The 144,179-nt window shown below is 35.8% G+C and overlaps 1 protein-coding gene across 1 annotated transcript; it reads left to right on the top strand.

The window, feature by feature from the left end:
* Window positions 1-61,269: 61,269 nt before the first annotated feature.
* LOC150104902 (uncharacterized) lies at window positions 61,270-123,511 on the top strand. Its single transcript, XM_090396048.1, has 8 exons — window positions 61,270-61,590; window positions 104,537-104,749; window positions 110,630-110,908; window positions 113,225-113,546; window positions 114,505-114,576; window positions 116,865-117,023; window positions 118,449-118,597; window positions 122,700-123,511. Exons 1-8 carry the CDS (start codon window positions 61,378-61,380, stop codon window positions 123,003-123,005), a joined length of 1,713 nt encoding a protein of 570 aa, XP_090252174.1. The 5' UTR covers window positions 61,270-61,377; the 3' UTR covers window positions 123,006-123,511.
* Window positions 123,512-144,179: the final 20,668 nt, after the last annotated feature.

The raw sequence follows: 144,179 nt of genomic DNA, 5'->3' as shown, positions 1-144,179 counted from the left end.
ATGTCATCTTCAGCGTGTTAACAGCTATGGTAACCTGAAACGTGGCGAAGCGTTAATAAAATTAAACTTGTATCTCGAATTCGAGGAAGAAACTGCAAGAGAAAGATATTCTTCGATGTATTCTATCAGTCGAAATGCTCTTTTACTTTAGTATTGAACAGTATGGAGTCATAAAGGCGATCTTATTGGTTTATTCGCTAGATTGGACAGAAACAGGAAAGAGTAACTAAAGTGGAACGTTTTTCGCTTCAGCACGTTCAAGTTCCCAGCCTTGTTGTTTTGACGTATCGACATTTAAGGACGGAAAGAAGAAAATAAGCTAATTTCTGTTTTTTTTTTTTTTTTCTTGTAAAGAAGACTGGAATATTAGAACATTTAAATGAAAAAATTGGATTCGGTTACGTGCAGTTGCAATATGTGCCGATCAGACCTCTCTTTCATATTTGCTTCTAAAATAAAGGAAAGAAAAAAAAAAGAAAAGAAAGCTGAAAAAATATAGATTTTAAATAAAACATGAAGAATAGAAAATGAAAATAAAATTATAATGTCTGTTACAATCTGTTGCTTATTATATTCTTACTAGTGCGTTAATCAATTGTTGTTAGCGTGTTCCGAACGACAGTCATTCCGAAGGCCCCCTAGTGACTAGAAAGCATCATAATTCCTATAAAGAAATGGTGTCAGCTAATTAAGTATCATGCTGATAATGGTTTGAAAAATCTCGGATCAGTTTAAAAAAAGTGAATCCGAATTGTTTAAAAAATGTCAGAAGATGAAAGACAAAATTAAAATCATTCATTGTCATGGACCAATCACTTGAATTTCTTTGAAAAGTAACTACAAACTGTTCAAAGCGACTGTTGGCATACGCCATGCGTCATCGTAGTCATTTTTAATTTGCTGTTATTCGTTTCTTCCATAAAAAGCTCTGATAAAACCAGTCAGCTCTAAATGCTTAGCGAAACTGTCAGCTTTGATTATTCTCTAATTACTGTGGGACTAATAAACGTTCCCTTAATACTTTTAAGAAGAGGTCGTCATCATTACAGATGAAATCAAGTGCTAATAGAAGAGAAAATGTAAGACTCTCTAAACGCATACAGACAAAACATACGGCAACAGACATCGAATATTAAAACATCGGTGTGTTGCTCCTAGAGAGGTTCCTTCACTAAAACTTGAAATGGATACAAATATCCTACAAATGAGGCAAGATGAATGTTTTTAATGACAATCTTATTTATGAAAGATTGTATACTTGAAACACATTAGTATCGTACGTAAAGCAATGTACTGGTAATGTTTTATAAATCATAAATATTTTTCATCAGTGGCGGCTCGTGGCTAAATCGTGGGGGTGCTGCAACTTTCGAAACACACTGTAAATACAGTGTATACGTGTTTGGATAAAATATCAAATTTTTTTTTAAAAAAATTAAACAATAAAAAATGTTGTTTATTATCGATAAAATTATACAGTTTGGTATAATTCAAAATTACTTAATAATAAAATCCATTCTTCTTGTTTCGTTTCGAGCAAAAAGGTCAATAACTTTTACCTTGATGTTTGTGTGACTGTTGAAGAATTTTTTTCTCCGTTGAAATCATCGCTACTGTCACAGACTTATTTCTTGAGGTTGTATTTCTGAGGTCATAATTGTCAATAACCCCAATAATGTTCTAAAATAAAAAAATAACAAATGTCATGTCTTTAACTGCTCTACGTACAGTGCCGCATTACGCTAATAGCTCGTATCTCGCTATGACGTGCATATGCTTGCGCGCGTAGAAATATGACACTGTAGAGAAAACACAGTGCCGCTAGCATCCTTCGCCCTCCTAAGTGCTACAGGATGGATTTTTATTATTTTTCATACAAAATAAGAGAATTGTATAGCATTGTTGATGATAAAAATAAATATTACAAGCAAATATAAATAAATTAATAAATATATTTATATATCGAGAAAAATTGGGGGTGCTGCAGTTCCGTAGTGCCTATGCACGAGCCGCCCCTGTTTTTCATACAAGAAAAAACTTCCATAAAGCAAAATAATGATGACAGAAATATAAATAAGAAATGCGAAAGGGGGGAATTAAATTCCCCGTGGATGCATACATCGAAATATTTAAAATTACAAGTTCGGCTTAATAGGAATTAATTTTGCCTTATAAAATCTGTTACTGACCAGATTCCTTGAGTATATTTGCATATATAGTCTCCTGGTATAAGATGTCTTTGTTGTATATGGCTATCTGAATATGATAGTTCTCATTTGGTGTGATGATGATTTCTAAAAACAAGTTTTCAAGTTAGCTCGTTGTGGTAAAGATTAACAAATACTTTTATTAAAGTAGTTGGGACAAAAAATCGATTTAAGGGAGAATTTATTATTTTTGTTTAAATTAAATCGTATTTGTTAGCACTAATAAAACTCAATAAAAAAAAAATCATCAAGAAAAATTACAAATATTAGTAGGATAGATGTGTGTACAACAAATATGGACGTATGCTTTCCTTAATTTAGAAACAAATCTAACCAAAATCATCGACTTCGAACATTAGCCATAGCACTGTACGAATCAACTTTATTTTTAAAAATATTATTCCTAAATATAAACTAAAAGTAGAAATTTAAAAAAAAAAAACATTGTTTTCCCGAAATTTATTAATGACTAAGGAAATATTCTTATGATTTGGAGCAGTGCCATCGTTTAATTGACATCAATTCTAATAACAGCTACTGAAAAATCTAGCCCAAAAACTATGTAGTTGTTTCATAACAATTTGGTTTATTCTTCTGACATCCTCACTTAATTGGATAATCATCGCTCTAAGGCTATTACATAGAAGTGGTTTTATATCGATATGGTAATATAGTACTCTGGATCACGTGTTAACTATTTCATTCCAGAATGGCGCATCAACCGAGACAGACGACAGATCGCAACAGCGTTATGATGTGCCATATCAATTATAGTTTAAACTTAGAAATTACCTGGCAATTGAAAATTTTTAAACATTCCAAGTTTATGCTGCGACGATTATTATTACTAATTATTAGAAAAAATTAAATAAAGTTAAAAATTATACATATACATCATCCACATTCACATATAAATGAATTATAAAAATTTATCACAAAGAGAATCAATCGACCGTGAGATGCGGTGATTGATTCATTCAATCCATACACTTGGAGGGTAATGGATGGCAATGCTGTAGCCAATGAAGTTTTAACTGAGGCTCGGCTATTGCTGTTAGCCTCCTGCCGTGATCGGAGCTTTCATAGCTCAATAACACCTTATCCTTACACTGTCCTCTACAGATAACGGGGAAGATGAAAAGCATTCCTGCTTCGCCCCTTTAAGCCAGTCCTTATAAGGACCGAAAATAAATTGAATGTTTCCGAATTAACAGAAAATAATGAAATATATTATTACTAGCACTAATAAATCATTTGCATTTGCATATGACTAAACTCAGTGCTTTGTTTAAATTCATTTTAGGCTGGAAATTAATATTAATAACTATTTACTCAATTCAGGTATGGACTGAAAATTAATATTAATAATAGAATATTCTACTAACATTAATTTTTCCTTGTAAACAGTTGTCGTTCCTGTTAATTATGCTGTAAACAATTTTATTCTTTGCAAAGTCATTTCTGGTAGTAATCGAAGATTGAAAATTAATTTGTATCATATTTTCTCTTTATTATTATCACAATTTGCAAGATTGATTGCTTTTAAATGGCTCATTTAAGATATGCGATCGTGGTGCCTTCGGTTTTTTTTTATGATCGGTATTTTGAGTTTTGTCATAAGAGATATAGTGTGCTTTGGGTCGTTTAGATCCAATACGCATTAATCAACAACTACTGAAACTATTCTTTAGTTAATTTTTTTTTTAATTTGATAGGTGATCGTTTGCTATTTTTGCATAGATTGTTATGCCATGCCTGAACATTGTTTCAGAAATTCCCCGATATGTAGAAAACGTTTTTAAGTTATTTACATATATAAATTTCTTACATTTCTGATGCTTATAATCCTATGTGCAGTGGAACCCTCACTCATTCAAACTATATTTTCAGCGATTTCTGCTTTTCCTTTTGTATATAAAATATTTTAGGATATGGAATGATAGGTTTTACTATTTTTCCGTATATTCAGTCTTCTTGCTACTAAATTGACAGATGCACTATAGATCAAAATACAACGTTGAGTTATATCAAATACTCTATTCAGTCAGAAGTGGTGAGAATATATTTTATTCTGTTTTCACAAAAGAAAAAAATGAATTAGAAACACAAAACTGATTGGAGGAATGTGGTCAAGTAATTGTTAGTAAGTTTTTTCCCTCTATTCTTAGAGTACTAACCTTGCTTTCCTTATGGCTCATAACCCCCTCCTATGATTACAAATATTACGATAACTGAAGAGAGATGGCAAAAAACCATTAAAGAATCTTCTTTCGAGTTCTCTACTTAGAAACCTTTTCAGGAATAAGGTACATCATTGTCGTTAACGAACAAAGATTTTTTTTGTCTTTCATTATTTCTGCTACATCATTTTTCCAATATTTCTGTCTGTCGCTCCAAGTGAAGTTTGTAATTAACTTTGCACGCACTTCTTTTCTGCAAAGTGATGCTGATGGATCAGACAACTGAAATTGTGCGATGTATGCGTATTTGCTAAGTAATGGAAGTGGAAATAAAGATGAAAAGAACTGCAAAAGTTCGATGCATTTTGATAATTAAGAAACCGAAAAACGTTGGAAACAGCCACGAAAGAGAATCCTACGTACCAAAATATATTCAGTGTAAAAATAGTATAAAAGCACGACCTCGTTTATTTCCATCTTTCTTTTCTAACTTTCACGCTCGATGCTGCATGACTTATGAATATAATGAATCTCGGTAATAACTTACTGCCTTTTCTTTCTTTTAATTTTGTCTCTTTGTTCTCCATGGTTAACAGGATCCCCGCTCTCTTCAGCTTCCATTTATTGATTATTTTCTTGGTCTTCTCTCTCTCTCTCTCTCTCTCTCTCTCTCTCTCTCTCTCTCTCTCTCTCTCTCTCTCTCTCTCTCTTCCATTTAGAGGAACTATTTTTACTGTCGCTCTATTCTATTTTCTCCCATACGCGCGCCATAAATTCACCCTCTGCTTTTTAAAATGAAACCAGTGGAGAGCGTGAAAAATATGCATCCATAAGACAAACACGTCCGTGGAGCAATTACGCGAACTGTGAATCCGTCAACTTGACGTGAGTTGCAGATGTTAAGCACTTCACTGCCTCAGATAGCGGGGAGGAAGAATGCAGACCTATTGTCAGATGTTTTATCATAAAATATGTCGTCATCTCTTTTAAAGGAAGATAGAGAGGCAGAAAAATGAAAACCTTTCGTGTCACAGAGATTTGCGATACCCGATTATTTAATTCAGCAGTTTTTTTTTCTTTTATTTCATCATCTTCTTCATCATCATCTTCTATTTAATCGGATTTTGACTGATTTGTATCCTTATAATGGTCAAAACATGATGAATCCTGATGAAAATTTTTATCCAACTATCTATTGCTATATCAGAATATGTTGCTGTGTTACGCAGATTCAAGACTTCGTTTTATATTATTTTTATACAAAATGATAGGTAGTTGATTTTATTTGGTTACAATTGGTCGAAATCGATTGAACAATTGATTCCGACGAAGAAGAAGACAAAGAAAACAAAAACAATGATTCTTGGAATTTGTCTCGATTTGAAAAGTGTGTAATTTTTCTGTAATAATCTTTCATAATAAACAATAAAATAAACAGAATGTCTCAGATTAACTATTGGCAAATTAAATATTTAGACTTTTCAGTGATATTATCAACCTCATCACCTCAATAACTAATAAACAAAATGAAAGATTTACGAGACTAGTAATTATTTGTTTAAAATATAGCAGATTGCAATGAAAGTAGCTGAATTCTGCTAAACATTTCTACAAGACATCGTCATTCCTTCAGAAGTTATAACTTTCTTAAATACTGTGTGAAATTTTGAAATATATTTTCTCCTATTAAAATAATGTTTCAGCAAGTAAATGGAGCTTAGGTTAGAGAGGTAATTATTCTGTTGTCTCGACAGATATCAACATCAAAAACCAGATCCCAACTGAAACAATCACACACACACACACACACACACACACACACACACACACACACACACACACACACACACACACACACACACACACACTTTACGAAACTTATAGCACCGGATCCGGTTGTAGCGAATGAGGGTCCCACTTGGGATCATTTTAGTGGGGTTCCAAATTTACAATAATTATGTATTAGTAATATATGCTATTAAACGATATGAAAATTAAATAATTTATTTATTGATTATAATTTTATAAAAAAGAAAAAAAGAAAAAGAAACTAACGATAAAGAAAATTTTCTTCCTTTGTTGGTCATAAAAATCTTTCAAAAGTTTATAAATTTTATTTATTTTTATTGCTTCGGAGCCCATTTGGGCTTAATCGCCTGTCTGTTTTTCTTAAGTCCGACTCTGCATTGCCCATCAACGGCATGTGTGGGCAAGTGATCAAGAACAACGAAAGAACATGTTGATAATTCTGTGAATAACTGAATGCTGTAGTTCATAGGAAAAACTGTGTGGAGAGAAGACTATTCCAGAGGGCAGATGTAGAAGAGAGCAATGAGGAGAACGAGGAGTTGGCTTTTGTATGTTTGGTGCTGGACATTGAAGGATGTTGACCAAGTGCTCGTGTGCCTATGGTTTTGGGGAAAGTGGAAGAATGGTGTCATACATTCTGGGGAAACAACGTCTATGAGAATACCTGAAAGAAGAGGTGCAGGGTGGAAAATACGTCTAAGAGATATGGTGTGGATTGAGTCTCTGAGAGAAGGGTCGTCAATTAAGCAAACAGTAGTCCTGAACAAGCTTGTTCAGGACTACCGCAATATTCTTTTATTTTTGTATTTTCTGTTTAAAATTTCTTCTTCTTCTTCTTCCTTTGACATATCAATCCTATTCCGAAAGTTTCCTGTCTGTAAATGCGTATGTTCACGAGGCCTGTTTGCCTCTGGGGGACGAAGAACTCGAGTTTCCGAGTGAAAAAAAAAAAACTTACCTCCTTAGGACACTGGCTAACTCACCTTTCATTGAAAGAAACGAGATAAAGGTTCCTCACGTCACTGATGGGAATCAATCCATGTTTTTCCGACCAAAGGGCTTCGTCTATACCGACTAAACTGCAGAGGCTCCTGTTTAAAATTTAATTTTTGTTTTCTTATGATCATGGGAAGAACTCCATACACGCTACAAATTAAGCTCCTGGTTGATATAAAGTAATGAAATTCTTTTTAAAATTTTTCTTTAATGAACAATACGGCATTTCTCTTTGTATAATTAAAATAAAAAATTGAACTTATTTAAAATCAGTAGTCGCCTTTATTTTCTGCTTATAACATCGACTAATGCAGAATCCTTTTTCTCTTTTAATTGCTTCGTGATTTAATGTCTTCTGCAGATTCAAGCCTTCGTTTCATTAATTTTTTTAAATTTGTTTTTTAAATGGAGAACCCTTACACGAGAGTTTGGTCAACCTATACTGCATTAGTGGTGTGAATAGGTTAAAATGGCATTCACAAATTATATACAACTACGTTTGCATAACACTAAATGAGTGGGACTTGTCCTTCTTTGTTATGTCATATCCAAGATATGCTCACGTAATACTCTACTTGTCAATATAACCTTTTCAAAAAAAAAAAAAAAAAAAAACACTGCCTCCTATTCGTGGTTAGATATCATGTCTATACGTAAGAGCTGAGTCAGCGAACTGCCCAACTCGGCCCTCAAGTCATATATCATGTCATAGGAAGCCCTAAGAAAAGCCTTTGTCCCTTTAGGGTTTTAGTACTCGTGTGACATGTGAACTTAATGGTGTTGTGCGTACGTTAACTTATTTTATCACCGAGTGACGACTGTATGACAAATAGTTCCTCTGATAATGGAAAATAAATGTTCCCTGAATGACCGATGCTATCAGTAGCGAACTTCCGATCCGAAGGGATTTCCTAGAGCCAATAATGAAGTCCCTCCTCCTCCTACTTTCTCCTCTTCAAGGCCTATTGATGCTTTCAAATTAAATCGGTTAACTTCCGACAGAAATATCACATCTAAGCCACACTCAGGAAAGTGAAGCTATTTGAATAACGTGGTATGTGCATTCACGGAATATTGTCTGATAGCAAGACGTTAAAACAGCTGAATCTAACGACTGTAATGTGCTGACAGATTAAGATAATGTCAGCAAATGTTTGACATTTTCAGGAAACAACTGGTGCAGCACGCATGGTATGCAGGTCACTTAAAAGCGTGGACGTTGGATTTCTCATGAAAGCAAGTTTCCGGTTAAAGGAACAGATGAATAAGTCAAAAGGCCATTATTGCACGGTAATGATACCATAAATAAAAGCACATGCACTCCCAACTTTAGGATCATCATATATAAATAACGAAATGGTGTATTTTAATGCAGCTAAAATCTAAGAATAACTTTATTGCTTTGGGTGTAATTCATCTGAATGTTATTTAAGGAATTACGTATTAAAATAATATAAATGCATAATATAAAAAACATAAAAAATCGGCAGTAATTCATCACTGCAATAACAAAATCTCATGAGAGTGAGTATGAGAATTGCAGAATTTTCCCACATTTAATTACTGAGTGGACTCTGTTGTTAGCATTGGTGCGTAATTTTTGCGAACCTCTGGAGCTTACCAAACTCAGAGTCGTTTTTATTATGGTTTAATTTTTATATCAATCCAACGCACCTTTCGTGCGTTGGATTGATATAAAATGACGTGGGTGGAGAAATGTTGGGCCTTAAGGTTTGTGACATTCTTAATATCACGTGACATAATATAATTATACATGATTATACAAATAGCTAAAGTCTTGTAATTTTATATTAAATCTTATTTATATCATAATTAGTGTATCACGTTCTGAGCAATTATTAATTAAAAATTAAATAAAATTTTAAGTTTTAAGAACAGTAATTCAATTATTAATATATCTTGAATTTACATAGTAATAAAATGATTTTTCTTTAATAAAAATCTATCTTTCATACATTATTCGTTTTAATATATAATAAATGATTTTAGTTCATCCTCAAGATAATTTAAATTTCATCAACTCTCAACACGTCACAATTTGTATATTTAATTAAAATTCTTAGTCTACACCCAAGGATGTTCTCAGAATTCTTTCAAATTACGGTAGAAAGTTTGCGAGTATGTACTTAAAACAACATAAACTGACATTTCTCAAAGGCATCCACATTCACTAGAGGGATATTGACTGTTCTCCAGGCTGGCTCTCACGACGTTTTAAACTAAGTTCTTCGCTTCACACTATCGGATAACGTATGCTTCGTTAGTTGCCGAGTCTCACTTTCAAGTAGTGCCTATCGAAGCATATTATGTACGAAAATAACATCGTGTGGTCGATTAAAGGGTTCTTTTATTGGTACTGTGGTGGTTGTTGTTAAGTAGCACAAAACGACAAGTGCTTCAAGTGATAGTCAAAACTTGTAAGCGAATGTAAACTGAATAAAATGCACTTATTCTACTAATAAAAGGTAGAATAAACACCAAGAAAATACTTCTGTGACATTTGTCATGTCATATTAATAATTGTGCGACCGAAATTATTCCTTACAAATTCTAATTGTTAACTAAAATACGTTGACTCTGTTGTTTAGCAAATCATTGTTTTCTTCGTCTTATTAACTGATTTCTCAAAGTCGTACTTAAGAAGAACCTTACTTCTTAAATCCTGTAAATTTAATAAACTGTTTGAGAGTCGAGATGAAGTTAAATTAAGTAAACGACTGTAGTGGTTCCAGGATGGTCAGCTATTTTTCTTAATAAAAAATATTTCGTAATTGGCGAGAAAATAAAAAGTAACTTTCTTACAAAGGTGATACGCTGGAAAACCGTTACTTAAGATTAGGATTAGGAACTAATGTGCTATAATCAGTAATTAAAATAAATGTCATATAAATTTTGTAATTCAAGAAAATAGAACTTTTACCCATTTTTCTTTACTTTTCTTTATCTTCTAGTGTGAAAGCTGTCGATAAGAACAACTTTGACTTTGTTAAGCTAAAGTGATCCTTCTGTAAACCCTCTATTCAAGCAGGTCAAGATATCTTAATCAGGGTAAATATGAGTAATTAGTCTATAAATGAGAAAGGAAAGCAAAATGTTAATAACCTTCGAATAGCTAGATTGTGGTTATTTAAATTCTGATTGTGGCTATTAACAGGCTTTGAAATTCTCTTAATAGCGACTGGAGAAAATATATTTTCTCTTGAAGCTTCCATTATTCAAACAAAACAAGCAATGACTGTCGCTCTGAGTTTGCATACTCAGCATTGTAATATATCAAGATAACAATTTTTAGTACTAAGGAAATCTGAGTTTAACTGGAGTAATACTCCATCGGTAGAAAATTCTTATTATCTTTTAATCATACGAACATTCGACGCATGTATTTTTCATTATTTTGTTTTATTTCCTTTATATAACTGAAATGAGAATGTGTGAAGAGAACAACAAAATATTGAAATATAGAACAATGTGAGACAACACATAATATGAATCCTGGTTCACGAGAGCACGTAATTTATATTGTTTCATTAATTTTGGGGGTAAAAGTATTTAAATCCGCGGCTGAGTACTAAGAAATTTTACAATATTATAATGAATTGAGTATCAGTATATTTTACAGATATTTTAGGTGATCTGATGGTACGATTATGTTAACTTTTAAATATTTAGGTTAAGGACCTAAAACTTTCTCATCTGAGTCAATTCTGTAAACTCTGAGTCGTATCAGAATCCTGTAATTCTGATAGAGGTTAATTTAATATTACGCATCTCAGTTTCTTGCGGACATCATGTGTTACTAATATATTATGTACAAAAACATCACATTAATCATTTGCAAGAATACGTGGTATCAGAAGAGGACGAGCGAGAAAGAGAGAGAGAGAGAGAGATGTCCTAAAGATTAAGCATTTTGCTAGTCTAGGTGGTGTTATGGTCTAAAAACTGCCTTTTGAAATTGGATTTCCTCTCTCTGGTCTTTCATAACATGGCATGGTGAATGCCATCTTTTCTTTAGATTTCCATATTAATACTCTAGTTTCCAGAGATTCTCTACTTTTTCCCAGATTCCTTCCCCCGTACAAATAACGACTTTCTTTTGCGGAGACTATAACTTGGACATTACACCGCATTCCTTTTCTTCTTTTAACAACTCTGTAATGTACAATCATTGCACGCCTTACAGTCTTTCATGACTGCCTTAAATTCAAATCCCCTTGCCATTCTTTAGTGAATCGAGGATAAACTTGGGAACTTCAGCAGATTTCTTTGCTTTGATTGAGTGATTCATCCAATCTTTTCTAACAACATAAGCCATAGGCTACATTCGCAGTCTTTTCAGCTTTCAAAGTATTAGTTAGGTGATCCTTTTCGGCTCAAGATCCGACTACTTTTGGTACACCAAAAACTTCCTGTCAGTTGCTGGTCATCTTCCATTTACTTTTCATCTTAAAATGTTGTAAACCAACTTTTCTTCTTCATCTTTCATTCCATAGCCTTCTTTATGCTATATTTACAACCTTTAAAAAAATATCACCACTTTCTCCATTACCCTCTAGCTAACACAAAGCACTGACATAACCTTTCCAAATGTCCGAAAAGAGTAATAATGAACGCTTACTAAAATTTATCATATAATCGTAAGGATTTATATCGGTAATAATTTAACTCTAAAGAGAAAGATTTAGTTGAATGTGAAAGTGAATACTCACAAACCGTTAATGAACAGACCTATTGGATTCAAAGCGAATATGCAGACTCTCAAAATTAGTTCCAGTCTTGCTTAATAAAAAAAATTTCTACAAGCAAGTCGTAGAACCTGACATCCTCTAAGTAGAAAAAAATCAATAATTCGGAAAGATAATTAGATTAATGATAAAATTCCTCAAGAAGAGACTTAAAGGCAAAAACATTTTAAAAGACAGCCACTAAACAACACATTTATTCCAAGGACTCAAAAAAAAAAACGTCATCAGACTTTTATCAAATGAGTTAAAGAAATAATTCTGTTGCCATGTAGTTCGTATGTTTTTTTATTACCTCTAAAATGTTCTAATCAGATGTAAAACCATTTTCAGGACGCAGTTAATTCCATCTTTGAGTTTTTGTTATTTAAATAGGAATGATGTGATTAGGATATTTTTTATCGTTTTGCCTCCTCCTCGCATCAGCATCCATTTTTGTTCAATTATCAGCGTAAACATAATGAGATTTCTCTTTTTTTTCCGTTTCCTACGCATCTCTTTTTATTCTTTTCCTTCCTCCGTTGTTAAGAGAATTTGCAAGGAGATTTACTTCGATTACTTAAATCTCACTTTAGTGCTTTTCCTGCAAGACTTTTCTAAAAATACCTAGCGAAAATTTCTTGTTTAAAGAAGGGATTATTTTCACTTCGTTTAGAATAGTCCGTGGGATTTTCTTTCATCTTCTTATACTTCGTTGCAAGTTTTAACCTTATTAAAATGATTCCAAAATACGGATATATTTATTTCAAAATTAGGAAATGTGAGTAAAAAAAAATACGCTTCAGTTATAAAAAATTCCATCTATTGGCTTTGGAGAAGAAATTGTTTATTTATGCAGAGAGGGTTAAATTTTGTAGCGTTAATTGCTTTGGAACAATGTCTAATTCTTGTATGCAGAGAATAAAGAGATCAGGGATGCTTAATATATCCTGGCGTAAACATTTTGTTTTTCATTTAATATCATAAATAACTTTATGACAGTAAATATCATGAAGGAGTGCATGTAGAATTCAAATTTACGCTTCAATTGCAAGAGTAATTATATCTGTAAATAAAAAAATCACAAAAAGAGACACCTGCAGTAAAATTTACATTTCTGAGCATTGTAAATTATACATAGCTCAGTATTGTGAGATCCTCTTTTACCCTTCATCAAACGTTTCACTCATCTAAGCATACTCGCTACAACTTTTTAATATGACTCAGGTGAACCATAGTTCCTTCAACAGGATCACTCGATGTCTGATATGACATGAACGGATTGCTGTTCGTTGCACTGGGCTAGCCCTCATTCGATGTTTTTTCCATTAGTCCAAAAGGTTTTCTATACTCACCCATCACTTTTGTTCAGACCAGCCCAATTTTCCAACCCAATTGTCTTCAAATCGTATCAATAGCACCTGTTGAATGAGACGGTGCATTGTCAAGATGAAAAAAGAAATGGATCTATTGATTGCTAATAGAATTTAGAAACATTGTATTATCTTTTTGGCAGTGGTAAAAAGCGGTGTTGTCAATAGGACATCATTCAAGTTGTGTCCTATGATAGCACCTTTTCGAAGTCCGTAAGTTAGTTCTTCTACATTGACAGTTTACAGATGTACGTAACATCGACTCCTGTAGTATACGTGTAGGTCATGTGCGACAACTGATAGTCAACATTTTCATTCTAAAGCGGCGTGTCTAATACTTATTTATAATAGCGTATATGCATCAACCGTTGTTGTTGTTTGAAATTCAAGGAAGAAGTAATTAAAAGTATGAGGCCATTATATTACATGTGTTAACTGCGTTTGTTCTGCTGGCCCAATTTACTTGGTGTTCCCAAGGAAAAGTACGAGTTTCCGGAAGGAATGAGACTAACTAAATCACTTTCAGATGAAAAGTCCTCTGTCTCCTACACGAAATTCGCACCTTGCCCTTTTTCAGTTAAAGGGCATCATTGATACCGACTGAGTTACGAAGGCAATGCTATATGAAATATAAACAGACATACAGTATAAAGGTAAGTAAATATTGGTGAGTAAAAAATTGCAGTAACCACTAAGGATGATCATCAGTTATTTATCATAATAAATACAAGTTAAATCAATACAAATATCTAAGTATTTGGAGATATGTTTGATATTCAATGAGAAATTGAGTAAAATAAATTAAAAGAAGTGTAAACAGTCTCTACCTCCCCTTACGAATGCGATAACAACTCCCTTGCATCATGTTTTGCAAGTATTGTTCATCAATAATATGTCTAAGGCAAAATTCAGATTTTAAAGTGAAAATTACATTAATTTTTCTTACGTTTTATGTGTGTTTTTGACGAAAAATTAATGCAGACAAAGGCAGAAATGCAAACACGCAAAGACATTTGCATTTTGCCACGACTTTACCCGTAGCGAAATGGAAATTAAGTTAGTCCGTATCTTTTACCGTTTAGTTGAGAAAAATAACGACCAGACGTAGATGGACATGCAGTACTTCAGTAATACAAGAGTCAATGGTCTATAGGTTTTCAAATCTTTCTTGATTTGAATAACAGTGTAATACGAATAGCAATAGTAATGTGAAGAAGAAATTCACTTAAATTACTTAAACTCCAACTCGGGACTCAAATGTTGGTTTTTTTTATGGCCATTAAATGGCTATCTTCATTCTTAACTTCAATTATGACATTGAATATCGGATAATGGATCCCTAAGGCAGTTAAAAATACTTTTTACCCTTTAAGACAAGCGTCATTAAGAATAATAAAACTAATGAATACTGACTAAAGGGATAATTGGTATACAGAGGGTGGGGTTCTCTCCCTCTGTAATAACAAAGGCAATGTACGGATTTCTCCAATGATTTCTCTCTGTTGACTGCATCAAGGGAAGTTTCTGGAAGAGTAATGAGCTCGTTATTTTCTTGTGGTTATGACATGCCTCGACAGCTATTTAAGTCCTTTCTTTTTTATTGCTTCCAATCAATTCTCTCGTTAGTCAAAGCTAGAAAACATTCTTTTCGGTTTTCCGTTTGCTAATTAGCTTGTCCTGCAGTGGCATATAATTACCAAGTCGATTCGTAATCTTTTTATGCATATTTTACGCACCCAGAACAAAACGCTTTTAATTCTGTTACAAAGCGTTTAGAAGTAAGTATTGTTACTGAAAATGCCAGAGTTCAGTAAAAATTAGTATTTGTATTTTTGTTAAAATTTCTGTGATTTCGACATGTGTATGTGAAAAATCTATTTAACCAAATATTATAAACTTGCACAGAATATAAGATTTTAATATTAGTCTTCATTATAAATAAGCAGAAGTTCCTTTTTCAACAAGTATTAATTTTATTTATTCGTGTGGTGTTCCCTCGTTCCTCGACCGCCCCTTAGGACTGGTTGAACCCTCCTAATGAGGGATTAAGTATATATTTTTGACTGGAGTCAGCTTGTGTTCAAGGGATGGGGAGGGGGTAGTTTGCCTGTTCTGAGGGACGAAAAACTCGAGTTTCCGGGTGAAAAACCCTCTACCTCCGTATGAGTTCGGCTAACTCACCTTTAGTCGAAAGAGACCAGATAAAGGTTCCTCACGTTATGAAACGGGAATCGAACCCAGATGTTTCCGACCAACGAGCTTCGTCTATACCGACTGAGCTAAGGAGTCTCTACAAGTATTAGTTGACGAAGTATTATGGTGCATTAGTACTATATGTAATACCAGTGAACTTTAGGTTGAAATTTGTAAACTATTTCAAGCAGTGAAAAAAAAAAAAAAAAAAAGAATTTAAAAGCAAAATAAATACTTGCTATGCCCACTCAACGTGGAGACTTCCCAGTAATGTTTTCTAGACAAAGCAATTCCTTCATTTGTTATATGCACTTCTGTAATACGATTTTTCATGTAGTTCCAAATAACTCTAAAATTAGACTGGTTTGGAACTACACTGCTTTTATCAAAACTGTACATTAGAACTGATCAAAAATGGTAATTTTTTTCCGAGATATATGACATATTTCTCATTATTAGTGAAAACAGATCTTACTTCTCAAGTTGAGATAATTACTTCTTAGATGATGTTATCAGATTTCCTCGTTTATTAGTTAACCTCGATACCGGTTAACTCACTTTAAATATCCACATTAAGGCCTTTATGGAGGTTCTCGATTCAGGGATGGTATTAGATCCCAAGTTGTTCTAATCAAAGAGCATCGTTATTACCGACCAAACTGCAGTCAAACTCGGAGTTCAATATTTTTTTATTTATATATTTTTTTATTTTATTTATATTTGTATAGATTATATAATTTTTAGAAAAACTACAGTTTCATTTTTATTTTAAAATACAAATAACAGACAAATATAGTACCAGGTTTTGGATTGGAATACAGCGATTGTTGATTTTCGGGTAGTTTTGAACCATCTAACCTAAAATAAAGAACTGAAAATAATTCATAAAATCGAAATTCAAATTAGAATCAACTTTTCATTTTTAAATTTAAGATTGATTACTACTATGTATACGTATTCCGATTACTTGTTTAGTAGCGCAAGAAAACCTGGAACGATCTTTAATTAAAGGTCTTTCGTTTCACAAAAAAACATATTAAAACTCATAAAGACCGAGAAGACGTTTAATGTCCTTATTAGTGACGATCAGTACTCAGAAAGTCGGCTGTCGTAATTTGGCTGATGATAATTAAGTCTTCTCGTCTTCTAATCATTCAGTGACTTGTTGTCGTGGCCACTCGCTGTGCATATGCACAGTTGATTAGCACAGAGACGTCGCAAAGTATGCAAATTTTTAGGAAACTCCTAGGAAGCTTTCAGTACTGGTGGTGTTTTGAGAAGAATTATGATTTCTTCCTTTAAAAAAGGCAGTAAATGCAGAGATGCATCAGTCAGATAAGTTATGAAGTCGGAAATATAAAAATCCTTCAATAACCTAATGAGAAATAAATAAAAATAATTAAGCATTATTAGAAGTTTGATCTGCAAATTGAAATCATCATTAACTATTGCGGTTTATAGATCGACATGTTCCCTCCAGCAGAGCAGTTAGACAACTATTCTTCCAAGAATTGCAGTTCAGTCCTACTTCTAACTGCAGCAGTGTAGAAGATCCCACCATATTCCGCTGGTGGGTACCGTATAGCAGCCGGAGACTAGAAATATATTGCAACTCCACGTTACAAAAAAATTGACCTTAGAACTAGGAAAGCATGATATGACAATTAAAATATGCCTTGTCGATGCTCAATCAACGGATGTACAGAGGATTTTCAGTCCAATCTCTAGGCATACACTTATATGAATCAAGGTATGGGTTTCCAGTTTCAAATTTATATATCCCTCTTTATTTTTCTTGTAAACTTAGGCATTCAGTTCACACATATTGTCGTCAACATATCAGGTTATAATCCAGTCGTAAATAAATTTCCTTGATTGAAAAAACAGAAGACAGTTCTGGCGCCCATCGATCTTTTCAACCTGCCTCCAAACTTTCTCCATAAATTGGGATGAATTTATCTGTAAATGGGATTCATAGTCGAAATTCCAAGAATGAATAAAATGGAACATGATTGAATGGGGGAATGGAAGATGCTTTTCATCAAAACTCACATGCGCAGGTCTTCGTAGGTACTACTATTTGGAATAAATTATGCAGTGATCTAAGGGTTGAGATTGTTCCAAAATATTACAGCATTCTATGCTTAACCTGATATTATTATATCATTCTATCCATTAAAAGCAACAGAATATGGAATAAGGGAATATATAACTTCTGCCGCCACGTACTTCAGCAGTTGGTATTAACCATAACAATTTTAATAATTCAATGAAGTTCCACGGATACCCCTGACAAGAAGGAGGTCTTGCTTGGAGAATTTAATGTGGACGCATTCCAGTAATTGCTATCATATGTATCTCAAATGGAGATACTTTAACGTCGGAAATCCAAACTGTGACATCCGTCATAAACTGGATAGAGTAGAATATGCATTCTACAGTTGCTCTGTATATTTGGAACAGATGAATTCGAGACAAAACAAATTATTATTGTTGTTTTAGTAATAATTTCCTCATCAGCAATGGCAAAAGAATTTTGATATTCAGAATTATTGAGTTATGAAAATTTATATAAAAAAAACATATGAATTTTTGAAAACCAACAATATGACATGCAAAATACTTTGCAACATATTATGGAAATTCTATTGTTTTGTCTGTCGATTTTTAGAAAGAAGCATTACAGGAGATACCAAACTTTTGTTGAGGTGAGGTGATACAGACTACCTACGTTATGCAATATTCGTTAAGAGGAAGATAAAATTTTGTCTATTCTTATTATGAGAGGTTTCTCATACTGTTCCATCCTCTTAGCTCACTGTGATGACTGGAGAAAACAATCCCAGGCAGGGAAGGCTAACTCAGGGTGATTAATATACAAAAGGCTAATCACCTGGGTACCATTATCTCTAAATTCTGGTTCAAATTACTTTTGATTGTTCAGCTGCATGAGACTGGCGAAAAAGAGAAAATGATAGCCTTTGGCTACATGATGGTGTATTGGAGCTGAGACCTTTTTTCCCCCTAACTCGGCTACTATTCAGTGTCTTTTCTTTCTTTTAATATCATTCCTTCACTTTTGAACATCCCTTCACTTTTTGTGAAGATGTAGTCTTGAACAGTTTTTCCTGACTTACTGAAGCAGTGCTGGATAATGCAATGCTTCCTACATTGTTGTAGTTTTACGAAACTGACTGGTGTCCCTTTCAGTGCACCAAACGCTACTGAAGGTGTTACTGCAACATGATTTGAAGAAAATAATGACGAAATTTAATTTGCATTGTGTCACCATCCGAACCCAAGAAAAACATCATTGGGAAGAAGTGGAACATCTAGTGGTCCAACAGCGGTATAATTGACTGGTGGTTATGATGAAGGAAGAATGGTTCAAAATACCTTATCTCTCCTATATTATCATAAACGAATAGACAGCATGTCTACAAAGGAATGTGATCGACGCCAAAAGAGGGACCACACGCCGTTGAGCTGTACTAATTTCTGGGTAGTGTATCTCATGTAAGGTTATTAATCTATGACTTTTATTGCTGAGGTATAATTCTCACGAGTTTATTAGGTGATGTGATTAAGGAAAATTCACTAAATTATGTATAATTAACTCGATATTACCTATATAATTCGTGAGAAAAAAATATATTGCTAAATATATTTAGTAGATAAAATTGTTCTAAGGTGCGCTCATGTGATTAATATTACAGCAAATGTGATTGATGTATACAGTAAATGTATCTTAATTTACATTAATTGCTCTTAAGTTTCTATTATTAAGGAACGTTTAGAAAATTGCCTTTTTTTCGTATTTTTTTTAATATAGATTAAAAGTTGAAACGTTGATTTAATCCTATATATTATACAAAGCGCAGTTTGCACGAACTTGTTCTAGTTTGACAAATCTGAGTTCCTGTTTGTTTCTTTTATTAGAACAAAAAAAAAAGAAAAATATATGAAATCTCTCAGCGCCATTTCTCTATTTCCTTCATGTTATCAAACAAAAAAATATTTTGTAAGAAAATGTAATTGCGATGTACCAGCGAGGTTTATTTTTATTTTTTTTTAAATCCCAAACTAAATTGGGAAGGAGAAAACTTCATCGTTACTTGTTGCCCATTGTGTCGCAGCATCAATAGATAAACCCATTTAGTTACCCGGATGAAGTTGATGAGGAGAACAGCAGTTTATCAAGATAGCAATAACGGGTAAAAAGAAAAAAAATTCTGTAAGAAGGGAGAGAAAAAGAAAAAAAAATGCCATCTAGGCACTTCTCTTTTTTTATATTTTGTTCCCAGACTCTCACTCGAGGCTATTTTATCGCTCAACACATTTTTTTGTTAGTTCCTGCGTAAGAGATTTGAAGGGAAGGTGGCGCTGAAGCGCAACAATTAGATTATTGAAATACGCACATGTTAAAAATGAAATTACTCGTTGATTCACAATGGCGAAATTTAATGCAAAAAATTAACCTTACAAAGAAACTCTGATAAGGTCTTAATAGCTTGATAACAACATAAATACTGTATATTCATCACTGCATATGCTAAATAGGAATTCGAATGTCCTTGTCATTTTTTCTCCTTTTATCTTCACCCTTTGGAATAAAATAAATTGCGGTTTATATCATAATGATTTATCTGCTAAGGGTACTGTACGATTCCATATTCTTGGGAAATGAAGAAAAGCCAAAAAGAAAGGAAAATTATAACTAGTTAAAGAAAACAGAACAGATCTGATCGCGGGAAAAAAAAGAAATGTTAATTATGAACTTTTCGTGTTACCACTTAAGCCAAATATTTCTATAATTAAAAGATAGTCCATAGGGAAGCAAGATCATTGGTTCAGGTCCTCGAATACTGTTTGCTTGTTTGTTGAGTGCAGTGTCATAAATACAAGCGTAAGAATATTTTCCTGTGTATGTTAAGCAAGTTAATTAACTTCGATGATAATCAAGCATCGATTGTCATGTTGTTTCCTTCTTGAATTCTGTAAAGGAGTTTGTTATTGCAAGAAGCTTTTTTCTTGTTCATTGATGTGGATTAAAATTGATTAGATAGGATGATGTTTGAATAAACACTTTTGCTTAAGATATATCTTTCTCGTGTATTGTATTCTTGTAAGGAGATAATTAAATATGTTCCGCGCTATAATCGTGGAAAAATTTTACTTTTTTTTTCCCTCTTGGGGAAAAAAAAAGTAAAACAATCTTCGAGAAACGCTGTTATAATTTTCTTTCATATTTACAGGCTTCTAATCCAGTCATTCTAGTTTGAAAGATTATTGATTGTTACTAATTAGTCTTTTGGCGTATTTTGCAATTCATTTTAAATGAAGAATATTACGAACAATGCATCAATGAAGTATAAACATTTTTATATATTCTATTGTTGTGAGCCATATGACCAACACAGTTGCATCTGTAACCACAAACCTAACACAGAATAAAGTATTGAACATTCCTATATGATAACGATTGACAGTGTAAAGTTTACTGTAGTTTTTTTTTTATTCGTATAACGCTTTACTATTAACCAAAATATCTTGCAAAACAAGAAATGAAATTTTCAGAAAAATAGGTGGATATACTAACTGGGACCTTAAATGAAGAAATTTTACAATCTCTGAATATTATTATTATTATTATTATTAAAACTATTATGTAACTAAGCATAAGCAAAAAACGAATAGGTCATCTAAATCGAATGGACAATACCAGACTATCGAAATTACTGTATAGATATAAAATAAATGAAATAAAAATGCCGATGAAATAAAGGAGAGTTAGAAATAACTTCTTCGTTCTTCCAAGAATTGGAAGACCAAGAAAGCGATGATTAATCCTCCTGCAGGACTACCACATCTACACTATTATTAATAACCCTTCCCAGCTTTGTACAACTGAATATCCCCCTGGAAAAACAAGAAAAAAAAAGACTACCAGTTAATACCCAAACGACAAATATAACGAATAATAATGACCCAGGTATTGGCTGTTGTTATAAAGAGACAATGAAAGTAATAAAGCAGGTATATTTTCGGTAACCTGTTTCTTGTGTACCAAAAAAGCAGCAATCATAGTAGTCAACTCGCATTCCTTTGAATGCGATTTAACCAAAGAACAAATACCGTCTCATCGTTACAAGTGTGCTACGGACTTGCTGATTCTTACGTCCCACGTTCATTCAAAGACAACCAGCAATTTTCATTCACACGCATTCGAAAGAGTTTTCCAGATCGTTATAGATTGGGAAAGTGACGTGTTTCGTTTCAAAGGAGTGCTAAAAATCCTACTCCTATTTTTTACTCATGGTAATGTTATTTTTTTTTCACCAGAGGGAGTGCTTTCATAATTTAATTTCGATCAATTTCAAGAAGTGCGAGATTTCACAAAACGAAGATTCCATTTCCCAGAATCCGTTTATGTCCTTTCCTATCAAGAGAGAATGAAGGGAGAAAATCTCTTCCTTTCATCTAACTCAAAAACGATCGGAAAAACCTCCAATTGGAGTTTCGAGGCTTAGTTACACGTGACAGTTGAAAAGGAGAACAAATATCAGTAATTCGATTCTCTGCAGGGTTTCTTTACGAGTGGAGCTGGTGACAACATGTTTCTTTCGTTCTTTCTGTCTCCTTTTAAGAGTTACTGTCACTAGAACAGCATGTGTTCGTCACCGTTGGGGGTCACGCTCGAAAACCATTTTCGTTCCCGGTAAATGAGTCGGTTCAGCGAAAGTTCTCTTTGCGGCTGGAAACGCTTTGATTGCACTAAGAAGATAATGCGAAGGAGGATGTGTTTGGCTGTCCGACACTTTCATTTCTTTTCCCATTTCTTGGCAGTTATTTTGGGGAAAATAAACGAGGCGGAACTTCAAAACCATGCTAGATTTTCTAGAATGGCATACAAGATTTTTTTTTTTATTATTTACGTGACTGACAACGTTTCAGAAAAATCCAAACTTCCTAAAGTCGTGTTATAAAAGTAATTTATTCTGTATAATTCGTTAATTCAGATAATCTCTCTGTTTTTAACATTACCAGAGTTGTGGGGGGGGGGAGTTTAATCATCGACGTTTACGAATTCTAACAGAGTATCCTGCATCTCCGACTCAAGCAGATATGGAACAAGGATGGATCCAGGAACGAGTAATAGAAATACTTATCTTTAAGATTATTATAAAACACGAAAAGCATAAAAAAGTTGTTTTAATTAGTTTTTGCAACACATATCATATATTATCCCTTTGCGATAAATCAGCGGTTAAGCTACCTTACCCTGATTGACTACAAATCACCTTTATGGTTTTTCTACAACCGGTATGTTAAACGTTGATAATCTGGATAAACCCCATGCTACCGAAACATAGTCTTGTATCTCGCAGTCTCTCTTCATCTCTTTCTTTTCTCTTTATAATGTCTTTATCTCCAGACAATATCAAATTTCGCTTCTCGCGCTGGTTTACTCCTCTAACCATTCCTGGCACATTCATCTCAAACGCTCTGTAAATTCCAACTCAGTTAACTGTTTTCGCATTCGAGGTTGTGTATCAAAGAACTTTCTAACATTCTTGACACTTTTCAGGAAAAACGACACTCTGGCTAAGAAAGGACCGTTTTCTTACGTTTTCATTTCGATTAGTCTCTCATTGTCGATGTTTCTGTGTTTTCCATGAATATTTTCAGGCATGCCTAGAAACTGCTCGGCTGAACTTGCTTCCATCATTTGTCTATACTTTTCTTTCTATCAGTATGAGGACAAGCAGTTGCTACTTTTCTTAGCATATGAAGATAACGGCCGTGAGGCCCTTTTTACAGGGATGTACGGCACCATCTCAATCCCCTTTAATTTTATCCAGGCTCGGGACCTGAATAGCTGATAAATCAGGCCTATGGATGGGTCTTGTATTCCTAACTGTAATCCGTGTGTGCGTGCGTGTTCAAGGAAAAGGTTTTCCTGTTCTGAGGTACGAAAAACCCGCGTTTCCGGGTGAAAAAAAAAAACCTTTACTTCCGTATGAGACCAGCTACCTCACCTTTAGTCGAAAGAGACCAGATAGAGATTTTTGACGTCTTGGACGCGAAGAAACCCTTGGGTCAGAAAGACTCAGGTCTTTCTGACCAAAGGGCTTTGTCTAGCAAAGTCTTCGACTGAGCTACGGAGGATCTGCAGTTGCTAGTCAACATCCCTTTACAGTTGAACCGCAAACCTATCAAACCAAATTTCAGCCTCCACTTTTATTCATTCATCTCTTTTCTATGAACTACCCTTCCACACACTGTCTTCAAGATTATAACCTCCAGTTGTTTAAGAAATGAATCAATAAGTTCTCTCTCTCTCTCTCTCTCTCTCTCTCTCTCTCTCTCTCTCTCTCTCTCTCTCTCTCTCTCTCTCTCTCTCTCTCTCTCTCTAACCACTTTCGCACGCACGGCACTGATGTCCTCGAAGTATGATTCTCAACGTTTCGTCGTGTATGTATTTAATGTAGTAAAAGACCACTTACTTGAGAGTGCAGAAAAGAAAAGACTTGAATTGATTTTCACCGAGACTTGCAGTTTTTTCCCAACAGAAGTTTAGATTCGAACTTTCATCCTTCTGTCCATATCTCAACTTTTAATCTAATGTTAATATAAAATATAAATGTTAATATAATACAAAGTGCAGACCTCTATGCTTTTGAAGTCTTGATTAAATCAAATAACAGTACATTATAGTATTTAGAAATTACATTAATTATAATTAAAATTATGGTATGTAATTATATACTATAACGTATATTACTAGTGATAAACTTATAGTATTTAAATTACATAATAGACTTGTTATTAGTCTGAAATTATTCGAAATAAAACCAAATATTAGTAGTATGGCGTTCTTTCTGGTTCTGAAACATCATGCGACGTTTTCAATGTACCTCAGACGAGTAAAAACCAACAGAATGACAAAGAAAATTGCACAGAAAGTCGTTACTTTTTTATCTGTCATTTCTGCGATTACACACACACACACACACACACACACACACACACACACACACACACACACACACACACACAAATATTGCTTTTTGCTGGATTGTAGCGTTTCTTTAATTTCCCAAATGGCATCACTGGGCGAACCACAAGAGCACGGTAATATTCTATGAACAGCTGCAGCTGAAGATGATATTTCTGATTCCCATAACATAACATAAGGTTAATCGAGTGGCAACTTCTACTAATGTCTCAACAGAGTGAAAGATAGCTTTCAGTGGTCAGAAGAGAGAGAGAGAGAGAGAGGATAAGATGATTCGAACAACAAATTTGCATATCTTCTGCTTGTCTTTCTATTCTTTAAAGTGACGAACAAATTCTCGTTAGTAGAAGAATATTATCTTCGCACGTGCTTGCTACTGAGCACATGAAGGATGGGAAATGAATGAATACGAGGATAATCTAGAAGAAATGAATGATTTTATTCCTAAAGTTAGTCTCTGGAGGGAATATGATTAGCATGCATGAACTGCTGGGAGTATCACCGAAATGGATAATCTGTAGGCAAGTCTTCTGTTTGTCATCAGGAGCATGATCGGGTGGCGTCATCAACCTAACGAGCATCACGATGCATAGTGATTTGATGACTCCACCCGAATTAATCAAATCATAAAGTAAATTCCCACCCAAAAATATTCACCACATCGATATCAATTTCCATACCAGTTAGATTACGAAAAGTCATTCTGTCCTTACCAACAAATATTCTGAATTCTGACAGGTAATATTTCAATATGTAAAGAAGTCAATGTTTATATGATTACTTTTTCTTAAATTATACAGATTTAGTAAATAGAGAAATGTAAAAATATTTCCGATGATAAATACGCAGTTGTGATTTCACATAATTTCGATCGCAAAGCCAACTAGCATCTTGATCCAATATTGTCACAGGCTGCCAAAGTCAATATTTCCCTCAAGTCCCAAGCGACTACAACCGTTCTCGTCGTTACTTGAACCATTTCACATCGAACAGAACTACAATAACATCCTCCTATAGGCATTGGGCACTTTGCCGAGCAAGTAGCTTCTATTCGGTTTATTATTTTGGTATAAATGTCTCTATTAAAAGTAAAGTATTCAATTAAATTAATACATTTCTTGGAAAATATAATTAGTTTGATTTTTTCTTATTTTTAAAATATATGTTTTACTCACTAAACTAGTAATTTTGAGATTAATTAAAACAGTAATAAAATTAAAATATAAAAACATGTAAGAGAAATCAATACCATCCTGCCATGATCAGAGCTTTCATAGCTCAATACCACCTTATCCCTACACTGTCCTCTACAGATAACAGGGAAGATGAAAAGCATTCTTGCTTCGCCCCTTTAAGCCAGTCCTTATCCTTATAAGTACTATAAGGAGTAGGTTAGAATCGACCGTGAGATGCGGTGATTAATACCCTTGGAGGGTAATGGATGGCAATGCTGTAGCCAATGAAGTTTAACTGAGGCTCGGCTGCTGCTGTTACCCCCTGAGGCGCAGAGATTCGAGAGATTGAGTCGCTCTCTTAAGGTTTTTGCCTTAAGTGAGCAATTTGAGTCTCCGGGGAAAGTGTTCTCTGGTGAGGGGCTTTGTCGGTGAATGCTTTTCTTCGGAATATGAGCGGTTCTGCTCGGTGGTGGCGTGTGGGTGGAAGGCCATCACTGAGTGGAGCCAACGCTGAGATGGACGGTCTTTCGCCCACGACTGAGTGGCCTAGGGATCGTCCGAATTTTTAGAGACGGCTTTACCTTTACATATGGCTGTGGCCAATGAAGTTCTGAGGCTCGGCTATCGCTGTTACGCTCTTGCCATGATTAGAGCTTTAATAGCTCAATAACATCTTATCTCTGTTGAACTTTGCTTAAACACTGTCCTCTAGATATAACGGGAAAGATGAAAAGCATTCTTGCTTCGCCCCTTTAAGCCAGTCCTTATAAGGATATAAGGATGGAGTAGGTTAAATATATAAAATATATTTAATATAAATATTAAACGTATTGAGTATAAAATATATTTTATATTCATATAAAATATATATGAATTTATATTTATATTTTATATTCAATAAATATATTGAATATAAAATATATTTAATATAAGAAGTGAGATCAATTTTTTTTACGGAAATTATGAAAATAATCCATCTGTTAACTATTTATCATTCACGAACATCTTTGCAGTTTATTCGAATCAATGAAACTGGCGACCTCTCAGAAGTCAAGGCGATGTCAAGCCATTTAGTCCATCAACCATCTTGTAACAACGCTTTCAACTGACCTAATTAGTTTAATTTGATTCTATTAACTTAATTTCCTCCGCCTGCTCATTTAAAATTCTATCAGGTTGGCTTTAGGGTCGTCATGTCATTAGTCCCAAGTTCCCAGGGGAGAAATGCGTTTGGTTTCAAACTTCAAGACACGTGCTGATGGAGTAAATGGGTTGCATTTTGCAATGGTAAGTGACTACGGATTGTCCTTTGGGAATGTTTGGCTATTTCCTCTCCCTTTCACTCGACAATGTTTGATCAAAGTTTTCCCTGTTGAACTTTGCTTAAACAAACACAATTAGAAACGTGTTCAGCTAATGACACTGTGACATTATCTCGAGGCTCAGAAAGATGCTAATACTTTCTTTTCGAACTTGTTCAAACTAATAGCAGTTCACTTGAAGTACTATCTGATAAATGAATCGTGCATAAAAGGGAATATTATTCTATTAGTCACAATAAAAACTAATAGGGTTTTATAACTGAAGGTGAGCTAACCGATCTCGTACGGGAGTGAAGATTTTTCCATATCTCAAACACGCAAATGAGTCAAATAATGCATACAATTGGCAGAGAGTGTTTTGCAACATCTCATATGAGGTTGCAAATTTATCTCTTTTTTTATTTATATTTGGAAAACCATATTACAAATACATTTCCACATATACATTGAATGCAATCAATATGCATATTGATGGATAGCAACCAGTATTAGAAATATTTCTCCGCTTGTAGTTACAAACATCTCTCTAATATTCGTAAAGATAAGATAGGTGCACGTTCTCCTCTGATTCAAGATCGGAAGATATTGGAGAAAGACTGCACAAGAACAGCCCGATTAGTAGGGAATTATTAAGTGAGGGTCGGTCTATCTCTCAGATAAAAGAGAGATTACCACACAGAAACAAGAACAAAGCCAAAACAAGAGAAGCGAGTCAAGAATCATTGCACCTCTGTAAGCTATCGGAGGTGATCTGCTGCTTAGTTGGCCCAACAGTGCTGGCTGCATGCCAACTTATCTGTCAACGTGCATCAACCTCGCAGACGGGATGGTCTCTCCTACTGCACTGGGCGTCCACCGTTGCTTTGTTAAAGCTCTCATTTATAACACTGTACCTATTCATTCCACTACATGAAGCAAAAAAGGGAGGGGATTTTAAAATGGGGTTTCTTTTATGTAGAAAGAAACACGCAGTTCTCTTCAGTTAGGTTTGAAGTGCTTACGTCTTCATACAACATGCTGTTATGTATTAAGACTGCAATTATAGAAAAGATATTAAAAATCCATTGAAATTATATTAAAAAAAGCTTTTTCGAGATTTGCTTTGTTCACAATTTTATTTCCCTATCGTTTTATTGTTGCGTTTTGTATTGAAATCTACTTACACTCAACTTCTTTGTCGAAGCAACTAAGACTTTGAGGCCAGTTTATGTTTGTTAATTTTGCGTGTTTGGGCTGGTTTGCCTGTTGTGCAGAATGAAAAAATCAGAGTTTCTGGAAGCAAAAGCACGTTTCTCTGACGAGACCAGCTAACTCAGGGGGGGGGGGGAATCCATGAAGGTTCTTCGCATCTTAGAAAGGATTAAAACCCAAGCCTTTCCTACCCAAATGCATTGTCGATACGGACTGTGAGCTACCTTCGCTGTCTGTTTTGAGAAGGGCTAATAACGACTTATTAGCTCTTCGTAAACAGTGACGAGGAAGAATATCTAATACGTGATTATTAGGGCTTCTTAAACAGTGAGCTACCGTTGAAGAAGTAGAAAAGCTAATAATAAGAAGACAAGGAGGCTTAGTAACAAATGTCACGTTTATCTACTTACGTAGTAAACGTATATATCAAGTTTATCTACTAACTCCCAGCTTCTTGTGTCAAGTAATTATCTCCTCAATATCCTCGATTCGTAAGTTATGAAATGCAATATTTTTTTTTTTTTTTTATTTTTTAGTTCAGCATTAGCGATGCGCAACTAAATGACTATCTCGACTAATATTACACGACAGGAGCTGATTCTGGTCTCAACTTTTGTTTTTAAATTTTTACATCAGTGGTGCTCTTTCGTTAATGTCAAACACAGTCTCACTTTTTTTTGATTATAGAATTGGATGAAAAAACTACTGTAAAATCATGAGAAAATCTTATGATATCTGTCGGCATTATCTTGAATATTAATTCCTAATTCAATCAAGTTATTATTATTGGAAATTGATTCCTCATAATGAAAGAGTAAAATAAATTGAAGTTGTTTATTTTTAAATAAAATTCGACTACCCTTTCGTAATAGCATAAAAATTCCTAGAAAATATCATAATACATTTTCGAAGAAATTTATCCCATAATATATTTTCCATAAACAGCTTTATTTAGTATCCAAGGAATTATATTTGGTTTAGTGTTATGTTTTTTCTTAACAACGATTGATGGAAAAAAAAACCTTCTCTGCAGGATCACGTCGCAAAAAATGTCTCCAATTCTTGTTGTGGGTCAAACAACCTCCATCTACTGTAGAGTTATATCGTAACATACTGGCACGGTTACCACGTATTTGTGTTGCTATGGAAACCAAAGATATCAGGGATGATATAAATACTTAATTTCTATCGTCTATCGACAGTTGCTAAAATGCCTAGTAGCTGATTTTTTTTTCACTAGAACTGTTTTCATTTGATTTTTAAAAGTCGGGATTTGAGAACCAAATAAACGAATTTTACAGATGCATTCGTTTAGAATCTTTAAGCATCTTTCATACTTGAATGGTTTTGTTTCTTTCATATTGATTAATAGGATGCCGATTGAGATTGAACGAATTTGAAAAAGAAGAAATAAATAAATAAATAAGTATTTGAAGTGAACGTTGCAAAGTAAAATGAAGTAGATGGAGCTATGGTGAGGTTTATAAACACAAAACGGGAAGATGTTAAGTGTATTAGAACGAACAGTACAGTGCATCATTTCGAGGAGTCTTTAATGGCTGGTGATTTCGATATTAATGTTCTCTCTCTCTCTCTCTCTCTCTCTCTCTCTCTCTCTCTCTCTCTCTCTCTCTCTCTCTCTCTCTGCAACTAATCGTATAAGTCAATTAGTTACTGAAATGTCATTAAAATATGTGTCGCTTTCCACTATCATAATTCAAAGTTTTCTTCAAGAATGTACATTTTTATTTTTAACAGAAAAATTAATCTGCATCCCCTATGGAACATCCCCTTACGATTCGCACTTGTTTCGCCACCATCCTCGGCATCGACCGACAATTACCACAGAATCTTCTACCGCAATGTTCATGGCGATAATCGTAAGCACGTGTAATGAATAAAACCTTTACGGAGGAGGATAGGAGGCGGCACAAGTAACTGAGGTATATGGCATGATCGAATGTTAATTCTGATAAAAGTAAATCAGCTAACACTAAGTAACAAAATCTATTTAAAGTCTATTTATTGTTATTATATTATTATTATTATTACATGACACCTCCAAGTAAGGTGTCACGTAATAATAATAACAATATAACAATAGGTGTTCTCACTCATCGAGGGAGAACACCTACTCTACAGTTCTCTGTCTTCACCACTCAATCCACCAACTAAAACAAACCACAACTTCCATCATTATCTACACCAACGCCATCTACTACCCATCACCACCACTAGTATTTTCATAGACAAACAAAAACATCCATGCCCACGGGAGGGGGGGGAGGGATTCGAACCCTCAGCCTCTTAGCTGGAGAGTGGATACATTAGCTACTCCACCAACCAAAGCGAGAAATGTAAGTATTAGGATAACGTGTCCTAAGAAAATAATATCCTAATGATTACGTTTACTCTAACGCTGATACTTATAAAAATACATATACAATTAAACAGTATTTTATTCGAATATTTAGATACGATTGTAGATTCTCATATAGAATGAAATGGAGTAGTATAAAAAAACAAAAAAAATGCACATAAAAATTAAGGCTACACTGAGAGAGGAATACGCAGACTGGAGAAACGTGTGTGAATTTCATCAGCAGAAGGAGCGGGATCTCTCTCTCTCTCACACACACACACACAGAGAGAGAGAGGAAGCAGCTGGCTCTACAAAACATCGATACATCTCCTGCGCCCTTGTTGCCACCAGCCAACTGCACAAGTCTCCTCATTTCCCAGACGTAATATATTGACGCAAACACTGCGGCAGAGTCTGAGAAAAGATTTACCTTTTGATACCTTAAAGGAAGTCTTTCGCCAGTTCTTACACACGAGATGTTGAATGAAACTGTTTTGAGGGCCTTTGTCGATTTGCGATGTTGATAAGACTTCTCTTCCTTGGAGAAAAAAATTCCTCCGTTTGCATTCTGCACTTTTGTGATGTAATTCCCACAATATTTGTTTTCTATTTGTGAAAATATTGAGTGAAATAAGTAGGAGAGACTGACTTGAATAGCTGCCATTCTCTCTCTTTTCTCTTCTCTTGTGCATCCGTTTCCTTTTGTATTTTGATGCTAAGCTTACAGTATTTTATCATATCGATACATCGTTGCTTCTCGATCAGCACACGCTATAAATCACACATATGATATATGGGAACAGAATATTACACGCTGTAGAGATTTAAAGGTTGCATAATGTGCTACTGAATAAAAAAAAAAGATAAGAAAATGATTTGTTTTCGCGATCTTAACGAATCGCAAGCTGAAAATAGGATAATTTGTAGTAGATCAGGTTTGGTTGTAGCGATAGCTACTGTAGGTTGAATGGGAATTTCCATTTTTTCTGTTTTCAAGTAAAAATGTTGTATATCACAATTAAAACGTAAACCTTAATCATAACGTTTACTAATTTTTCAGAAACGTAAATTAAATTAAAACTATAGATGAATTTACAGTTTACAAGTTGTACGCAAAAACGGTTTCAATACTGTAAAGATTTTTCGGACTTGTTTCAGACAGGGAACGTGTTATGATTTTTTTATATGACCAGACCATCTTAGAATAGTTCAAATGCATTTTTAAAAGGAGAAAAAACGATAGTAATGAAGTGCGAATTACAAAATCCTAGATGATGTGCTACGAACATTACGTTTAAAGTTAATTAAATTTGCCTACAATGAGTTGCCTATAGTAGCAGCTCAACAGTTATCATACCGTTTCTTTTCATTTCGTGTTCTTTCATATTCATAACACTTTAATTAAGTGGGAATTAAATATTTTCGCCATCAAATCCCCTCCTGAAGGCAGACACATAAATATTCATACCCACGTATTGCTATTAAATATTCATGTCATTATTAAAAGCACACGAACTAATTTTTTATTCATTTCATTATCTTTAAAATGCTCAGTAAGATTGAGAAAATAATGAATTTTTGATCTAAATAAAAGTTAATTAGAATATAATAGAAAAGAATAAATAAAAGGTGGCGTTTTTAGGATCAGTTGAGTCAGTTGGTGATCAGATTAATGTCGTGCTGCATATTTGTGTTAGATGCAAAAAATTGACCAGGGAGCTTGCGGGAATACACCGCCGCCATACTACGAGTATGGCGGCGGTGTATTCGCACGAAATGATGTTGAATTTAACATACACTTAATATATATAATTTTGCATCGCCGAAATGAAGTCTTTTGGCTCTTTATTTTAGTAAATGTTTTAGATGCGTTTTCATCTTTGTGAATGGACCCTATGACCGTGTCGTCTGCGAATTGGAAGATATTAATTTTTTAGAGGAAGTTGGTCAATGTAAACCGGTACCTCTTTGCTGTGCATTGATCCTATACGTGTGATGTGCTTTTCTGTTTTCCATGTATGCTTTGAATCACTGGAGTAAGCGTCCTCCTATTCCGATATGTGTTGGTTTGTTCAACAAGGTTTTGTGTGTTAATGCGTCAAACGCTTTTGTTAGGTCAATGAAAACAAGCTAATACTATTCTGTTTTAATCTAACGCAGCGTTTATTAGGTCTGTGAAATCTTCCAAGTGCGTCGTTGTGCCTTTATTCCTTTGAATCTTTTCGAATTATTTTCAATTGAAACGATAAAGACAACAACAACAAAAATAATAATAACAATAATAATATATTAAAATTTGATTATATATGTCCACGAGATGGCGGTAGTTGTCTTTCGTGATGCCTATAAAATCACTGATAGCCTTAGTCTCAGCTATCTTAATTGAGAGTGGAGACAAGCTGACCATGAATCTTCCCAAACGTTAAGCTAAAAGAGACCTACCTACTCCTATTCAGAACAAAAGGCGTTAGAATACGTATTTTTTTCTTTTCCAGTATATATAGCCTATTACCGAGAACAGGTAATATTTTCAAAATCAAACTATTGTATCGCATTGCTTTAACTATTTCTAAAGCAACGAAGAACTCCATTAGAAGCAGCTTCTTCACTATATGAAATATTTCAAGTCCCATACGATCAGTCAGTCATTAACAGATCCAAAAAAAGTAAGTTACTTTCATTGTTTCTGATGTATTTAATATTTACTGTAGTTCGGTAAAAGATATTACGGAGTTCTGTTATATGGTCTGTATTCTGAGTTCTGCATCTAAATATCCAGATTTTCGTTTTCTTGACTGAACATCATTTGTTTTGAGTCGTTATCCTCAATCTTTTCGAATGGAGCCTCCGAATATCTTTGCCTTTTGACAAACCTTGCTACAAAAGTTAAAAAAAGTTTCGAACGTATTAATTTCTTAAATCTATTAGTGATCTCTAAACCATTCTTAAGTGATGTATTCTGTTTGTATTTTGAACCTAAGTGATTAATTTCGGGAAGGAAAAAAAAACAACAAGAAATCTTGTCCCACCCTTATTTTTGACAAAACTCGAATCTCTTGAAAATATGAGATTTTTATTCTTTACGGTTTCTCTTTCGCCGCAGGCTTCACTTGATCTCTGTGCAATTATTACCTCTACACAAATCCCAAATCAATCCACCCGTTGAATAATGTCCTCATCCGATTTTGTCTGTGCTCCTGAGGGCCTCCAAAACATTATTCACTTGGTACAGGACAGAGCAATTAGACTGATTAATAACTCTAATCCCACTATTTCGATCCACTTTCCTTGATTCACACATATTGTTTCTGTATTAGCGACTCGCTCCTCACTTGGAAAGACCAAGATTCGAATTCCTCAGAAAACTCCTCTCTCTCTCTCTCTCTCTCTCTCTCTCTCTCTCTCTCTCTCTCTCTCTCTCTCTCTCTCTCTCTCTCTCTCTCTCTCTCTCTCTCTCTCTCCTAAATGTTTATCCATCCTGACTAAAGCACTGCAAATGGAATTTTTTCTCAACATTGAAATCAAATGAAAACATGCAACTATTACTATTAATAAAACGTTTTTGTGCACAGCAAAACTTTGTTCTAAATATAAATATAAATTTGAACATAATACAATTTCAAAATGATAACTATCAACAACAGCTTTTGACGAACACAGTGAAAACTGCAGAATACGCTACAATATTTATGACATTTTTCACACAATGACAAAATTACCTGCGTTAATTCATTATTTTTGTTATGCGTAACGTATTCTTGGATTCCTGACCACTAAACATTTTCATTCATACTCTTTGAGATGACAGGAATATCTCGTATAATATAAATACAAAAAATCCCAAATTTAACTACTCTGACTATTAAAAAACGTAACAAAAAAAACAAAAAGAAATTAGCTTTCATTTTTAATAATAGGAGGCTATTCAATATTAAACTGCCGCTATTCCAAACATCTTTTAAAAAAATGGACCGTTGCCATAATGAGAAAATGTCACGCCTAATCCATGCTAGAAAACGCACCTGCAAATACGAGGTGCTCGTACTGGATGCGGCGAAGCACATTAATTCATTTAAATTCTATAGAACAATACAATGTTCTATAGAATTTAAAATGTAAATATGAGTTAAAATACTGCCACTATTTTTCATAAACACAGTCCTCTAAATTAGTGAATGTTGAGAGAGATTTGAAAAGTTGATGTAAATTCGTATATATTTTATTTAGTTTATATAAAATGGGTATAAACAAAAGTCATCAAATATCATAACAATTATTATAACTACTATCATAAAACATATATTTTTAAATTTGCTTTATCTGTTTGCTTTAAATGTTGTTTAAATTATTATACACCATTTAGAAATTATAAAATATTTAATATAAATAGTTTATCTTAGCAAGGTAGATGCGTCTGTCGGTCAGTCCGGTTAGAGGGAATCAATCGGCCGTGAGGTGCGGTGATTGATTTTATACCCTTGGAGGTAATGAATGGCAATGCTGAACCAATGAAGTTTAACTGAAGTTCGGCTGTTGCTGTTACCCCCTTGGGTGATGAGTTTCGAGAGTTTTTGAGTTCTCTCTCTTAATGTTTGCCTTAAGGGAGCACTTTGAGTCTCCGGGGAAAGTGTTCTCCGGCACGGCCCGCTGAGGGGCTTTGTCGGTGAATTATTTTCTTCGGAATTTGAGCGGTTCTGCTCGCTCGGTGGTCGGGGAACCCGTCACTGAGTCGAACCAACGCTGAGATAAGGACGGTCTTTCGCCCACTATGGAGTGGCCTAGAGATCGTCCGTATTTTTGAGATATCACCTTTACTTAAACAGTCGGTGATTGATTCATTCAATCCATTACCCTTGGAGGGTAATGGATGACAATGCTGTAGCCAATGAAATTGTAACTGAGGCTCGGCTATTACTGTTACCCTCCTGCCATGATCAGAGCTTTAATAGCGCAATAACACCTTATATCCGTATACTGTCCTCTACAGATAAAGGGAAGATGAAAAGCATTCTTGCTTCCCCCCTTTAAGCCAGTCCTTATAATAAGTAGATGCGTCTGTCATTATTTTTTCGATGGATTTCAACTGATAATGGAAACTGCGAAGTTGTGAGATAAATACAGAAGTAAATAAATTTGGATTTAACGGATTGAAGAATTCGTTTCGATGCAATTTGATTGATATATAGAGGTAAGACTTTGATTTAGTTGCAATTTAGGAATTATACTGATTTCTGAAAAAGAAAATACGTCATTGGATTTTAACGGTAGCTATCGCACCGTTAAAAGTAAGGTTTCGCTATTAGTTCTTAGTAATTGACCAACCCCGAATCAAAACCTACTAGACGTATTATGACAGATATAGATACCGACGCCCTGATAGAAACACTAGACAAAGGCTTGGCGCAAAGCCTACTCAAAAAATTACTAAAAAAGTTTGAAGTGGCATGGTCAGGCTATTTGAACCTGTACCCCACAACGAGAGATGATGAGGAAAGCGAGGATACTGCTAATACAGAGGAAAAATTGGATTTGGTGGTCTCCAATCCCCCCCCCCCCAGGATCAAGGAGAGACTCACCCGCGGAAAAAACGCAAAACACAGACGACAGAACCACCCACAGATTAAGGTATGGAGGAAGACGGACACAATTCTGACCCTCCTCCTCCACTAAAGAGAAATTGCCTCCAATTATCTTACGAGAAAAGAATAGATGGACAGAACTAAGGGCCACTATGACTGGTCTACAGATAGCATACACAACAGCAAAGAATTTAGACGATGGCATCAAAATCCAACCCGCCACTATAATGGACTACCGCAGACTCACAAAGGAGCTAGACAATAAAGGTGTACAATACCTTCACCCTCGACTCCGAGAGGAGCCTGAAGGTGGTTCTCCGTGGATTATCAGAGCACATACATACAGAAGACATAGTCCCCGATCTCTGCTACCAAGACCTACCACCCATCAAGGTCAACAGAATCACCAGAGCAGACAAAAGTCCAATGCCACTCGTCTTAGTAGAGATCCACCAGGCATATAAAAACATATATCACCTAACTTCAATTTGTGGGCTAAAGATCAGCCCAGAACCACTAAGAAAAAGAACCTAATCAGGACAGTGCCACAGGTGTCAAAAGTATGGTCATGCACAGAGATTATGTAAAGCAGAATGCTTAAAATGCAGGGAGAGCCACCCCACATATACCTGCACCAAGCCAAAATCCACCCCGGCTAAATGTGCAAACTGCGGGGGCCCGCATCCAGCAAACTACAAAGGATGTATACAACACCGAAAAAATAGACTATCTGCTCCCTCTGCTAATCTACAAAAACCAGCATCAGTAGCTCCAACTCCTCAACCCTCCAGAGGTCGACAAAACACGATACAAAACCAACTTCCGCAACCAGAAGCCCCGATCGAAGCAAACCTCAAACGGCAGACAAAGTCCTACGCAGATGTAGTCCGCTCAACAAAGGCCACTCAGGACCAATACAACCCAAATTTAGCAGCCGTCATCACAAACTCCCTTGCAAATATGCTGCAAGACTTCAGCAAATCTAACCCCACATCGGACTCCAGAAAAAGATTTCTACAAGAAACCCAATCCATCCTAGCAGCTCTCATAAAAGCATAAAAATAAAAGCACTCCAGTTTCCCTACAGATCATCGCTTGGAACGCGAACGGACTTAGAAACAAGATTCTGGAACTCTAAGAATTCGTAGTGAGATACAACTCGGACATCATCCTAATAAACGAATCCCACTTAAGACCAGCAGACAACCCCAAAGTTAGAGGATACCTCCTCCACAGAAACGACAGAATAAACTACAGAGGAGGTGGCACTGCCATTTTCATAAAAACCACACCGCTCACCACTCTGTAACCAGCCCCTCAACCAAAAATCTAGAGCTCACAGGAACAGTAGTACCCACTACCTCAGCTGGGAAACTAACACTTTATGCAGCTTACAACCCTCCATCAAAGAATCTACTACATTCAGATCTGGATGCCGTCCTGGGCAATAAAGATCAAGTCATCATTGCCGGTGACCTAAACGCGAAGCACCCGGCATGGAACAGTAAAACCACTAACAGAAACGGCTACACACTCTTCACCTACTCCAGTTCAAATTATGCAGCGGTGGCAGGCCCTGCAGAACCAACACATCATAGCACGTATGGCACAGCCGACATACTTGACATTGCTATATTACAAAATATAAAAAGTGTATATAATATATAGCCTAGATTCTTTAAACGAGTTGACATCCGATCACAATCCAATCCTGCTCCAGCTGGGAAAGCAAGAACAACTGCTGCCTCCTCCCCACTCCTTCATCTCATGGAAAAAAACTAACAGAAGTACTATCAGAACACACTGGACCTGTCCCTCACATCAAATCCATAGGGGGGGGAGGATTGAGAATGCTGTTAGAAGCCTGACCCAGCGGATCAACACAGCCATAAAGGTTGTCACCTCTACCAAAGCCACTCTTAAGCCAAATCAACTACCCGAAGACATTATGGATTTAATTAGGGATAAAAACAAAGCGAGGAAAAGGTCCCACAAAACCTGTGCACCTCATGACAAAAAGATCCTCAACAGACTGAACAATGAAGTTAGAGGAGCACTTAAAGCTCACAGGAACGAAACATGGGAAGCCAAACTAGCCTCTGTATGACCCGGCGAACACTCCATCTGGAACATATTAAGAAGTCTCAGAAACAAAAACAAATCTCTTCCCCCACTCAGGTCAGACATGGGACTAGTACACACGGACGCAGAAAAAGCTGAAGAAATAGCAAAGAACCTAGAAAAACAGTGTAGTCCTACATACGACAACTTGGACATCAAGCATGTCTATACAATCCACCTCCATGTCAGACATATACTGAAAGTCATCGATACCTGCAACTGCATACCTCCAACCACCTCACCAGCGGAAATCTATGCAGTTCTAAAGAAGCTAAAGAATAAAAATGCCCCTGGCCCAGATGGTATATCAAATAAAATAATTAAAATGCTGCCCCGAAGAGCTGTCGTACATCTCACCACCATAATCAACGCCATGTTCCGATTTAACTATTTCCCCAGCTATTGGAAAATCGCAGATGTGGTCCCAGTGCATAAACCAGGTGAAGATCCACACCTGCCTGAAAGCTATCGACCCATCAGCCTAATCTCAAACTTAAGCAAAATTGCCGAAAAAATCATCCTCTCTAAACTCCAAGCCTCAGTAAATGAGTTAAATATCCTTCCTAAGGAACAATTTGGCTTTAGACAACATCACAGTACTACTCAACAAATTCATAGGATAATTGAGTACATCACCACCGGCTATAATTGGCACCAGCACACTGGAGCAGTCTTCCTTGACATAGCGAAAGCTTTTGACAAGATATGGCACTTGGGATTACTACACAAACTCATTTCAGCAGGAATACCATCAAAAATCGCCCACCTAATTAAATCTTACCTGCAGGACAGACGCATACAAGTCAAAATTAACGGTACAGTTTCCAGTCGGCGACGGATCTCTGCTGGAGTTCCCCAAGGTTCTCTACTGGCACCGATCTTGTTCTTGATATATATGGCAGATATCCCACACAACCCAATGTCATCCATCTTAACACTTTATGCGGGTGATACAGCAGTACTTGCCAGATCTCTACGACCACATCTTGTCACTAAAAAACTGCAAGAAAACCTACTACAACTAGACAATGGTTCTCCAAATGGAGATTACAAGTGAATCCCCAAAATAGTACAGAGTTACTTTTCACCAGAAGATTGGCCACTCCCAAGGGGGACCTTTATCTATTCAACACCAAAATCCCCTGGCAAACAGAAACAAAATATATTTTGGGTAATTCTAGAAAAAAGATTAACGTTCAACCCACACATCAAAACCTTATGCGCGAAAGCATCTAAAACCATCACACAACTTTACCCTTTAGTAAATAGAAGAAGCAAGCTAAATACCAGAATCAAAGTACTCCTCTATCTTCTGACGATCCGCCCCATAGTGACATATGCATCTCCGGCCTGGAGCCACACATCCAACACCAACATCCTCAGGCTGCAGAGAGTGCAAAATAAGTGTTTGCGCATGATCTTGGATGCACCGTGGTTTGTGAGGAACGTCCAACTGCATAGAGATACAAACATCCCTTACATCTATTCCTTCCTACTAACTACAGCGGAGAAATTCTTCTCAAAGATCTCTACACACCCCAACGATCTAGTTAAACGGGAAGCAAACTATGATGAAACTGACCTCTTCAAATACAAGAGGCCAAAAGCCATTGAACACTTGCAACAATGACTAATCTCCGTGCCCCCCCCCCCCCCCCAGGGCGAGCTCATAGCTCATAAATCTTTCCTTCAATTCGTCCTCCCTATCAGACAACGGGGAATAAAAGTATCTTGCTTCACCCTTCTGGCCAATGATGTTATGTTGTTATGTAGATACGTCTCCTATAACGATGCATAATCTCCACGCCCATTCAGGGCGAGCATACTGCTCGTAAATTTTACCCTCACTGTACCACAACAGATAGCGGGGAATATGAAAAGCATTTTGCTTCACCCCTAAAGACATAAATGTCAATTGTCAATTGTAGATGCGTCTTATCAGAAGTGCAGTCTTTATTTAATTTTTTTATTTTTTATAGAAAACGAATTAGTGGAAAGTATTTAAGATTTTGTTGTCTTTAATATTTTAAATAATTCATAAAGAAACGTATATAAAGTGAAAAGCTGTCCATTATTTTAGATCACTTCTCTGAAAAAAGTATAAATTCCAAAATATCCCTAAAAAAATAAATCCGGAAGTACTTTTATAATCAGTTTAATACTTTTTAAAATCAATTTAATGTTTGTTGTATTTGAACTCAGAACATCTCATGAATATATTCAAATCATTTTAAAATGGAAATTAACTATCAGTCTTTTATTAGAAATGTAATATTCATCTAATACATTAGGGTTAACGGATATTATCGCTACGCAGTGAGAGTAAAAATCGAATTCTGTCTATGTCTATTTTAATTTTAATATCATGCTGCCTAACGGTTCCTTTTTATATATTTTCTAAATCAATTAATATAATTTTTATTAATCTTCTTTTGTTATATAAGAAGAATTAAAATGAAAACTAAATTTAACTGTTTACATACAGTTATATATGTTTATACTCTTACATTAGTTATAATTGTTAATCAGTGTGCGTTAAAATATTTCAATAATTAGATATAAATATTTGGTGAAATTTGAAAAATGTTGTGGTTGTGTTAAAATTATGATAGCATGATAATTTGATAGGTAAAATAGTTCAAATCTCGTCTAGTACTGTCAGTAGAAATCTTAATAGCTGAACATAATGAAAAACATTAAATTGGGTGAGGTTTTTATATAATTTTCAGAACGAAAGATTTTTAAAATAGTATATTATTTTTACGTAAACTACAAATCCTGTTTTAGAGGATTAAAATATTATTTTGAAACATTTTATGTTTCTGATATGTAAATAAGCGTTCCTACACCATGTTTTAAAATTGATCAGAAACCTACATATAAATATGCTTGTGCCCTGCCTTTCAGTGCTACCACAACACAAGAGCCCCACAGGACAAGAAAACTCTCAACAAGTTGAACAACCAAGTCAGAAAAGCACTTCAAATTCACAGGAACCAGGATTGGGACAATAAACTATCATCACTCAACCCAGAAGATCACACAATATGGAAATTTCTGAAGATTCTGCGCACTAAACACAATCCCGTACCGCCCATGCAAACTGCTCATGGAACGGCGCACACTGATAAAGAAAAAGCAGAAGCAATAGCAGAAAACCTAGAAAAACAATGCAGCCCGTCATATGATAATATAAACATCACCCACATATATAAAGTCCACCAGCAGGTCAAGCGTACCTTAAGCCAGTCCGAAGACAAACCAGCCAGCATCACCCCCACTACTCCAGTTGAAATAACCAACATCATAAAACATCTAAACAACAAAAAAACTCCAGGGCCAGATGGAATTACTAACAGAATCATCAAATTACTTCCTAGAAAAGCTATTATGCACCTGGTTAACATAACCAATGCAATATTGAGGATACAACACTTCCCCTCTGCATGGAAAACAGCAGACATCATACCAATAAAAAAGCCAGGAAACAATTCCCAACTCCCGCAAAGCTACCGTCCAATAAGCCTGCTTTCCAACCTGGGAAAGATTGCTGAAAAAATTATCCTTTCAAGACTACAAGAAAAATCAGATCAATTAGAAATAATTCCAAACGAACAATTCGGCTTCCGCCGTATGCACAGCACAGTGCAACAAATACACCGACTAGTGGAGCATATCACTCAAGGATACAACTGGAACCTTCACACAGCTGCAGTTTTTCTGGATATTGCCAAGGCCTTTGATAAGGTATGGCATCAAGGATTACTCTATAAACTCATTCAGGCCAACATTCCAACAAACCTTACCCGTCTAATAAAATCATACCTCACTGACAGATCCATGCAGATAAAAATAAATGGCACCATCTCAACTAGGCGCAAAATCCTGGCAGGAGTACCACAGGGATCTCTTTTGGCTCCTTTACTTTTCACAATCTACGTGGCTGACATTCCACAGAACCTGAGGACTACCATCACAGCCCTAAATGCTGACGACACAGCCATAATGACAAGATCTCTCCGCCCACACCTGGCGATCAGTCGTCTCCAGGATACTATCACAAAGCTAGAGAAATGGTTCACTGACTGGAGGATACAAGTAAACCCCGTCAAAAGCTCAGCTATACTGTTCACCAGATGCAAAGCCTTCATCCAAGATGATATTGAACTTCTCAAAAAAAAGATACCATGGCAGACAGAAGCCAAATACCTTGGAGTACAGCTAGACAAAAAGCTAAATTTCAACAGCCATATCAAGCTCATAGGCACAAAGACATCCAGAACCATAGCTCAACTCTATCCCCTGATCAAGCGCAACAGCAAATTGGATAAACTCAACAAGCTGTTATTATATAAGATGGTAATTCGACCAGTAATCACATATGCATCCCCGGCATGGAGTCACACATCCAAATCTAACATCCAGAAACTACAGAGGATACAAAACAAATGCCTGCGGATGATCTTAGACGCCCCATGGTTCGTCAGAAACACCCAGATCCACAGAGAAACCGGAACCCCTGACATCCGTTCTCTCCTTCATGACCATGCGGAAAAGTTCTTCAGCAAGGCACACCCTCATCCCAACCCATTAATCAGACAAGCTTCCAGTTATAGTGAACATGACTATCACAAACACAAAAGACCCAAGGCAATCCTGCTTTCAGCAGAACAGAGCTAACGCCATAGTTCACAAAGTGCGAGCATAAGTCTCACAACCTCCCCCATCAAGCTTCTCCACACAGAAAAAGGGGAAAATAAAAAGCATTTTATGCTTCACCCAGCAAGCCAGTAACGTTGTTGTTGTTGTTGCCTTTCAATGCATGTAGCAGAACATGGTTGCATTCATTCCGAATTTCTAAAGTCTTTATCACGTGAAGTGAACCAAAATCATTTCAGAATGGTTATTATTACTGTTTAAATCTTTTCTGGTCAAAAGTTTCTTATATCAGCTTTCGAAATTAAAAAGTTTTGGAAGAGTATATTTGTTTGAACTTACTATAGGGAACTTGGATTTCGTAATAACATCAAACGAATTAGGATGGATCAAATCAATTACCTAAAGCTCTGTTAGGATAGCCATATTTTGACATCGATATTTAGAATAAAGAAGACGTCATGATTAGGAATCATCAAAATTGGACATGAAATTGACTTTGAGGTTGACGTAATATTTTGACTTATTAATTCAAAATGCTGCAGGATATTTTACATGATTTAATTCCATGAAATTATTGCATAATTTCATGGAAGTATAACTAACATAATTATGAGAATCAGCCGGTTAGTTGTAACTTGTCCAACACTTAAGAGCATTATAAACTTAAACTATGAATTTGTGTAAATCAGATAATTAGTGGTGGAGAGCCGATAATAATAACAACACTAAAGTTGTAATTATATATTTATACTTTTATTTAGTTTTAATATATTTAATATATTTATATAAAACTACCACAGGTAGACATCCGTAATAAAATCGATTATTTGGTAGCAAATTTTTTCAATTATTAATATTAATGATTATTCGTGTACATTTAATATAGACATAAATCGGTAATAAATAAAAGATATATAAATAAAAGTAGAATAGACTTGACGCCCAATGGAACGGTCAACAGCAAATACTGTAGATCGGTTCCTGCCTAATGATTATCGATGCCAGTGACTTCTGTGGGCTGCATTCCTGAGCACATAACTTTCTGTTCTGCAAGCTGACGCTCTGCAAACAATTAGACTGGCGAAAGAATGAATAAAAATACATCACCTCAGCACCTCCTTTCACTTTCTCTCTCTCTCTCTCTCACACACCTTCCTTGCCCATTGATGGAATCCAGGGAGAACGCAGCTGACGGTCTTCGCAAAGGATGTAATAACCCAACAGAAGGTTTGGATTTTTTTTTCCCTCCAAGTCCTTAAGACTTTTATTTTAATTTTGTTTCATGTATGCGCATCTATTATATTCATACTGTTAAGAGACAAAGCCGATGCTAAAATATTCTGTTAAATAAATAACAACCGGCTAATTCTGCCACTAGTTAAGCAATGAGAGCTTGGCTAGTGGTAAAATTAGCAATTAGCATTTTTACCACCCCAATTGAAATGTGCAGTAAGCAGGGTGGTGGTGGTCTCACACCGGATGGTGAAATTCATCCTACTCTCATTTACAAGCATGCGTGTCTCTGCTGGGATTCGAACACGTAATCTGTTGGTTTGAAAGTGGGTACGTTATTAACTCCGCTCAAGAAACAAATATATATCGGTATTTTTGTGTGTTTTGTATTTTATTATAATAAACGTGAAAATAAAAAATAAATAAATAAATAAAAATTAGTAATAAAAATAATTTTTAAATAAAAATTAACAACAAAAATAAAAAAAATTAAAATATTTACATATTATTTAAGTATTTAAAAAATTAAAAAAGAAAATCTCGGGGGAAAAGATGCATCAATTTTATTATAAGTTTTTTTTTTTTTTTTTTTTTTTTTGAGAGCATTAAGTTAGTCTGAGACGGCAGATTCTCGTAATTACATTTGGTGCTCATTGCGCCAAAGCATAAATAATAATTTGATAATTATTGGAATTAATGCCATTACCACAAGAGAGAGACTTGAATCTGTCGGTTCAAGGCCCATAATAATTATAATTTGTTGTTGCTGTTATTATTTAATATTTTCGTTTCGATTAGTTTCGTTTCCTTTCCTTTTCACTGTTTTTTACCCACCCTGGCAGCTGAAAATGTCTTACAGACGTCATATAGGAAAAACAGGAAAGTGTGCTGTTGCGATGTCCTTCACATTGAATCTTGTCATGGTATGTCTGACTGCTGCCAACTATCTGCGGCAATGAATTCCACTGTGACAATGAATTGTCAAATAAAATAATAATAATAATCTATTATAAATAAATAAATGAAACGCGGTTTCTTATATAAGCTGTTATAACATGTTACGTAATAAAAAAAGGGGAAAAAACAACCTTCCCACAATTTTTCTTTAGTAAATACACATAATGTTCACTAAATTAGAAACTTTTTTATGCAGATGTACGTAGAAGTCACTTACGTAGAGTACATGAAAAATATTTCGTCACGTGCTCTAGGGAACCATTTAAGAATGTTGCTAGTCAGTAATCGCCAATAGCGTTGATTACAATGGGAAAAACTAAGGATCTTTCGAGTTTGAGAAAGGACTTATTGTGGCTGCCTGACTGGAGCAACGATTTTGGAAACAGCAAAGCTGAATGGTTTCCTCAAAAGGTGAGATATTCCGGGTGTTCAATTGGTGTAAGAGGCGTAACTGTGGTCCAAGAACGCTTGTAGGGACAATTAGAACTTCCTATGTGGCAGTTCACCGAATAAATTTAATGAAGGCTGTTCCCGATCCACATCTCACCGAAGTATGCGTAGAGAATTGAAGAGGATTATTATTGACATTCACATCCCTATGATACAAAAACCACTGATTTCTGCGAAGAACAGGAAAGTTCATCTGGTGTAGGGAACACGTTGATTGGACACAATAAAACTGGGAAAAATTCATGTGGTCCGAACGAGTCACGGTACACCTTGTTCTGTATATCGATGGCAGGCAGACAGTTTGCGGAAGCCATAAGGAAGCAATGAACGCAGCTTGCCTTGTAAACATAACTCAAGGTTCTGGAGGTGGTGTCACGGTGTGGATCATCTTCTGTTGGTACTGAACGGGTCCCCTCGTATTGCTGGAAGGCCGGGTGTCCTCCAAGGAATATCTGAACATAGTTGCCGATCAAGTCAATCCTACAATCATGACTTTTTATTCAGAAGATGACGGTTGTTTCGTGGACGACAATGTTACCGTCCATCGCACAAGATTTGTTCAGAAGTGGTTCAATGAGTATGACAGCGATTTCCACCATCTTCTCTGGCCATCACAAAGCCGGGATATGAACCCCCATTGAGAATGTACGGGACAGATCAGAAAAACAGATTCGGGAGCAAAGTCCTGTTCGGTCAAATCTGAGCCAGTCAAAGGTCTGTCTGTTGAACGCCTGGTATGTTGTAGATGTAGGTGGAATCCAACACCTTGTAGAATCTCTGCCAAACTGCATATGTGCTGTAATTCGCACCAAAGGAGGTCCAATACGATATTAAATAATTGTGTCTAATTCAGTGTGGATTATAGCACATTATAGAAGAAGTTGCATGACGATGTAAGTGTGACCACTTACGAAACTTGGAGGATTATGTTTGTTTAGTTTTATTAAACTCGTATGAACCTTAAACATTGTGGTCGCAGTACTGAAAGTTGTCTAAAGAATTAAAGAGGCCTAGGAGTATCAGTTTCTTAATTATGAAAAAATAAATAAATAATTATAACAGAAAGAACAGCCCACTTCACATTTTTCAAATCCGCGGCTATTCGGGTAATAATTTTTTTAATCTAACAACAAAATGATGTTCCAACGCATTCTTTTAACAATATCGTATTGCTGAATGAAATAGAGATTCTTAAAAATAAATAAATAAATAAAATAAAATAAAATAAAAATCTGGGCTTAGAAGGCGACCTGTCTTAAGTTCTTAAAGTTCTTAAAAGAACTGGGCGATGGACTGAGTCCTTGACTCTTTATCCCGTCATCTGAATGAAGAAAATCTGTGTGGATGGAGTGTTGTTGAGCTAAAAAGCTCTAGTCATGGCTGGGTAACGGCAATAGCCGAGCCTCAGTTAAAACTTCATTGGCTACAGCATTGCCATTCGTTACCCTGGAAGTCCTAAAAAAGGACTATTCATCGTTCAGGCGACCTGTCCTTATAAGGACTGGCTTAAAGGGGCGAAGCAAGAATGCTTTTCATCTTCCCCGTTATCTGTAGAGGACAGTGTAGGGATAAAGTGTTATTGATCTATTAAAGCTCTGATCATGGCAGGAGGGTAACAGCAATAGCCGAGCCTCAGTTAGAACTTCATTAGGTACAGCATTGCCATCCATTACCCTCCAAGGGTATTGGATTGAATGAATCAATCGCCGCATCTCACGGTCGAGTCCAATTAAATCAGTTCTTTTCAGTTTATACTATGAAAGTTTTTTTTTCCTGTTTTTTCAGCTGGTTTGGATTTTCTGTTTTTTGTGGGTCAAAAACGTCATCCCAAGTAATTAAACCTATTCATTGTAGAATTCATTATTTATTACTATAAAAGCATAAAAAAAAATTTTCTTCGAAAGTCGAGCGTGCTCCTCTTACGTCGATTATTATCAGCATTAAAAACGTCTTTCTTTACTCCTCCGTTAAGGCTAAGAGAAAAGTGTTTTTTTTTTTAAATTATATATCGTCTTAACGTTTATGTTAAAGTATAAATTTTAAAAAAAAATCCCAAAAATATTTAAAAATTGAAATCTTTTTTGTGAAGAAAACTAAAAACTAAAGAAACTGAAGACAATGTTTTTGTGCCAGTACTTAACATACTTGGAGTGAAAAGGGAAAAACCGATGTTTTATTCATGGAAATGGGCAAAGAACGGCACGACCTAGCTCGATGCGCTTTTTTATTAAATGGTGGAGAGAAAGCTACCAAATCTCATGTGGGTTGGAAGAAGAAATCCTCACGATTAAGTATTTTAGTGGTCTTATTTTGTGGAAAACAACTATCTCCCTCCCCAGATACAATCATAAATCATTCATATGCACCCATAGAGACATCTCGCAAGCCAGGAATATTTCGCATAGATTAAAAAAAAAAAAAATACTTGCTCATTATTTAATTAAACCTCATGTTTTAGCCTATGGCTAAAAATAGAAATCAGGATGCACATTTCTTTTTAATGGAACCAGCACGACCGAATGGTGTTCTCGATTAAAACGGCTGAGTTTGATTTAAGCTCACGAATATTTTAGATATTATAACGATGAGCAAATGAACATTAAGAATAACGTATATACAGCTTAATAAAATAAAATATATAAACGTAATTTAGAAAAGCATATTAAATCAATAAACTAAAAGCAAATACACCATTTTAAATAATGCATGTTATTGTTTAAAATAATATAGATTTTTTCTCATTATTTATTTTTATCGATATTTATTTTTATCGATATGCAATATTTGTGGTACCAGTTCTCTAGCGTTCGTTCATCTGCGGTCGGAGGGATCTCGCTATGATGATGGTGTCATAGACATAGAGGACAGTGATGGATGGGGAAAAAATTTGAGGATCTCTGTATCTGTACAGTTTTCTTATAACTTGGTATATTTTTGCTGCTGGTATGGGTTTGTTGTTGGAATGGTGTTTGGCGTTCTGAGTTATTTGCGCACTTGAGTGTGGATTTTACTTATGAAGCTACCCCAGGAGCTGCATAAACTTCAAATGCTACCCCAGTTATGCCCAAGTCTACTTGGGCATAACTGGGGTAACATTGTTTTTCCAAGCTTTTGCAAATGCTTCCGCTTTTTCGTCATCTTAATAGGCCATTCCGTATTCACCTTTGATTGGAGGAAGTGTATTGTGCTTTGACCGAAGCGACCTCATAACTTTCCAAATTGACTGGTCCTCTGTGCTTAGGTGATGAATCTTGTTGTTCCAAAGTTGGTTTTGGTGGTCTTTTAGTACATATCGAACCTGATTCGTTGCTCTATTAACTGCTTTTTGGTTATGTTTCTTACATAGGATATCGCTGCCAATATTTGTTTTTCAAAGGTTGCCACTGCCTTTTCTATTTCTTCAGTAGATGCTATGTCTGGTACTGGGCCTAGGTTTTCCTGGAATGCTGAGCAGAGTTGGTTACAGTTGATAAAGGTGTTGTTGTTTTCAGTTAGATCATGTATGGTGCCTAGTTGCAGTATGATGGGGTTGGAGTGCGAAGTCATGTCGTTGATAGCCATGTGTGTGTGTGTGTGCTTAGGAGTATTTTTAGTATTACTATATCAGGTACGTCTGGTCGGCCGGTGGCTCCGTAGAATGTGTGCTCTGTGGGTCCTCTTATTGTCATATTTCTTGTAGTAGCATGAGAGTTGGTGTTTTTTGCGTTGCTGTTTGCATTTGTACTGTTCCAAGTGGGGTGTTTAGCGTTAATATCTACGACTATGATCACTGCTTTACCTGCGTTCAGTAGTTCTTCCAAGTCTCATTCTAGGAGTTTATTTGTAGGTTGTAGGCTGGAAATATCTTGAGATTGTGTTTTCCATATGGACTTTGATTCTTGTTGTTTCAATGTATTCAGTTTGGGGTTTAGCTAATTCATTATGTTTTATTCCTCTTTTGATGAAGATGGTGATGCCTCCTCCTCTTGCGTAGGATCTGTGGCGAGGTGGGTTTCCTATAGTGTTTATCCATTGAGGATTGCTGATCATATGAACTGTGTATGCCTAAAGATGACTGGTTTGGTGGAAGTGTGATAGCATTTTTCTGATTCTACTTGTTAAAAATGGCAAATCAGGCTAGCTGGAATTTTGGGGGTACGTTGATCGTAGTTTAGTGTCTTGGGAGTAAGTTGATATTGGCGTATCTGGAAAGATTTTCTGTTTGTTTTGGAGGTCGTGGTTTGTATGGTGGTTCTATGTTCTTGTTGAGGTTTACTGATCTGGGGATTGAGTCTTTTGGTTCTGTGGGAATTCCGTACACCCATGTAGTTTGCGGTTGTGGACACCCGCAGTTTGCACATTTTGCTGATTGTGTGCATAGTTTTTGCAATTCAGTTGTTGCATGTTTGCTACCAAATTTAGCGCACCGGTATTCTGCTTTACAACAACGTTGTGCGTGGCCCAGACTTTTGGAGAAACGTTATTGACTTGCGTTTTAATGATTCAGTCTTTATTACTAAATCCCAGATAACTTGGAGATCGTAGATATGTTTCTGATCTTTGATGATTTCTACCAGATTTAAGGGGTATGGGGTTTTGTTGTTTCTGTGCATGCGGCTGACCTTTACAAGTATGAATCCTTTGTTTTGGAGGTCTAATATGATTTGTTATTTTGTTATTGTTTCGGTTATCCCCTCTGAGCACTACTTTAAGGCTCATAAACAACAAAATTATCCTCTATAAATCCGTAATAAGACCCTAATTGACCTATGCCTCACCAGCCGGAGAACACAGGAATAAAAGAAACATCCAAGGACTGCAAACGATCCAGAACAAATGGCGATAAACGCTCCCTGGTTCATTAGCAACTTCGAGCTACACCGAGAACCTAAACTGCCAGATATCAAGACTCACATGACAGGCATTACAGAAAAATTGTTCTGAATCACAGATAATCACTCATATCAGATATTTCGACAAGTAGCTGACTACAAACCCTCAGACCGCTTCAAACATAAAAAAGATCGAAAACCTTCATCGCAAAAGAAAGCTGAAACAACGCAAAACGCTCACGAAGAGTAAGGAAAGCACCCACAGTAAATCCACCTACCAACAAACATGAACGCAGATGAAAGGATGAAAGAGTGAATGACTCAGTCTATCACTCAAAGAAGTTATGCTATCATTTAATGATTTCATAACTTAATGTCTCCAGTGCTCGAGCATTTATTTTTTATTGCTAAGTGATATTATAATAGAATATTAATTATTGATTCTGTCTTAAAGATAGGCGTAAAAGACAGACGTCCTGTTCTTCCTTCACAGTTTCTTAATTTTGTTCATCATCTCATCTTCCTTTTACCCTCTTTTACCTTGCGGTGTAAAAGGCCGGTGTTTGCCTTAATTTTGTTTTTATTATATTATATCGAAATCATTGCTCGAACAATCAGAACACGTATAAAAATTAAAGGAATGGCTGTGCCAAGTACAGCTGATTTTGCTTCTGTTGTACTGTTCGCACTTGATATCACTGTATACTCATCATAGATAAACAAATTCTTGATGACCACTGCTTATCAATTTTTTTCACACGTTTAGGGTTTTGTATAATTTTGATTATTCTGATGTAAAAAACAGATAAACATAGATCCATTCGTGAGAGTGTAGGTGTACCTTTCAATAGAATACTGATCATAGTCTTGAAATATTCTCTCTTGGTCTCTGTACTTCACTAGAGAAAGTTTCTCAGGGCCATAAGCTATTATTGCATCTTTTTTTTTTAGAAATGTATTTTACAAATGATAAGAAAATGTTTTACTCAGAACACTTCATTGTTTGCATCCTCTTCAAACCGATTAGTTTTACAGCTATAAGAAAAACCGTGCAAGTATTTCAGTAAGAGAAAAAAAGTTCTAAAAATGCGTATTTATAAAAGATGTAGCGAACTAGAATAGATATTAATTTTAATAATCGTTATGATTGTTTACCAGTCCTGGTATGTGGGATGAAATAGAAGAAAAGTGTTACAAATCAGATCACTGCAAATGTTGTGTTTCAATGAAAAACAGAGCGCCTTTTCTTCTACTGTAGTTGAACATAAACCGTATGGAGGAAACTGGTCGAAACCTTCAGCACACCACAACTTTTCAGAGATCTGGTAATAAATTTGGCACTCTTCAACCCTTAAAGTCATGTAAAATAGGATTGTTCTTTACCATTAACTAGTTTAGATTTCACCTATGATGATTAAAACGAATCTGAATCAAAAACAGAAAGTTCATGTCGAGCTCAACAGTATTCTGACTTCTTTGTTTTATTATCAAAGACGTAAGATGAACTCTGGTACATGAAATCCCCTGCTTCATCCATTAGCAAGTTAATTTTACCTCCTTTCTTTTAAATCAAAATTATGTAACTTATCTTAATTAAAAGAAAAGTATTCAGCTAGAGTCGATGATCAGCAGAATGAGAATTTCCAGAAAACCATTTGAATGCGCTCCTTGTAAATTATATGCCAGTGTGTGTGTGTGTGTGTGTGTGTGTGTGTGTGTGTGTGTGTGTGTGTGTGTGTGTGTGTGTGTGTGTGTGTGTGTGTGTGTGTGTGTGTGTGTGTGTGTGTGTGTGTGTGTGTGTGTGTGTGTGTGTGTCGAACAAGATCCTTTCCAAGTCGACATTAGTTTTAAGTCTGGCTTTATAGAAAAACGGGTTTACACAATCAAGTAGTATAAAATTTGTTAAAACTAATTAAAAGTGATAGACGTCAACGATAATAGCAAACGAGCCATACGCGAAACAAGCGAAAAACCAATCTCCATTTGCACCATCTGTTTTTCGTCAGACTAATAAGACAAAAAAAGAGGATAACCACTCAGCAAAAATCGTTCCTTCCCGACTGTTGTCTCAAGGCATTACTCAAAGGAGCTGATTACCAAGAAAATGGAGTTCTTTGGATAAGCTACACATAGAGAACGAATCGGTTGCGACGATCCAGTCCAATTAATTTCAGTGTGTTAATTCCTTCTTTTTCTTCTTCGTCACCTCTTTCTAACAACGGAAACCGAGTCTTCTTTGCTGGAGTTTGTTCTTAGAAAGATGCTATCTTTCTTTTTCTTGTTGTTACAAGAACAAGAAAGATGGAAACAGCATCGGTGAGGTGTTGGTGCCAATGGATATAACACATCGAGCACCGGCAGCCAAAAATACTAATAAAAATACAGTTCGTACTTACTAGTATCACACATTGAGTTTTCGATTCTAGAATGACCATTTTACTACAATGGCATTCGCTTGGTCAAGTGTATCATAATTAAAACGTAACAGGTATCACTGATTTACTGGGGTTCTACTCCAGAATGCATTACTAGAGAGCGAAAAATGTTAGCGGCTGATATTTGTTCTTCGATTACAAATGCTGTATATGTATTCAGATGCGAAACATTAAAAAAATACAAAAAAGCGTTATACTTGTTTAGCAGATGAAGGCACTCAGTGTGGCTCATGCTTACTTTTATGCTCACAAGACCCACTGAGTAGCATAGAATTATACACCACTCTATAAAGTTCGTATGAGCATGTTAACTGTTAACATCTTTGAGTGATGGACTGACTGCTTGACTCCGTATAACCTTTATCTGAGTTCTTGTTTGTGGATGGGTGGGCAGGGTATTTAGCGAATGGGGTTTAGTGAGTTTTATCCGCTCTCTGTGAACCTTTTGTGTTGTTTCAGTTTTATTTTGCGATGGAGGATTTCGGTCTTATATATTTGAAATAGTGTGAGGGTTTCTAGTCAGCTGAATGCCGAATTAGCTGATCTGAATGATTGTCTGTGACTGCGAAGAATTTTTCTGCAATGCCTATCATGTGGGGCGATGTCTGGCATGTTAGCGTCTTGGTATAACTGATGTTTCTGATGAACCAGGGAGCGTTTAATGCCATTTGAGTCTTTGGATGTTTCTTTTAGTCGTGTGTCCCTGGGCTGGTGAGGCGTATGTTAGTCGAGGTCTTATCACTGATTTGGCTTTAGTGGAAACACTATCGATATGCGTCTTGAAGTTTAGGCTTTTATGAATCTGAAATCATGGGTATTTCATGGCTCTTTTCTAAACCCGAACTGTTCATCTGGTATGACGTGGTTGTTTTCTGCTTCCTCTTGGATCCGTGCAAGTATTGCATGTTTTCTATCCGTTCCTACGCATGATAGTTGGCTGTTGCGTCGATAGTTGTGTGGAAGCTGTGTATCTTTCCCTTATTCACTGCCTTTTCTGGTTTTGGAATTAGAAAAAAGTCTGTAAGTTTCGATCGTTCTGGACAGTAATTTGTCCAGAACGATCGAAACTAGTAGACATCAACAATACCATCCGTAGGATGGTATTGTTGATGTCTACTAGTTGCATAAGCCTTTGTGTGGTAGCTTGAGCACATTGTTCGTGATTCCGTACGCGGGCCGGAGATTCTTGGTATTGAGTTTTCTTATAATTTGGTATATTTCTACTAGCGATATGGGTTTGGCGTTCAGGGTTATTTTGCGCGTTGGGCGTAGATTTTTCTCATAAAGTTTAAATCTACTTGAGCATAATTGGGTTGCATTGTTTTTTCAAGCTATGCGCAAATGCTTCCGCGTTTTCGTCATCTTTATAGGCTATTCCTCATTCATCTTGGATTGAAGGGAGTGTATTGTGCTTTAAGCGAAGCTACCTCATATCTTTCCATATTGACTGGTGCTTAGGTGATATATCTTGTTATCGAAACTTGGTTTCGATGGTCTTTTAGTGCGTACCGAACATACTTCGTTGATCTATTAATTGCTTGTTTATCTGCGGGATCCATTGTTTTATGATATTTTCTTCGTAGCCTGTTCTTTTCTCGGATAACTTATTTTATTTCCGTTGAGATCAAGTAGATCTCAACGGCGGTGGATCCTTGGAACGTGGGCTCTGTGAGTCCTATTATTGTCATATTTCTTGTAGTAGCATATTGGCTGTGTTCTGCCGTTGAGTTTTGAATTTCTGCTGTTCCAAGTTGGCTGTTTGGCGTTCAGATCTCCGGCTATGATCATTGCTCTACTGCGTTTAGTAGGTCCTCCAAGTCTGATTCTAGGAGTTTTTTTTATCTGGGGGTTGTTTGGCTGCAAATATCTTGAGACTGTTTGTGTTTCCCTTGTGAATTTCGATTCCTCTTCTTTCAATATATTCTGTTTGTGGCTTAACGAATTCCTTGTGTTTTATTCCTCTTTTGAAGAAACTGGCGGTGCCTGCTCCTCTTGCGTAGGATAGGATCTGTCAATGCGGTAAGAGATATAGTTGTTGATATTTGGTTTTGTCGCTTGTGCGCAGATGACTTGAGTTTCTGCTGCGAATTCCTGTAGTTCTAGGATCTTGTTTGTTATTCCGTTGGCGTTCCAGCTGACAATCTACAGTGAGGTGGATTTTCTATTGTGTTTGTCCATTTACTTGCTTAAAATAGTTAGTGAGTATGCCTAAGTATGTTGTCCTTGGCATCTTGTGGAGAGTTGGTTTATGGAAGTTCTGATAACATTTTTCCGATGCAGCTTGTGAAATTTTAATGCTCGGGTTTATTGGAATTTGAGGGTACATTTTCGTGGTTTGGGATATTGGGGGTAATTGGGTCTTGGCGTAGCTGCTTCTGCGTAAGAGTTTCTGCTTGTTGTGGATGTTGTGGTGTATGGTGGTTCTATGTTCTTGTGGAGGTTTACTGATCTCGGGTTTAGTCTTTTGGTTCTGTGGGAATGCTGTACAGCTCTTGTAGTTTGCAGGGTCTGCGCCCCCGCCGTTTGCACACTTTGTTAGTTGTGTGGGCGGCATTCAGTCTTCGCATGTTTGCCACCACATTTAACACATCGGTAAGCTGTTTTGCAATAGCGTTGTGCATCGCCAAACTTTTGGCAACGATGAGATTGCTTCGTTATTGACTTGTTTTAATGATTCAGTCTTTATTACTAAATCCCAAACTTTTTGGAGATCGTAGATGTGTTTCTAGTCTTTGCTGATTTCTACCAGAATTAGGGGGGATGGGGGATGGTGTTTTGTTAGCTCTGTGCATGTGACTAACCTTTACAGTTATAAATCCTTTGTTTTGGAGGTCTGTTACAACCTCTATTGTTATGGTTTCGGTTACCCCCTCTGAGCACTACTTTAGGGTTCTTCTCGCTGTTGAAATGTGTGGTAGGGTATCATTGTCATTCTCCATTTCCACTATCCAGAGACACACCCAAATCTCCGTTTGGGTGTGTGTCTGGTGACTGGTCCGAGTTCTGTTGCCTGTTGTTCAGTGCTATCACGTTCTCATGGTTTGAGTCTTCCATACTATTTTCTGTGGCGATTATGGGGGGATGGGGGATATCTCTTAGAGTTTTATTTTTCCTGGGCAATTATTATTAAGTACTTCCTCTAATCTGATGAACTTCAGATAAATGTCATCGCAATTAGTCTCACTTGTTAATTTTTCCATGTTTATGAGTGTTGTTATTTATAGAGATCAGAAAATTTTTCTTTACGTGTATTTGCCTCAGTAGCAGAACTCAATATTATTATTCAGTGAATCACAATGGGTCTCTTTTATGCTTTTTGTAACATTTATAAAACAATTCACAATTCAATGATGCAAAACCTAATCACAGTGCCACATCATTGCTCTGTCTTACTTATTCATTATTTTCAATCATAAAATCCAAATCTAATATTTTGCGATCGACTCATACAATAAAACACACTACAATCATCGCAAATGTCTGATATTATAGCCATTGACAAGTCCTTATAGTCCTTATAAGGACTGGCTTAAAGGGGCGAAACAAGAATGCTTTTCATCTTCCCCGTTATCTGTAGAGGACAGTGTAGGGATAAGGTGTTATTGAGCTATTAAAGCTCTAGTCATGGCTGGATAACGGCAATAGCCGAGCCTCAGTTAAAACTTCATTGGCTACAGCATTGCCATTTGTTACCCTGGAAGTCCTGAAAAGGACTTTTTTCAGCCATTGACAATCTCAATGAAGTCTGTGTACATTTTTAAAGATGAATTTAATTTTAAGGTGTTTAATTATTATTCTGTTTATAGAATAAATATTTGATTAAAATTTATATCTAACTTAGAATTCATATAAGATATTATATTGCCATCGTATTTCATAGCAAAATACAGAAAAACTTCAAGTTTAAAATCCCAAAGAGTTTATGAGAATGCACTTTTTTACAGCGCTAGCAGTAAATTTCGAAACTTTTTCCCTTCCTATATTTGCCTATAAAATATGAGTAGATTAATAAATTCTTCTGTTTCAGTATCAGATTTCTGACAAATTGTAACCTTATGATTGAAACCAAATCAAAACAGATAGACTCATAACATCCTGCTTCTTATGCTTCCATTTCCCAGCGTATGTTGTTCAGATATTAACCATAAGTGCATGTTACGAAACCAATGAATAACAGCGCCATCTCTCGATGGACTTGTTGATGGTTGGTGATTTATATTTACAGAAATATGCAACTAAATACTGTACTCTACTCTGTAAGTGAACGCATTAATGTCAAAATTCTTTAAGAAGTTATGGATGACCCCACCATATGACAATGAAGTCTGCATTTAATCATTAATCATGTGCGATCGTTATTCATTATTTTCTTTTAAATGAAAAGCGTAAATAAATTTTAGTATTGCTTAGTCCGTACAGCAAATGACATAAACAAAGCCAATGACATTAACAAAGTGATTAAGACAAACCAAAGCTCTTTAATTTCCCTAGAGATGTCAAGTTCCTAATTAACTGCGTCTTTGAAAAGCCGATAATTACGAATGCGGCCATAACGTTGTGCTGCAATTCATTAAAATCCGAGATAATCCAAAAGTAGTGATCAACTCCTAATTTGCTTCACCCTCTCTTCCTTGTTGGTGACCTCCTAGTCGGTCACGTGTTAAAGAGAAAGGAAACAAACGCAAATATGTTATAATTAACTTTTTTAATTTTGAAAGTTCCTTCCACAAAGAGCTAGTTGATGCTTCGCACAGCTAGATGGCGCTTCAATATTCAGAACTCAAACGGGTCGGAAAAACTTGTGATGATGGAGGTGGGGGAAGTATGAATATCGTTGCTTTCCTGGAATGGCATTTTTTTTTATCGATACTAAGATTACAAAATAGTGAAAGACAAATGATAGGGGAGAGAATAAGTGTAAGATTTATCGTCAACTTGATAACCAACAAAAACATGCAACACTGATAGTAAAAGACAAGAATAATTGATGTTATAACAGTCGTGAAAGTATGAAATATTCCAAATGCTGCTTTGTCTGGATTGTGCATTTAACACGGCAGGTAGATTATTTAAAATAAGATAAAAATATAATGCGCATTGATATATGATTCTCATAGGTTTCTGTTTGATCTCATGTTTCTGATGAGGACCAACCACTTGAAAGAGCTGCCAAGCCATTGAGACCTAATCATTGTCCAACTAAACTTTGCTCATGGGCAGATTCGTCTTTTAAGTAGTGAAAGGAAGGGCAAGTGCGATATCGAAGGTTATATTCTCACAAACTCTGATAAAATTCAAAGTTTTAAAAATTAAATGTATTTGGTTATAAAACGATTGGTGTTGACATATTTCACTGCGACATTGACACGGCACATTGGTATAGCTCCGTCTGATTAAAGCGCAGTATAGAGCATCTAAGAGCTACTGCCTGACATTATTAAATGATGGAAACGCCACAAACAAAAACAAAACTCAAGTGCATCACATATACTGATGGTAAACAAACGCAGACTGGTTAGAATGGTTGTGTTCTCCTGCCGGTAAACGGATCATAAACATTGAACAGATCATATGGCAATGAGATTGATGTTGAAATATTAAGTACTGAACTCCACAATTTCGGTATCCACTGAAGGATACCTAAATTGCACGAGGCCTTATAATGATGACATGATAAGCCTTGTGCGTGTCGTGATAGGCCTTATCTTTTCCTGGAACTTTTCCATCAATGCAGGAGCGCTTCAGATATGTTCTCTCGCATACCCTCTTTCGCTTGATTTACTCACCTTCACTACGAATCCTATTTACAGCTTCGCTGATAATAGTATACTTTATTCGATCTAAGAATTCTTTAAATAATGCAGTGTGCAAACATCCCAAGATGGTCTGCAAGCAGTGTTTGAGGCACTGATTGCATATCATCTTTCAGAGAGACGAGCAGGGTATTCTCGTAAAGATGAGAGAGAGAGAGAGAGACGAGGCTACCCTTGCTCACCTTAATTCGATGAAAACACAGTCTTACCTTCTTTCTCGCAAAAAAAAAAAAAAGGATCTCAGCTCACCTCCATTCCCTTCCGTAATGAACAACTACTAGACAGGATTCTGTATCGCTCCTTGGACTGATATACACCTGCGCCCTTCCAGATAAATAGCTTCCTAAGCCTCATACTTGAGCGTTTTCTTCCCTTATAAATTAAGATTTGAAGTGTAGCAGAAAAAAAAAATAAATAAAGCCGCTCGGATTGGAAATATGCATACTGAACAAACATAATATGCTTGCTTTATAACCTTAGTTGATACTAGTGCTCTAACGACAACATATACTAATATTATTGAAGGAGTTTCCATAGCAACACAACACATGAAATGTAGAAATGATTTTTAGAACTTGGGAGGGTGTCACGTGCCAGAGTATGAGCGTTGAATGGAGAAATATTTCGTACATTATTAGAATGAATAATACTTGAAATTAGAAGAATATTATCTCTCTCTTTCTGTATCTCAAAGAGACAGATGAGACAACTGTTGGACTCATAAATGAAGTGGCTGCCATCTCTTAGAACATTCAGTTGTTCCAACCATTACCGGACAAAATCATTAAGACATTGTAAGATTCGATCCCCAGTTATAAACAGTCCTAAATATTGAAGTCGTAGGTCAAGAAACAGTTGGCCTTTGATTCTTATTTAAAAAGATTGCTTTCCCTCAGACGCAAATCATGCTTTTCTACGTGTACTGGTATTATACTCTGCAAAGGTAAAATAATCCAATATTGGAGACCTTAAGTTATTTATTTCTGATAGATCGTCTGAGATCGTTCTATATTCATTCGAGTTATTTGCTGTTTATAGCTTTCCTCACTCCCATTGACCTCTTTACTCAAAAATTCAGAAATAAAAGTGGCAAACTTTGAGTTTTTCAGGGTAGAGGTTGGTGATCTTCATGGTTATCATAGGCATGTTTGTTATTCGTAAGAAAAATCGAATAGGGTGAATAAAACAACAAAGCTTGGAGTGCGAAACATAGTCTATGAGAAATACGATTTGCGTCAGTAAAGTTAAATCTTCAAGTTTCATTGACCACCTGCTTGGTATAGGCATAACTGCACAGGAAACTATACTTGCAGGACAATTTTCCGAAGCGTGAAACACTTCTGAGTTTTGATAACCATATTTCAAAACCAAACAGAAAACTTTCTGCGTAAAGTGAAGTTAAATTATCGATTTTAAGTTGAAACCTTGGCAACGAGTAATTCCCGCGTTCGTTCCATTGACCCCATCACCTCCGACCATCGGATATTACAGGCAGATTCCTAGAAAGGAGATAGCGGGTTGTCACATTTCTAGTTCTCAACGATAGATCTCCTTGCTGCCTGCAGGGCCACTGACCTACGTGAGGGTGATTAATGTCTGATGGGAGAGACGCGTTTGGCCTCACACAGCTAAAGGAACTTTAGTTTTCTTGAATGTAGCGATGATTTGTCACTTTACAGGAAGAAACGATATTCTTGGACGTCAACAATAACTTCCTACTCTTCTGCTAACTCTTATCGTTGACACATGATGAATATGACTATAAGAATGACGCTTCAGGTAACTTCCGGTTCAAAATGCTTTTAAGTATTTTTAATTCCTCCCACATTACAGAAACAAACAAACAAACTTCCTGCCTCGAGCACTAGTTTTTTTTTTTTTTAAATCCGGTGTTTAAATAATGAAATTTACGGTCTCTTAAATTTTTAAAACATGAATTACTAACAATTTAAATGTAGTATGAATTTAATAATTAAGTAATGCTAAAAATCTCATTCGTTTTTAGGCATTAGTGTTTCATAATCGCCTGCTTTTATCTCTGTAGAGTTCCCAATAGAAAATGTTGATTCACATTGTTCATAACTGTCTGCAGTTTCTTTGGGACACTGCGCATGTTCAGAACAATTCGCGTGACTTGAATTTCATCAGTGTTGTAAAGGAAGATTGCTTTCACTGATTGGCTAAACTGCAAGCTCATAAAATAAAGAAACAAGAATGCAAAACTAAAATAATATTGCGTACAAAGTACTGAGTTCAGATAAAGATGCATCCGATTAAAAATCCTAGAAATGAAAGGTGAAGCAAAACATGTGATGAAATTGTAAATGAAGTGTATGTCTGAACCGGAAATTCAGTATTTTAAATGACTTTAGTAGAGAAATGTTGCAGCCAAGCGGGAATATCAACGTGGAATGTTACATTAATGATGATGATGGGGCGGTGGACTACGACAGCAGCATTCGACAGAAATTAAGTTTTCTTATCCATTTTTCTTATATTTTTATAGAATCATTATATTTAATTTTTTGTATGAAATCTATTCATATCCATATTTCTTTAAATTCCAACAGATCAGCCATTACCCCTGCCATGTGAAGACGCTGCAAGTTACAATGTCTCTCCTTTTGGGTGGACATCGACCATATAAGCAAGTAGGCATTGAGGACGACCCTTCACCAGAACAAGACGACCTCCACATTAATGTGCGTGGGAAAGAAGGCAAGTGTAAATTTAAATTTCCGAAAATAACCATGGCTGTCATCGTCGGGTTAGCAACTGCTCTAGTGACAATGGTGGTTGTGGCATGTGTGACTCTCGTTCCAGGTGTGTGGAGTGATCGATCCAGCAGTTCAATGCATGCTAGCATGTTGTTTTCTGAGGACATCACGGATAACGATGTGTTCGTAGATACACCTTGTGGGAAACTAGTAGGAGACATGGAAGATGACGCATTTGTGTTTAAGGTAGGTAGAAAATCCAATTAAATGAAAATGGTTATCAAAATAAAAATAAATAAACCACTAAAATAAATCGCTTATGTTGTTTGATAAAGTGAATGCAATAATTCCTGGTTTATTTTATAAATAGTCTACTATGGATAAATATGTCAGCTGTGAAGGCATAACAAGCTACGTGAAGTGAAGAAAGAGATCCACATTTATATAAATACTCTTTTTGTAATCTATAGCTAACACAATCCCGAATTTTGTTTAAATCTGAACAAACTGGATGGTTTTGTCAACGTAAACTATAACCTGACAGAAAAGGACAGCTTGCTAAGATAGCATTGCTTAACCTCTTAAAATATGCGGTTGCATTTACGATTCATGCGAATAGCAGTTGCAAGCGTCTGAAAATACAGCCATTCATCTGAGTACTTCCTTTCAAAGAAAGTATTAGGAAGCAATGGGTACTACCAAGGGTGCAATTACGAGTGATACATCACAATTATTATTCTTTCTATTTCAATCAGGACAGAAAAGAATGTAGACGTTATCAATTGAAATCTAGCAGTGTGTACGGACTTTTTTCTTTACATCAATTCCTAGAATTACGAGATGTTAATAACAAATGACTCATGCGATACTTCGAGTGTGTTCCATTAAGACTGTAGCCTCTAGTCCTGAAATAAAATTTCGACTCGGTAGAACTTGCTTAGGAAGCAATGAACAGGAAATGGTGTTAAAAATTAATAGTTTTTACTTTAGTGATTCCTCTAATATTTTTTTTAATGTCAATGTTCATATACCCTATCTTACCGAAAATCATGAGACCCGTTCGAATATAAAATAAACAAGTATTTGTTAGCATAAATTAAGGAACTGCCTTTGGTTGTACTGATTACTAAAGTGCATTGTGGAAAACGTTTCACGTTTTACTCATTTCACGTAGAAAGTTGATGGTTTTGTGCTCCAATCCGCCTTTAAAAGAGTGAGCTAACTCCTAACGAAGAGGGGGGGGGGGCTGTCTTCACCATGCTCTAATGCTTCGTTTCACTTTATCTTGCTGATGTTCTTTTTTGGTCTAAGTTAGAATTCTGTACTGACCATAGCAGCTTACCAATGTTCATTCTCTTCAAACTCTGTGCTTGTCTCGCTGCCTCGTGACCTGGATCCTCTTGGAAAAAACATAACTGCTATGATTCCATGTACTGTGACCAGCAGACCTAATATATACCACGAGAAGCAACCGACATTATTACAATGCTGTATATTTCATCAGTGGACAAGACACTCCGGTTAAAAGCATTACAGTTATCCAGGAATCCTCTTTACCTGTATACACAGCGGCCATACGACGGGAATAATGAGTAAGGTTACTGGTCGGTTTGCAGAAAGAATTGCGTTGATATATTGCTATACAGGTTTTGTGCCCTGAGCGAATGCTAGATGCAAATACCCCCAGAGGGGGCAATTTGCATCCGAAAACAGACTTTCGATGTATTATTACTGCTGATCAACAGTCGTTTCCCCTCAAATGATATCCGAATAGAACATCTTTCTAAGTTCTAAACAGAAATTCAGAAAGAAGTTCTACTCAGAAAGAATAGAACTTCTTTCTGAGTTCCTGTTGAACTATTTTTTTCTCATTTTGTTTCGAGCTCTCATCATTCGGTACACCAAATATAAAATGACTTCGAAGCGAATGGTTTGCCAATCTCCTTTACAGACTATAAAATGTGCATACTTGCGCAGTCGCATCTATTTTCTTGGAACGAGAGAGGTATCCCATGATGGAGAACACAGCCAAAATATAAAATTTTAAATATCCGAAATTTTGAAACCTCCAAAAGAAAACACAGTTTTAGTTCATAGAGTGCTTACGAATCAAATGTCAATTATCATTGTCTTACTGATGCAGAATTCGATGAAAATGTACTCTGATTCAGGAATCTGCCTAATTATGTTATATAAAATAGTTAGTTCAGTCTGTCCATCAGTCAATAACGTAATAGTGTCAGAGGAATATCAAAAGTAGAAACACGACAATTTTTTTTCTTTTTTAAATTTTCTGTTTTTAAGCTTACTACTGACAGTTGTTCACTTTTGGCTAAATTAGACAACCACTTGCACCGTTTACTATATAATTTTAATTACATGTTTAATTGTATTAATTACACTATCAAACTGTAGTAACTCAAACGGTCACCTTTTTAAAAGGAGGAAATAAGCGTTCCGATTTCGCTACAAGATTTTTCTTCTCAACAGTTTTCAGTTCTTCAAAAATTATCTTCTTTGAATATTGTTTTCAGTGCTAAAGAGAGCTTTAAATTTTCCATAATAGTCCGTCGCCCACTTTTCTCCATGGCAGACCTATTTCGGCTTCATTCATTGATACATTTCCATGGTCAGATTTAATCTGAATTGACATGGGTAAGCGTATGCAATGCTGTCGAATGACGTTAGCATCTACATGGCTACACCAGCCGAAGAACGACTATTATAAGTTCGATTCCAGTCGTCGAGTAAATGAATTCTTTTTGTAAACCTTTTCTTTACTGGTTTCCAAGTTAGTCGAACCCTCGCACAGGGGAAAGTAGGATTTCTTTTCCCCAGAAACTGGGTTTTTAATTGCACAACCCAAGAAATAGACTGTAGAACTGACACTATTTCAAACAATAAATGTTTGGGGATTATATACCGCTAGATGGCAGCAGTTCTTAGACATACTCTCCTCACCAGATGCCCATTAACATCAGTGATAGCCTTGGGCCAGTTGTTAATGGTGTGGGGGGGGGCACTAGTCTTCAAAAGATACTTTGGACTAAATGGCCTCGCCTTCTCACTTAGAGGAATAAAACAAAGTAACGGATTTAATTTTACTGCTATCCTTAGAAATAGTCCTCGTTTCTTATATATTTTCTAAAACACAAATTGTGGGTATTCAAAATCAAAGTCATCGGGGGGAAAAAATCTGCTTTCTTCTCCTTTTTATGTGCTGTAGGATACAATATCTCTCACTCGTTGAGATTACCTTTAACAAACTCTTTAAATTATAAGGAAAATAATATTTTCAGTTTAAATGTTCAGTAAAATACCAAAACTTGATATTTAAAACACTACGTAAGTGACTGCAGAGTTTCCGTAGACCAGGAATATTCATTGTTTCACTTTTTTTTTTTATTAAATATTTTCTTCCATATGAGCTTTTCGACACTAAATAGTCTGCCAGAGGTTGGCCATGCGAAACTTCAAACCCACTTCATTGGACATTTTTATGGGTCATATTTCAGTACGTCGAAATGTAATGCAATATTCAAAGTGTCGGTTCTCGTTGTTGTTCCTGACAAAAGACCAATTATTCGGAAACAAAGAAGCAATAAACAAAGAGAACCCGTTAAGGATATTCAGAACCTTAGGTTGCGATATTAACAAAAACAAAATTAAATAATTTTAGTCGTTTCTGAATAGTTTAATGTTAATGTGTGTGTGTGTGTGTGTGTGTGTGTGTGTGTGTGTGTGTGTGTGTGTGTGTGTGTGTGTGTGTGTGTGTGTGTGTGTGTGTGTGTGTGTGTGTGTGTGTGTGTGTGTGTGTGAAGCTTGCATTAACCAATAGCTTAAATATCATACTGAAACTGAAATCCACTGGTTTTAAACGAAAAATAAAGTTTTGTCAATTATTTCTTATACTAAAAGATAAATGTGAGTACTTTTTGATAATTTTGTAATCCTAACTAATGCAAAACAAAACAACAAAAAAAAACATTTGTTTCAGTAAAAAATTATCATTCGTGAAAGTTTCTTCAGAACTAACAATTCTTCACTATCAGCAAAGTTTCTTCAGAATACAGAAACGTGGTTGACTTCAGATATAAAAAATATTGCTAAGCTCTAAGTTACGATAGTATAATAATCTAACAAAATTAAATTAATTTAGCGTTTCCCCGCTGTGACTTTCTTTTCAAGATTGTGTCTGACATTTTCATTACTATTATTATTATTATTACACCCTCCGTGGAGTCTGCAGACTCATCGTGGGAGGCTCATTCAACTGAAAACATATTTATCATATAGAATCTTAAAATCCTTAACATTGTATATCCTCCTTGTATTAACAACGCATTCTGGTAATACATTCCATTCACTGACAATTCTTCATGGATAAAATCTACTTCTCACAGCCTTCTTCACCACACTTTTACGTAACTTACAGGGATGACCTCTGGTTCTTCTCCTCTAACCTTCGACTCTTTTTAATCCGATAAAATCCCCACCCTAACTTAAATGTCCCTATCATATCCCCCTCTTTTCCTCCTATCCACCAAATTCTGCAATCTACAACCTCCTGATATTATCTTAGCTACTCGTCTCCGGACTCTCTCCAATGTCTCCACATCACGGTAAACCAGGTGAACAAATTTGAACACAACAGTCAAAGTGATCTGACCTGTTCTTTATATGGCATAACCACTTCCTTATCCCTACATGTCAGAATACTTCTTATCATAACTGCACTATGATGTGCAGCCTTTGCAACACTTGCAATGCCCTCTAAACTTCGGTCTACTGTCAACCATCACTCCCAAATCTCGAATCTCATTCACTTCCTACCGTCAATACAGTTCAGTATTATATTTCTACACTCCAAAATATATCACCCTGCACCCCACTCTTTTGTCCATGTCAAAACTCTGTTCAAAACTTACTGAAGGAGATTAACATCAGCAGTGTTACTTATCTTCATAACTTTGCATCACTAGCAAGCAACTGAAGATCCCCAGTCAGTCCACATAATATATCATTTCCAAACACGTTAAACAGGAGGGACCCAAGAACAGAATCCAGGGACACGCCACTAGTTACTCTCCTTTTCTGAGACATTGCTCCATCATACACAACTTGCTGGTATCGTAGAGAGAGAGAGATCCAATCTCCGATCCATTTAACTAGTCTATTCCGGTTATCTGCAGCTTGTATTCCAACTTATCACGTGATAATCTATCAAACCCTTTTGCAAAGTCCATGAGCATCACTGTATATGATTCTCCTTTATCTAACACACTCGTCACCTCATCACAAAATGCAAGTATAGTAATAAAACAAGACCAACATTTCACATATTCATGCCGACCATCATAAAGTATACTATGTCCATCAACCCAATCCGTATTCTATTCCAAACCGATCTCTCCAACTCCTTGACCACAACCGCACTTATACAGACTGATTTATGACTGGAAGCTTCTTTCCTAGAACTATGCTTGTAGAGAGGTACTATTTTGCCTTCTTTCCATTTATTAGGAACCCTACCTACTGCAGGACTTTCATTAAATAACCAAGTGAAGGACATAACCAAATGCGGTGCACATTCTTTAAGCATATGTGGTGATAATATCATCCAATTCCACAGCCTTATTAAACCCTGACCCAATCAACACCTGATTCTTTCGCTTCCAATTCTCCTAATACTTGCCATCTTCTATATATTGCACCGCATCATTTACACCAGTATTTACACTCTGATAAAGTGCTCGTTCAATAAGTCCACTATATCCTTTGCAGCTGTTAGTCTGCTGCTATGACTATCCACCAATGTTAGTCTGCCATAATTATTCTTCCTCTTGCTTGCCATGTAGCAGGAAAATTCCCTTGAATTAATGAATTAACCTTGGCCTGACCAGCCAATCTCCTCTCATACTGCACTTTTTCTTTCTATCTTTACCATGCTAGTCGCCTTTCTAGCCTGCACTTTAAACTCTTCGTGGATCCTATTAATTAAATAACTTTAATTAATACTTCCTCTATTTCTGTAATGTTACATTACCATCTTCAGGGAACATGAAAATAATATGTGCACGCAGGCACTAACACTGAACAAATCTGGCTGAAGACAACAACTGAAGTCAGTCCTAGAGTCCTAAAGGGTGCCACCTAGTAGGCTTCAGCCATATTTGTTCAGTGTTAGTGCCTGCATGCACATTGCATTAATTTCTATGTTCCCTGAAGATAGTAACATTACAGAAATATAAGAAGTATTAATTAAAGTTATTTAATTAATATAATAGTAAACGTTGTCTTTCCTTAAAATTAACAGTTACGTATCATCAGCGTATAAGTCTGTCTACAAGAACTTCCTCCATAACATTTTCTTTTCCAACACAGATTGCTTGATTTCATGATTCATTCATTTCACTCCTTCTCAATTTACTTGCTTAAGTTTTGCTATTCCGTTATACATTGCTGCGAAACGAGTAATGAGAAATGCATTACGAAATGCTTATTTGCGTAAATATTCCCATCTCTGTGAATAATTTCTCTATTAATACACAAAAATTAATTATCTTATAAAAATATAATAACTATAAATAATTAGTATTCTTTTGTATAATAAAAGAAATAGAAGAAAATATCTTCTATAAGCTAAGTGATAAATAATAAAATTCTTTTCAGAAGTACACCAATTTATTTTTTTCATGTATTTAATTAATCATCACAGCTTGCGGTTTTGCCGGCAGTATTCCCGTGTGGTGGCCGAGATAAGTATAGCTCCAATGTAGCTCATGCATGTCGTATGAGGCGACTAAAATGGGTACCTCCATTTTATTGAAGGTACCTCCAATCAGAACTTTATGGCTCAATAACACCTCATCCCTACACTGTCCTCTACAGACAACAGGGAATATGAAAAGCATTCTTGCTTCGTTCCTTTAAATTAGTCCTTATAAGGATATAATAATTTGCAGAGAGAACCTCGGTAGTCCATTGCGAGTTAGACCATTGATTGAGTCTACGGGACTTTTACTTGGACTTAAGCTTCAACAGTGCTTTTACACCACATTTTCTCAAAATATGCGAAGTTGACGCGGATATCCTTGTAGAGTCACTAAACAGAGAGTCCATAAACATACTTGAAAAGATTCTTAAAATATTTCAAATCAATTTTACTCTCTGTCGGGGGACGATGAAGAGGGTGACGACAATGCTCCAACAGAAGAGAAGCTGGACTTGGTGATCTCAGACCTACAGAGGTCGGAACGCTACAGTCACGGCCTCTGAATCACTAAAAGAGGATGGAATGGAAGAAGATGGCCCAGTTTCGGAACCCCCCTGCCTCCACTAGAGGGAAGGTACCTCCAATCATACTCCGCGAAAAACAAAGATGGAGGTCTCTTAGAGCCGCCATCTCCAATCTAAAGATCTCTTATACTACGACAAAAATGTCACCAACGGTATAAAGATACAGCCCACCACAGTGATGGACTACCGAAAACTGACAGGACAAATGAATGCCAGAGGCATTTAGTATCGCACCTTCTCGCTCGGTTCAGAGAAAAATCTGAAGGTGGTGCACCGAGGAGTGTCTGAACACGTATCCACAGAAGAGAGCGATGCTGATCTACTCCAACAGGACCTGCTGCCCATCAAGGTCAGCAGAATGATCAAAAAAAGACAAGACTGATGCTAGTAGTATTAGTTGAGATCCATCAATCTTACAAACACATTTATGACCTGACGTCAATCTGTAGACTTAAAATCAGCCCAGAACCTTTAAGGAAAAGGGGCATCAAAGGTTCAGTGCCACAGATGTCAAAAATTTGACCACTCCCAGAAAATGTGTAAGCCTGAGTTTAAATGTCTAAAATGTGGGGATAGCCACCCACAAATGAATACAAAGCCGAAAACCACCCCGACTAAATGTGCCAACTGCGGTGGCCCTCATCCAGCCAACTATAGGGGATGTATTCAACACCCGAAGAACAGACGGTTGGAGATAACTAAACAGTCTTCCTCCTCTAATACACGAATACCAGAGTCCCATGCACCACAACCGGAGGCTCAGCGGCCACAATCAGAGGCCTTAAAAAATAAAGAATACCAAAGGCAAAAAAGAAGTTATGCAGATGTGGCTCATTCAAACAAGTCAACACCAGAACTGAACCAGCCAACAGCACCTACAAACCTGACAGCTGTTATTCCTGCCTCTCTAGCAAAGATGTTACAAGACTTCAGCCTGTCAAACTCTTCAGCAACCACCACTAAAAGATTCCTATGTGAAATACAAGCCATCCTCACAGCACTTATAGATGAATAGAAACAAACTAATTCCAGCCTTTCTTCAGATCGTTGCATGGAATGCAAATGTCCTCAGAAACAAAATTTTAGAGCTCCAAGATTTTACTCATAGATATCAGCTAGATATTATTCTAATAAGCAAGACACATCTAAGACCCTCGGACATCCCTAAAATAAGGGGTTATTTCCTATACAGAACCGACAGGCTAAATTATATAGGCTGCAGCACTGCCAGTTTCATTAAAAATTATATCAAACACCATTCTGTAAACAACCCTCCAGTTGAGGTCACAGGCGTGGAAGTATTCACTTGGCTCGGCTGGCAGACTGAAAATCTACTCAGCTTACGACCCACTCCTAAAACATCAACTGAATTCTGATCTAAATGCCATCTTAGGCATTGCAAAGTCCATCATTATTGCCGGAGACTTAAACTCCAAGCACCCTGCCTGGAATTGTAGAACCACCAACAAGAATGGCTGCATTCTTTCCAACTACAGGATCAAACTATGCTGTTGTGCAAACCCCACCGAACCAACTCATCTCAATACGTTTGGAACTTCTGACATCCTGGGATATAACTATCCAGCCAGATATTAAACTTCAGTACAGCCTAAAATCAATGAACCAATTTTCATCTGATCACAACCCAATTCTACTACAGCTGTGTAAGCAGGAATACCTGTCTCCTCCCTCTCACTCATTTATATCGTGGGAAAATTGTCAAAAGTACTCGGGGATTACTTTGGACCTGTTCCTCATATAAGCTCAAACTAAAATGTTGAAACCGCAGTCACAAGCCTCACCCAAATAATTAATTCCGCTATAATGGCAGCCACCTCTTACAAATCTGTCTCCAAGCCTGGTCGTCTGCCCGAAGACATTATGAACTTGATCAGAGAAAAAAAAAAAACAGAGCAAGGAGAAGATTTCACAACACTCGCGCACCACAAGACAAAACAATTCTTAACAGACTATATATATCATAAATATATATAGGCCCTGGTCAGAAAGTATATATCCCTATACTTTCTGACCAGATGACTAGACTACATCACACAGATGTAGGAAAGGCAGAAGCGATAGCAAAAAATTTAGAAGATCTGTGCAAACTTTCATATGAAAACTTAGACATCGATTACTTGTATAAAATTCACATAGGTCAGACACTCATTAAACCTCTCTTATACCAGTGCTGACCATATTTCACCCACATCACTTGCTGAAATATATGATATTATAAAAAATTTAAAGAACAAAAAAGCTCCTGGTCCAGATGGCATCACAAATAAGGTGATCAAGCTGCTGCCTCGAAAAGCTGCAGTGCTCCTGACCATAATCATAAATGCAATCTTGAGGCGTCACTATTTTCCTATCACTTGGAAACTGGCTGATGTAATCCCTATACATAAGCCGGGCAAGGACCCGCACCTGCCTCACAATTATCGTCCTATCAGCCTCATCTCCAACCTGAGTAAGGTTGCAGAGAAGGTCGTCCTCTCAGGACATCAAGCTTCAGTAAATAAACCAAACATCTTTCCTAAAGAAGAATTTGGTTTTCGGCAATACCATAGTACTATCCCGCAAATCCTCAGAATAAATGAATATATTACCACCAGCTGCAAATGGCGCCAATACACTGGAGTTGTTTTTCTTGATCTATCCAAAGCATTTGACAAAATATGGCACTTCGGATTGCTACATAAACGTATCTCAGCCGGTATCTCACTGAAAACGATACACCTAGTTAGATCTTATCTACAGCATAGAAGCACGCAAGTCAAGATCAATGGTACTCCCCAGTGGCGGCCGGTAAAAATTTAAAGTGGGGGTGCTGCATATACAAAATAAGAAAAATAATTCCTTTTTTTCTTAATCAGTAACCAATTTATTAATAAGTAAATTTACATATTAAAAAATTACTTTATTAAAAATATTATTTGAAAATAAAATCCATTCTTCTATTTTGGCCATGACAAAATTTTTCAATAACCTTTTCATTAAAATTTGTAATTTGCAAAATGATGTTTTTTTTTTCAATTGAAATGATAGACAGTGCTGTTAACCGCTTTTGGTTCATAGTATTCCTTAAATATGATTTCACCCTTTTTTAAAGTAGAAAAACATCTTTCCGGTTCTGTTGTGGTCATTGGAATTGTTACTAACATTTTTATAAGTTTAATTATTTCACTAAAAACATTTGCTAAATTTTCTTCATTTAATACATTTAGTAATGAAAGTAATCCTTTAAAATTGTGAAATTCTTTTCTAGATTAAAACATTTATAATTCTGTTTCTAATTTTTGTAGAACAAAAATTGAATAAACTTGACATATTTCTTTTATTTCATAAGTTGGTAATTAATTTTTGAAAACTCTCAAAATTTTCCTGATAAAACTGTTTAGCAGCTATTCAATGATTAGTAAATACAAATCTTTCTTTTGCTTCCGTTTAAATCACACTTCTTTACTTTCCATAATTTTAGTAGTAGTAGCGGACTCACAGCATTCTGAATTACGGATATTTGAAATTTCTTTATAAAATTCATTTAATGTTCTTTCAATCTTATTAGCATCAACGTTTCTAGATTGCATTTGATTATATAATATCTCAACATGAGACATGATTTTATGAAACAAGTCCTAGCCAAAATATAAACGTTTCATTTTTCAGTAAACTTAAGAATCCTGTCGACGCCTGGAGAGTTTTGTCTGTGGTTCTTAAAGTCAGCAATTCTTCGAAACATTTAATAAGTTGATCCTTATATTCAAAAACTGTATTAACTGTTCTTAAATTAAAATTCCAACGTGTGGTTGATGATCTTGGAATGCGTGCATTTACATACGTATCTAATATTTTCAATCTCCGTGGAGATTTTGAAAAAACTGTTGCTATTCCTGAGAGATTTGCAAAATATAATCGTACAGATTTAATTGATACAGTTACGTGTTTGATAATAAGATTTAGTTGATGGGCATAGCAATGAATAAAATGAGCATTTTTTGAAAACCTGTTGAATTTTATATTGAACCCCTCCTTGCTCACCTTTCATAATATTAGCTCCATCATATGTTTGAGCTATTAACTTATTCGAATCATTTTTCAATACTTTGTTTATTTCGTTAAGTAAACATATTGTCAAACCATCTGCAGTTGCATTTTCTGGAGTGAAAAATCCCCAAAATCGTTCATAAACTATACCTCGAAGTTCATAACGGAAAACAATCACTGTTTGTGTATGTTCAGAAACGTCTGTGGTATCGTCGGCCATGACTGCTACATACGATGTTTCATTGATTTCCGATGCTATGTGATCGTGACATGCTTCTAATATGCATTGCAATAATTCGTTTTGAATATTTTTTGATGTCCCTTTAAACACCGAACTGTTATCTAAATGTTTTTGCAAAGAAGGATCAAAAGTTGCAAAGAAATTTATTAACCCCTTAAATACTCCCGGATTTTCAGACAAATCACTTTCATTATGTCCCCGAAGGGATAGTGCAAATTTGCCACAAAATTTTATACAATCAATTATTTTCGATAATATTTCTCTATTTTTCTTCACTTCTTCATTATGTTTCAATGTTGATGTTCTGTGAGCTTCACGGAGTTGTTCGGAAATATTAACTTCTCCTAATAATGAAAACGAAATAACATTTTCCATGTGTTTTCGAGAAAACTGATGCTTTTCACATTTTTCTTTTATTCTGTTTATATTTGTAAAACCACTTTAAATCCATAAAGTATCGTCGCCAAAAAGTAAACAAGGAAAACAAAATAAAGCATTTCTAGTTTCGCAACCACAAAGCCATTTAATTTTTTGATACCATTCACTGTTGAAAGACCTGGTGTATTTTTTATTTTTACTTATTCTTTCTTGATCAGTAATAATATATGGAGTCGGACGACCTTTATTTTTTATTTCTATTTTTTCATGTAACGATATTTGAGAAAATATAATTCTATTCACATCTTCAACAGTGAGACTCCTCATAATTCGGCCTTGTATCTATAATAAATAAATAATTATATGTTATTTTAACAGAATAAAATAAGATTTATCAAAAATATTTCACCCTCACCAAGAACACACACTACTAATAAACCTTTAGTATCTCACAGAAATAACGCGAGCAAGCAAGCAATTTATGCGAGCGACATTGCTCAACTGAGCAGTGGCGGATTTACTTGTTACGTGCAGTGACAAATGCAAACGAATATCATTTGCATTTGAAAAATTAAATAAATTTTTATTTAATTATTACATTTTTGATGTTATTTTTATCACAAGTAGATTATAGAATTACATACACTTACCTTTTAAAAATGTATTTTTCACTTAAAATTTCTTTTACTATAAATTTGCAATTTAAAACTCACTAGACGATAGAGAGCAAACGAACTGGTATCTGTTCACAACAGTAATGAACATTTTTTTCACAAATCAGAAAAGACGAACCAAAAACAGGAATACGTGTTTTATTGCTGCAATAGATGAAACACGTGTTGTATGGTTATCCTGCCCACGGCCGAAACCGGTCAACCCATAATGACGTGATAATTGACGTGATAACGTGATGAACGCGATAATTCCGACACTTTTTTCATTGTCACGATAATTGAAAAAATATAATTCTTTTCATATTTTCAACAGTGACACTCGTCATAATTCAGCCTTGTATCTATAATAAATAAATAATTATATGTTGTTTTAACAAAATAAAATAAGATTTACAAAAAATAGTTCACCACGCACCAATAATAAACGTTTCATGTCCCACAGAAATAAGGCGCGTAAGCTTACTAAAAATACACTGTCGTTTGAGCGTTACAGTTGGGAATGCTGTAACGTGCAATGACAAACGCAAACGAATATCGGCATTAGATCGCAGTGCATTTGTTTCATAATCTAAATCATCAATCAAACAATTCCAATTATTAACTATTCAATCAATGTCAAAACGTAGGCTGTAACCTTTAACATGTTGCACTGCATTTATATAATGTTGTAAGCATTGTTATTATTTATAAACACAAACAAAATTTAAATTTTTCATTTTTTCCTTGGGGTGCTGCAGTGTCGCAGTGCTTATATATGGGCCACCACTGGTACTTCCTCATCCCAGCGGCAATTCTTGACCGGAATACCGCAGGGATCCCTACTGGCTCCATTGCTGTTCTCTATATACATGTCAGATATCCTACACAACCCAATGTCATCCATCATGGCCCCATATGCGGATGATAAAGCATTAGTAGCCAGATCTCTTCGGCCACACCTCATTACAAAAAAGCTTCAAGAAACCTTCTAAAGTTAGAGAAATGGTTCTCCAAATGGAGACTGCAAGTAAATCCCCAAAAAAGTTCAGCTATTCTCTTCACGAAAAGATCGATAATATCTTAAAAGATCGTCTCCTGCAGGAAACGTCTTACTATTCAATACTAAAATTCTCTGGCAGACAGAAACAAAATACCTTGGTGTCGTGCTCGACAAAAAATTAACTTTTAACCAACACATCATGGCTACGTGTGCAAAGGGATCTAAAATCATCGCCCAGATCTACACTCTAATTAACAGGAAGAGCCAGCTAAACATCAGAATAAAATTGCTTTCATACCAGCTCATGATTCGTCCGATAGTCACCTACGCTTCTCCAGCCTGGAGCCACACCTCCAACACTAATGTCCTCAAACTGCAACGTATACAAAACAAGTGCTCGCGAATGATTCTTAATCCCCCACATGGTTCGTCAGAAACAATCAACTTCATCGAGATACAAATGATCCTTATATCTTCTCTTTTCTACAATCGTTAGCAACAAAATTTTTCCTAAAAACGTCCATACAACCCAACGATCTAGTTCAGCAAGATGTAGCCTACGAGGCAACGGATATATTCAAACATAAAAGATCAAAAGCCATTTAACTTCCTGTAGCAATACATAATCTCCATGCCCATCCAGGGCAAACAAATTGCTCATAAAATTTTTCCTCACTGTAACAGATAGCGGGGAATTTGAAAAGCATCTTGCTTCACCCCTAAAGCCATTAATGTCAATTGTCAGTCAACAAAATAATAATGGCGAGGTAGTAACACAGCGTGTCACTACCTCGTCAATAGTCTTCTGCCTCTAGTGGGAGATTTCGACTGTCGGTCTACACTTGGTGGAAAGAAGGGACAAGGAGGTCCTGAATCACACAGCCCCCATTAAATCACGGGGTGATTTAATTTAAATCATTGCTGCTTCTTCGAGTATTTTGCCAACGCTCGGTTTTGCTGGCAGTCCTTTGTGGCTGCAGATTCTCTCTGCGGGTAGACCATTTATTGGGTCTACAGGACTTTTACGCAGACTTAAGCTTAAACAGTGCTTTTACAAATCATTTTTCTCAAAATGAGCGAAGTTGACACTGACGCCCTGGTAGAGTCACTAAACAGAGGGGCTAGCCAGAAACATACTTAAAAAGATTTTTTAAAAATTTGAAATCAATTTTACTCTATGTCGTGGGACGATGAAGAGGGTGACGATAATGCTCCAACGAAGAGAAGCTGGACTTGGTAATCTCTGCCCCTCAGACTTCACAGAGGTCCGAGCGCGTAAGAAGCGAAAAACCACGGCCTCTGAACCACCAAAAGAGGATGGAATGGAAGACGATGGCCAAGTTTCGGTTCCTCTGCCTTCACTAGACAGAAGGTACCTCCGATCGTACTCCGCGAAAAACAAGGATGGAGGTCTCTTAGGGCCAACACGTCCAATCTAAAGATCTCTTATATCACCACCAAAAAGTGTCACCACAATGATGGACTACCGAAAACTGACAGGAAAAATGAATGCCAGAGGCATTCAATATCACACCTTCTCTCTCGGCTCAGAGAAAAATCTGAAGGTGGTGCAGAGAGGAGTGTCTGAAGACGTATCCACAGATGTGGCTGCTGATCTACGCCATTAGGACCTGCCACCCATCAAGGTCAGCAGAATGACCAAAAAATGACAAGACTCTAATGCCACTAGTATTACTTGAGATCCGTCAATCTTACAAACAAATTTATGACCTGACGTCAATCTGTGGACTTAAAATCAGCCCAGAACCCTTAGGGAAATGGGCTTCAACAGGTCAGTGCCACAGATGTCAAAATTTAGCTATGCCCACAAAATGTGTAAGGCTGAGTTTAAATGTCTAAAATGTGGGGACAGCCACCGAACCAATATCTATACAAAGCCGAAAACCATCCCAGCTAAATGTGCCAACTGTGGTGGCCCACACACACACACATACATAGGACCTGCCACCCATCAAGGTCAGCAGAATGACCAAAAAAAGGGAAGTCTCCGATGCCACTAGTATTAGTTGAGATCCATCAATCTTACAAACAAATTTATGACCAGACGCCATAATGCAACCTCTGTAGCTATCACCAGCTACAGAGGTTGCATTCAAAACCCAAAAAATAGAAGGTCGGAGACAGACAGACACTCTTCCTCCCCTAGTAGATTCACGCCAGAGGCCTCAGCTCCACAGCCTCCCAATGACCAGCAAAAATTTTCAGAAGCCCATCTGCCGCAGTCAGAGGCCTTTAAAAGAGCAACTCAACCACGACAGACAAGGTCATACGCAGATGTAGTCCGTTCTAAATAGATAACTCATGAATAGGATCAGCCAGCACCACACACAAACCTGACAGCTATCATCACCTCTTCTCTGGCAAATATGCCACTAGACTTCAACTGATTCAACCCTACACCATCCTATACTAAAAGATTCCTAAAGAATAAACAAACCATCTTCACAGCGCTCACTCAGGAACAGGAATAAAGTAAATCCAGACTCTCTGCAGATTATCGTGTGGAACGTGAAAGGCCTCAGAAATAAGGTCTTGGAGTTCCAAGAGTTCATCCAAAGACATCATCCGGGTGTATGTTTGATGAGTGAAACGCATATGAGATCATCGGACAACCCCAAGATCAGGGGATAACATCTGTATACAGAACTGACAGGCTGACCCACAGAGGCAGTGGCACTGCCATTTTCATCAAGAATAACATTAATCATCACTCTGTAAATATCCAACCTACCACTATTATTGAGGTTACAGGTGTAGAGGTTCTCACGAACTCGGCTGGTAGACTAAAATTCTATGCAGCATACAATCCTCTATTAAAATTATTACTGTCCTCGGATTTAAACGCGATCTTGTTCATCAGAGAGTCTATCATCATTGCCGGTAACTTAAATGCCAAGCATCCCAGCGGGAACAGTCAAACTACTAACAGGAACGGCCACATATTGCTAACTACACAGGATTCAACAACGCAGTTGTGGAAGGTTCCATTGAACTTACCCATCATAATATGTATGGCGCTGCTGATAGCTTGGAGACAGAGTCATACTGCAGAATGTGAGACTCCAGTACACTTTAATGACATTAAATGATCTTTTACTGATCACAATCCAACACTGCTACAGTTGAGAAAACAAGAAAAACTATCTCCCCCCCCCCTCCACACACACACACACACATTCATGTCATGGGAAAGGTTGACCAAAGTACTCCCGAAATATATTGGTCCTGTTCCACTTATAAAATCCAAAGAAGAAATTGAAACAGCTGTTAAAGACCTGACACAACAAATTAGCACAGCCTTTACAGAAGTCACTACTTCCACAACTTCCCTCAGGCCCAGCCACTTGCCAGAAGATATCAGGAACCTGATCAAGGAGAAAAATAAGGCTAGAAACGGGATTCACAATACCCGCGCACCACAAGACAAACGAATCCTGAATAGGCTCAATTCTCAATTCTGAGAGATGCCCTTAAAGCACATAGAAATCAACTTTGGAAAGAAATATTGACGTCTATCTCTCCTGGCAATCACGCCATTTGGAATCTAATAGAAAGATCAAAAACAAAAACAAATCTTTACCCCCCCCTCCCAAACAGATGTAGGCCTCATCCACACTGATGCAGATAAAGCCGAAGCAATAGCAGAAAACTTAGACAAGCAATGTAAACTCTCATATGAATATCTAGACTTCAATCATATCTACAAGATCCATCGACATGTCACATGTTCATTAAAATCTTCTGTAACATGTTCCAATCAAATTGCTCCCACATCACCAGCAGAAATATATGACTTAATCAATAAGTTAAAAAACAAAAAAGCTCCTGGACCTGAGGGCATCTCCAACAAGGTGATTAAGCTGCTGCCTCGTATAGCTATTGTACATCTGACCAACATAATTAATTCCATCCTCCATTTCAAACATTTCCCTTCCTGCTGGAAGGTGGCGGATATAATTCCAATCCATAAGACCGGAAAAGACCCGCACCTGCCTCAAAATTATTGGCCAATCTGTCTCAACTCAAATTTGGATAAAATTGCAGAAAACGTTATTCTTACCAGACTCCAAGCCTCCATACACAAGTTAAACATTCTTCCTAAAGAGCAGTTTGGGTTCCGTCAATTCCATAGTAGCACACAACAGATACATAGACTAGAATACATCTCCATTGGATACAATTGGCATGCTCTGGGGCTGTTTTCCTTGACATAGCCAGTGCATTTGATAAAATTTGACATTTCGGATTATTGCATAAACTGATCTCAACTGGAATACCATTGGAAATGGTTCACCTAATTAAATCATATCTTTTTGACAGGCGTATGCAAATCAGGATCAACGGTACAGTACCAGCACAGAAACATATCTTGGCTGGAGTCCCAGAAGGATCCTTACTAGCACCAATTCTCTTTTTCATATAAATGTGTGATATCCCGCAGAATCCATTGTCATGTATCATGGCCCTCTACGCGGATGATACAGCAATATTAGTCAGATATCTAGAGCCACATCTTGCCATCAAAAACTGCAAGAAAACCTACTACTGATTGAACAATGGTTCGCCAAATGTAGACTGCAAGTGAATCCTCAGACGAGCACAGTCATGCTATTCACCAGAAGACCGATGCTTCCTAAAGGGGACATCTTCCTGTTTAACACAAAAATACCGTGGCAAACAGAAGTCAAATACCTCGCTGTACTACTGAACAGAAGGCTAAGTTTCAGCTGTCATATCAAGGCTCTCTGTATAAAGGCATCAAAAGCCATTGCTCAACTCTATCCTCTAATCAACAGGAACAGTAAACTGAACACCAGAATCAAATTACTAAACTGATGGTTCGTACTATACTCACGCTTCTCCGGCTCGGAGCCATATCGCTGATACTAATATTCTCAAGTTACAACGTGCGCAAAATAAATGTCTACAAATGATCCTAAACGCTCCATGGTTTGTCAGAAATGTGCAACTCCGTCGGGACACAGATGTCCCCTATATTTACACTTTCCTGCATACACTATAGCCACAAAGCTGTTTTCAAAAGCATCTGTACACACCAACAAACTGTTTCAACTAGCTGCAAATTACGAAGCAACGGATTACTTCAAACATAAAAGACCGAAAGCCATCTTAAACTCCAATTCTAACGTTTAATCTCCAAGCCCGCTCAGGGCGAGCAATTGGCTCATAAATTTTTCCACTCACTGTTTCCATGTCAGATAGTGGAAACTATGAAAAGCATTTTGCTTCACTCTTTATGTCAGAAATGTTAATTGTTAAAAAGAAAATAATAATAATTAACTTAAATATAAAGAGCTAAAAAGCTTCTTTATATTTAAGTAACTTAATGGTTGCACCTGTTTGGAAACTCGTATAGCAGAGTATATAAGTTCTTTTCGCTATACACTTCGGTATTAGGTTTAGCTACTCACTGATGACGCCTCGAAAAAGTCTGAAACTGGTCTGGGTAGTGAACTCCCTCCATAATGTAATAACAGCATACATTTCCTAGGAAATGTGTTTTTACATTATGGAAAATACCTAAGAATAACGATCAGAACTTCGCCACCTTTGCAACGAGTTGCCCGGTATTGTACTACATACTAGGGTCACTTGCATTGGCTAGTGTCGCCGATACTTGATAGTTTTCTATATCGGCATGAAACTCTCTGATTCCAATCTTTGAGTTTCATATTCGGTTTTAAAACAATGTGGGATTTAATATCCCCTTAATTTAAATAATAATAATTAAATTTTCGTAGATTACGTGTAAGTTAGGTATATTACCATAGGAAATAATAATAATTATTATTATTATTATAATTAATTTTCGTAGATTACTTGTGTAAGTTACGTATAGGAATAATATTACCATAAGATACACAATGCAATAATGTTAATATTAATAGATTTTTCTTGTGTGTGTGTGTGTGTGTGTGTGCGTGTGCGTGTTCCTGCGATTAGACTTTTAGAAACTGCTAAATTTGCTGTTTGTCCATTCCTGCTTTATTATATATAAAGCAATCTTCGGTTTCTCCTTGCATGATGTAGTTATTAATTATTAAGCTAATTTCCTTGAATTAGTTAGAAAAGTCGTCAAAGGTCGTAGGCTTTTTTACTGGTAATTCTAGTTCATTATTAATCAAAGCGATGTTTTTTTAAATAATTAATGACACAGATTCTTGATTTTTTTTTCATTCTTATCCTCGTTGCTTTATACAGAATAAGTAACTTTACTTTTAATCAGAAAGGAATGAGAGTTAAGGCGTTATGCATCTTCATCGTCTTAACTATAAATTAGTTTATCGCATTACCATTTGTTAATAATTTATTAAGCGAGTGGTGTTGTCCCGAATGTTTCTCTTCCAACTGTCCAAATAAACATCGATCCTCTTTACCCTAAGGATTTGTCGCAATTGGAATGGACTGCAAATTAATACATTTATTGCAGCTGAGAGAAATTCCAGCTTAATTTCTAAACAGTGATTTCATTTATGCGATCATCACTTGTATACGTTTCCACTTCTATCGCATTCGTTACCATGGCGACCAGCAGCTCTCTCGTATTACATTAATTACTCTCAGACCCAACTTGAAATGTTACGTGTTATATAAATTTTGAAGGCAAGCACTCACGCTTCTGCAAATTCGAAAGATGATTAGGCCTTTGTGAAATATTAAATAAGCGTCGAGCGAATATTGCGGTAAAATCTGGATTGAGTTATTTCCTTTTCTGTGATAACAAAGTAATTCCTCTATACAGTTAATAGTTAATAGTTGCACTATAGTCCGGTAGGTAGCGACACTTTACAGGCGAGAAAGTGTAGCCTTGTTTATTACCTTAAGTTACTCTAATAATTAATAGGAATGTACATCAGTACCATCAGTGTACCTGTAGATAATCGACAGATAAAATAATGAATTAATATTTACACTTTTCTTCCAATTATATAAATCCTGATGAGCTCATTTATATGAGAATGTTGTCATCTAAATATGTCTCAATAATTATTTAAAATAAAGAAATAAAAACTTTTATAGTTTCCTTATACACCATATATTTTATTCAATAACTTAAAAAGCAGAGGAGGCCGTGAGATACGGTGATTGATTCATTCAATCCAATACCCTTGGAGGGTAATGGATGGCAATGCTGTAGCCAGGGAAGCTCTAACTGAGGCTCGGCTATTGCTGTTACCCTCCTGCCATGATCAGAGCTTTAATTGCTCATTAACACCTTATCCCTACACTGTCCTCTACAGATAACGGGGAAGATGAAAAACATTCTTGCTTCGCCCCTTTAAGCCAGTCCTTATAAGATATAAGGACTTTTGAGTGGGGGTGCTGCACATACAAAAAAAAAAACTTTTTTTCTTAATCAGTAACGAATTTATTAATAAATAAATTTACATATTAAAAAATTGCTTTATTAAAAATATTTTAATTAAAAATTGCTTTATTAAAAAGATTTCATCCTCATCACGAACAAACACCAATAATAAAAGTTTCGTATCTATAGCAATCACAAGCGCAAACGAATATCGGCGTTAGATGGCAGTGCATTTGTTTAGTGTAACGATAATTGAAACAATATAATTATTTTCATATTTTCAACAATGACACTCGTCATAATTCAGCTTTGTATCTATAATAAATAAATAATTATATGTTATTTTAACAAAATACAATATTATTGACAAAAAATAGTGCACCACGAACACGCACCAATAATAAACGTTTCATATCTCTATCTCACAGAAATAACCCGCGCAAGCTTATGATACACTACCCAAGCGGCAGTGTATCTAATGCCGTAACGTGCAATGGCAAGCGCAAATGAATATCGGCGTTAGATCGCAGTGCATTTGTTTCGTAATCTAAAGCGTTAATCGAACAATTCCAATTATTAACCATTCAATCAATGTCAAGACTTTACCATGTTGTATTGCATTTATATAATGTTGTAAGCATTGTTATTATTTAGAAACACAAACGAAATTTAATTTTTTCATTTTTCCTTTGGGGGGTGCTGCAGTGTTGCAGTGCTTATGTACGAGCCGCCACTGTTAAAAAGTCTTCATACGACGCTCTGAAATCATAAACGAATTGGTTTAATTATCTTACTTTGGTTTACGTTTATCTAATGACGTAAGAGCGATGCCGCTTAACGTTCTCGCTTAAATTTAAAGCATCTGTCGAGAGCCCATACTTCTTAGTTATCACGTTCGCACTCGAGTAGTGAGTTAAGAATGAACGAAAGCAACTTATTTTTGTGGAATGTGAACCTTGCGTCGATCTAATTGTGTCAGATTGTTTGGAGTTCGTCAATACGAGTTAAGTGTCAACTTCGTTGTGTGTTCATTGCTGTGTTGCAGCAATGTTTCGTCAGACAATCATAGACGTCATATAAATGACATTAAAATAAATGAATAACTTGAACTTTGACTTGTCGTATTATCTTGTTTTTGTACGTTGCGTGTTATATTTTCTATCAACCGAACACGTACCACTTTATCTGAATCATCCATCGAGTGCTTAACAGGAAGAGGTAGTTTAATGCCAAAAATGACTTTAAGAACTTGCACAACAATACTATTCGTCGTACCTCTGAACCAGAAGCCTGTGATTCACTTCATACAATCAGATAAACATTCTCATAATCATCTTGAAAATATATAAAAAATTCTAGACAAGAGAGAGAGAGAATTGGATTCGCATTGAGTCCATAATTTAATTAAAGAGCTCTGTCGACAGATAGAACATGTTAATAAATGTTTAAAGGTCAATAAATGTTTGAAGAATTAAACAAATCCATTATTTGATTTTTTTGACTTGCAAAGTGTTTTTCCCTGTCCCAATCGACAAACCTTGCTCTGGTGGACTGTGTGTGTGTGGGGGGGGGGATAGGTGTGATAAGTGTTCCACATCCTTTACAAAGGATGTTGACACTTATTGAGAATGCAGTCTGCTAGCCTGGTTGGATGAGCAAATTCCACTCCTGTAATGAGCATAGATGTTTTGTGAGATGAATTCTATCGTTGGCTGTGTTGTGAGTTTCTGAGCTCCTGAAGTGGCTTGAAAAATTCCATGTTTGTATCTCTACAGCAGGGATTAGGATTATCTGAAAACTAATGTACTGTATTTCAAATAGCCTTTCGTGAGTAAGAGTTGTATTTAAATAAATAAATAAATAAACCGACAGAGACATATAAGTAGTCGAATTCACTGAATGTGATCTGAGCAACAGAGGGTTCAAAATTGAGATCTTGTATGACATATAGTTGAAAGGTTTAAGGCCTTGGGGCAGAACGTTATAATTATTTCTTTAGCGGCATAGTAAACTTTAAAATTCGTTTAAGAGAATGGCTTGAATGAGAGAAATTATTTTGCATTATCATTAGAAATTTATAGTTTATATTTCATTAAAAGAAAACTTCAAATTAAAATATTTCTTAAATAATAATGATATATGATATTTCATTTGAAAATACTTTAAATTCTTAAAATTTATTTTATTATAATATATAATACAAAAACACCATACATTAATTTTCAGTCAGTTTATATATATATATGTATTAACTATTTTAACTTCAATAATAGAAGGAGGAATCAATCGACCGTGAGATGCGGTGATTGATTCATTCAATCCCTTGGAGGGTAATGGATGGCAATGCTGTAGCCAATGAAGTTCTAACTGAGGCTCGGCTATTGCTGTTACCCTCCTGCCATGATCAGAGCTTTAATAGCTCAATAACACCTTATCCCTACACTGTCCTCTACAGATAACGGGGAAGATGAAAAGCACTCTTGCTTCGCCCCTTTAAGCCAGTCCTTATAAGGACTATAAGAACTTTAATAATTAAAATAGTTAATATACATATATATATACATATATATATATATATATATATATTATTAATTTTCAGTCAGTTTATATATATATATTAACTATTTTAACTTTAATAATTAAAATAGTCCTTATAATGACTGGCTTAAAGGGGCGAAGCAAGAATGCCTTTCATATTCCCCGTTATCTGTAGCGGACAGAGTAGGGATAAGGTTATTGAGCTATTATTAAAGCTCTGATCATGGCAGGAGGGTAACAGCAATAGCCGAGCCTCAGTTAGAGCTTCATTAGCTACAGCATTGCTATCCATTACCCTCCAAGGGTATTGGATTGAATGAATCAATCACCGCATCTCACGGTCGATTGATACTCATATTCTAATTAAAATAGTCCTTATAAGGACTGGCTTAAAGGGTCGAAGCAAGAATGCTTTTCATCTTCCCCGTTATCTGTAGAGGACAGTGTATGGATAAGGTGTTATTGAGCAATTAAAGCTCTGATCATGGCAGGAGGATAACAGCAATAGCCGAGCCTCAGTTAGAGCTTCATTGGCTACAGCATTGCCATCCATTACCCTCCACGGATATTGGATTGAATGAATCAATCACCGCATCTCACGGTCGATTGATCCCCAATTAAAATAGTTAATTCTTATCCTTATAGTCCTTATAAGGACTGGCTTAAAGGGGCGAAGCAAGAATGCTTTTCATCTTCCCCGTTATCTGTAGAGGACAGTGTAGGGATAAGGTGTTATTAAGCTATTAAAGCTCTGATCATGGCAGGAGGGTAACAGCAATAGCCGAGCCTCAGTTAGAACTTCATTGGCTACAGCATTGCCATCCATTACCCTCCAAGGGTATTGGATTGACAGTCTGAAAAAACAGCTCACTCCTCTCCTAAAATAGTTAATATATATAGTCCTTATAAGGACTGGCTTAAAGGGGCGAAGCCAGAATACTTTTCATCTTCCCCGTTATCTGTAGAGGACAGTGTAGGGATAAGGTGTTATTGAGCTATTAAATTAAAGCTCTGATCATGGCAGGAGGGTAACAGCAATAGCCGAGTCTCAGTTAGAACTTCATTGGCTACAACATTGCCATCCATTATCCTCCAAGGGTATTGGATTGGATACGGTTCGTTAATATATATATATATAAACTGACTGAAAATTAATGTATGGTGTTTTTGTATTATATATTATAATAAAATAAATTTTAAGAATTTGAAGTATTTTCAAATGAAATATCATATATCATTATTATTTAAGAAATATTTTAATTTGAAGTTTTGTTTTAATGAAATATAAGCTATAAATTTCTAATGATAATGCAAAATAATTTCTCTCATTCAAGCCATTCTCTTAAACGAATTTTAAAGTTTGCTATGCCGCTAAAGAAATAATTATAACGTTCTGCCCCAAGGCCTTAAACCTTTCAACTATATGTCATACAAGACTTTAATAATAAGATATAAGGAAGTCAGAAAAGGCCGAGAATGAGGCCCGACTGATTAAATTATGATTGTAGATTGATTAGATTGCGAGTGTAGTTTGGATTAGACTCAGACTGGTAGTGAGTGAAAGTGATTATATGTGAAGTGTTAGTGATATAGTGATGGATGAATTGATGATTCGATATAGAGGAATTGCTTTGGATTGTTCAGCGAAAGGTAAGGTTAACCTTTAGTTTTATTAATTGACACAAACATGGAAAAACCAATAGATGAAACAAAATTTGAAGACGTTTACCAGGAATTTATCCGCTTTGGTGAACTGCTTAACACTAACTGGCCGGGAAAGGTTAAGCTCTATGACACATTTCCCCCAACAATTGCCACAGACAACATTCAGGAAAATTTTCACCATGAACACATGACAGCTTTGGACCTCGGACAGCAAAGATCGGGGCAATCACTAGACCCTGAAGATGCGCAAATATCCCAAAACAATGCCCACCATGTATTGGATACAGCCGATACAGAAGAATTCCAAACCTCTAAAACCAAAAAAATCTCAGTTACTAGAGAATCACCCAACACAGTAGAAATGGAGACCGACACTAATACAAATTCAAAAGAAAGAATACCTCCAGTCATTCTAAGAGATAAAAACCATTGGACATCAGTTGCTACTTCACTGAGAACCCTAGAAATATCATTTACTGAAGCCCCTAATACAGAAGAAGGAATTCGCATCCAGCCAAAAACCTCTTCCGATTACAGACAAATAACAAAACTACTGGACAACAACAAGCTACCCTACCACACATTCGCACTTAATAGCGAAAAGAACCTGAAAGTTGTGCTCGGAGGGGTGACAGAATCCATAACAATAGAAGAAGTACAAGCAGATCTTCAAAACAAAGGCTTTAGACCTACAAAGGTCAACCGTATGCATAGAGCTGACAAAACACCATACCCTCTAATATTGGTAGAGATCAGCAAAGACCAGAAACACATCTACGATCTTCAAACAATCTGCGATTTAGTGATAAAGACTGAATCGCTAAAACATAAACAGACAACGACGCAATGTCATCGCTGTCAAACGTTTGGCCACTCACAACGCTGCTGCAAAGTAGAATACCGATGTGTTAAATGTGGGGGCAAACACGCTACAATTGAATGCAAAAAACCCCGCACACAACCAGCAAAGTGTGCACATTGTGGAGGCCCATATCCCGCAAACTACAGGGGCTGCATAGATTTTCCTGAAAACCAAAAGAGACAACTGAAAACCAGCAAACCTCTACAAGAACATACGTCCTCCCATCAAACCACAGTTTCCATAACGGACGGAAGATCGTATGCAGAAGTTACAAAACCAAAAGATCCAAAATCAACCCAGTCACAACAAACCAACAAACCTAGCCTACAGAACATAACAAGCCACATAGGTGAAATGCTGGCCGAACTCCGGCAAACCAAACCAACTCAAGAAGCGAAGGATATCATCCTGAGACACACACAGTCACTGCTTGTTGAAATCCTTAATGGATAAGGCCAATAGGGAACCTAAATCATTACAGATTGTCAGCTGGAATGCAAATGGACTACCCAACAAGATACATGAACTACAGGAATTTGCAGCAGAAACCGAAGCAGACATCATCCTTATTAATGAAACACACCTTCGCCCAGGGTGACAAGATTAGAATCAACAATTATAGCACTTACCGGACAGACAGAACCTATGCAAGAGGTGGAGGCACTGCCATCTTTGTCAAAAGTAATGTAAAACATAACTCAATAGCCGAACCCCCCAAACAGAACACATGGAACCCACAGGAATAGAAATTCATATGGAAAACACAAGCAGTATCAGGATATATGCAGCCTACAACCCCCCAAACAAAAAACTTCTAAATTCAGACCTGGACGAAATCCTAAACGCAGGTAAAGCAGTAATCGTAGCTGGAGATTTGAACGCCAAACATTCCACATGGAACAGCAGAAATTCAAATACCAATGGCAAACTACTGAACTCATATACTACTACAAGAAACATGACAGTAATAGGACCCAGAACCAACACACTACGGAGCAACCGGCCGCCCAGATGTACTTGATATAGCAATACTCAAAAACATTGCTCACAACTACCAAATACAAGCAGTTAACGACTTACGTTCGGATCACAACCCCATCATATTGCAACTAGGCACCATACAAGATGAAAAAGAAAACACCACCACCTTTATAAACTAGAAACAACTTCCCTCTATCTTCCAGGAAAACATTGGCCCAGTACCACATATAACATCCACGGAAGATATAGAAAAAGCAGTGAAAAACTTTGAAAAACAACTACTAATAGCAATATCATATGCAACAAATAAAACCAAATGCGCACCACCAAATAAATTCCCAGAGGACATAAAACATCTCATCCGAGAGAAAATAGGTTAAGATGAAAATACCAGAGAACATTGGATCCCGCAGATAAGTAGGCAGTTAACAAAGCAACAAACCAGGTTCGGTATGCCCTAAAGGATCACCGTAACGAACTCTGGAATAACAAGATATATCACTTAAACACAGAGGATCAGTCATTGTGGAGAATGGTGAGATCACTTCGTTCAAAACGCAACACACTTTCGCCAATCCAAGGTGAAAATAGAGTCGCCTACACTGATGAGGAAAAGGCAGAAGCATTTGCAGACAGCTTAGAAAGGCAATGCAGCCCCAACTATACCAATGTAGATTTAAACTTCATAAGAAAAATACACATCCAAGTTCGCAAAATATCTCAAAACGCTTCACTCCAATCCAACAACAACTCCGTATCACCAACAGAAATATATGAAATCATAAAAAAACTAAAGAACAAAAAGGCTCCGGGTCCGGATGGTATAACGAACAAGGCGCTCAAGCTACTCCCACGTAAAGGGATTATGCATCTGGTAGCAATCACCAATGCCATCTTTCGGCTAAATTATTTTCCAGAGCGATGGAAGCTTGCGGATGTCTTCATAATTCCTAAACCTGGAAAAAATACAAAATTTCCACAGAACTATCGGTCCATCAGCCTTCTATCATGTGTAGGCAAAATAGCCGAACGCGCTATACTAACACGGATCCAAGAGGCAACAGATAACAACCATGTCATACAAGAAGAACAATTCGGATTCAGAAAACAGCATTCTACAACTCTCCAAATTTACAGAATTATCGAATACATTACCCAAAGCTATGAATGGCGCCAACACTCTGCCGCAGTCTTCCTGGACATAATGCAAGCATTTGACAGAATTTGGCATCATGGTCTAATTTTTAAACTACACCAAGTAGGAACCCCAATACCACTAGTTCTGCCCATAAAATCTTATCTCAGCAACAGAAAATTTAAAATAAAACTGAATGGAATCAGATCCACAGAAAGGAAAGTCATGGCAGGAGTCCCACAAGGCTCTCTGCTATCTCCACTACTCTTCTCCATATACATGGCGGATCTCCCCAAGTTGTCCCCATCCATCACTGCTCTTTATGCCGACGACACAATTATCATAGCCAGATCCCTCCGTCCACATTTGGCCACAAACAAGCTACAGAGAGCAGGCAACGAATTAAAGGACTGGTACACGAAATGGCGCATTGCCATCAATCCAGGAAAAAGCTCAGCAGTACTTTTTACCAGACGTAAAGCAGAACCGAACACAAGGATTCAAATGTTTGGAAAAATCATCCCTTGGCACAACTCTACCAAATATCTAGGAATTCATCTTGATAAACGCCTAAACTTCAAGACACACATAAATACTATCTGCACTAAAGCAAGTCAGACTATAGCTCAGCTATATCCACTTTTGAATAGGAACAGCTTCCTAAATAAACACAACAAAATTCTCCTCTATAAATCAGTCATAAGACCCCAGCTAACTTACACCTCACCAAACTGGGCACACACTGCTCAAAGCAACATCAACAGATTACAGACGATCCAGAATAAATGCCTCAGAATGGCATTTAATGCCCCTTGGTTCATGAGAAACCTCCAGTTACACCAAGAAGCTAACCTTCCAGATATCAAGACGTACATGACAGGCATAACAGAAAAATTCTTCGCACTCACAGATAATCACCCAAATCAACTAATTCAACAGGCAGCGGACTACGAACCCTCAGATCAATTCAAACACAAAAAACCAAAATCCACCATTGCAAAAGACAGCTAATACAACTTACAATGCTCACAATGAGGGTAAATTACCCACAATAATCCTCTCACACACAAGCCAAAATCAGATGAAGGGATAAAGAGTCAAGGACTCGGTCATTCTCCCAAAGAAGTTCAAAGTTCAAAGTTCAACTTTAATAATATATAATATATAGGGATATTTCATTAAAAGAAAACTTCAAATTAAAATATTTCTTAAATTATAATGATATATGATATTTCATTTGAAAATACTTTAAATTCTTAAAATTTATTTTATTATAATATAATATATAATACAAAAACACCATACATTAATTTTCAGTCAGTTTATATATATATATAAACTGTTTTAACTTTAATAATATATAATATATAGGGACGAGGGAGGGTAAAGGATGGCAATGCTGTAGTCAATGAAATTCTAACTGAGGCTCGGCTATTACTGTTACCCTCCTGCCATGATCAGAGCTTTAATACTTCAATCACACCATATCCCTACACTCTCCTCTACAGATAACGGAGAAGATGAAAAGCATTCGTGCTTCGCCCCTTTAAGCCAGTCTCCTAGTCTTCTTATAAGGAATTATCATTGAATATATTGTGGAAAAGTCCTTTTTAGGACTTACAGGGTAACAAATGGCAATGCTATAGCCAATGAAGTTTTAACTGAGGCTCGGCTATTGCCGTTACCCAGCCATGATTAGAGCTTTTTAGCTCAATAACACTCCATCCACACAGATTCTCTTCATTCAGATAACGGGATAAAGAGTCAAGGACTCAGTCCATCGCCCAGTTCTTTTAAGAAACTAAATAATACTAATGTTAGATTGATTAATACCCTTTGAGGGTAATGGATGGCAATGATGTAGCCAATGAAGCCCTAACTGAGGCTCGGCTATTGCTGTTACCCCTGCCATGATCAGAGCTTTAATAGCTCAATAACACCTTATCCCTACACTGTCCGATACAGATAACGGGGAAGATGAAAAGCATTCTTGCTTCTCCCCTTTAAGCCAGTCCTTATAAGGACTATAAATAATATAATAGAAGGATTTAAGTTGAATGGATGAAACCCTGGGAGGGTAATGGATGGCAATGCTGTAGCCAATGAAGTTCTTACCGAGGCTCGACTATTGCTGTTACCCTCCTGCCATGATCAGAGCTTTAATAGCTCAATAATACCTTATCTCTACACTGTCCTCTACAGATAACTGGGAAGATGAAAAGCATTCTTGCTTCGTCCCTTTAAGCCAGTCCTTATAAGGACTATAAATAATAGAAAATCTGGATTTTTAAACATTCCGATTTTTTTTATCTCCTGTATGGCAATATTATATCTATTTTTCTTTCTAGTCGAAACTATTACATAAATAAAGAAATCATTATTCTCAATTGTGTTCATCTTTCAGGAGGTCATTATAGATAAATAAATGAACAGATAATTTAGGTATCCGTTATAAACATTTTTTTGGAAAATAGTTGGGTTTAAGCTTTCTCTAGTAGAAGTCATTTACGTGTATGTTTTGAATGTATCTAAACAAGTTATGCTGGTTCTTACTCTATACATATAGAACAGCTAAGACCAATGTGTTATGAAGCAATCCCAACTATCTAACCTTCAGCCAAATTAACAAATGAAAGAATTGATGAATGTAAGGTATAACGGGGAGAAAAAATAATGAAACAGAAGACACGTACCTTGGAACCTTCCTAATGATGAGGATGATATTTCGAATCTATTTATTTCTCTCAGGCATTTTTAGATTTCTCTTTTTAGGGTTCTCCTCTTTTAGTATGTAAATCCCACATAGAGTCAAATTGGCCGTGAAAACAGACGCAGTTTACAAACAAAAATACTGTTGTTGGTGGAGGTGGGCGGTAGATGGTTGTGCGTTGATGGTAGTAGGTTGTTGTGCAGTTGTAGTATTAAGTAGGGGAACGGTGAGTTGTGTAGTGGGGTGTTGTGTTACCTCTCACGATGAGTCCATAGACCCCTTGGATATATCACGTAATAATAATAATAATTAAGTTGAATATAATTAACTAACTTTAAATTAATTAAAAGTAAACTTGATTTTAATGAATTAAATTTGATTTTAATGAATTAAATTTGATTTTAATGAATTAAAATCAAGTTTAATTCATTATATGTATTCTTCATTGTCCTTATTCTTTTGGCCCAATCCCAAAGTGTTCCAAAATAATAAAGAGAAAAAGAAATTGCAAAATAATAAAGACAATGAAGAATACAGTTTGTTAATTGATTTCAAGCAAGCTGAAGCTTACGAAACTTTACAGCAGGATCGATTATTTAGCAGAGAAAAAGTTTAAAATCTTTAGAACTTCAACGCGAATTAATAAAAACTGAACGAAAGAATTGCTTTACATTTCTAAAAAAAGAATGATAGCCAAAAAAAAAACTGCATTAATTCTTATCATTGATTAATATTAATCCAGTTAGTTGCCGATCAAACATACATAAATTTCATCTCAGTGTAGTCAATGCTCACGATTTAAATGCTATTTTTTTTATTTCTTCATATAAAGCAAAACAAAACATCTAAAACGATAAATATATACATATAAAAAATTCTTTCACATTTGTTAGTTTCGATTGTATTGATTTAATCCGTCTTCCGAGGTAAGGTGATCATTTATTGCAGATCATGCTATATAGGATTGAGGCCAAAATTGAGAGAGAGATGTCTGAGGAACAGGCAGGTTTTAGGAAAGGGGCACCAGAGATCAGATCCTTTGCCTTAGACAGATGATAGAAAAATATAAAGAATTGGGTCTCCCTCTGGTAATCTGTTTCTTAGACTGCTATAAAGCTTTTGACTGTGTTGAGCATGTGAAACTGTGGGAAGTAATGAAAAGAATGAGTTTTCCTCAACACACTATCAGGTTTATAGCCAACTTATATAAGGAGCAAGAAGCACGGTAAGAACAGGTGTTGGATTGACTGATTGGCTTCAAGTTGGAAAATGAGTTAAGCAAGGATGTTTACTTTCTCCTCACTTGTTTAGTATATATGCGGAGGACATCACGCTTGAAGCATTGAATGAGCTCAAGACAGGAATTAGGATAGACGGTAGATTGTTCAGTAATCTAAGGAATGCTGATGCTACAGTACTCCTTTGTAATGACATGGAAGAACTAGGACTAATTCTTGACAACGTTAACAAGATTAGTAATAACAGAGGACTTCAACTCAATCCTAGCAAAACAAAGATTATGATTCTCAAAGGAAATACAAACAGAGAAGCTCTTGAGAAACAAGTGTATCTTAATAGAGCAAGAATTGAGGAAGTCAGCAAGTTTGAGTACTTGGATTCATTAGTAATGTAAAGAATTGCTGTTCAGAAGATGTCAGAAAAAGGTTAGGAATGGCTAAACCAACTGTCAGAGACTTCTCTAAAATCTGGAAGGATGGATCTATCTCCATGGGAACAAAGCTGAAGATTTTGGATGCAGTTGTTTTTCCAACAGCGACTCTTGGATGTGAGACTTGGAACCTAAAGAAGTCAGATAAGAAACGGATATCTGTTTTTGAGATGTGGTGTTACAGAAGGCTGTTGAGGATATCATATACTGAAAGGCGTACAAATGAATGGGTGTTAGAAAAGATTAATAGAAGTTTAAGGCTCCTCAAGGATATTGACAGAAGAAAGTTAAAATATTTTGGACACATAGAAAGGATGGAAAGGAGACTTCTCAGAACAGTAATAGAAGGTAAATTTCCAGACAAAAGAGGCAGGGGATAGACCATCAATGAAATGGATGGATGGTGTGTGTGTGTGTGGAGCGACTGATCTTCAAAGAGTTGAGGACGCTAGAAAAGCAAACAACAGGACTACATGGCGAGGCCTAGTGTGGCACGTCACCGAGGCATCGGAGTGACCATACGGCATCTGTAGATGTCCAGTGAACATAGATAGATAGATAGATGACGGAAGATGTGTTTATGTGCTTATAAACTGTACAAAATATTTCAAAATTATCTTATCACTCATATGGAATATTTCACCCCAAGCGTGATTTTTTATTTAAATTCAGCTTTTATTGTATATAAAAACAAAAATATAATTTATTTTAATTATAATATTAAAGAAAATTTCTTAGAAAGTTTCATAAATTGCTCAAAATTTTCAAATATCATAATAAACCATTTTATTTTTATGTAATAGTCAATGGATAGTAAATATGAAATATTAAAAAGTTTTGTGGATCGAGTCTGTCCTCCATGGTAATTGATGGCAATGCTGTAGCCAATGAAGTTTTAACTGAGGCTCGGCTGTTGCCGTTATCTCGCCTTGACTAGAGCGTTTAGCTCAATAACCCATTTTCCACCCATTTTATTCAATCAGATGAAGGAATAAAGAGTCAAGGACTCAGGGTAACAAATAGCAATGCTGTAGCCCAAAGGTCCTCAAACGCAGCAAAGGGCCAGTCAATTAGATGTATACCAGACGCGGGCTGTATTCAATATTATTCTGTGAACCAAAACATAAACTAAAAAAAAAAAAAGGCTTTAACAAAGCCCTTTTGTTGCCGGGCCTTTACGACTTACGTAAACAGTTACACCGCCATTTAAATTTTAAATTTATAACCATTTTTATTTTTAAATTTTAAAAATATAGCAAGTTTAGAAAATATAAGTTCAATTACATTTTATTCATACTTTAAGAAAATTATTTAAATACATAATTTTGACTTACAAAAATAAAGATTTTTATCTACGAGTCCTTTTTTTAATTTGATTTTGATCCTGAAATCTGACATATTTTTCTCTGTACTAACATGTCAATATCTGCTTTCTCGTTTCGTGTTGCAATATGAAGTATTGCATTTAATCGAGAATCTTTTATCCGTGAGCGGAACTTTGACTTATTAAGTTTCATAATTGAAATTAATTGCTCACATACACCCAAAGATTGACAACATTTTTGCACAATAAATTTATATTTGGGATATTGACTGCCGAGGTATTTATAAAAATGTGGTATGCCAACTTCGTTATATTTATATTTTAGTTCAATATTGCATTGGAGTTCAATTACTTCCATTTGTAATTCTTCGTCAACATTTTCAATATTAATTAAAAAAGGTGAACTGAATAATAGTAATTCGTTTTCAAACTGGTTGAAATCAGAAAATCTTTTTTCAAATTCAATTTTCCAATTTGGGGAATGTAATTTTTAGCATCATTATTATTTCGAGAAATCGATTTAAATGTAGGAAAGTGGACTAAATTATTCTTTTCCAACTGGGTTTGCCAAAGATAGTTTTGCCAGAAATGACTTCATTAAATCATACATATGACATATCAACTGTTCACGTCCTGGAAGAGCAGTATTCAAAGTGTTTAAGTGGCTTGTATGTCAACTAAAAAGGTCAAGTCTTTGCACCAATCTTCATCGGTGAGCTGAGGAATCAATTTTCCTTTGGAGGAAGTAAAGATGTCAATTTCTTTTAAGAGTTCAAAAAATCTTTTTGAAACGACGCCACGACTAAGCCACCTAACCTCCGTATAATATAGCAAACTGCTGTATTGTAAATCCAATTCATCCAACAAAGCATTGAATTGTCGATGATTCAAGGCGTGAGAGCGTGTCCAGTTTACTGTTTTAATTACTACACTCATGACATATTCCATCTTTAGTATTTTGGCACAAAGTGACTCTTGGTGTATTATGCAATGAAGCGATTTAAATTTGTCCTTTCACAACATTTCCTTTTTCATTTGAAGTTTTGTAAACGAGTCCGACGTTAACACCAACCATAGCAGGAGCCCCATCTATAGTCACACTTACTAATTTTGACCAGTCCGCGTGAGCATTTTCAAGACTTTTCACAATACACAAATATTAATCATTTCTGTCGTTGTTCCTGACATAGGCACTGTATCCAATAGTTCTTCAGTCACATTAATATCGTCATCAACGCCACAAATAAATATTGCTAACTGGGAAGTATTAATAATGTCTGTACATTCTTTAACTGCAATGGAAAACGCTACAAAACTCTTTATTTTTTCACACAATATATCTTGGAAGTTCTCTGCTATATCTTCGATACGCTCCGCAACTGTATTTCCTGATAGGCTTATACTTTGAAATGCTTGCTTTTTTTTCCGGACATGTGATTTCGACTGCGCTTAAAATACAATTTTTAATAAATTCTCCATCAGTAAAAGGTTTCAAAACCCGAGCAAATTTTTCACTTATGACGTAACGTCATTTAGCAGCTGCATCACTCGTTGTGATAACATTCGTATATCTTTTCTGTATATTTATCACAGTTCTTAAAGTTTGTTTCATAATGGTGTTTTAGGTTATATTCTGGAATATTTTTGCTTCCACAAAGAAATATGCCTTCTCCCATTTTTCTTGAAACGTTCAGCCTTCTTGATCTGTTTTTCTTTTTTTAACTTTAAATTCAGGCATTGTTATGGGCAAAAAAAAAATAGTTATTGAGGTAAGGTTTTATTGACACATTATCATATTACAATGGTAACCTGTAACTTATTGACATTATTGTATCACGTGGCTTAAACTGACTGCGTGACAAGTAACTTCCATTCAGTATTGCCAACATTTGATGATAGAAACATAGTATAAAGATTTGCAGTAATAAGTTTACGTTTGTTTAAAGCTGCCATAAAACATTTCGAAGTTTGAATTTTTTTTCTGTTTTAATCCCCGCAGGATGTTAGAAACATTGCTTTTTAGAAAAGAAATCATAAAGGTCGCGGGCCGGATACCAAGCCGTCGCGGGCCGTATCCGGCCCACAGGCCAGTTTGCGACTTCTGCTGTAGCCAATGAAGTTTTAAGTGAGGCTCGGCTATTGCTGTTACCCCACGATGATCAGAGCTTATAGCTCAATAACACCCCATCCATACATTTTCTTCTATAGATAACGGGGAATATGAAAAGCATTCTTGCTTTACCTATCTAACCAATAAAAAAAAATCTTTTGTTGTAAACTTGATATATAGAAGGCTGAGAAGTGGGGATATATCGTATTTTAATAATAAGTAAAAGAGTAACAATCAAAATATAAATTTGTGTAACAAAACCTAACGGATTTCGTTGTGATATTGACAAAAATCGAAATGGACGATTCTGACTGCTTATGAAATGTTTGCAAAAGACCGAATACATGAAGAGAATATTTAAATAATACGATACTGAGGAAACAGGCATTTTATTGCTCAAACAAACAGCGATTGTCAATTAGAGTGAAGTAAGCTACTTATACTACAGGGATGCAGTCAGAATAATAAAAAAATTTTCTTAGCTCGGAAAGACAGGAATTCAAAGCCTATTGTGGAAATCCATTCCTTTTGTTGTTTTTTTTGGTATCTTATTAACTGGGGCTGAGCTAAGTGGCATGTGTCCCTTAAAAAAAATATGAATACACGCAGTTTGATGGGCATCACATACTGATACCTTCTAGCTTTAGTTGCTTCATGCCAATTCGTAAAGAAAAGTAGCAGAGTAATGTTATGGACAAAATTAAGGAAGCAAGAATTCTAAACAGTTTCCGATTTGTGAGGATCTTTATTGCTGTAGATTGATAATAAAACCCCTATTAAGCTTACCGTTGGAAGTAAATAAAATCAACAAAAAGTATTCTTATGGTAATGCAGCGTTGTAAATGTCAGATTGGTGACACGAAGTTGTTCGTGAAAATGTGGTAAACAGAACTGTTGGAGAGTGCACACTTCTGCTTCTTGCTATGGAGATTACATGCTCTCTCTCTCTCTCTCTCTCTCTCTCTCTCTCTCTCTCTCTCTCACACACACACACACACACACGTATACAGCGAAACAACTGCGACTACTTTCCTCTTTCTTTTCGTGTGATTTTCTTCTAAGTCTGGCACGACATGTTTCTTTTATGTGAAATGCATGTTCAATTTACGTGTTTCCATACTGGGAAATGGTCTCTCTCTCTCTCTCTCTCTCTCTCTGAGCACGGTATCTCGCAGTTAATGTTCTTTTCCAGCATTTCTGCTTCCTTTTCTCTATTCTTTTAATATTTTTAGTGAAACCACCTCAATCTGCTAGAAAAGAACGCTAAAATTCCTCGTCTGCATAAAACTCTGTTTCACAACTTTTATAGAGAATTTTCGTTCTTTTTGTTCTCGTTTCGTTCAAAAAAAAGTGAAATGAATGGCTGGTTCCTTAAAGGGGAGCAATTTGCATGAATTTTATAAGAAAGGATATTCTTTGTTTCGTTTAGTTTTGTGAGTTCAGTTTTCGTTATGAGAATCTTCCGACAAACATTTGCTCTAATGTAATAGATAGTTCGAGACGACAACAGGAAAACAGGAAGTTGTATTAATGAAACGATAGCTGATTACTTTCAAATACTGTGGAAGGAGTAAGCAATTATCGATAGCATATCTAAAAATAATTTCGATTTGGAATGACATTGAGTAATTCAGGTGTAGAAATTCTTGACATCGTGATGAGTCAATGGCTCATTACGATGTCATAAAATATACCAAAGGTTTTTTCTAATGGTTCTATTTTTACGCTCTCCCATCTTTAAGAAAACATAATCGAAAAGAGAGAAACTAATCATTCCAGATGGAATACACAATATTTGTTCTTGTTTACTTCCGGAGAACTGAATTATAAGAATATAGCGGAATGTCTTCGTGCTTAAAGTCTCCTACACACGTATTCTGTGCAACACTTTAATCCATTATAAAATTTCATATCCAGACACATAACAAATAATTTCTGTCTATATATGTTTATTTTTTTTAAATTATTTTCATATATAATTACCAATATTTATCATATAACTATCATGTGATAGCACATAAACTGCTTGGAAATAAGTTAACGGATTCTCCCATGGTCAAGGGATATCATGCCAAATAACGAGTCACGTGTTTGCAGCCGTTATAAATCGGAGGAATATGACGCTCCCAAGTGCAACTGTGCCTTCAAGGGAACTGACGGAGTTCGAAAGAGGCGTTGTGATAGGATGCCCTGTTGAGGGCCAATCTGTTCCTCAAATTGTTGACAAATTGGGCCATCCCAGATAAATAATCACGTGATACCATAGTAAAATAGAAACACGGAGAGTCAACTGTATGTGCTACCCGCAGTGGACGACCTATCACACTCACCCAACGTGATCGTAAGGTGCTACGAACGATAATATTTAAAAAACCGCCATTCGTCAGCTGACACGTTGAATGCGGAGTTCCGAGCATCGATTGAACACGAATTTGCATAAAAACATTCAGAACCGAGGCTCAAAACATGAGTTTCCATCCCCACATTGTCCGAATCAAAATGAAGCGTCGTCTTTAGGTTCGAAGAGCGTGTACAGTGGGACATGGAAGCTTGAAAACTGTGTTATGGAACGACTATCACCCTCTACAGAGCAGATGGACGAGTGGGGTGTGGACGTCTCTTACCAGAGTGCGTAACCCCAACTATGAAATTTGGACGTGGTAGTGTGATTTTATGGTACTGATTTTCCTGGTTTGGCCTCTGATCTCGGTTTGTGGTGCCACGAATATTGAACTCCGAAAAGTATCTGAACATCCTGGACAATGGAATGCTTCCTACTTTGTGGCGTTTACTGATCATTATCTCTTTCAGCAATACAATGCACCGTGTCATAGAGCTGCTGCTGTAATTGCGTAGTTTGTGGACATGAACATCACCACATTTGACTAGCGTCTACAGCGCCCTGAACTCAACCTTACTGAACATCTGTGGAATCAATTGGAGCGTCAGGTGAAGTCAATGCACGTCCACCTCATAATAGCCCAGGACCTGATTACATGCTTACAGGAAGAATGGTCCAAAATTCCCACTGATCGCTATCGTACACCTGTGGAAGGAATGTCCCGTGAGATTGCTGCAGTCCTTGCAGAGAAAGAAGGTCCTACATCTTATTAAGGCGGACGTACCATGGCTGTTCGCTCCTCGCACTATAGTGTCGGCTGACTTCTTTCCAAGCAGTGTATATCTATTATATACTTAATTTGCCCATGATTTCTTTTTCGAGTTGTGCAGATTGGTGTATACAATTGAGAGTAAATCTTAACTTTGACATTTCCAAGTTTTTTGAAATGGAGAAATTCTAAAGAGCAGCATTTTCCCCCAATTACATTTAATCTATATTACGATTACGAAGGTATGCTGAAAAGTTGTGATAATCACCGTGAAGGAATTGCGGTAGAACCATGTAATTTACCTATTATTATACATATTACCCACGGAATGTTATACTCGTTTTACAACGCTGCTGCATCATCTGCGATCTTCTGAGAAAAAAAAGTCTTTCCCTTGTTGCACAAACCAGGCATCAGTTGCAAGTATGATGTCATCATCTGCGGAAAAGTTTGTTTTTCTTTCAAGTGTTTCTGTTAAATTAGGAATTGGAAATAGTCAGATGGGACCAGGTCTGAAGAATAGGGTGGGTGAGGCAGACATTGAAATCTGAAGTTGTGTATTGTCTGTTGGGTTTCATGAGCAGTGTGAGCAGGTGCGTTGTCCTGCAAAGGCAACACGCCTCTGCTAAGTTTCCCGCGGCATTTTTCCTTCAGTAGCTCCTTCAGCTCCTTCATAATGGTTGAATAAACTGCTCCTGTAACAGTTTAACCTTTTGTTGGGGTACTTGGTAAGGATTACACCATCCATATCCCAAACGACAATGGTATGAACTTTCTCTGCTGCCTTTAGAGTTCAAAACTTCTTTGGTCGTGGAGAACCTTTGTGTCTCCCCTTCATTGACTGTTTTTTTGGTCTCTGGGTCGTATGATTAAGTCATGTTTCATCAACAGTTACAATACGAGCCAAATATTTGCACGTGAGTTCTCAAAATGGCCGAAAATTCAATCCCTTTAGATGAACAGCACACGTTTTCGATTTTAGTCGGATTTCAAACATTTGGAGATTCTTCGCTGAGAGCTTCTGCAGGTCCAGATGTTGGTAGATAATGACCCAACTCCTGAATATTCCCAGAGTCTTTGCAATGTTTTCGGCAGGTATTCGTCTGTCATCAAAGATCATGGCATGCGCCCGCATCGATGTTTCAGACGTGATAGCTGTGGAAGGGCTTCCTGGAGGCATCTGTTGTCCAGGATGCCCAGTTTTAAACTTTCCCACCCATCTGGCAACTGTTGGATATGCTGGGGAACAATCCCTTAAAGTCTCACACAAAGTGTGGTGAATCTCAGTTAAGGACGTTTCTTGCAGCACGCAAAACTTGATGACGACCTTCTCCTCCGTGTCTTCGAATTTCTTCAAAACCTCTGACATGTCTCCTTATATATCCTAAAAGAAAAAGAACAAATTATTACAATTGGGATTAAAGGGTTTAAGATATGTTCTTTCTTGTAGTTATATCAGTTTCTTTAATATCATTTTTGTTCTTGGTGTTCATCAGAACTTTTCAGCCTACTCTCGTAAATGTAATCTACGTTTAATGCTGCTACATTTGGAATCATTTAATATTCATTCCTTTGTAGTAACATCCCTCTTCCGCTAGTTGTCTGACAAGACTTTGTTGGACCTGAACACAGTGTTAATTCTTTTATATGCTCAAGTCCAGTATTTAAATTGCTTTCATAACGATTGAAAGGAATCTCTCTCTCCCCAAATGGGAAATTTGCTTTCATTTTTCCAACATTTATACACAAATGTGTTAACCTATAAAGAGATTTCAAGATTTTAATAGATTTTTCAAAGATTTTAATAGAGAATTTAGAATTGAGATTTCGTACTCATTTTCTGCAATAGTCTGGAAATAAGAATAAACTGTTTCGAAATACGCCATTACAATTCGTTTGTTTGTTTGTTTTTCTCTTCTTTATCTTTATTTAGCAATGAAGCGTGTGTTTTTGTTCTGTTCCATTACTTGAGTGATAAATTGATACCTAACATTATCTGTTTCCTTCAGAGAGAGAGAGAGAGAGAGAGAGAGATGGTAAATGGGAAGCTCTCCGACAACGAGGCTATTGGGACACAGATGTTTGATTACAGGCCTCGAAAGGTCTATTTACTGGAACTATTTCTTTCGGATTCGTATCGGGGTAATAAGATGCGTTTGTTTCCTTGAGTATCGACGATACTGTTCACTATTTTTAGACATATCTCTTTAACTGAGCTCCCCCCTGTTTATTTTACAAACAGTTTCCAAACTGAATGGCTAAGTCGTTTAGCAGATATCGCCCTTAGAATGCCTTTTAACATTCCGAATGTTTCTCTACGGTAATATGCTACATTTCCTCACAAGAAACTGCCTCGTTATTCAAGATCTAAGACATTCTTTTTACACTCAGGTTACCAAATAAATAAAGTGTCTCATTCTCTCTCTCTCTCTCTCTCTCTCTCTCTAGAAAAAGTTTTGGTACCGGGTTTTGAATGTTTGCTCACCGTTGCTGCATAATTTAAATATATTTAAATATTTGTTAATTTTACAGATCTTGGTTTCTCAACACGAACAAAACAGCCTCCGTAGCTCAGTCAGTACAGACGAAGCCCTTTGGTAAGAAAGACCTGGGTTCGATTCCCGTCCATGAAGTGAGGAACCTTCATCTGATCTATTTCGACTGAACGTGAGTTAGCTGTTTCAGACGGTGGTAGAGGGCTTTTTCACCCGGAAACTCGGGATTTTCGTCCCACAGAACAGGCACACTGGCCCGTGAACACACACTGTTCATACATACTTAATCCCATACTAGGAAGGCTCAACCAGTCCTAAGGGACGGTCAAGGAACAGGGGGAACTCCATACGAATAAATAAAAAAAACACCGAGAAAGTCATAATTACAAACCTTTCAAGTTTTACAATTATTATAAAATAATATTTTCTTACTTTGGTAAATACTCATCTTTTCGTGTTTAATTCATTCATTTTACATCCCCATTACAGACATAATATTGGGTTACCAATCGTCCTCATCCATTATGAAATACTCCCAATCTGCGGTCTAGATATGTGCAGAATTGAAAGTACACAGTTTGGTTGGGTATATCCTGAAGAAATTCAGGTGGGCATTTATAGAATATTCTGGAATGTGCTAGTACGTACAAACACTACACCAACCATTGAAGGAATGTGGATTGCCTTGCATTCATCATTGCTGCAGAATCATGTGACGTCATAGACATCTAGAGGAATTAGCGTCACAGCATGTACAAGATATTACCGGTGAGTGAAAAACCCAGTCCACCACGATATTAGGAAATGGATAATAATTCTGTTAAGTCAGTCTGTTACCTTGAGATTGCAGAAATTCAAATAATAAATGTTCACACGTACTTTTCTAAGGCTAATTGGTAGCTCAGTGCATCATATACCTGGAAACGAAACAAGTTCCAATCTTATCCTTGACGGAAGAATATTCGAAGCTTTATTTCTAAGAAAAACCTACGTTAACTTGTTTTAAAGGGAGCTTTAAGACTGTACTGTGTAAAGAGGAATAAAATGGTTTGCCGAAACACATTTGATAGCTTTTAGAATACGAAATCACTGATCAGAGGATAGTAGCCATCTCGGCATCAGGCAACTGCTTATTACAGGATTACAATGTATCCTTACTAAAACTTTATTATTTGTATCATCGTAGTTGGCTAAACGTTGTGTTATTTCGGACTAAGATAATCAAACCTTTGATTATCAGGTCTTTTTTCCTCAGAAATAAAACCATTGAGAGGCTTCATCAGCAGAAAAGATAAAAAATAATAGATATTAACTTGTAATACCATTGAAAAGAATCCATTACTCAGTCCTTTGAACGCGTATGATTTGTTATTTCTTTTCACTTTATCGGATTGGAAAATAAATGATACTGACGGTGCTGATTCATACATAGATGGCATTCTTTTTTTTAAAGAAAACAATAATAGCTCGCCACCTAGCCTATAGATGGCACTCTTTGGAGAGGGTCCTACTTTTTTATTACTAAAGAGGAAAACATTACCATTCTACGAACTTTTAATACTTTTTCCTACATATTTAATACTTTACAAATATATGTATGTTTATTTATTTATTTCTCTTACAGGGTATCCCATTTGCACGTCCACCAATTGGAAATTTAAGGTGGAGGAAACCAGTGCCTTTGTGGTCGGACAAATCGTGGTGCAATGGTCGACGTCGAGACAAGGCAAAAAATTTTGGTCCTCCTTGTTTTCAGTTGAATCCTTACACCAAACAGTACGAAGGGCACGAAAACTGCTTGTTCCTGAATGTGTGGACACCCACTTTGGACCCCTCGGTAAGGAAATACCGTGGATTAGCACCTTTTTGAACATGATTATAAATAGACAATATTCTAGCAGGGTTAAGGAGAACAGTAGCGCAACACAATACACGAAAATGCCAATGAAATCGTACTTCAACCATGATAAGGGCAAAGTTTACGTAATGACAATTTAGCAGTCTAAAACAGCATGATCACAGAACTTATCTTAATCTCCAGTGCTGGTGATTAAGATAAAGCTTATATATCGTGATCCCCTGGGATCTATCGTTGCCAAATGTTCGTTTCGTTTATAAGAAGCCTATATAATACAAACATTGCTATATATATGGTTGACTTGGCCTCCTGACCGTAGCTTCGTATTGTACGAGTATTGTTCTTCTTCAGCATGCTGTCCCTCAGAATGCAGAAAAATCATAGACTAGCACTCCTTTAATTTATATTAAGCAAAACTATTGCCTGCGGATACTCAAACGTTTTGGAGGTGAAATTTCCCAGTTTTCTTGCACGAAGATGGGAAAAAAAGCTCTTTAGGTATCTCGTGATCATACTCAGAGAATGTAAGGACAATTTATAAAACTTACAAATAAACTAACGAATAAAAAATCTCTTGGTTGCTACTGCTTTTCCCCTCAACCTTTGTATAGTTTACATTTGTATGTGATATAAAATTTCAGAGTAAAGATACTTCGGTCGAGTGGTTTCACTCCCGTAATTGCCAGAGAGGGATTCATATTCCTTTGTGACGAAAGTTTCTAGCTTGATTCAGCAAAATCAAATAGTTATTTAGTAAGTTAGCTAGGTAAACCAGAAGCAGCAAGCATATCTCAAAGTCTAGAATCTCAAATGAACTGTTATCAGATATTAAAAAGAAAGTTTTAAATACTGAAGCGCTTTTGTGATGTTTTTGAGAGAAAATTAGTCATATCTCTTGAAAGAAGCCTACATATACGTTTGAGCTGCCTGTAACAATTAAAGGTGAAAAAGATAAGTTAATTAATTCAAAAGCTATAAAGGAAAGTAAGCGGCTTGCTTATTTTAAAATCCTTATATAAATTAAAAACAATAAAATAAAATAAACAACACAGTCGAGCCCTCTCACTCTCTCTGATTTAGCTTTCATGCACGAGAACGTACATAAAATATTTTATAAAATAAAAATTCTTTGGGAGATGGACTGAGTCCTTGACTCTTTATCCCTTCATCTGAATGAATAAAATCTGTGTGGATGGGGTGTTATTGAATTAAAAGCTCTAGTCATGGCTGGGTAGTGGCAATAGCCGAGCCTCAGTTAAAACTTCATTGATTACAGCATTGCCATCCGTTACCCTGGGTTTCATTCTTCTATCCTTTACTAAAAAAAAAAAAAAAAAAAAGCTTGATTGGTAAATAAAAGTTGAAAAGAGTGATAATGAAGTAAGTAAAAACTTCAAAATATGTTATTTGTGTTTGGTTTAGATTTCTTTAAATAATTTCAGTTTCAGTGATTTATATTTTATGCTGCATTAGTTTCTTACGATTTACTCGCAAATATTGGATTTATTTATAATGGAATTATTTAGCATTTTATTTTAATTTTAAAACTTTTTTTTGAAAGTTATAGCATTGGATAATGCAAGATTCATATCGACGAAACTTGTGTCCGAAAACAACATTAAGAATTAATTTGTAACTTTCACATTAATAAAACCAAAAGGTGTATTTCAAAATATAATTTAATTTTAATTGATAATCTTTAAAAAACTAAACTTTCAGGAATTGTTTAAAAACTTTGCTGAAACTTCTAGTACTTTACGTTATCAATGTATTGTTTTAACTCCGATTTCATTTTTATTTCTTAAGAAAAGTGTGGAATTAATAGTTAAATTTCACAAAAGAACACTAACCCAATTCAGTTTTAGATGGTAATATAGACCTAGTCTTCTTATAACCAGTTAGCCACAAAAGGTTTTAAATTGCATAAAAGCCCAGGAAGAGTGGATATCAATAGAGTTTTGTAGATATTTTACCAGAAGATCTATTTCCTCATTTTATTTCTGTATCTATTTCTGTATTTTAATTTTTGCTTATGCAAAACTTCAAATTCAGAAATAGATACCGCTGCCTGTAATGGCATAATCAGAAATTTATAATTTATTACCTAAACCATTAAATTATATTACACAAACGAATACAACATATATCTCAAAAGAATATAAAAATATACTTATATTCTTCTGAGAACCCTGCAAACCGTAACGGGTAGTTGTGACCAACTACTATTTTGGAAAAGAGAACGCAGAACAGTTGCAATCAGCAAAATAACATATTCTGCAAATGATCGTTAATTTTAAATACGCACGTATAACTGCCAAATTTAAAGTAATAATATGTAAATAAAAACAGAAAAAAGAATATTAAATATAAATGTTAACTAAATGTAATAGAATCATATATTTTAACTTAAGCTTTAATTTAACTCATTCAATCATTAATAAATTTTCACAGTATTAAAAAACAAAACAAAAAAAAACATATTTATTCTTAAAACACCATAAACAATTTTAGATGCAATATTTAAAATAGAATATCTGATTTCAGGATAGGGTAACAAATGGCAATGTTGTAGCCAATGAAGTTTTAACTGAGGCTTAGCTATTGCCGTTACCCAGCCATGACTAGAGCTACTTAGCTCAATAACACCCCATTCACACAGGTTTACTTCATTCAGATGACGGGATAAAGAGTCAAGGGACTCAGTACATCGCCCAGTTCTTATCTTATAAGAACTATAAGGATCGAATACAGAATGAAGAATCAATCGACCGTGAGATGCGGTGACTGATTCATTCAATCCAATACACTTGGATGGCAATGCTGAAGCCAGTGAAGCTCTAAGTGAGGCTCGGCTATTGCTGTTACCCTCCTGCCATGATCAGAGCTTTAATAGCTCAATAACACCTTATCCCTACACTGTCCTCTACAGATAACGGGGAAGATGAAAAGCATTCTTGCTTAGCCCCTTTAAAGACAGTACTTATAAGGATTGTGGTGGAAGGAATCGACCGTGAGATGCGGTGATTTGGTGAATTTCCCTTGGAGGGAAATGGATGGCAATGCTGTAGCCAATTAAGTTCTAACTGAGGCTCGGCTATTGCGGTTACCCCTCTTGCCATGATCAGAGCTTTAATAGCTCAGTAACACCTAATCCGTACACTGTCCTTTACAGTTAACGGGGAAGATGAAAAGCATTCTTGATTCGCCCCTTTAAGCCAGTCCTTATAAGGAATATTGTAATTTTCGTTTACGAAAGTTATTCTGAAATGTTTCGGCCTAAAGAACGAGCCCACCAGTTTGGTCATCAGTCTATAACAGTGATTTTCAATCCTTTCCATAATACGGTTCACCTAGACTAATTATTAAAATTCTGCGGCACACAAAAAATATATTCTTTTTAATTTTTTTGATGATCCGGAAAAAATAGGCATAATTTTGAATGATTTATACACACAAGAAGAGGGAAGTCCAGACACTAATAAATAAATCGCTAATTAGGACATGATTTCTTTCAATTAATTTGGTTTCATAAATCTTGCGGTACACCTGAAGACCTCTCACGGCACACCGGTTGAAAATCGCTGGTCTATATCAATAAAAATATTTCCATTTCGGCCATAAGACTGTGAAGCTTACGGATAATACCTGTGGTTGTAACACTTTTTAATTTACTTTGTTTTTAACAACAGCAGGGCGAGATAAAGCATAGTTCACGGTCTTTATGCGTTCAATAGTGTATTATTTCGATTTCAATTTTTCAAACTACAACATCTGACCTAGCTTTTAGAACTGTATAAAATAATGCACAGTTTTTAATTCACAGAGAGATAAAAGCTACTGAATTAACCAATATTTAAATGAATTGAATATATTATAGCTGAAGCTTTATTTATCCACATTATTAATGTGGTCAGGCTGTAGTTTGAAAAATTGAAATCGAGTATTAAAATTTAAACTTCATTTAGCTGCAGTAATTTTTTTATTAATATTAATATAAAAAATTAATTATTCAAACACTATGATAAAGAGCCTAAAAGTCTTCCCTCTAGCATTGTTTAGATATATATCCATTTTTTTAATTACATCAGATTCAAACTTTTCTCAGAGCTTATGAGAATATAAACTTAGGCACATGTGAGTTCATCATAGTGAGGTTACTACTTTAACCAATGTGATAGACATTAATAATGTGGGAACAGAGGCGAATGAATAGGAGCTTCTTAGGATATTATTACAGAATCTCAATGTAAATACAGCTGTGGGATTAGATGGAATATCAGCTAGGATTTTGCGAGAATGTGCAAGAGAACTGGTAATGCCTTTGACTAGTCTCTTTAATTGAAGTCTTGGCTCTGGTAGAGTTCCAAGGGATTGCAAAGAGGGCAAAATAACTCCCTTGCATAACGGAGGTTTTAAGACTGCAGTGACAAATTATAGACCAGTCAGTATCTCTCAGGCGTGGTGGTAAAAGTAATAGAAAAATTGGTAAAAAAAAAAAAAAAAAGAGAGGTCGGTCATGCCTTAGTAATTTACTAACGTTTTATAATAGCGTAACTGCTGAGTTGGATAAAGGAAATGACTACACGATGATTTTGCAGGATTTTGCAAACGCGCTTGACAGAATATCACATGAAACACTGTTACGCAAATTAAAACAAATGGGGGATCGATATGACACTGGTTAAGTGGATAAGAGGGTGGCTGCTGGACAGATATCAAAAAGTGGTATATGGAGGGGCAGAATCGATGTGAAAACAGGTGACTAGTGGTGTGCCACAAGGTTCAGTGCTGGGACCACTACTGTTTAAATTGTACATAAATGATATAGGAAATAACCTGAAATGAAATATTCAGTTTTTGCTGATGATGTAAAATTAGGTACAGTAACAGTTAATCAAGGCAATTATTTAAATAGGCTGTCAGTGTGGGAAAAATATAACGGGTTTCAGTTTAATGCGAAGAAATGTAAAGTTATCTATTTCGGGATAAATGGGTTACAAGCTGCGTAACACATTGAGGTAACTGTACTGCAGGAAATAGATGACGCTAGAGATTTAGGGTAGATATAGAGAGTTAAAGTTTAGAGGACATATTGCTAAGGTAGCCCATAAGATTACTTAGCTATTGAAGAACAAGTAGAGATAAGGAAGTTGTTATTTCTTTTTATAAGGCCTTGATACGCCCACATCTGGATTACTGTGCCAAGTCTGTTCCCTTGGGTTTCTTGAGGATGAGGAGGTAGTAGAGAAGATTCAGAGGCAAGTGACTAAGATGATGAGTGGACTGTGGAACGTTCCCTATAAGAATAGACTGAGGGTGTGTGGATTGCAGAAGTTGGTTGATAAGACAAAAATAGGGGATATGACAGAAACATTTAAGTTGCTGAAAGGGTTTTATAGGATAGATGCAGGAAAAATGGTTGAGAACTTCGTCAGAGGGACCAGAACAAGGGGTCATCCCTGGAAGTTGAATAAAGGTGTGATTAATAGGGTTGTGAGGACTACATTTTTTGCTTGGATACTTGTGAATAAATGGAATAGGTTGGCAGAGTCAGCTGTGAGTGCTTTGTCTGTTAATGGGTTAAAGGAGAGGTATGATAGATTGGGTCTCCCGCGATGAGTCTTTGGACTCCATGGAGGTGCCCGTATAATAATAATAATAGGTGTGATATTGTTTGCATTACTCAAAACACATGAACTGCCCAGTAATCATGTCGCCTTTTATACGTGCTTCAAATTAGGTTTCATTGAAATTTTTATTAACAATTTCAATATAAGTGTCTCTTTTTTTTCCTCGCGGCTCATTTCAACCATGATGACTTTCTTGTTGATCACTATTACCACGTCCTGTTTTCCCCAGGCAGGTCTGGAGGTGATGGTGTGGATTCATGGAGGATTCCTACAGTTTGGTAGTGGGCATCACCCTGGATTGAGCCCATCTGGACGAGTTTCCAAAAGTGTCAATGCCGTTTTCGTTTCGATGAATTACAGACTTTATACTTTAGGGTTCATGACACTGGACATCCTGGTAGACAACGCCATTACCGACTCATTGGGAAACTACGGAATATGGGACCAGGTGATAGCTCTTCGATGGGTGAAAGAAAACATCAACTGCTTCGGAGGAGATCCGAACAAGGTAAGTAATAAATATAAAATAACAATAATATAAAATCATATTTTCGACTTCTTATTGAGGTGTTTTTCGATAAAGTGCTCATGATGAACCAATATCTGCTCTTTATTTAAATAAAACAACTATGTTCTAGTAGTATCCGTAATCTGTTGAATTTATTTAGTATTAGTTTTGTACTAGTTTGGAGAAACTAGTGTCCAGTGGACACTAGTTTCTAAAATCTAGTGGAATTATTTGACAGATTAAACAGTCTAAAAGATTAATAATTGGTTAAATCTTTTACAAATGTCAATGGAAATATCCACCGTAAAAACTAAATAAATAAATAAACAAACGTAGCTTCGAAGATGTAAGACACCCTCCAGTAAAATATTATTATTATTAGTAGTAGTAGTAGTAGTAGTAGTAGTAGTAGTAGTAGATGACACTTCCAAGGACACAGCGAGGGAAGGCACTTAATCCTCTCTCGTCACTACCTTAATGTTCTGTCCTTCTTGCATATGTGCTGCGGAGGTGTTTATTATGAAAAAGAAAATGAAAAATAAATAAATAAAAATAAAAATAGGGCCAAGCCAAAATTATAACGCTATCAGCGACCACTATTCTGACTTGGCCCTATTTTTATTCTTATTTATTTTTTAGCATTTTTAAATTCTACTATCACTGCCACTATGAGACTGGCTAACTCATCTTTAATTGAAAAGCTCATAGAAATATTTTTCGTATCATACATAGACAAATACTGTCAATTAAAGGACACGATTGCAACTTCAAAAAAGTAACAGAAAATTTATACTTGTATTAAGTGTATGTGGAAATTTACAAAAAAAAAATTACTTTATTTAACAACGTTAATTTTAATTTTATTTTAAAATGTACTTTTTTTTATCGGACATCTCAATTTCACTGTACTTCCTTGTATCTGATATAGTTTAACTCTCGAAAAAATATATCTATATTTAGAAAATTCAGAACACTGATATGCATAACATAAATAATACAGAGTACATATATCGAATGAAAAGTTGAACAACAAAAATCGACATACTGTATTTATGTAACTGACTGGGAATATTATAAACAAAAATGTGCAAAGAAAATTGGTTTAACAGGTTTTCTCTCATGATATCAAGTTTTACCAAAAATAAATTAAGTTAATATTAAAAACATTAAAGAATTTAAAGAACTATAATAGAAAATTGGTTAAAATATAATCATTTAGGAAATTTTTACTCAATAATTCCAAAGTAGCGTACATACTAACTTTTAATAAACATAATCTTAATATATTAAAAATGTCAAATGTGATAGCATATATCAAATATTTGGTTCAATGAATGAATGAATACAAATATTCGGTTCAATGAATGAATATGAATATAATTCTTGATGCTATGAATGAATTGTACGCAAAAATGCAATAATAATTCCTAAGAAGTGATGTTGGATGGAGATGGATATTACTCGTATTAAAAATGCAAGATATGCTAATAACATCCGTAGTTGAAAATAGAATAGCGCAAAAATATAGGTTATTTAAAAGAAAGGATGAATAGGAAAAATAATGATGTTAAAGATTTAATTAATTTACCAACAAGCAATGAATTCAAAGCCTACCATGTGCCCGGATGTTTCAATTTTAAAGGAATTAAAAACAGTTGCAATTGCTGATGTTTTGAGAAGTGTGCATAGAAAATAATACATAAAAACAAGGAATGCTTTACTGTCCAAATACATCGGATGCAACCATTGAACGAAAGATTTTTGTTTGAGACAATTTTTTCCAGTAACTTTGCTGACTCACTTGAAGCTACTGAACAACTGTCGTGTGATGTCGTATCACATCAGTCATGTCAGATGTCAAAGGGTGGAGGATAATTTCCTCTTAAAAATCGCTGTGTGCCTTGAAGCAGAAAATTAACTCAGCGATATTTTCGTCTTTATCTTTGTGGAAGAAAACCCGATTTGTACGCACAGTCAAACATGCTTATCAGACGGCAAGAGATGGAAGTACTCGCCGGAGAAATGGGACAAGAAAAGCGAAAGTATTTGCAGGAGCTTAGCTTGGAATCATAAAAACCAAGTTTTCATTCAACCTTTATTATTTCCTCTAAATTTATTTATCTGTTCACTCAAATGGAGACGCTAGAATGAGTTTATAGGTCTACCCGGATTACATTGTGTTGTAGAAGACCAAGACCAAAAATTCTTTCAGTAGTTGCTAAAATACTTTTTAAGAGTTTCCTAGTTATAAAGAGCGAAGTATATTATTGTCTTGTTTATGTTTATTCACGATTTAATTTTATTTTTCACGTTCAGGTAACTTTATTTGGGGCAGATGCTGGTGCAGCGTCCATACTGGTCCTGATGGCATCCCCAGTAGTTGAGGGACTTTTCAGAAGTGCTTGGCTGATCGGACCAACAGATATCTTAAACCACACCTTCGTAGATGTGTCTAAATACAATCGTGCCTTCTTTCAACAGAGAAGTGGCTGTCGGGATGCCACATGTCTCAGGAAAATGACTGCAAAGGAAGTAATAGGAACTTTCTTAGGGAAAGACGACCCCTCATTTAGAATACGAGATCAAACAGATCTCCCCATTCAGGGAATATATTCTGAACAAATGATTTCTATAGACGGTAAGAACTGTTTTTCCTAAAATGAATTTTACAATTATTTAACAAATTTTGACATGTTTTTTTTTCCTTTTTTTAGCATCTACCTTGTTGATATAAATGTTTAAACAAGAATAATTCCATTCCGATGATCTATTAGTTAACCATGTGAAAAATATATTTAAAGAGGACGTAATGTGTTATATAATAACTGACATTCATACTGATGCGTAGAAAACAACAATACATACCAATAGAATTTCTTTAAAATCTGATTTTTCCCAGCTGGATAAATCAAAAAATGAGAATAAGACAAAATTATTAATTATACATCATTATCGGCAGTTGATGTGTTATGCACTATAGCCTGACATGACCAATCTTGGCTAATAAACAACTCCACTAATGCCTTTTACTCCCAAAGGAAGTGGATGGAACTTCCGTATCACTAATTGGAAATCGATATGCAGTAGGTCTTCACCCTAAATGGCCCACAGTAGTCGAAGTAAGGACCACCTGATGTCTTATCCTAGGTAGAGCAGACAACCGTCACCTTCTTGTGTTCCCTAAATCCTAACTAGTGTAATATTGTCTGAAATAGTATGAGTTGAAATACGATCATCGTGAAGATTTTCTGGATAAAAATCATCGTAAGAGATCCAGCGAACTCAGCTTACTTTGAAAACCAAAACCCTTATAAAGTTCTTTGCATTCTAGTCGGATTCTAACGGACGTCTTTCAATCCAACAGATATATTATGCAGATTGAACTAAAAGGCATTGTTTTTACCAACTGACCTATGAAAACTATTTAAAGAATTCTGATTTTTTTTTCTAAATTCTAATATTCAAGACATAATAAAATATATCAGATACTTTAAATAGTTTTCATTCTCTCTCTCTCTCTCTCTTTCTTTCTGTCTTTAACACCCACACACACAAAATTTACTACACGCTTCAAAGTATACTTTTTTTTTCAACAGGTGACCTCTTGAAAGCCATTCCTTCGGAGATTTTCCAGACAGGACAAGGTAACGACATCCCAGTGCTGATAGGTGAGTATTCTTTACACGTCGCGTTTCTCGAGTTATTAACAATAGCACGTGCATGGAAACTATCTCTAGCGTGCAATTCGTTGCCATTTAAGTACATCTGCTTATCTCGTGACATAGGAAATTTGGAGGAAACAGTAAAATCTCCTCAGTTTTCTTTTCCCATTATCACCACTACCGCGGCCTAGAGAGACGTTAAAGAGGGAAGAGGTTTGACGGTCCGTGAAGGCGGCTTGTCTGAGGAGATCGTTATTCATAGTAGGACCTAAAGAGCGAATGTTAGCGATGCCTCCGGGGTTTCACGGAGCTTTAAGTGAGACAATGATGAATACATCAACGGAAGATGGATGACTGCCCCGGGTTCGAGAGGAAAATGCTTCGCATTGGAAAGGCATGAAGAGCAGGCGTTGTTAAGATGACATACTATTGTGGGTTTGACCTTAGATGGAAGTGTACGGATAAAATATTTATATGTTCCTGGCTTGGTTTTTCGATGTTATGATGACATGAAGGAAGGAAAGATTGATAGCTTGTTAAAATATTCCAAAGTTCAGTGCAATATGCACTGTTCAGGATTAAATTTAAATTTCACATTGGGAAAAAAGTTTGCATTAAAATATTCGGAGATATGTTCAAACTATAGTATGTTCAGAATATGTTCAGAAATATGTTCAGATTATAGCAAAGTGCCTAAATTTTCTAAGATTCTTTGACTATCCAAAGACTTCTCTTCTTCTACTACTACTTAAAATAGTCCATGAAAACGTTTTGATTTTAAACAGGTCAAGCTTAGAATTCATCTCCTCTTTAGGATTAGTTTAAACCTCTTCTACTGGAATAAGATTAATATAGGAGAAAACATTCCGGAATTTGTTAAATCTTATTTAAATATTTAATTAATGCATCTTTTATAAATGCATGTATCGTAAACATATTGCAGACTTACGACATCACTTTAAATCTTTATTTTGAAAAAGTCTTAAATTTTTGATATATATTTTTTTAAATATTTAGAATATAGGAAAGATAAATTTGTCTATCTTTTCATGCGTTTAAAGATTGGAAAGAAAACTGTATAACTTTTCTATTTTTGTTATTTGTAAACAATATTTATTTATTTACTTTGCATACAAAAGCTTCCTGTATACAGACATGACCGTATCCATAGCTTTTCCAATCTACAAAACAGTTTGGAGCCTTTTGCTGTCCAAGGCATTACTTTCCATCTGAGCCTCAACCAATTCTGTTGAAATTACAAACTATCCAACATTTCACAGACTCACTTAAACCGCTAACTCACGGACAGTTTCTGCAGTATTCAACTTTATACAGTTTTCTGCAATTAAACAGCTATTCACAGCACAGTTGAAAAAAGTAGCGTATTGGAACTCCTCACGTGGAAATAATCGCTTGCATTCATCTTGGCATCGACTCCACCAGACCATGGATGATGTCTGTGGTATTCAGGACCAAACAGATAAAATAACTTCACGACAGAAAGAAGTATGAGCGTCGGTTCGAGGATATCGTGTTCCATATGATTCCACAAATGTGCGATGAGGTTCAAATCAGATGAATTGGGCAGCCATGGAGGGCAGACGTAATGCTTGGATATAGAGAGGGGGATATTTTTTCTTACAGAACAAAAGGCACTAAAAATATTCAGTGGTTTTAAAATTTTCGCTATGCGTTTGGAAATGGCTTGCATATAAGGGATAGGAATGCGAAGAACATAAGTCTTATATTAAATATCACAAGTCTAACAGTCTGAACTTGCTGAGCATGCTATCTCCACCAAACATAGAGTTCACTGGAACAAAACAGAAATCCTTTGTGAAACTTTACTCCATTGTTCTAACTTAAATGGATCCGATGGTCTACGTCTATTCCTTGTATAGGAGATATTACGTTTTAAATCTCAGAGAGATAACATATTAATTTGAAGAAAACTTGTCGATAGGAAGTTAGTAACGACTCATGTAGCACAATATTCTGTACTCCCCCCCCCCGCCACCAGGGTACATATCAGGAATTCAATGACAACGATGATGACGACAAATATATAAGTTCATAGCCTCAGTTGCTTCTATTAGTGATTGAAAACCATCCTTCTTAAAAATGAATAGTTCAAACCAGAGCACTCTTTTAATATATTAAACTTAGAATTTTTAGGCCCGCTGTTTATATATCTTATTCTGTATTCTTAAAAAGCATTCATATACTATCAATAGATTACGCTAATAATAAAAATACATTGACTGATTGAGAAAATGTCTTCTGTGAATAAACAGGAACCGCCTCGCAGGCTGTGGACTTCTGGCCCGGTCCAGACAACCTGGAATCATGGACCTGGAACCAATATAAAAAGTACGTTACCACAAGTTTGGATAGCTTCGGTCCTCGAGTGAGTAGACTGGTCATTCAACTGTACAACGGCTCCATCTTACCAGGTAAGCTTTCTTAATTCTTGTGTTGCATGTTAGTCAGAGTACTTATGTGTTCTATCACTTCCGGTCAAATGAAGAAAGTCACGCGAATATATTGGGAAATAACTGCAAACAGGGTGCCTTTAGTCTCCAACCACACTCGTAGATATATTAATAGATAGAATAGTTTCGTCCCATTCATGTACATTAAATTCATTGCCTTTTCGTGCTCTAGCTTGCCAACTTAACTGGACTTTCTATTGGTTAATTTCATTTTTATATTTATATTACGAAGTGAAGCCTTTTGGCTCTCTTTTTTCAGTATCCAGTTATGTCTTGAGAAATATTTGACGACGTCAAATGTTCACTGAAACGTGTAAACACATAACATTATATCTTGAGAGAGCAATTGAATGGAAGACGTGAGAGACGTGGTAGAATTGTCGGGTGAAGAAAACGCAGCCCTTGTTTAGTACAGTTTTGTTCTGTAATTCTATCAATGGGTTACAGATAAATGTCAATAAAAGTATGTAAAAAAAGCCTAGGCCACTGTGGTAATCTGGCGGTTCTGTGTTTATATTTATATTTTTATATTCGTCTTAGAATCACCTCTTCAACATACTTAAAGCAATCATTAAATCAAGACGCTCCAATATATCCTAATACATCCTTAGGGAAAAAAATTCCTTATAAGAAAAGTAAGAAATATTAACAAAATAATTCGTTTTTTTTTATGGAAGAATTTTTACTCGTGTATTATCCAAATTCATAATTAAATCTTGGATTGAAATTTCGATTCCTCGTATTTACATGACAAGATATGATAACAACACAAGGCATAAGCTTTGTTACAATATGGTATTTGTTACAATATGGTACACGACCATATTGTAATATGTTACAATATGGTCGTGTTACAATATGGTATGATGGATCTGGACAGGTTGGCAATGGAATACTCTAGAAACAGGGGGGGGGGGTATATTCTGGGTGTGCTAACTGTGCACCGCACACCCAGAAAAGTCATGAAGAAATAATTTTTGGGAAGTTATTTATTTGAATGTGGTGATTCATCTTTTATATAATGGCAAGACTATTGAAAACAATTGTTCTGGAAACCGATGGAATGCCAGATCACAAATTTGCATCATTTCTAGTTAAATATACACATGACAATTATTTTTTAAACGCTAGGATTAGCTTCAAAAAAAGTCGTGTATTTATGACACTAGACACTTTTGCTGTCTGCTGTCACAAATGCATCAACAGCTATATGGAAAAGTGATCTGCATCTTGGTCAGCTAATGTATGCCATACACACATCGATGTCAGAATAAAATCGCCCAAATAAGAATGTTTTTTACCTTACATTTTGCAGTCTCTGTTGCAGTTGTAGAACTATTCGCTTCTCATTCAATCCATATATCAAGTTTTCTGTCTTGATTTTAGATATTCCCGTAACTCCTGAACTGCTTTACACGACAATGGTGTCAGACGTACGCCAGACTTGTCCAATCAACAATTTAGTACAGAAAATATCTGCGACTTTTGAGTCTCCTGTTTACCGTTATGTGCTAACTTCACGTCCCTCGAAGCCGGTAAGATAAAGCTTTATTTTGTTACTTTAAAAATGTGTAATAATAAAGACATGATAATGCCCTTAATCAGGTATTTAATTGAAGAACTAGAAGATGCGTATTTTTTACGTTAATAGAAATGTCTCTGATTTATTAAAAATTCATTCTATACAATTTTAGGTAACTAAATTTATTAAATAATTTTATAATTAAATTTATAATTTAATTAATTAATGAATTAAATAATTAAGTAATTTTAGTAAATAAAAAAAATAAAAAATACTTATAGAACGTATACGAGTATAAAACACTTATTGGATAAGAAGTTAGAGAAAGAACAGCAGAATTAAAAAAAAAAAGATTCATTTTTTGTCAGAGAGTGTCTTACTTGGAGGTATAAATAGAGAAACTGATCTTCTCCTCTACTATGATATACTATAAATCTCTAACACATTAGTAATCATTAATATTCCATGCGCTTGTGGCTATAGTTACATCGGACAGACTTCGAGAAGCCTCGAAATCAGGCAAAAGGAATACATTAGCTATGTGAAAAACAACAGACAGGATATTTCTGGCCTATCGTCTCATTTCTCTACAGCTAACCATGTCATCGAGTGGGACAAAAGCTGTTCTCCTTACATAGAGGAAGATTACCATTCAAGAATTTTCAAAGAAGCAGCCACAGTCGCCCGTTCTACTGTCAACCTTAACAGAAATCAAGGCTTAATACTCCCAGAGATATGGAAAACCCTAATCAGAACCTTAAAAACGGAAGAAATGAACTTTAATACAAACTACAGAAAGTTCCTTAGCAACAGCTAGCTAACTTTGTACACGCGATACGTGTTTCACTCACGTTCGATACTATCCTATTTGTAATTATCCTAGTCAGTTTTGCAGTTACGCATAATTGTGAGATTGTTTAAACTTATAAGTACCCTGAAGATGCCAACAGTTAAAGTGTGGCGAAACTAGTTGGTTCAGTTAATAATAAAATTGATCAACACTTGATCTGTAACCAAATATTATTATTATACTAATTTATGATCAAGAAAATACCTTCATGATGATATCAGTAATCACCTTTTATTCCACAAATAGAATGTTGTTGTTGACATCTGGTACTGAATACAGAACAACTTACTGCCACGAACAACTTTATTTTTTTTTTCGAAAACTTAATGAAAATATGGGTATGTTTGTTTCCCTTTATGACATTGACGAAAATCGTAACATTGTAATAGAGGATACTGACAAGAAGTATCTGTGCCCAATAAGAAGACAAAGAGATCCGTGGATGTGATATCAGATTCAACATAATCTGATCGAAAGGAGACAGTTGGAGAAACAAAAGTACACACGGACTGAAGAATATAAGAGATTACATAGAGAAGTAAGAAAAGCCATCAGACATGAGAAGGAAAATTGTTGTGCTAATAAATGTGAAGATATTTTTCTTTTAGTTCGTGACCTAAAGTCAAAGTTTAAGTCCGAATTGAATGTCATCAAAGACAGGAATGAAGCAGTACTAACAGAGGAACTGGAAGTCAAAGAACTAGATGGAAAGAGTAGACTGCGAGGAACAGCACATCAGAAAACACAAGGAAAAAATCACCTGAAACATTTTGATTTGGAACCTCCTCCATTCAGGCATGAGGTTGAAAAAGCAATTAAACGACTTAATAGCGATAAGGCCCCAGGTACAGATGGAATTCCAGCAGCGCTAATTAAGGCTACAGAGGATGGAGGGATAAGAGTGTTTCATAGATTAATCATAAAGATATTGGAGATAGGATCATGAGACTGAAAGATGTCAGTTTTCATACCACTACACAAGAAGGGAGATATGAAGGATTGCAAGAACTATAGAACTATTAGTTTAATATCTCGTGCAAAAAGATTTTATTAAAGATCCTTCTAAATAGGACTGAGGCTAAACTTGAGGCAGACATTCCGTTGGACCAAACGGGTTTTAAGAAAGCCAAGGGTATTACAGATCAGATTCTTTGCTTTTGAAAAGCACGAAGAATTTAGACTCTCTATGGTAATGTGTCTCGTAGACTTCTGCAAAGCTTTTGAGTGTGCTCAGCCCATGAAATTGTGGGAAGTAATGAAAATAATGGGTTTCTCTCAACACACTATCAGGCGGATAGCTAACTTGTGCAGGGAGCAGAAAGCCACGGTCAGAAAAGATATTGGCTTAACTGGTTGGCTTCAGGTTGGCAAGGGAATTAGGCAACGATGCCTACTTTCTAGTTCACCTATTTAGTTTCTATGATGAGGACATCATTCGTTAGCATTGGATGAGCTTAACACAGGAATTGGGATAGTGGCAGATTGATCAGTAATCTGAGGTATGCCGATGATATAGTACTCCTTTGTAATGGCAAGGAAGAACTGGGACGATTCGATTCAATCCCAGCAAGGCAAAGATTATAGTTTACAAGAGAAGTATAGACAGAAGCTCCTGAGAAACAGTAGTGTACCTTAATGGAGAAAGAATTGAGAAAGTCAGTAAATGCGAGGGCCTAGGATCCATAAGGATGGATCTCCAAAGGAACAAAGCTGAGGATTCCAGATGCAGTTGTTTTTTCAATAGCGACTTATGAATGTGAAACTTGGAACCTAAAGAGGCGGTAGGAAAAGAATAGCCGATTTTGATTATATTTACAGAAGACTGCTGAGAATATCATATATTCTCAGCAGTCATGGATGGGTGCTAGAAAGGATCGAGAGAACTTTAAGTCTCCTTAAAGATAAATAGCCAAAGGTGTTTTTTTTCGGCGACGTAAATTATTTAATTAAGGGGATAATAAATCCCTTATTATTTCAAAGCCGAATAAGAAACTCGAAGATCGAAATCTAAGAGTTTCATGCCGAAGAACATCCGGCAAGTCCAAGCGTAAGTCAACGCCCTAGTGGTACAACACTAGGGAAACTCGGAGCAAAGGTGGAGATAGCTCCGATCATCCTTTCTGGCAATTCGTATAGTAAAGTATGTAAGCTCTGTTCACTAAAACCTTGGTATTATTCAGGTCTACCTACTCACTGATGAGACCCTCAATACAGGTCGAAACCGGTCTGGGTAGTGACCTTCCCTCATAATGTAAACCAGTAATACATCTCCAAGGAGCTGCGTTTTACATTATGAGAAAATATTAAGGACAGTGATCGGAGCTTGCTCCACCTTCGCTCCGAGTTGCCCTAGTGTTGTACTACTAGGGCGTTGACTTACGCTTGGACTTGCCGGACGTTCGTCGGCATGAAAGTCTTAGAATTCGATCATCGAGTTTCTTATTCGGCTTTCAAATAATGAGGAATTTATTATCCCCTTAATTAAATAATCTCCTTAAAGATATTGACAGAAGAAATTGGAAATACTTTGGAGATACTGAAAGGATAGAAGTTCCTGGAAAGGAGGAAGGGGTATACCTTCAATGAGATGGATGGATAGTGTGTTTGGAGTGACTGACTTCAAAGTGGAAGCATCCAGAAAAGTATACAACAGGATCAAATGGCGAGGACTGGTGTGGCAGACCTCTGAGGAACATTGACCATACACACCTAATGATGTCCAATAAATAGATGATTGGTTAGCTGAGAGATATTGCACTTTTGAAAACGTTGCGCTGCTCTCGTGTTCTGGATTGGTTCTGTAACTTGCAGCATAATATTTTTCACATATCTCCTTTTATATATGTATCATTTACCATAATTTCAATTTCATTTTAAATCACAGTTACATATAATTCCTTTTCATTATTTAGCTTTCATTCTTTGCAACATCTACTAACATGCATTATGCATAATTAATTATACAATTAACATTTATTTTATGAATGCAATATATCAGTTACTGTATTAAACTGATGTACAAATTTCATATAAAGTTGTGATAATAATGACAAACAAATTAGACTTTCATATTTAAATTATTTTTTAACTTTTTGAGTGCTCTTTTGCGAATATTACTTATTCCTGTAAAAGATAGAAATATGAATCCATTCCCGAAGTATTTAATATCATTAATTCTAAACATCTCATAATACATTATTTCACAATACTTCAAACGGATTTTTTAAATAAAATAATTTTCTAATCATTCACCAATCTCTTTCAGATACGTCTGTTTGATTATGACGCCACCTACAGTTTCCACTTGTGGGAAGTCGTTGCTTTTTTCGACAGTTTGAATCTTTTCATGAAAAATCCATCCGAAGAAGACATAGCCTTTGGCAATTTTATCCGAACAATGGTGATGACCTTTGTGAGATCAGAAGGAAAAGATATACACATACCGGAGTGGAAGTATCCCAACAATCTTGCACTTCTCTCCATCAATGTTAGTGTGGTTGAATCTTATCACAAGACGGAGTGTAAGTTCTGGACTACGAACGGAATTAACGGGTACTCTTGGGTCAGTTAAGAACATTGAGGATTTGAAGCATTCATTCATTCATTCTGTCCCCCACCCCTTTTTTAATATTTTTTGCGGAGACTGTGATATCTTCATTAAGGATTAATCCGATATCCACATGGAAGAGATCTGCAGACTTTATAAAATAAAAGAAGGACTTGATAGACATCTTCTCTGTGATCCAGCATGTTTCAACATGCAAGCACACCTGTGCCAATGGAATAGTGCGTGGAAGATTGGTTTGTTAACAGTTGGATTCATAAGATATGTTTGCGAATTTTTAAAGACTTATATGTATTTTAGAATGGGAAAATGAACCTGTAATCTTTCCTAATTCTTTTGCATCTAAAATAGATCATCACCTTTTATATTTTATCGTTTTGTGCACTTTGTGTCGGCAGAGGACTATCTTAAACACCTATGCTTCTTTCTTTAATACTAGTGTGGTTCTTAACAAAATGTAACTCTAAGAAAACATAAAATAAAATAAAATAAATCTTTTTAATAAGACACGAAAGAAATTATCCGATTCCCAGCATAAGAATAAAGTGGTTCTTTCTGTTTTGGTGGTTTATATCATTATGAAATCAGTGATTATAAGTTGTTTCATACGTTAGAACATTTCTTATGATTGATCGTGTGTTACAATTAGCATTTATAACAGCTACGATTCTCTTGAAGAAATAGAAAATCATCTGTTTTCAAAATACACGAAAACTACATCTCACTGAGCACATGGAGCAGTTAAACAATTTTGCTTTAGAATGACTCTGTCATAATAAATAATCAAAATGTACTTTCACGCATTTTATCTTGGACATCGAATGATCAGATGAATACATTTAGCATTGTATTTATATTTCACAATAGAAAAAAAAATAATGTCCCAGAAAAAAAAATAATCAAAGAAACAAAAAAAAAAAATGCGCAAACACCTTTTATTCCTGTATAGGGAGTAGGCGGATCCGTTTTAGTCCTGAGTGAGTGAGCAATTCAATCCCCACTGGTAGCTAATCAGAGCTACCAGTGGGGATTTAGTGATCGCTTTGCTGGCCCAAGGCGATCACTAATTAAGCGGCATGCAGTGGAGAGACGGCTCAACAAGTGCCGCTGTCTCTTTTTCCCTAACTCTAACACAATATTTTTAATGACTGAAATAAGTGGGGTCTACGGTCGATTTTCTTGAGTTTATGGGACGAAAAACCGGAGTTTCCTGGAGAAAGAACCCGCTTGCCAGTGCCGGATATGTATATATATATATATATATATATATATATATATATATTTGAAGAGATGACATGAAGATGACATGATATATTTGAAAAGCTAGTTTACTAGTTTCGTTGAATTGATCAACATCTTCAGGTATCACAATCAAAGAAGTATATAAAAAATTACAGAGACTTAAAACTGTAATAACAGAACAAGTACAAAAAGACAGTAGCGTGTTTGAAAACAAAATGCGAGCTTGAGTTCCAAACAAACGTAGACTACGCGCTGTCGCGAGTGCGCCAGTACTGAACAGAGGCAACGTGTGCGTCAGAGAGATTGAAACTCAGGCTGTTGTTGATATGAGAGGAATCTAGAGAAATTTCTCTAGATTCGACAATCTTTCTCTCGAGTTCATCATAGCACACATGGATGATAGAAGTTTGAGTCCAGTTCACAATGTGTTGGTGGCCTTCGTCTGAATTAGCTGAAAAGAGAACGTGTTAGAGAGAACGCTAGCTCTAGTCCTGTTATAAGAGATGTCTCGACGATGTTCTTCCAAACGTAGAAGGATGGATTTAGCAGTCTGGCCATTACCTCTGTTCAGTACTGGTGCACTCGCGACAGCGCATAGTATACGTTTGTTTGGAACTCAAGCTCGCATTTTGTTTTCAAACACGCTACTGTCTTTTTGTACTTGTTCTGTTATTACAGTTTTAAGTCTCTGTAATTCTTTATATACTCCTTTGATTGTGATACCTGAAGATGTTGATCAATTCAACGAAACTAGTGTACTAGTAGTATCTTTTCAAATATATCTTGTCATCTTTTTATCTCTCGGTATCAGTCATTAAAGCTTATTCATAATATTCCGACCGAGTAAAAATGAAATCTGAAAAAAAAAAAAAAAAAAATATATATATATATATATATATATATATATATATATATATATATATATATATATCATATTTTAAATAAAAAGTTAATTTGGTAAGAGAATAAGTACAAAAATTAAACTCCACTTTTACCTAATAATTTAAATGTGCTCCTTTGTTCCTAATAAGTTCACTAATTCGCTTAGGCAAGACTCTACCGACGTAGAACACATTTTTCTTATTTCTGCATCTCGAAACCGTACTTTTATAACGAATCGTATTAATTTATCCTTTCTATCACAATTTAATTTTCCCAAGTCTCTTTTTCAAGTTCCCACGAATTTTCTTTTGATTTAATGCAGGAGAGTTACCAGGCCACTGAAGCAATTGGATGTGATGATTTTGGGGGAACTCTTTCACTTCTTTTAAGTGTGGCATGCAACTAGACCCTGTTCGTAAATGAGTTCTTTGTCTTTCTCGATCTGTGGGACCACTCTTGTCTTCAATATTTTCATGCATTGGTCACTTTTCACCATACAATCAACAGGCACAAGTGATCCTGGACTGGACTGTCATGTGTTAACTAACCTCAGAACATCTTTTTAGCTGGGCGGTTAGGAATTTGTTGAAGGTGGATGACAGAAATCTTCTCAGCTGCTGATTTGCGAACATAAGAGACTTGCTCTCCTTGGACAAAGAAATTACTCATCTGAGAACACGATCTTTAACTTCTCAACACTCAAATCTTTGTACACTTTTACCCGGTGGTGTCTCTTTTTCTGCATATCCATCGTCAACAGCCTTTGTGAGTAATCCTCTCTACTTCTAACAATCTTCGACGGACTATAATGTCAGAAACATTAATCCCGCAAGCCGCCAAGTCTCTATTTAAGTCAACAGCAGACAAACATTGGATTCATTCTGCTTTTCCTAACTAGTAAACGATCTTGAGTAAGTGTAGTTTTCCTTTTTTCCACATTTTCGTTTTATGTCAGAAGAAAAGGTACTTCCCTAAACCTCTTTAAAATCGCATTAATAGTACCAAATCCAACACCACATCTATTGGAAATTTGTCTTTGAGTCATGAATGTCTGATGAGAAAGAGTACATGTTTTAAACGCTTTCTTGGAAATAGATCCATTTTATAGCTACGCAAAATTAATAAAACCCTATGAATGTTAACTTGTTTATACTATTATAAACGCGCAACATAATTAATAAACGTCTTAGAAACAGTTAAAATACGCAGCACGAAACCAAAATAGTGAACTAAAGCCGAAAATAAACCGAAACCAAAATGATTGTGAACTGAAACAAAAACCAAACCAAAAACTTGACGATAAATTGGCTTGTTCGGATTAATGTGTTCGCTACTGTATATATAATACAAACAAATAGAATAATTTGGAATACTTACAACGTGTAGTAGTAGTGTATACATTAACTTTCCATAGATGTCGTGCAGGTTGTTTAATTAGTTGCACAATATAAAAAATAATTGTGATATCCTGGCACTAATACTAGTAAACCACATGTGTATTATTTTTTTTTTCTATTTGAAAACGATTCGCATATTTCATCAGTGCTTTCTGATATACCAGCTTCCTCAAAATCATTCAGAAAAACAGTGAGGACTACAAAAGTAAGAATTACCCTACAGTATTATAGCAAATAGGGATAAATAAATAAACGAAAGAAGTAGGTCTCAGGGGAAGAACTGAATGAACGGGCTTTAAGAACTAACTTATTTTCAATTAAAACTGCAAGTGCAGCAAACCAGGGCATTTAATTGGAAAGGCCCGGGTTTGAATACCGTGTCCCGCTAAGAATCTTTGTAAGGGCTCTTCAACTGAAGGTCTCATACGAAAGTGGTGACATTTTCCTTCATGAAACTCTGGATTTTCATTCTGTAACACAGTCGAATAGGTCAGAGAATACATGTAGTTATCAAACATGCTACACTGGTCTTTGGCTTCAATTGCTTCACTCCTAATTCTGATAATAATAAATCGGTGCTGTCATAATATTTGGATTAAGGTTGCTCAAACCATATTTGAGATCATTCCTCCCGTCTTCCTATAATGCTTAGAGAGTGCGAACGAACTTTACATGGTAAGTTCTTTAAAGAAAGTTACGCATGCAAGATGCGGGATGAGATGATCACGAAACATTACAAATACTGTATTGTATTCGTACATTCATTTATTCACATTTTAATGACAAGGCAGAGGATGCAAACGACCTTAGATAATTCTTTTAATCTTTACAACTGTGATTGAAGATTAAATGAATTCGATAAGATGGTTTACATCCTCTTTGTTCTCATTAAAATGTGAATAAATGAATGGTTTTAAACCACATTTTGGTAAAATTGGTCCAGTATTATACTACTATAGATATGTGCTATGATGGCAGCCATAAACTTATTAACAGGAAGTCAAAAGTCAGTGTTAAATACGAGACCAGCAGGAGTATTCCGTGTTTATTTTTAATCTTCACTCTTCCAAGCGGATTTGTGATTTCATTTTTCTGTCTTGAGACTTTAGGTTTCACGAAAATGCTCTTCCATTTTCGTCGGTCTTGTGCATCTCTCCACCACAAAGGTTAATAGCATCTTGTTATCTCATCATCCCATCTTGCCACTGGTCTACCTGGTTTCCGATGACCAGTTCTTGCAGTCCATCACGTGTCCTACCCAGCGCCATTTGTTGCCTTTTATTACTAAGCAATGTCCATTACCTTTGTTTGCTTCCTTATCAAAGTATTATTCTTTTTATCTAACCGAGTTATTCCCAAAATGGCTCTTTCCATGTTTCTTTGTGTTGTTTTCAGCTTCTCTAAGTGTTTTTAGTCAAACTTCAAGTTTCACTATCAAAGGTCATTATTGGGAGTGTACACTAGTTGTAGATCTTTCTTTTTAGGCAGTTTAGTAAATTGCTTTTAAATCTCTCTCTCTCTCTCTCTCTCTCTCTCTCTCTCTCTCTCTCTCTCTCTCTCTCTCTCTCTCGTTAAAAACTTTCCATCCTGCTGTTATTCTAGCTATTGTTTGTAATGATTTATCCTAGATATTTGTATAAACTAACTGAACCGCGCGGTTAGCCTAGTGGCTTTGCGCTTCGCAACCATATGCCTGGGGAAGGAGTGTCCCAGGTTCGATTCCCGTTGTAGACGTGAGGAATTTGAGGATCTTCCTCAGGCATAGCCAAGTTAGCCGGTCTTGGGCGCGGTCAGTAGGGTTTTTTCCGCCAGTTTATCTGGCGTTTTTCATCCCGCAAACCGGCCAGTGAACATACGCCTCTACAGTCAAAAATATGCCCTCCCCACAGCGGCAGACCAGGCGACGGGTCGGTTGGGAGTAGTACTAACAAGAAGTCGCATCTAAAAAGTAACACGCGGACCCTGCATGGGAAGCGGGAATAACGCGTAGAAGAAGAAGATTTGTATAAACTAACTATTTCAATCTGTCTTTGATTTATTTCAATTTGTTTTCGTTGTGGAGTATTTTCACTATGCATTATTTTTGATTTATCAATATTCATTTGTGTTCACTTCATTATTTCAATAATCACGTGTTCTACTTCTCTCCATCAATATTCAGTCATTTTTTTTCTCCCAGTTCAATTTTCTCATATACTATCAGTGAGATAGTCTCCCTGTCTGACTCCTCTTTTTATTTCTATTTCTCTTTCTTTTAAATTTATTATTGGTGACCCTCTCTCGTATATATGAGTTAATACGTTAATATGAATATCACCTAGTCCTATATGTTTTAAAGCTTCAAGCATTTTACACAGGTCTATTGACTCGAAGACTTTTTCATAATCTATGAAAGCCAAAGAAATTGGCATATTAGATTCTTTTTCCCCCATTACTTGATTTAAGGCTTGTAAATGATTCTAAAGTGGAGAAGGATGTTCGAACACTGCCCTTTTGGTGGATGAAAATTTAATATATCATTTATTCTGCCATCTGTAATTTTTTTAAACAGTTCGTGAAGGGCTGGTAGAAGTGTTATAGGTCTATAGTTTCTTATGTCAGGTTTATCACATTTCTTATCTACAGGGATGATTTTTTTTCAGTATTCCAACTTTTATTGGTTCTATCTGTTCTTAAACACTCGGCACACAATTCTTCTAGATTTATGTGCAAGAGATCTCCATTTTTTAACATTTCCATTAGTATTCCAACAAGTCCTGGTGCTTTTCCAATTTTCAGTTTTTTAAGTGCATGTTTTGCTTCATCCTCTTTGACTGTATAATCTTTATAGTTTTCAGTATCCCTTTCTCTATTACTTTCCTTTTATTTGTATCTAATTCTCGATAAAATTTAACTGTATTATACAACTCGTTTGTTCTGTTTGTAATCATTATTTAATTTTCATCTTTTACACCTGCCATATATGGATCACCTGCATTATCAACCAATTGTCATCACGTAATTTAATACACAAGTATATTATTATTATTTCACTGAAATTTTGTACAAACTAAATTTCGTAAAAAAATTTGTACAAAATTCATTAAGTATCCTTATAGTCCTTATAAGGACTGGCTTGAAGGGGCGAAGCAAGAATACTTTTCATCTTCCCCGTTATCTGTAGCGGACAGTGTAGGGATAAGGTGTTATTGAGCTATTAAAGCGCTGATCATGGCAAGAGGGTAACAGCAATAGCCGAGCCTCAGTTAGAACTTCATTGGCTACAGCATTGCCATCCATTACCCTCCAAGGGTATTAATCTTAATCACCGCATCTCACGGTCGACCACAGAACCACCTGTTCATTAAGTAGTCCTTATCCTTATAAGGACTGGCTTAAAAGAGCGAAGCAAGAATGCTTTTCATCTTCCCCGGCTGTAGAGGACAGTGTAGGGATAAGGTGTTATTGAGCTATATAAAGCTCTGATCATGACAGGAGGGTAACAGCAATAGAGTGAGCCTCACTTAAAACTTCATTGGCTACAGCATTTCCATCCATTACCCTCCCAAGGTACCCATTTCAGTCGCCTCGTACGACATGCATGAGCTACATTAGGGCTATTCTCATCCCTGTCACCACACGGGTATGTTCATTAAGTACGTTTTTTATATATTAACACGTTCATTGCCAATCACGCGATGCGAGTTCTCACCAAACGGCCGATCACGCGTTATCGCCGTTAACTAAATAAAATATAAAAAAAATTTGGCCACCACACGAAATTCCAATTTTCAGCTTGGCAATGAAAGTGTTAAGTAGTTCTTATAAGAACTGGACGATGGACTGAGTCCTTGACTCTTTATCCCGTCATCTGAATGAAATAAATCTGTGTGGATGGAATGTTATTGAGCTAAATAGCTCTGGTCATGGCTGGGTAACGGCAATAGCCGAGCCTCAGTTAAAACTTCATTGGCTACAGCATTGCCATTTATTACCCTGGAAGTCCTAAAAAGGACTTCAGTGTTAAGTACCTTATCCTTATATCCTTATAAGGACTGGCTTAATGGGGCGAAGCAAGAATGCTTTTCATCTTCCCCGTTATCTGTAGAGGACAGTGTAGGGATAAGGTGTTATTGAGCTATTAAATTAAATTATTAAAGCTCTGATCATGGCAGGAGGGTAACAGCAATAGCGGAGCCTCAGTTAGAACTTCATTGGCTACAGCATTGCCATCCGTTACCCTCCAAGGGTATTGGATTAAATGAATCAATCCAAGTGTTAAGTACGTTTTAATTCAATACCTTTGTGTTCAAGTTATCTGCACTCTAATATGGTGTATTATGTTTTACTTTTGCGTGTGCATATTTTTAAAGCTTTTCTGTCTGGTATTAAAGACCTAATTGTTTAAAAGTATCTTTGAAGTCATTTAAGAAATATATAGAAACCTTTTGCAAGATGCTAAATATAGAGCACACTCAACTGTTGAATACCTAGTGTAAATATTGTTTTATTTAATAAAGATATTTAAAAAATAATAATAATCGATGTGTTTGGTTATTGTTCATTTGTTTAATCAGTATGCATTATGCATTCAGAATTTATATTCAGTATGCATATTTTTTTGCATACATAAATACAAAATTACAGATGTAGTTTCTTTGTTTTGCATTTATGGCCGAAGCAACAAAGATTATAATATATTATGTCTAAATAGCATGTGTGCGTCTGGCAGATGTGACGTTTTTTGTTTTTGTATGCTGTATTTTCTAAACTGTCATTGTCTAATAACTGTCTAAAATAACTAACAGGTTCATGGGGAGTTCCCGGTCCAGGAGGGAGACGAGACCTCCTTTCCACTTCTATCCATTTGTGTTTATATTTTTTAATTCTTTCTATTATTGATTCTTGATTTAATTCTTTCATATTTTTTCATTTCTTTTGTGATCGAATAGAGTATATTTTACGTAGTGAAATGAATTCGCCTGTTCTAAAATCTTGTTATCTATTACTATTTTAGTTCTTACTGGATCTTGTCCTTTAAGAGTTCAATGTATACAACATACTATAACCCATTCAAAACTTTAATCGAAATTGATAAAACAAAATGTTCAATTTTGTGATGATCATTTTTCATCACAAAAAGTATTTTCAAAGGCTGTGTTTCACATGACTACCAGTTAGGTAAGCACTGTTTGGCTCATACTCCGTTTCATTTTGGCTCATACTCCGGCTCATACTCCGGCTCAAACCCTGTTTATTACAAGAGGTTAGAACTCTGTGAAGAACAGTTCTTCCAGATCGTTTTTTTTAATCTTGTTAAAATTGTACCTACAGTATACACAGTTGATGCTTTATCTCTTCGAAAGAGACATGAAGCTGTTTCATAAACCTACCACAATGGGATGCATTGCACTAGCAAGGAAGAATTGCATGTTCATCTTCATTCTTCTAAGCATTATAAGTAAAAGTTAATTCCTGAGAGAGATATAGTTTAAAACCCTTATATCTCCACCATCAAACGTCAGATGCGGGAAGACAATGCATTAAGACCCAAGGCATTCTTGAACATATGTAGATGCATACTCTCGTATCTGACTAGAAATTATGCAGTATTATTCTCTACTCCATATCATAGACTTCACCCTAATGTTTCTTTATACCCCCGCCTCCAAAATCCGATCTAAACGTCCTCATCGTGAGAGGAACAAACAACAGTATAAGAATGCCTGCAAGGATTAGGTATTGTAGTAACTCTTTTGTGCCCAAGTTGTTGCAGGAGGAGCCATGCAGTCCTTGTAGGAACCCTGAAAATCTGACAAACTCGGGCAAGAGTGAAGTTCTGATAGAGGCAAGCAGATCTTGTCATTATTGGATTGTTGTGCTTAGACCCTCACTATCCTTATTTTCAACACACTATGCATGCATTCTGGCAATTGCATCCTCTGCGCTACGTCCCCTGAAGGTAGACTTAATTCAAATCTAGTCGCCGAATAACCTATCTTTGACTAGTTCCCGTGTTAGTCCATCTCTGGCACAAGCAAGCAGATTTTTCTGCAGAAAACGTACCTGCTTCGGAAACTCAAGAAAATCGACTGTAGAATCCATATTATTTCGGACAGTAACATATCCTGTTAGGGTTAGGTACGAAGAGATGGCAGCACATGTTTGCCCGTCTCTCCATCTGTGCCACCTATGATTAGTGATAGACATATACCGGTTATCAGTGATTGCCTCCTATGTGGAGATTGAACTGCCCATTCAGTCTCCAAAGGCTACATAGGGTTTAAAGGTCTCGTGTACTCCCTATAAGGGAATAGACTGCGTTAGCTTTTTTTTTTACCCACATAACGCTGTCCAGAATTGCTAGCAACTCTTGAATATGGGAAACAATCTGAACAGATGGACACCAATGAATCTGTCCTTCACATAGCCATGCTAGAACCTGCATCTGAAACAGAAATGTTTAATCAAAAAAACACAACAGTCAACTTCACAACAGAACCCTTCCTCATCTCAATAAACGCAGATTAATTGGGATCTGGCTTAGGGAAGTAAAGCCATTAAGCCTGAAGCTGACATACAGTGGAGAATGTGGAACGAAGCCCTCTGTACCCCTTCTATACTACACGGAAATTCAACTTTCTAAAATTTAATTGTTCTTAAATTTTATTCTGAAGTATCAGAAAATTGCCTCTTCTGCAATGGTACCGGAACAGTTCTTCACACATCTACCTGGTATTGTCCTGTAAACAACAAACTGATCCTTCATGTCAGGGAAACTGCAACTCTATTCTGCAGGCTGCTTGCAGAGGAAAAATACTTCAACCTTGTCCATACACAGTCTATAAACTAACCAATTTGTAACTGCCTCTTTATCACTTGTCAATCTATAACTTCTATCACAGACACACCAGAAAGATAGTTTCACTTAAAGAAGCAACTAACCATCTACTCGTAGCTTTTGAAGAAAATGTGAAGCTATCACTCCACAAGTATCATCACCGCTCTGAAAAGAACACTTTTCTCCTCTTTCGCCAATGCTGGAATAAGAGGAACCACAATTCCTGACTGAGGAGGGCAACAGCATCACAGTCCAGTTTCCAACATAGCAGCAGCGAAATTCCTTCCGAATCCGAAAAGAGTGAGGAAGAGATTTTCCTGCACCTTCATGGTCTAGAACCAAGCAATTCTCATTGTCTAATTCTCCATTTTGAAATTTGGTCCCAACACTCTGCTTGAAACTGCCTACAAATCAGAAGTTTCGGCTCAATTAAATATTATAGCTATTTCTTCATTTAACGTGTTCACGATTAATTGAAGATAGCATCTTATAGTTTAGAAGAATCTCACCTGTATTAGTGTTCTTCATCTCTATAATGCAAATTGTGTAAATATATAATTCCCCATTTTGAAATTCTGAATGTTTCCTTTGTAATTTGGATCATGATATTGAAATTGGTTGAGTTGGTCGCACTTCGAGGTTGGGATCCGGCTATTTTACTATCCTTCTAGAAAATAAGCCACAAGAGGTACAATAAACTCTCATTATACACCCCAGCGTGGGTATATATATTTATATAAAGACTGCTTATATAAATTTTCATATACCAATACATTCAAGGATAAAACGATCGACTATCCGAGACGGTTCTGCAAACAGCATGCAGCACTGAAAAACGGTCTCGCCTACTGTCTCTGATCTGTAGATGTGGAACAATAGTGGTTCTGTTTTGGACAAGAAATTCTCGTATAGTCAAAGCAAAGAAGTGTGTGGGGGGGGGGGGATATTGTATAGCAGCTATGCCAATCTCGAATATTTTGACCCGGATCATCTCTCGGTACAATAGAGTCGTTAAAAATAATTGAGTTTGACTCTTGAGAACGAATTTGTGATATCCACTTTCACATGTGTAATAATAAAATATAAAAATAAATCAAAAATGCATTCATATTACATTGAAACGAACTTGTCTATCTTCCTGAGGTGTGGAAACAGTGACTCTCCTGCTGATCATAAGAACTAAACACCTTTCTGTGGAAGTTTCCCGATGAAGAAGTACATTTTAGAATCCATTTTTAGCAGAGAAAATGGCAAAAGACATGATGTAACACGTTTTTACAATAAATCACTTTTCACAAGCCACGATCTTTGAAATAAACGAAGAATATCCAAGTCACCAGATTTTACTCTTACGTATTAGTAAATGTATTAATGTCATCAACCGATAAAATCAGATTCTTTTTTCTATCACACGTCGTAAATTTTGAGTCTCCTTTTATCCGTAAATTCCAACTTCAAGAACACTGTCTCTTGTAAAAGGTACCCTTCGACTTTGGTTTTATGAAATGAATTTAGATAGCCGCAGTTCAATCGGTAACGAACCACAATGTTTTACTAGGCAGATCTGGGTTGGTCGAAATTCTATCTGGGATACAAAGAACCTTTATAAGGTTTTTTCTCCATTTCTTCTCATACGTATATAATATACCAACTTCATACGACTTCGGTGTGAAGTCGTATTATATCGGAAATTATGTTTAGTCTTAGACTCAAACCTTTAAGTGTATTCGACGGTTTCTTGTTATTTCGTGTAATTTCCTGTAAGACCTATTGGGTGAAAACACTAAAGAGCCAACGAAATAAAGCAGCTTACAAAAAAAAAGCAACTTAGTTCAAAAATGTTGTTACAAATCCTTCTGAAATCTAACTCTTTATATCCTTGTTCCAAAATGATCCAACAGTAAGAAATTCCAACTGAATTTCGAATCTAGGTTCTCTTTCTCAGGTTTTGGGAATGGTAATTTCATGTTTTAATCATTGAAAAAATTTACAAATGTGAAAGATTTTATACAAGTGGTATTTCAATGGTGAATATACCTAAACACATTTAACAAATAATATATCTCTTAATAATCTGTGGTTTTGTTTTTCTGTAGATCTAAGAGATTATTGACAAGATTTTAATCGTTTTACATAATTAATAACATTAGCTAATTATGATATATGAATTATTTTAGTTAATTCTATAATATTAATAAATTTTTATTGAAAATATAATTATATTTTTTATATTTTTTAAATCAAAAATTTAAATTCATTATACACCTTGAATAGTTGATGTCATAATTAAAAACAAACACTAACGCCTTTTATTCCCTGTAGGGAGTAGGCGAGTCCGCTTTTAGCTCTGTCTAGCTTTGGGCCGTTCAATCTCCACTGGTAGCCAATTAGAGATAGCTGGCCCAAGATTATCACTGATTATACACGGCATTCGGCAAGAGAAACGACTGAAAAGTACCGCCATCTAGTGGTCCCTAACCCTAACACTATGTTTATCGTCTGAATTAGTATGGGTTCTGCAGTCGATTTCCGTAAGTTTAAGGAACGAAATATCCGAGTTTCCGTGAAAGAAAAAAAAAAAACTGTTTGCTAGTGCCAGAGGTCAACTAAGTCGGGAACCGGATGGGGAAAAAAAAAAAATAGTGGGCAACAAGAATGGAATTTAGGTGCTCATTTGACTGGCGACTTAGCGCCCTGAATGAATACACCACTTCCTTTTAGCTACTGGCGTAATTCGTTTACCTAAATTAAGGGGATATGAAATCCCACATAGTTTTAAAACCGAATAAGAAACTCAAAGATTGGAATCAGAGAGTTTCTTGCCGAATATAGTAAACTGTAAAGTATCGGCGAACACTTAGCGTGAGCTAATGCAAGTGACCCTAGTACGTAGTACAATACCGGACGACTCGTTGCAAAGGTGGGGAAAGTTTAGATCGCTATTCTTAGGTATTTTCCATAATGTAAAAACACATTTCCTAGGAAATGTATGCTGTTATTACATTATGGAGGGAGGTTACTACCCAGACCGGTTTCAGCCTTTTTTGAGGCTTCATCAGTGAGTAGCTAGACCTAATACCAAAGTGTATAGCGAAAATACCTAAGAATAGCGATCTGAACTTTCCTCACCTTTGCAACGAGTCGTCCGGTATTGTACTACCTACAAGGGTCACTTGCATTAGCTCACACTAAGTGTTCGCCGATACTTGATAGTTTACTATATTCGGCAAGAAACTCTCTGATTCCAATCTTTGAGTTTCTTATTCGGTTTTAAAACTATGTGGGATTTAATATCCCCTTAATTTAGGTAATGTTTTCATTGCCGAAATTAAGCTTATTAGCTCTTTATACTTAAGTAATTCGTTTAGTTTATTCAAATAAGAAAATGTTTCTTTTCATTGTTCACTTATCGTTAAACCTTGATCGTCCTGCATTGTTAAGACTTCTATCAATCGAAATATTTTTCAACAATTGACTGCTTGGCTCGTAATGGTTTTTATTGTTACAAAAACAAAGCAACACAGAGTCAACTAAACGAACTGTTCACAATCCATCAAAACGCAAAAGTGGACAGTCCAGATTTTAAGGGTTTTAATTTAAATTCTGTTGAAAACAACGGTAAGTAAACTTCCCCCAGAATTTTATTACAATGGAATTAGCTGTTCATAGAGATTAATTTAATTTAATTTTATCTACCAGTTATTTTAATGCGAGTATGTGATGATATTAAATTCTGTGGGGAATTTTTAAAACGAGTGCATGTTTTAAAGAAATCATGACTGACGTAGTTTAAAATAATTTTGCCATCTTTTATAACTGAGAAAATCAGTTATATATATATATATATATATATATATATATATATAACTTTTATTTTTTTTCGTTTGTCTCTTTGTTTTTATCGTATAGGTCAAACTCATCAACATGCCCGGAAAAATGAATAAATTTGGAGAAAACAGAGATTTCACCTACCTCTTTGCTAGGAAAAGTTTGACTAATCTGATAGGACTGGGAATCTCCTACAATTGCATATATCGTCTTCTGCGCAAAAGAAAACCGACTCCAAAAATCAGTGTGACCGCTCCTGTATATCTGGCAGGTGTACTGTCTTACTTTACAGCTGAACTCCTAGAAATGGCAGGAGATTTAGCCAAAGAAGAAATCGCAAGTGGAAAAAAAGGAGCTATCATCCAGCCTCGCCATATTAAGACGTCTATACAGAATGATCGTTGTCTGAGTGCACTGATGAAGAACTTGCAACCCTGTAAGCACATGACCTCATACACACTTTAGATGGCAGAAATAAAAATGGAAATCTGTGAAAGTTCATTTCAATTTAAACATATAATTTTCAAAATTCGATAGGGCTGGTTAGTTATACGAGTAATTAGTTTACTCCCATTATCCATGTATTTCGGTACTATTTAAGCTCCGAAATACATATAAAAATTTTTAAAAATCAGCTAACGCCTATTTTGTTCTCGTATAGGGAGTAGGCGGGGCCATTTACCCTACTAACGTTTGGAGACTGAGTGGGCAGTTCAATCTTCTCTGGTAGCCAATCAGAGACAGTTGGTCCAAGGCTATCACTGATTCATCGGTACGCAGTGAAGAAGGCAGCAAGCTAGTGCTGCCATCTCGTGGTCCCTAACCCTAGCACGATATTTTTAATGTCTGAAAATAGTTGTGTGTGTTCGGCGATCGATTTTCTTGAGTTTACTAGACGAAAAACCCGAGTTTCCAGGAGAAAAAACCTGATAGCCCGTGCCAGAGATCGACTAACTCTGGAGCTGGTCGAAAAAAGGCTTAGAAAAACTTCCTCTAGTCGGCAACTAGATTTGAACCACCAAATCCTTTCTTCGTGCGGTCAAGTGCTGTAGAGTGCAAACGCCACTTCTACTGAGTTACACAGGCTCTTATTTATTAACATATTTATTTCTTAAATAATATTTATATTTAAGAAATATACATTCTTAAATTATTTTAGTTAAGGGATATTACATCCCCATATGGTTTCATAACCGAATAAGAAACTCAAAGAGTTTCATGCCGAATATAGAAACAAAGTTCGGCGAGTCCAAGCGTACCATATGGATTATCCAGGTATTTGCTTACGCTTGGACTCGCCGAACTTTATATAGTTTCTATATTCGGCATGAAACTCTTTGAGTTTCTTATTCGGCTATGAAACAATATGGGATGTAATATCCCTTAACTTAAATAATTTCATGTCGCCGAATTGAAGCCTTTGGCTCTTCATATAATTAGTAATACATTCTTAAATATTATTTAAGAATTAAAATATTGCTGTAAACTGTTGTAACATCATTCGAAATAGATTACCACACACATTTACGATCTAATATGACACTAATGAAAATCTATATAGAAACCTTTTAATTAATTATTAGCGCATTACTGCACAAACCAATAACATTTAACGTGAATACAATAAAAATAACCCAGTTATTAAAGAAAAAGAAGCACTATTCTAATGCTTTTACCTCCAACCTTTTGTCTTTATATATATTGGTGTATATCAGATGGAGAGAGCTGACCCTACTAGATGTGGTGCATGGTTCAGATCTATTCAATCAAATTAAATAATTATAATACTAGAATTAAATCACGTAAAATATTATTTATCAATATAATTTAAGCCTGAGTATCACACGTATCTTCAGTACTAAGCTGATAGAACAATAACTGACAATTCCAAAAGGCGCCACCTAAATAGCTAAAGTAAGATAACTAAAAACGTTAAAAAAAGGTTTTATTTTATAATAAAAAATAATGAAATAAAATAAATTAAAATAAAATAAATAAATAATATATATATATATATATATATATATATATATATATATATAATTTAAAAAAGTTAGGCAAGATTAGCTGATTTTAAAAGTACTATCTCCAACAAAGAGGATAGACCATCGGATCTGTTTAAGTTAGGAGAGTGAAGTAAAGTTTCTCATGTTTCTTTATAACGTCGTTCCATGAGGAAATGACTTTTATGACTGACTCTTGTCTTGTTCCAATGAACTCTGTCTAGTGTTGATGGCATGTTCAGCATGTCCAGATTGAACTCTATGTCTAGTGTTGATGGTATGCTCTACATGTCCTGAATCTGAACATGCAGAGCATGTTCAGGTTCAAGGTATTGAATGTAAGACTTGTGTTCTTCTAGCCGAATAAAAGCAGATCTCCTGTTTTTTCCAAAATAAGATAACCCACAAGAGCAAGGAATCTGAAAGACACCTGGAAGATTGAGATGTGGAAGCTTGTCCTTGGGAGAAGTGAGAAAGGTGGAGATTTTTCTGATTGGGCTTAAGGCAACAAAAATGTTTACTGGTTTTAAAACTTTTGCTATGCATTCACATAAGAATACTGAAGAAATAACTCACAAGGAATAGGAATGCTAGGTATTTCCTTTGTGTTTGAAGAGGTAGAGATACCAAAACTGCTAAAAGCTCTTTTGATGAACGAATTCTTATAACCATTAGATAAAAAAGTTAAAAAAAATTTTGCACTTTCTGTAATAACTCATTTGAAGAACATAAGGAGTGGGCCGGATGAACCAGTGTTTTAATAGTTCTAGCCTTTTGACTTGGAGGGTGAGATCCAGCATGCATATAATGGCCTATAGGAGTCTTCTTCCTAAAAACAGAGAAAGGTAGGCTACCATCTGGTTGGCGAAGAATTAAAAATCGTAGAAGGCTAACTGTTTACTTCTTCCTCTAGGGTGAATTTGATCCCTGGATGAAGTTCGTTTAATTTAGAGAGAAACTGTTGTAATTCGTAAGAAAGGTACACGGTTCAGATCTGTTCAATCAAATTCATGCATACATGTATGAATATGTATGAATATAATAAATGAATATAATGCGTGAATATAATGTATGAATATAATACATGCACAGTTATACTATTCAGTCGCTGATTTGTGGCTACACCTCAAGCCCAAACTTATGATGTTCACACAGAATTACAGCCACTAGTTGAAAGTGAGATAACAGTCAGCATTTCTTCAACTGAAGCAATAACAGCAAGCACATCAACTGCTTCAGAGGAACATCACTCATTCGAAAATACATCTAGCTATCTTTTATAGAGATGCCTTTGAAAAGTGGAAAACATCTGGTCCCCTACTTTCTGAAATTCTCAAGGAACCTCTCTCCACAATACTATGATTAAGGAGTCACTTCACATCAAAGCAGCTTCTGTTTAGTCCAGGAAGTTGTCCTAATGAGGATCGTAGAGGACATCCTATCCTGAAGCTTTACATTGCACTTCCCCAATTCCTATGTTAGCCTTGAACATTATTAAATCTGTTCCTCATCAGCAATGTCAAACATCACACCTAAAACAGGCTTCGAGGGCCAACAGCAAAAGTCTTAATGCCAATGCATCTCTTGTAACTGGTGATACTTCAGTTGGCTCAACTCTAGCATCCATAAAGAGTAGTTATTAATAATTATCCATAAAGAGTAGTTATTAATAATTATCCATAAAGAGTAATAATTACATTCGCATGTAATCATTAATCCAACAGACCTACGAAGTGGGTTTATCAGAGAATCCATAATCTCAATAAAAATCACCCCCAGAGGGATCTCAAATACTAAAGCTATCAAACGTTACTCTGACATCCAATGAAGACCGTGGTACCACACAAATTTAATCCTGATCTACAGGAGAATTTTCTCTTCTGTAATTGAACTGGAAATGTTTAGGATATCTACTTAAAGTGTCTTGCTAATAATAAGCTGATGTGATTGTCTCAAGAAATTGCAACTCTTCTGTAATCTGAGGGCGTCTGCTTACAGAAGAAAAATCTATGTAAATTCGTCACTGTGTGAATGCTCAAGATCTTCACCTTCCTTTAACCCTCTTTTACCTTGGGCTGGCGAGGGATCATCATTATCAAATTCCTAATATGTACCCTCATGGGGAGTACAGAATGTAACAGTACTGAAAGAAAAAATTTACATCATTGCTAACTTCCTGTCTACAATTTTCCTCCAAATAAATCTGTTGCCTGTCAAGACTCCAACGTTATCAGATCTTATATTTCTATCGTCTAAGGCACTTTTACCATATCAATCCATATATATATATATGTATATATGTGTGTATATATATATATATATATATATATATATATATATATATATATATATATATATATATATATATATATATATATATATATATATATATATATCTTCGTATTCCTCTAGTCTTTGGTCAAGTGTTTTACTTCTGACCAGCTCTCAGGTTCATAAGTTAAAACCAGCTTGAATCTTGATATAGCTAATTTAGTGTTTTGGTTAATTTCTCTCTTATTTCATAAAACTTTATTCAACTGACTTCCTACCATACCAGCTTTTTTGATTCTGTTGTCTATTTCCATATTTAATTAAACCATCTTGACTAAAATTCATGCCTAAGAATCTGAAATGTTTTACTTGTTCTATAGGTTCTTGATTCACAATGCAGTTGACATTCTCAATGATTCTGCATGTTATGTTTTTGCGTTTTGGGAATCCAATTTCATTTAAATTAAGGACAGGTCTCCCCATTGACTGTGTTAATGTTTTTGATTTTTCTCTTCCTTTTGTGAGCAATATTGATATTTGCATGTTGCTTCTATCATCCAATTTCTTAGTTTGTCCAGAGATAGTGAACCAATTTCCAACTTCAGCTGATGGTTATATTTTATTAACCAAGAATTCTGTTTTTTAACTCTTTCAGGTAATTCTTTCCAACTACAAGGTGATTTTGTCAATGCATATCTTACACTAATTCCATCAGAAGTACAAATATCTTTAGGAAATAAATTTGAAGTCTTATTCAAATGAAATTGTACATCAATTATACCAATGATAACCGAAAATTCGTATTTTTCACCCACTGTAGATTTTGCATATTTGTTCTCCTTCATTCTTCTTCTTCTTATATTACTTTATTTGGCACCACGAATAAATAGTTATTTATTATTATTACTTCACTGATTATTAGCTCTGATCTTATATTGATGTTAACTTTCTGTTACAAAATTCTAAACAATTAGAACTTTTCAAAAAGAAACTTTCAAAGAATTTTGTGCCTCACACATTATTTCTACTTTACCGGACACAAAACACCACAACACAACACAATAGCTGCAGTGGATGAACGATTGCTTTAGTCACTTGACTCGATTGTTTTCCCTTATAGTGCTGTTTATCCTTACCTTGCCCTATTCTGACCGTTCCTTCAAAAATGAAACTTTCATGCAGATGACTCACAGACATGTTTTTGCATGCTGGTAAATATGCTGTTGATGTCTTTTCATCTTACTTCGTGTGGGGAAAGCCAAAATTTGTATTTGTGTTATCTGCAGAGTACAAACCGTTTTTCTCTACCACACTTTTTTAAGAGTTTAAGTCACGTTTTTGGGTTAAATTATTTGCTGTCTCTCTGTAAAAACCACCAAATTCTAACAGGTCGGATTTTCGAGTATGTGAACGAAATGATACAGATAACTCAAGCAATGTCAAATAGGGAGCATTAGAAAATTTTCTAAAATAATTAATTAGAGGATATCAGTTTTCCTCACTTGTTTTTCTCCACATTCCTGGCATTAGTTTAACAGTAGTGATTTTGTTTACAATAATTAAACAGAATTGCATTGAGATATAAAGTTATGGATTTAAATATCAAATTCTAAACTGAATAACTGAGTAAATATTTCGCTGTGGAAAACACAACAACAACAACACACATCTTTGTTCATTTAAGTTTTGCAAATGCATATTTAATTTTGCTGAAATATTATTATTTACAAAGAAAAAAAATTCGAAACTTCTAATTACCTAAAAGTATTTTACAATATTTAGGTTATACTCTTAACATTTTCTAAAGATTTCAATAAATAAAATGTTAGTTACTCACTATTTCTTGGTTAAATTACGTCAAAATAGTTTGTCATGCAAAAGAGTTTTTAGAACAGATACCATAGTAAGCACAGCTCCATACATTTGATATTGCATCAGTCTGGAAATGACACCATGCTCCATTAAGCTTTCTTTGTATTCTTTTGTCACCAGATATACACAAGCAGGTTTTGTAAAATGTTCGTAAATATCCCACTAAAGAATCTTTATCGAATTGAATAAAACCTTGAAGGTCTAATTTTACCATTGATGAATTTAGATGATTTGCGATAATTTTCCCCATGATACGAATTGGTGGTAATTCACTTTCCAAAAATAGTAAATGATTATCAATGTCGTTCTTATATACTTGTATACTATTAGTTGTGAAGAAGCTGAAAATCTCTCAGCTTCTTCACAACTAATAGAGAAAAGTTTGCTTCCATCAACTCCTGTATCATCGAGTATTAGTTCCCCATCTTGGCATTTCAGAATATAACACTCACCGAGTGTTATAATTACGAAAATTATATATATAATTTCCATAATTAAAAATAAAATACAATGTACACGTATATATTTTTCTTTAATGAAATATAAAATATTATTTCGAAAGTTCAATACAAATTATTCAGAATAATTTTTAAAAAAAAGTATAATGAAATTGTTATGGTAACATCTTTGTCTTTTTTTTGAAAGATCTTTCTAAAAAAAATAAGTTTATTAACTTACAATATTCCACCACCAATAAGTATTATCTAAGTTGGATAATACAATTTATGATTATGCAAAATTCATAGAGTATCAGGGTGAGAATTGTGTTTGCGTGTGGTGTTCTAGGAAAAAACTGAAACTCAAATTAAACCAACGAAACATCGGGTTTCCCGCTAATAATTATGCTCTATGAAACCACTTTACG

This window comes from Typopeltis vanoorti, chromosome 7, assembly GCF_054136105.1.
Source record: "Typopeltis vanoorti isolate ZY-2024b chromosome 7, IOZ_Tvanoo_1.0, whole genome shotgun sequence".
Taxonomy (NCBI): domain Eukaryota; kingdom Metazoa; phylum Arthropoda; class Arachnida; order Uropygi; family Thelyphonidae; genus Typopeltis; species Typopeltis vanoorti.
Note: the sequence above shows the minus strand (reverse complement) of the source record. Positions and strands in the feature narration are given on the sequence as shown.

Excerpts from the sequence above, each read along its gene's own strand:
- LOC150104902 (XM_090396048.1), top strand. The coding sequence starts at position 61,378 with ATGGCTGTCATCGTCGGGTTAGCAACTGCTCTAGTGACAATGGTGGTT. Across the intron at positions 61,591-104,536 it reads ATGACGCATTTGTGTTTAAG|GGTATCCCATTTGCACGTCC; the intron begins GTAGGTAGAAAA and ends TTTCTCTTACAG. Across the intron at positions 117,024-118,448 it reads CAACGGCTCCATCTTACCAG|ATATTCCCGTAACTCCTGAA; the intron begins GTAAGCTTTCTT and ends TCTTGATTTTAG.